The sequence below is a fragment of the Gossypium hirsutum genome, chromosome D03 (genome assembly GCF_007990345.1).
Source record: "Gossypium hirsutum isolate 1008001.06 chromosome D03, Gossypium_hirsutum_v2.1, whole genome shotgun sequence".
NCBI classification, from domain to species: Eukaryota; Viridiplantae; Streptophyta; class Magnoliopsida; order Malvales; family Malvaceae; genus Gossypium; species Gossypium hirsutum.
In genome coordinates this window covers 1,576,214-1,717,948 of record NC_053439.1, presented here as the reverse complement: position 1 = coordinate 1,717,948, position 141,735 = coordinate 1,576,214, and the positions used below count along the sequence as shown (strand labels likewise).

Here is a 141,735-nt window from a genome sequence, read left to right as displayed (position 1 = left end):
ACTTGGGAGACTTTGACTAATAAACTGTACTAATTGGCCCGACCAAAAATTCTAGAAAAAAATACATAGATGGGCACATGAGTCTAGTTTCTGGGAAAAATTACGAAACTGATTTTCGAGTTACGAAACTCAAGATATGATTTTTAAAATGACTAGTACACAGATTGGGCAGTGTCTGGAAAATAAATTTTATAAGGGGTTAAAGTCAGTTAACACCTCGTGTTCGACTCTGGTGTCGGTTTCGGGTTCGGGGTGTTACAGGAATACAACTAAGTTTCATCATTACATCCACTTAAAATAAATCACCACCTACTACCACTAACAAACTTAGTTGGAATACAACTAAGTTACATCATTACATCCAAATAATAATAATAATAATAATAATAATAATAATAATAAAACATGTGATTGCTACATGCTAACCATTGCTTCAATACTCCTCCTTGGTTTGCATGGAGCAAACACCTAGCTTCCTTCTTAGACATTCGAACCTTGTGACATTAAGGGCTTTAGTCAAAATGTCTGCAAGTTGATCCTCAGAATTACAATGGATCAGCTTCACTTCCTGAGCTTGCTCCATTTCTCGAACAACATGCAACTTGATGCTGAAATGCTTTGTTCTTCCATGGAACACTGGATTTTTAGCAATTGCAACTGAAGATTGGTTGTCACAGAAGATCTCAGTAGCTTCCTTTTGATGCACTTTCAAATCAACTAAGATTTTCCTTAGCCAAATGGCTTGGTTGACAGCACTTGCAGCTGCCACATATTCTGCTTCAGCAGTAGATTGAGCCACCAGACTTTGCTTCTTCGAGCTCCAGCAAAACATGGCTGAACCAAGGTTGAAAGCATACCCTGAGGTGCTTTTCATGTCATCTATCGAGCCAGCCCAGTCGCTATCAGTGTAGCCAACCAGCTTCAGATTTCCTTCCTTGCTGTACCTTAAACCATAGCTCAAAGTGCCTTTGACATATCTAAGCACTCTCTTAGCAGCTTGTAAATGCTTTTTATTGCAACAATGCAAGAACCTTGAGAGCAATCCTACAGCATACATTATGTCTGGTCTAGTGGCAGTTAAATATAACAGGCAACCAACTAGACTTCTGTAGGTTGTTTCACAAACCTTCTCAAAATCACCTTGGCTCGATAGTTTTTCTCCAACAGCAACAGGTGTTTTAGTTGCTTTACTGTTTTGCATGGAGAACTTGGTCAGAATCTTTGTGGCAAAGTTTCTCTGACTTAGAAATATCCCATTTTGTGCTTGAGTCACCTCCATTCCAAGGAAATAAGACATTTCCCCTAGATCAGACATTTCAAATACTTCTTGCATCTTGGTCTTGAAATCGACCAGCACTGCTCGATCTCCTCCTGTCACCAGCAGGTCATCAACATATAAGGATACAATGAGCTGTGTTTGTGTCCCTTGCTTCTTGACATACAGTGTTGGCTCACTCTTGCTTCGATCGAATCCCAATTAGTCAAGTAGCCATCGATTCTGCTGTACCAGGCCCTTGGAGCCTGTTTTAAGCCATATAGGGCCTTCTTCAGTTTGTAGACGATATGCTCTCTGCCAGCTATCTCAAACCCTTGTGGTTGTTCAACATAGATCTCTTCATCTAAGAAACCATTCAGAAAGGCTGATTTCACATCGAGTTGATGGATCTTCCACTCGAGCTGTGCTGCTAAGGCAATCAGTAATCTGATGGTGTCTAGCCTGGCCACTGGTGCAAAGGTCTCCAGGTAGTCCAGGCCATACCTCTGACTGAACCCCTTGACAAATAGCCTTGCTTTCAGTTTGTTCAAGGTACCATCAGCATTTTTCTTGGCTTTGTACACCCATTTCACCCCAATTATCTTCCTTTTGACTGGCCTTTCAACTAATTCCCAGGTCTGGTTCTTCTCAATCATGCTAATCTCCTCAGCCATTGCCTGCTTCCACTCTTGCTGAGCTTCAGCCTCTTCAAAATTGCTTGGTTCAGCTATGGCTACATGAGCTCTTTCATAAATCTCAGTCAATGGTCTTGTTCCTCTAACTGGTTCATCATCAATGTCCATTTCAGGAACATTTTGATCTGGCTCAGCTTGATCTGCTGCAAGTCCTTCTGAAACTTCCTCAGGTTCATGTTTTTCCCAGTTCCAACATGACTTTTCATCAAATACCACATCCCTACTGACTGACACTTTCTTTGTTGAATGATCCAAGATCCTATAGCCCTTCTTAACAGTGCTGTAGCCCACCAAAATACCAGGTCGAGCCCTTTCAGACAATTTGTCCCTTTTGACAGCAGGTACATGAGCATAACAGATGCATCCAAAGACCTTCAGATGAGCCAGTGATGGCTTGAATCCAAACCAGGCTTCGAATGGAGTCTTCTGATCCAAGGCCTTGGTTGGAAGCCTATTTTGAATGTAGTTTGCAGTGTTAACTGCCTCTGCCCATAGTGCTTTAGGCAGATTCTTCTGAATCATCAAGCACCTGGCCATATCCATCAAACTCCTATTCTTCCTTTCACTTACACCATTTTGCTGAGGTGTATATGTGTTGGTAAGTTGATGTTTGATGCCTGCCTTATCACAGAAGGCTTAGAACTGAGCTGAGGTGTACTCAGTCCCATTATCAGACCTTATGGACTTCAGCTTGCAACCTGTTTCAGTCTCAGCAGCAGTCTTGAACTTCCAAAACACTGAGGCCGCCTCTGATTTCTGTTTTAGGAAGTAAAGCCAACAATATCTTGAAAAATCATCAATGAACAGTATGAAGTACCTGTTTCCACTTAATGACTCAGTCCTCATAGGGCCACACACATTAGTGTGCACCAGTTGGAGTTTTTCAGAGGCTCTCCAGGCTTGATTCGAGGGAAATGGGAGTCTGGCCTGCTTTCCTAGCTGACACACTTCACACACATCATCATGATCCACTGAGTTGATAAAGTTTTCAGCCAAGTCCTCTCTGACCATTCGAGCCATCGATCTGAAGTTGGCATGTCCCAGTCTTTGATGCCAAAGCTTGGATTCATCTGATGTGACTGTGTAGGCAATGTCTGACTCCCTGGTCCAGTCAACTACAAAGCTCTTATTAGCCATAGGAACTGCCATCAGCTTGGATCCACTTGGATCATTGATTTGGCATTGGTTGTCTTTGAACACAACAGAATAACCTTTCTCCAGCAACTGAGCTATGCTGAGCAGGTTTCTGTCAATTTCAGGCACCAAAAGCACATTTGAAATCACTTTGGCACCTGTGGGGGTGCATATTAGCACATCACCCTTGCCTTCAGCTTGAATAAAATGTCCATTTCCTATCTTGACTTTAGTTCTGCAGCTTCTGTCTAAAGACTTGAAGATTGCAGCATCAGGTGTCATGTGGTTGGTGCATCCACTGTCTAGAAGCCAACCAGATGAGAACCTTTCTTGAGCAGCTGAGCATAACACAGCAAAGACTTGCTCCTCTTAGTTACTGTCCTCCTTAGCTACTCGAGCCTCAGCTTTCTTCTGTTGAAACTGACTCTGCCTTGATTTGGCATTGCTCTTGCAGACTCTCTCAACATGACCCTTCTTTTTACAATGCTGACATACAGCATCTGGATTGAACCAGCATTTTTCTTTTGGATGACCAGCCCTTCTGCAGTGCTTGCAAGTCTGACCCTCTTTTCTTGCAACATCAGTCCTTGGCTTGTCTCTCCAGGCCTTCTTGCCTTTGTAGGCAGTGTTTGTTCTTGCCTGAAAGGCACCTTCTTGATGCTCCTCCAGTCTGCTTGCTCTTCTTTGCTCTTGAGCATATAAAGCATTGATCAACTCTGTCAGGGAGATGGTGTACAGGTCCCTTGAGTCCTCGAGAGATGAGATTTTTGCCTCATACCTCTCGGGCAGAGTTGCAATAACCTTCTCCACTATCCTAGCTTCCTTGAGCTGCTCTCCAAGGAGCCTTATGCTGTTAACCACAGCCATAATCCTGTCAGAGTACTGCTTGATAGTTTCTTCTTCCTTCATCTTAAAATTCTCGAAATCTCTCCTTAAGTTCAGCAACTGTTGCTGCCTTGTCCTCTCTGTCCCTTGAAACTCCTCTTGCAACTTGTCCCAGGCTTGTTTTAGTGATTCACAGGCCATAATCCTTGTGAAAATCACATCTGACACTGAGTTCTGGATGCAAGACATGGCTTTGTGCCTCTTGGTCCTCTCATCAGCATGCTGCCTGATTTGAGCCACTGTTGGATTGCCTCTAAGTGGCTCTGGTTCAACATCTGAGTTGACTACCTCCCACAGATCGAAAGCTTGTAGGTAGGTCTTCATTTTAACCACCCATATGTGGTAGCCTTCTCCATTGAAGACTTGAGGTGCAGCTGGTGAAAAGCTTGATGAAGCCATGAATTTGTATAACAGATCCCTTAAGAAATAGGCTCTGATACCAATTGTTGGAGCTAAGTGCAACAAATAGCAAGGTTCAACAAAAAGCTTGCCGAGCAAGAATCGAGACTTGCGGCAGAAACAAAGAAGAAAAATGAAATAAATTTTAAGCAAAGCTAAAATAGAGAGTATATGGATAAAATCTTGATTGAATTCATTCATTTTTTTTAAAATGGCATAAAGCCTATTTATACAAGCTTACAACTTGACAACTTAGTTGGAATACAACTAAGTTTCATCATTACATCCACTTAAAATAAATCACCACCTACTACCACTAACAAACTTAGTTGGAATACAACTAAGTTTCATCATTACATCCACTTAAAATAAATCACCACCTACTACCACTAACAAACTTAGTTGGAATACAACTAAGTTACATCATTACATCCAAATAATAATAATAATAATAATAAATGTGATTGCTACATGCTAACCATTGCTTCAATAAATTCCCAGAAAGTTTGTGAAAAACCATGGAAATGGCATGTCAAGCCCAGCATTGCTCCAGGTCCCCTCTGGTGAAGTGTGGAAGGTGGAACTTACAAAATCTGATGGCAAAATATGTTTTGAAAATAGCTGGCTAGAATTTTCAAACCATTACTCTTTGGAGTTGGGGCATCTTTTGGTTTTTAGATATGATCGGAACAGCAATTTCCATGTAATCATTTTTATAGGAGTGCTTAAGAGATACAATATCCCTACACCAGCAATTACTATAGGAGGTCAGATGAATTTCCGGAGCAGAATATCAACCGATCGGAAGATGATGACTCTATAAAGATCATAGGAAACATCTCTTCAAGCAAGAAAATGAGAGAGGAATTGCAACCGCCATGTCCTCGGCCTCATAAAATGATGAGAAGTACTAATTCAGATAACGAAACCAAAGCCAAGTGCAATGAGAAGTCTGAATTTCTAACCCAACAAATTAGGCATAATGGATGTCCAGCTAGAAATGATGATAGCACAAGCCATCCTATAATTCAACAATTTAAGCCACATGACATGACTGAGAACCCATGTTTCCAAGTTGTCATGCACCCATCATATGTTGGTCACAGTAGTGATAAAAAATGTAGACTTGTAAGCAATCAATTGAATTCTCCACTAGATCCTATGCATGCTGTTCATTTCATTACTTCATTAATATATACTAAACTTGCAGAACTGAGCAAAATTTTCCTTTTCACAGGCCATACCACTAACTTTGTGAGGAAACATTTGATGAAAGAGCAATGTTCAGTACTCCTTTGCAACTCAAGCGGGAAAACTTGGATTGCTACCTTCAAGCAAAGACGAATAGGGGAAAGGCTATATATACGAAGCGATTGGGATACTTTTGTACGGGATAACAATATTCAAGTCAGTGATTTTTGCGCGTTTGAACTAATAAATAGCATCGAAATATCCTTCATAGTAGTCATTCACCAAGGCCGGCATGCAAATTGTCATCAGTCATTAGCTTCAACTGATGCATTTCGTCCTGAGAAATGGATAGCTCCTTCGTACGCAAGTCGGAGCCGCACAGAACCATTGACTGCTCTTGAGAAAACTAAAGCTTTTCGAATAGCTAGTGCTTTCAAATCTGAAAATCCGTTCTTTGTTGTAATCATACAGCCATCAAATGTTAAGTCATATAGATTGTTTGTTAGAATATATCGAAGATAGTCAGTTGACAGTTAAGATAGTAGTTAGTTTGTTAGTAGTTATTCTGGTAAAGAAACTAATAGCTCCTCAGCTACTGCTATAAATGTTGTATCGAGCCATTACTATTGTTTTAAGGAAAAAGTATATGCATTTCAAGTATTAAACCTTCTTAAGTTATACTTTGACATGGTATCAGAGGTTTCTTCTTTCCTGGCTTTCCTACATTAAGTTTTTTTTCTGATCTTTATGTTGCATGGATCCGCCATCGAGTCCTTGTGCTGCTCACTCAGCTGCTCCAACGATGGCGTCTACACTTACGAATAGTGTTCTTGATAGCAATTTTTTCTCTACCAAGAAAGTGAGTATACTTCTTGATGATTGTAACTATCTCTTACGGAGGCAGCAGGTTTTGTTAGCAGTTAAAGCTCACAAACTGCAACGGTTTCTTGACTCCAACACAATACCACCCCCTTCGATGATCACAGATGATGATGGGGTGCTGCAAGAAAATGCTGAATTCATTAAGTTCGAGCAACAAGATAGTGCTCTTGCTTCATGGCTTTTATCTTCGGTAAGCCCTGATGTTCTTCCTCGTCTCATTGAACTTGATACTAGTTCTCAGATTTGGGATTCTATTGTAAACTTGTATGGTAGCAAAACTACGTCTCGACTAATGTTTTGTCGTCGAGCATTACACTCACAACGCAAAGGTGATATGTCTATGAAAGAATTTTTGCTAAAAATTAAGTCCTATTGTGATAATCTTGCTAGCTGTGGAGAGGTCATTAGTACCCATGAACATATCACTGTTATTCTCAATGGACTGTCGTTCGAGTATGAACCCATTATTTCAATCATTCTTGCTGGTCAACATGCTTACACAGTTCAGGGTGTCACAACGATGCTACTAGATGCAGAAGCTAGACAACAGGTTATATTGGCTAAAACTCCTAGTTCTGTCAACCTGGTTTCGCAACAACCTGCACAACCCAGCATTAATACTTCTGTGCCAACGTATCGTGCGTCAAACTCTAGGGGTCGTGGGCGTGGACGATCATCTGGGGCTCATATTCAATGCCAGTTGTGTGGAAAAACTGGACACTTGGTTGATCGATGCTATCATCGATTTGACTCGTCTTACAAAAGCAATAACTATAGACCCCCTCTGCAAGCAAAAGTCTGCATGCATACACCTGGCTCTTCTCCATGGACACCGCCCTCTGTGTCAGCCATGCCACCAGTGACTCAACCTTCCCCCAACTGGTTTCCTCTGTCACAACCTATGAATCCCTGGACTAGCTCATACATGAGTCATCCTACACAACACGTGGTTCAATCCACATCTGTTGTTTCTTCTCCACATGCGTTAATTGCTACACCTGGCACTGTGGGGGGTCCTGTTTGGTATCCTGACTCCGGGGCCACACACCACCTCACTCACTCAGCAGCCTCTCTTAGAGAAAATCCCTCGCACAATGGACCAGGTATGGTGTATGTTGGAAATGGTAGTTCTCTTCCTGTTATTTGTTCTGGTCAGACCTCCTTGATCACTAAGGCACGACCACTTCACATGAAGTCAATTTTATATACCTCTGATGTTACTAAAAATTTACTGTCTGTATCTAAGTTCACTAGAGACAACCAGGTGATGTTTGAATTCCTACCGTCACAATGTCAGGTACGTGATCTCAGAACCAGTGAGATACTTCGACGAGGATCAATTTAACATGGTCTCTACAAGCTTCATTTGAATGATGGCCTCAGAATGTTTCAAACAATGCCCACAGCACACTGTTTTACAGCAAAAAGTGCTACTCCTCTAAGAGTGTGGCACTTTAGACTAGGACATCCTTGTAAAAATGTGTTGCTCAAGTCTTTACAGCATTGTAACTTGGCATTTGATGTGAATAAAGATGAGTTTGTCTGTGTTGCATGTCACCTAGGCAAGGAGCACAAACAACCATTCTCTCCATCAACATCTCAGTATTCTATTCCGTTACAATTGGTTGTTTCTGATGTTTGGGGGCCAGCCCCAGTTACCTCAAATGGTTTTCGGTATTATGTGATTTTTACTGATGTCTGCACCAGATATTCGTGGGTTTATTTTTTGCACAAGAAGTCTGAAGTTTTGATAGTGTTTCTTCAGTTCCACAGACAAGTAGAGCGCACCCTTGGAGTTCAACTACAAACATTGCAAACGGATGGGGGTGAATTTCAGTCTCTCAAGCCGTATCTTGCTCAACATGGCATTGTTCACCAGTTCACCTGTCCCTGCACTTCAGCTCAAAACAGAATTGTCGAACGCAAGCACCGACAAGTGGTTGAAACAGGTCTTGCTATGCTTGCGCATGCTTTCATGCCAATGTCTTACTGGAGTGATGCCTTTAGCTGCACCATTTACCTCATTAACAGACTCCCCTCTGCTCCCCTACATTTTATCTCTCCTTATGAAAAACTACATTGAGCCAAGCCTAATTATAGCTTTCTCGAAACCTTTAGGTGCCTATGTTTCCCTAATCTAAGGTCATACAACACTCACAAAATCCAGTTTCACTCCACTCCCTGTACCTTCATCGGTTACTCTTCCATTCACAAGGATATCGGTGTCGAGATGGCACTGACCGAATATACATCACCTGCCATGTCACCTTTTATGAAAACAACTTTCCATTTAAGACATCGCCACTCACTCTCCTCCAACCAACAACCGTCAGTCAACTAGGTCCAAATTGCTCATTCTAAATTCCAGCACGTGCTCTCTCAATAATTACTCACCCACCACTCAGGGTAACACTCCTTCTACATCACCCTGGTGGGTGTCGAATCCACTAATATAAACCTACACCTTAGTTTGCAAATTATGCAGTATAGGGAGTAGGGTCGATCCCTCAGAGACTGGTTTACTGTAAATTGTTGCTCGCTTGACCAGATTTATGTCGGGGCAGCTGTCGTGCCCAAGACGGATAAAAATTTGAAAACCTGAAATTAACAGAAAAATAACGTCAAAAATAAAAGTTGAAAACAGAATAATAAAAACGGTTAAATAAATATTAAGAAAAATTAATTAGAATGAGCTCAGCTTTAGGCGCGAATTTTCCTCGTCTTTGAACCGATCCTCGAAATTGGATGAACTCCTCTTTTCCAATAAGCTAGTTATAGCTACCAAGGACGCCTCAGACACCAACTCTTCCTTGTGTAAATTAGTTATAGAACGTCCAATAACTAATTCTTACCGATCGAACAACCACGAAACGTTCGTGATTTAGAACTCCGGTAGCTTTGCGTTCTAGAAAAGCCTAGCTCGAACCAATGCCCTCAACCGCGTGGGATATTTAAATCCGGTTACTACTTCCCTTGACGGAACCAAACAGCAATCTCCACTTGGCACGCCAATGTGTTCACAGAAAACCGATTAGAAACGTTCCTTTCAGAATTCCAACTGTACGTCTAACCACACTAAATCAAACGACGTCTTTTTTGACTTAGTGTTGATCTGACTTTATGAGTTGACAAAATCATACTCTTAATCCGGAGAAGTAATAAGTACTGGAATTTTAGGAGTTAAATGGCTCAGGTTCGTAACTCACGGGTTTTGACGAGGCTAATTTCGGCCTAAAGCTGAAAATGGGTTTAGTTGGCTAAGGTTTGGGGCATATTGGTATTTGATAAATTAAATAAGGTAGAAATGGTGAAAAGATGGGTGATGTGATTGAGTATGGGGGTGGAAAAATATATATATTAAAGTGGGGTGGTTGAAAAAGGGATTTTGAAAAAGGAGTTGTAAATGGTAAGTAGTAACAAGCTGGAAGTTTTAGGAATTGAAAGTTAAAGAAACTAAAGACAATAAATAAAAAAGTTAAAAATAAAGGTGAAATGGATGGTAGACTACTGGAAATTGAAGGAAAACAAACTAAAGAAACAACAAAGGCTACGTGAGAAATGAGAGAATTGACAGATAAAAGCTTAATATTTTTTATTGATGAATAAAGAAACAATACAATCACTATTTATACTAGTGGATTTACTAAATTAAGAGCCAACTAGTCATAGGAAATTAAGGAAAAAATATCCCATAATAAAATAAATCCCAAAATAATCTCCCCCACTAAGTCAAAAATTTCAGCTAATTAATCTTGGAAAAATTCTGCTTTGGCCCTCCTTTTTTGCTTCTTTATTCAATCTAGCCCAATTGTTTCCTTTTTCTTCTATTTAGCCCCAAATTGTATTCCTGCACAAAATTCAATAAATATGGCAAAATTAGTGGTGCATTCTCATAAATTAACCAAATTAATTACATAAAATGTGTAACTTTAGCATTTAATCACACCCGCTATGTCCACTTTGCCCAATTCAACACCGTCTGTCCAACCCAGCATGCAGTCCACATCTCCTGCCCTCACTAACCCTCTGCCCTCACCAAGTGTCTCCACAAGTCCCTTACCTCCATGCCCAATACCACAAAACTCCCATCCAATGATTACCCGCAGCAAAGCTGGCATATTCAAGCCAAAAGCCTACTTAAGCTGTATGAGTGAGGCACCTGATACACCAACTAGTATTCATGCAGCTATGGCACACTCTTGTTGGCGTGATGCGGTTTATGCTGAGCTAGAAGTTCTTGTCTGCAACAACACCTGGAGTCTATGTTCGTTACCATTACATCGCCGCACCGTTGGATGTAAGTGGTTATTTAAAATCAAGAAAAAGGCTGATGGTACTGTTGATCGCTATAAAGCTCATTTGGTAGCCAAGGGCTACTCTCAGCATGCAGGGACTGACTTCAGAGACATGTTTAGCCCAGTGGTTTGGGCAGTCACCATCAGAATAGTTCTCGCTCTTGCCGTAATGAAGGGCTGGCCTCTTAGGCAAGTTGATGTGAACAACGCCTTCTTAAACGGTGAGCTATCTGAGGACATATTCATGGACCAGCCACCTGGTTTTGAAGTATCAGGACCCAGCAACCAGCGGTTAGTATGCAAACTGAACAAAGCCTTATATGGGCTGAGACAGGCTCCAAGGGCATAGTTTCACATGCTTCAACAATTTTTGGTCAGCCAGTTAGGTTTTCATGGGTCCAAAGCTGACCCGTCCTTGTTCATTCGAGTTACTGGTAATAGTCAAATACTACTCATGGCTTACGTTGATGATATAGTTCTCACAGACAGTTGGAGTGCAGATATTGACAGTGTGATAAGTTAACTTCACAATTGATTTGCTCTCAAAGACTTGGGGTCTCTCAATTTTTGTTGGTGCAAGAGGTAATAGCAAGATGGTTTCAGCTTGCTTGCACAGCAAGTGTCGAGCCTTGCTGAATAAACTATTGAAGAAGAAGAAAGAAATTTTGCAATGGAGAACAGAGAAGAAAGAGATAAAATTGAATGAAAATGAGCTGAATTTTCATTAACATTTTTAAGGCATAATACCAATACATATATATGAGATAACAACAGCAAAACAAACAAGTTACCACCTAATAACATACCTAACACCACTAAATTGCCTAGTAACTTGGTAAACTTGATTGAAAACATAAACTTCTACCTAAACTTGTCATTCAGCACCTAATTACATCAAAATACAGTTATCAACTTAGTTCAAAACAAACTAAAACACAAAATGTTCATTTGAGTAACCGAATGAAACAATGCAGTTTCGGTTTGCTGTTAAAGCACGATCCCTGCATGGCCACCTTGCATGGTCACCTTGGCTGCTGCATGGGGGTTGACTTCAACACTCCTCCTCAGCTTCTATGCAGCAGACTCCTAATTGCTTCCTTAGGTTTAGAAATCTCGATGCACCAAGTGATTTTGTGAAGATATCGGCGATCTGACCTTCTGAGCTGCAATGAATTAGCTTGATCTCTCGAGCTTGTTCCATTTCTCTTATCACATGGAGTTTAATGTTGAAATGTTTTGTCCTGCCATGGAAGACAGGATTTTTAGCAATAGCAACTGCTGACTTGTTGTCACAATGTATCACAGTTGCATCATTCTGCTGTAGATTCAAATCGCTCAAAATTTTTCTCAGCCACATAGCTTGATTAACAGCATTGGCAGCTGCTACATACTCTGCTTCTGCTGTCGATTGAGCCACCATTGTTTGTTTTCTTGAGCTCCAACAAATCATAGCTGAGCCAAGTGTAAAAGCATAGCCAGAAGTGCTCTTCATGTCATCCTTTGAACCAGCCCAATCGCTATCAGTGTAGCCAATCAGTTTCAACTCTTCAGCCTTTCTAAACTGTATTCCATGGTTTAAGGTACCTTTGATGTATCTTAGCACCCTTTTCCCAGCCTTGTAATGTTGCTGGTTACAGCAGTGCATGAACCTTGATAGCATGCTCACAGCAAACAGAATGTCAGGTCTTGTTGCTGTTAAATACAGCAAACAACCAACAAGGCTCCTATAAAATGACTCATTGACAGGCTCATGTTCTTCTTGGCTCGACAGTTTTATGCCAACTGCCATAGGTGTGCATGTTGGCTTGCAATTTTGCATTGAAAACTTGGATAAAACTTTCAAAGCAAATGTCTTTTGTCCCAAAAAGATTCCTTGATCAGCTTGTTGTATCTCTATTCCAAGGAAATAAGTCATCAACCCCAAATCTGACATCTCGAACATCTCCTTCATTTTTCTTTTGAAATCTTCTAACATAGTCTTATCTCCTCCTGTTACAAGGAGATCATCCACATAAAGAGACACAATAAGCTGTGTTTCTGCTTGATCCTTCTTAACATAAAGTGTTGGCTCACTAGCACTCCTTTCAAATCCCAAACTGACCAAGTATGAGTCAATTCGAGCATACCAGGCTCGAGGGGCCTGTTTTAGGCCATACAAGGCCTTTCTTAACCTATACACCAAATGTTCCTTACCAGGCATTATAAAACCTGGGGGTTGCTCGATGTATATCTCCTCTTCTAGGAATCCATTGAGGAATGCAGACTTGACATCCATTTGGTGGATTGTCCACTGGTTCTGAGCAGCAACTGCAATCAGCAATCTGATTGTATCGAGTCTGGCCACTGGAGCAAATGTTTCCATGTAGTCCAGACCATACCTTTGACTGAAGCCCTTTACAACTAGCATGGCCTTTAGCTTGTTTAAACTTCCATCCGCATTGTGCTTCACTCGATAGACCCATTTTACACCAATGGTCTTTCTGTTGGCAGGCTTTTCAACCAATTCCCATGTCTGATTCTTCACAATCATGTTGATTTCATCAATCATAGCCTGTTTCCAACCTTCATCTGCTTCAGCTTCTTCAAAACTACTAGGTTTTGCTATAGCAACTTGTGCTCTTTTATAAATCTCATCTAGGGGCCTTGTGCCTCTCACAGGCACATCATCAACATCTATTTCAGGACCAAGGTGCTCGAGTTCAGCTTGATTAGGCACCAGGTCTTCTGAAGCAGCTTCTGGTTTACTCTTCTCCCAATTCCAGCAAGCCTTCTCATTAAAAATGACATCTCTGCTCACTTGGACTTTGTTTGTCAAAGGATCCAACACCCTGTAGCCCTTTTTAACTGAGCTATAGCCTACTAGAACACCTGGTTGAGCCCTTTCAGAGAGCTTATCTCTCTTTGCTGCTGGTATTTGTGCATAACACATGCAACCAAACACCTTCAGATGTGCCAAGGAAGGCTTGAAACCAGACCAAGCCTCGAAAGGTGTTTTGGATGCAAGAGCTTTAGTAGGAAGCCTATTTTGAAGGTAGACAGCAGTGTTTACTGCCTCAGCCCACATGGTCCTGGGCAGTTTCTTCTCAAACAGCAGGCACCTGGCCATATCCATCAAGCTTCTGTTCTTTCTTTCTGATACCCCATTCTGCTGAGGTGTGTAGACATTTGTAAGCTGGTGTTTGATACCAGCATCATTGCAAATGGCTTGAAACTGAGCTGAAGTGTACTCAGTGCCATTGTCTGACCTTATCGATTTCAGCTTGCAACCTGTTTCTGTCTCTACAGCAGTTTTAAACTTCACAAACACTTGAGCTACCTCAGACTTGTGTTTTAAGAAGAAAATCCAGCAAAACCTTGTAAAATCATCAATGAAGAGGATAAAATACCTGTTTTTGCTGAGTGATTCAGTCCTCATCGGACCACATACATTAGAGTGCACCAGCTGCAGTCTTTCAGTAGCTCTCCATGCTGCATTTGTAGAGAATGGCAATCTTGCCTGTTTCCCCATCTGGCAGACCTCACACACATCATCATACTCCACTGAGTTGGTGAAGTTCTCAGCCAAGCCCTCACTGGCCATTCGACCCATTGACCTGAAGTTGGCATGTCCAAGTCTTCTATGCCAGAGTTTGGAGTCATCTATAGAGGCTGTATATGCTGACTTTAAGTCATTTGACCAATGAACCTCAAAGCATTTATCAGTCATTGTGACTGTCATAAGGCTTGATCCACTTGGATCTGCAATGTAGCACTGTTTATCCTTGAATACAACAGAATAACCTTTCTCAAGCAATTGGGCTATGCTGAGAAGGTTTCTGTCAATCTCAAACACCAAAAGCACATTTGGTATGACCTTGTTACCTGTAGGAGTACATATCAGCACCTCTCCTCTTCCTTCAGCCTTTATAAACTGGCCATTTCCAACCTTGACCTTGGTTTTGCAACTTCTATCCAAGGTTTTAAACAAGGAGGCATCTGGTGACATGTGGTTAGTGCAACCACTGTCCAATAGCCAACCTTTTGAAAATTTCTTCTCAGCAGTTAAACAAGAAACAGCAAAGACCTGCTCCTCTTGGTCACTACTGTCCTCAGCTACTCGAGCTTCAACCTTTGGTTGTTGAAATTGGCTCTGCCTTGGCTTGGTTCTATTTTTGCAAACCCTTTCAACATGGCCCTTCTTCTTGCAGTGCTGGCATACTGCTTCTGGCCTGAACCAACATCTATCTTCTGGATGGCCTAGCTTCTTGCAATATCTGCAGGGCTGGTCATTGTTCCTTGCAGCATCAGGCTTAGGCCTGCTTTTCCAAGGCTTTTTGCCTCTTTGAGCATTGGTGCTCGAGGCTTCTCTGGCCTTGGCTTGAAATGCACCTTCTTGGTGATCTTTAGCTCTGCTAGCTCTCCTTTGTTCCTGAGCATAGAAGGTGTTGATTAACTCAGTCAAAGAAATGCTAGCAAGGTCTCTTGAGTCCTCTAGGGAGGATATCTTTGCTTCATATTTCTCAGGCAAAGTGGAGAGGACTTTCTCCACAATTCTTGCCTCATCAAAGTGCTCACCTAGGAGCCTTATACTGTTAACCACTGCCATAATTCTATCTGAATACTGCTTCACTGTTTCTTCTTCCTTCATCTTCAAATTCTCGAAATCCCTTCTCAAATTCAACAGCTGTTGTTGCCTTGTTCTCTCAGTGCCTTGAAACTCCTCCTTAAGCTTGTCCCAGGCCTGTTTTGGAGTCTCACAGGCCATAATTCTGGTAAAGATGACATCTGATACACAGTTCTGAATGCAGGACATGGCTTTGTGCCTTTTGGTCCTCTCATCAGCATGTTGTCTGATCTGAGCTACTGTGGGATTAGCCCTCAGTGGTGCTGGCTCAGCATCTGTGTTAACAACTTCCCACAGATCAAAGGCCTGCAGGTAAGTCTTCATCTTTACCAGCCATATGTGAAAGCTTTCTCCATTGAAGACTGGTGGGGCTGCTGGTGAAAATCCTGAAGAAGCCATCAGGTTCCTTGGTTTGAAGCAACAGGTCCACTAAGACAACGGCTCTAGATACCAATTGTTGGTGCAAGAGGTAATAGCAAGATGGTTTCAGCTTGCTTGCACAGCAAGTGTCGAGCCTTGCTGAATAAACTATTGAAGAAGAAGAAAGAAATTTTGCAATGGAGAACAGAGAAGAAAGAGATAAAATTGAATGAAAATGAGCTGAATTTTCATTAACATTTTTAAGGCATAATACCAATACATATATATGAGATAACAACAGCAAAACAAACAAGTTACCACCTAATAACATACCTAACACCACTAAATTGCCTAGTAACTTGGTAAACTTGATTGAAAACATAAACTTCTACCTAAACTTGTCATTCAGCACCTAATTACATCAAAATACAGTTACCAACTTAGTTCAAAACAAACTAAAACACAAAATGTTCATTTGAGTAACCAAATGAAACAATGCAGTTTCGGTTTGCTGTTAAAGCACGATCCCTGCATGGCCACCTTGCATGGTCACCTTGGCTGCTGCATGGGGGTTGACTTCAACAATTTTTTTCTCGGCATTGATGTACAATACACCAATCACAGCTTGTTCCTCAGTCAGAAGAAGTATGTGCAAGAAATCCTATCGAAGACAGGTATGACAGGTGCAGCAACCACTCCAACACCTATGGTTAGTCTCCCTAAGCTTACTGTCACTTCCGATAGTCAAAAGCCTGTTGATGGTCCACTTTATCGCAGCACTATTGGGATGCCTCAATATCTCTGCATTACACGGCCTGATCTCTCTTATTGTGTTAACAAACTCAGCCAATATATGAACTTTCCTAGTGAATCTCACTGGAAGGCAGTTAAACGAGTGCTACGTTATTTGGTGGCACTATGGAACATGGGTTGGTTTTTACACAGGGACAATTTCAGTTGACTTGCTACTCTGATGCTGACTGGGCATCTTCAGTTGAAGACAGACTCTCCACTACGGGCTACGTGGTGTATTTGGGGCCCAATCCGATAGCCTGGTGCTCAAAGAAGCAAGCCGTTATCTCCAGGTCGTCCTCTGAAGCTGAGTATCGTAGCTTGGCCAATTGCGTCTCTGAGCTGGTGTGGGTTCAGCAACTGTTAAAGGAAATAAGGGTGTCTGTTGAACAAACGCCAATGGTCTAGTGTGATAACACCTCCACTGTTTCTATGGCAGCAAATCCAACTCATCACGCACGAGTCAAGCATGTTGAGATCGATCACCACTTTGTTCGAGAGAAGGTTCTTGATGGTCTGCTACAAGTCAACTATGTGCCATCAGTCAACCAAATTGCTGATGTTCTTACAAAACTAGTTCCCCCCCCCCCAAACACTTTTCTGATTTTCGGCAAGCTCTTTGAGTCACAACAAACAACTCAATTTCAAAAGATTTTGACAACCAGTAGAATGTTAGAATATATCAAAGATAGTCAGTTGACAGTTAAGATAGTAGTTAGTTTGTTAGTAGTTATTTTGGTAAAGAAACTAACAGCTCCTCAGCTACTGCTATAAATGCTGTATCGAGCCATTACTATTGTTTAAGGAAAAAGTATATGCATTTCAAGTATTAAACCTTCTTAGGTTATACTTTGACATTGGTAAATTTTTCTGTTGAAACTTGTTGGCCATTTCCAAGTTCTTATGACTCCACCATGCAAATGTTATAATGCAACTTGAAAAGTCAAAAAATAACTGAACTGACATGTTTTTGTTTATACGAATAGAGTATACCAGTGAATTTTGCTAGGAAATATCTCACAAAGATGCACAAAGAGGTCATACATCTCCTTTCAAATGGAAAATCATGGCCAGTGATATATTTTCAGCACAGTATCCAAAAACCAAGTGTAATATCCGGTACGGGTTGGCGTGGATTTGCTATGGATAATAACTTAGAAGTTGATGATGTTTGTGCCTTTGAACACATTGAGGGTCCTAAAACATCAATGAAGGTAACCATTTATAAGATGCAGGCTGTTGAAGACTCATCAACGAAGGTAACCATTTCAGGTACAATGTGCATATATGTATAAAATTCATTATACATTTGATATGTTCAAATATAAGCTTGGATTTTGTTCTTGGAAAACAGATGATGGAAGTAGAGAGAAACAAGTTGAACCCCATGAAAGCTTGGTGATTAAAAACTGCAGAATCAGCATCGATGAAGAAGAAAGGAGATATATCTAATCTGCTTGTTGATTATAACTGTGATGCTTCAAGAGAAAATCTTAGATGACATTTTGGTGTCCAGAAAAGGCCATCGAAAGGGCAAGTCAAAGCTATCTAACTTTACAAGAGTATGAAATCAATTCCACATACCAATATGTAGGACCGATGCCATTGATTCAATGATTAGTTTGTCCTGTAACTTTTTTGCCATAACATTGTAACATGTTTCTGATGTTGTCCTGATGAACATTTCACCTGTAATAAGGTTCCTTTAGATGGTTTTCTAACCATTAGCTTGAAAATGTGGTGTACTACATATCATAATATCAAGTTCAGAACATGAAACATAGCAGTTGCTTGGAGCTACCCAAGTGCTAATTTCGTGTCTACTCAGGTAAATGGATTTTGTTTCACTTTTTCTTGGACAAGAGTTTGCACCAATGGAAGTTACTCTAAGCTTAGAAAAAAGGAAACCAATTCAATAGCAAATGCTATGGTAGCTATTACTGAAATAGTATTAAAAAATGGAAGAAAAAAAATCCTTGGCTGATTGTATAGCATTCATGTGTGAGATTATCATCTGTATTCTGATTATCTGACAGATTCAGCAAACGTGATGTTAATCATTTCAATGCTAATCTACAACTTCACGCCAAACAACCCATTTCCCCCAAAAAAATAAACAAATGAGAGAATCCAAAGAAGAAAATGAGAAAACTGAAGCAGTTAATGCAAAACTTTTGAATATGACTAGGAAACCAAAACGAAGCCCTTCTTTCTTTAAGATCTTAGTAGGAGACTTTGTTACCAAGCTGGTAAGTTCAAGTTCCATTTAATGCTTATTAATGGCTCAAGTTTTATGTATATTAAATGCTGTCTTCTTTTAACTTTTTTCAGAAAATTCCACCAGCTTTTTTGAAGTATGTTTTGAAAGGAAAAGTACCCACCATGTTCAGCTTGTATTCTGACTCAGGTAACTCATGGCGAGTTAGAGTCGAAGTTCAACAAGGAAGCTACTTTTTCAACAGTGGATGGTCAAAGTTTGTCAAATATCATGGCCTGGAAATAGGGGATTTTCTGGTTTTCTTTTTGGTTGATAGTTCAACATTTGATGTTTTCATTTATAATCGAACTGCATGTGCAAAGAACATCATTTTGGCTGCTAAGAAACCAAAGGGCCGACCCCCTGGTGGTAACAGACAAATTGAACAAACCCCAAGCCAAAAATGTACTTCAGCTTCCAAGAAACCAAGAGCAGTTTCTCGTAGGCCAACCTTTTCATTTTATTTCATGCATAACCCTTCATATTTATCCCCTTTTTTCTACTAATCATTTCAATGATTCATGCATGGTTTAGGTGCAAGAAATGTTAGCCAGGAGGTTGAGTTTATAAAAGAAGAAACCCCAAAGCATGTTTCATTTGTACTGGTTGTGAAGAAATACCTAAAATACTATGTTGTAAGAACAAGTACTCATTCAATGCTGTTACGTGTTAATTACTTTCTACTTCATATAATTTTTATATATAATTTTAAATTTTCAGTTTATTCCAAGATATTTTGCCAAAGAAACAGGCTTGGGAAAGGAATCCATAACGATAATTAAGGGTCCAAGAGGTGGGATGTGGCCAATGAACACAACCGAGAGTGGAAGACAGGTTCGTCTGGGTGGTGGATGGTCCCAGTTTCTGCATGAAAATGATATAGTAGTTGGAGATACCCTTTTGTTTCAGCACATTCCAAATGCAATCAATTTAGTACACGTCCAGATTCTTAACAAGGCTGGATATCGAAACCATGGACGAGGAGGACGACGGGGGCGACAAAACAAGCAAGCAAATGCCTCTGAAAAGAACACCATTATTGCTATTAAGCAAAAAAGAGGTCCACCTTGCAGGCAAATTGAAGAACCAAATTCAAAGATAACCAAAGGTCTTGTAACTTACATTTCATATGTAAACACTTCAGTTGTCATTGTTCTTTTTTGTTTCATTTCATTTCAATTGGTTGTTTAGGTCTAAGCATTGGAGGGGAGAGAGATATTACCCGAAAGGATGAGTTCGAATCAGAGTTAACCCCGAAGAAGGCTTCATTTGTAGTGGTTTTGAAGCAGTACCAGAAATTCTATATTGTAAGAACAACTTATTTATTCTCAAATGGTACTCGACTTTTACACATTATTCCAATATAGGAACAATGTTTCTTTTATTAGATAGCAAAAATAATCATTGTATGATTTATCATGTATGATTTACATGTGGTAGATGTCATAAGACATCTTTTTTGCATTTTAAATGTTCAATTACTTTTAGTTTTATTTATTTATTTTATTAATTTTAAATAATGAATTTCTTTTATTTTGGGTTTTTAAAATTATTGTTTTCTCATTCAATACTAATTTGTTAAGCATAGCTCAATTCATAATTCTTTAACACGAATTTCCTCAAGTACTGATGATATTTCTAGGGCATACACGAATTTTTTCAACACCATTAGTGTTATGGGTAATTTGTATAATATTTAATAAGTTTAGGTACCAAATTGAAAAAAATGTCAAGTTTAGGTACTAAATTAGGCCCCTAAAAAGTTTAGTTATCAAAAAAAGTGTAAGTTTAAGTACTAAATTAGACTAAAAAAAGTTTAAATACCAAATTAAGAAAACATGCCAAGTTCAATTACCAAATGTTATATTAAGCATTATTAATTCAATGATGTATGTGCCCCATTTTAAATATGTTTTTCTTGAATTTCAGCCTGTGCCAACCAGTGTTGCCAAAGAAATGGGCTTGACAAAGGAACCAAGCACAGTGATAAAGGACTCAAAGGGTAGGAAGTGGCGATTAAACATCTTAGTGTATGCAAGATCAGTTCATCTTGGTGCTGGATGGTCCAAGTTTATGGAAGAAAATAAATTAGAAGTTGGTGATACCCTTTTGTTTCAGCACATTCCCAACACTGGTAATGTCATTTACTTCCACATTATTCGCAAAGCTAGAGATGGAAATCATGGGAAAAGAAATAATTGAGTAAATGCCTGCTAAAAAGTGTAGTATCATTTTGTAATTTCTCTTTCAGTCTTTTGTTTTATTAGTTTTTTGTTTGAATATTAAACTGTTGAAGATGGCAACAATGGGGTTGTATTATAAGGTTGGTTTTTTATAAGCCTCTCTTTTGTTTGGATGGTGAGAAAAAAAAAGTATGGTATGATCATGTAATTCCAGGAAAGCCCTTTAAGAAAGCTTCACTAGTATGTTTTTGTTTACAGTTTACGTCCTGTATTAGACTCTAAAGATTGGATGGAGCTTACCAATGCATAAACAAGATAATATGGTGTAACAGATTCATATATGATTATCTGCTATAATTGAAGATCCTAGTCTTGTTTTGAATGGCTGAAGACAAATTTTGGTCATTCAATGAATCTCCCCTTCAGTTTGCCTAGAGCCCAAAAACAATGAATTTAACTGTCGATAGCTAATAATCATCAATTAAGGTTATATTAATTACTCTTGAAATATGGATTTTATCACCATTTCCTGCTTTAAGTAGATATAAGAAACAATGGTGGGGAAAGTACTCTCAGCTCTCCTTTTAAGTATATGTTCAAGTTACACAATTATTTGCAGAAACTCTCTAAGTAAGCTGTTCAAGCATGGCTGCTTCTCATCAGCAAGGCAATGACCATTTAAAGTTTATAAGCAACTCAGCTTGTTTCTTCAAAATAATTCTACAAGACACTATTCAGAATGGAAAACTTGTAAGCATTCTGCCAACTCTGTTGTAAGACATTGTATTTTACTATATATATATTTGCATATATTGATAAGAGTTGTTTTACAGGGAATTCCTAGAAAGTTTGTGAGAAACCATGGAAATAGCATGTCAAGCCCAGCAAGCTCAGGGTCCCATCTGGTGCAGCATAGAAGGTGGAACTTACAAAATGTGGGGGCAAAATATGGTTTGAAAACGGTTGGCTAGAATTTTCAAACCTTTACTCTTTGGAATTGGGGCATCTTTTGGTTTTTAGATATGATGGGAATAGCAATTTCCATGTAATCATCTTTGATAGGACTGCTTCAGAGATACAATATCCCTACACCAGCAATAATCAAAAGCAATCTAACGAAATTCCGAAGCAGAATATCAACGAATCCAAAACCGAGTGCAATGGGAAGTCTGGATTTCTTGCTCAACAAGTTAGTCATAATGGATGTCCAGCTGTAAAAGGTGATAAAAGAACAAATCATCCTGTAATCCAACGAATGAAGGGTCGTGAAAAGGTTAAGGCTCTTGAGAAAGCTATTAATACTTTTAAATCCAAGAACCCATTTTTTCCTGGTTGTAATGCAACCGTATTATGTCTGTCTAAGGGTTAGTTTAGATGGACGGTGTGTTTACTTTCGGTGAGATTAAAAACAGTGGTGACGGTGAGATTAGTTACTGTAGCGGTGAGATTGGATACTGTAACGGTGAGATTAGAAACAATGGTGGAGTGTGTGTTTGGATTCAAACGCAGCTGTAGCGTTGAGGTGAGAATAAAAAAATGACTATTAATGATATCAAATTAGAATTGATATATAATAGAAGTTTTTTAGATTATTTTACTTTTTTTAAATTATTAAAATATGTGAATTTATAAATTCATTTAATAAAATATTAAAATGTATCTTCCAGTATTTTAATGATTTTTATAATTAATTTAAATTATTTATTAGATAAAATAATAATTATTTTTATTTTTTATAGTTAAATATTTTTATAACAATGATAAATATTATTTTCACAAATAGTAACATTATACTTGGATCAAATTTGGGAAAAAAATTAGTTTAACTTTTAAGGATAAAATGATAAAATAATAAATAAAAGTAATGGTATTTTTGTATCTTAAAAATACCAACAGCACTTAAGGGTTCCAATTGTTGTTGAAACCTCCAACAGAAATTTAGCTGTCTAGTGCGGTGGAATTGAATTCTCACTGGACTGATTTGCTTTTCCAAACACCATGGCAGTGAGGTTGGCACCCTCAACTGCACCTCACTGATGTACTGAAGCAAACCAAAGGAAGCCTAAGTCACAGTAGAGGATGTAGACTGGTAAGCAATCAAATGAGTCCCCACTAGATCCTATGTTCTATTGCTTGAAAAGTTGAGGCTTGTTTTTCAATTTGGGAAAGCTTGGATTGTTACCTTCAAGCACAATCAAACAGGGAAAAAGCAAATTTCAGTACTAGGAGCTGGTTGGGGTACTTTCGTACGGGATAACAATATCCAAGCCGGTGATGTATGCGCCTTCGAGTTGATAAATAGTATCCAAATATCTTTCAAAGGAGGCATTTACTAATGCCAGCATACAAATTGTCATCAGCCATTTGCTTCAACCAATGTATTTCGTCCTGTGAAACGGGAGGCTCTGTCATATGCAAGTTACAGCTGCTCGGAATCATCGACTGCTCTCGGGAAGATGCACACATCTCCTTTCAAATGGTTGGCGTCGATTTTCTGTGGATAATAACTTAGAAGTTGGTGATGCTTGTCTTTGAACTCATTGAGGGTCCTAAAAACATCAATGAAGGTAACCATTTATAAGATGCACAGGCTGATGAAGACTCATCTTTGGGTAAGTAGGTTCTATTCATCGTCCAATTGTTATGTAACATGTTTGAATGTTTGTCCTGTAACTGTTAGGTGGATCATTGTGTTGGAATGTTTTTTTACTTAGCCATGACATTGTTAACATGTTTCTGATGCTGTCCTGATGAAGCATTTCACCTGTAATAATAAGGTGCCGGAGAAATTTTGCAGTAAAATATAGTTCTTTATGGATTTTGCTGCTTGGAGAATCAGAGACCAGGCTTGGATTTCTTCATATCGTAAAATCATGATCAGAACATGAAACAGAGCGGTAGCTTGGAAATTCTGAAGTGGTAATATTTCTTTAAAATCATTAATCAAAATGTAAGTTAAACCGACTTAAAAACATAATTATTGTGCAAATTTCAAAACATTCTAAGGGTAAACAATGCCATTAGTCACTCAACTATAGAAAAGTTTTCATTTTAATCACTTAATTAAAAAAAAGCTACAATTTAATCGGTAATGTTTTTGAATTATTTTTGTTCACCTAATTGTTAAGTGGCTAATGGTGTTACCTTTTTAGCTGATATAATAACAATTTTAATCTTTCAACTTTCATACTTTCTGTCAATTTGACCTTAATTTTGTATAAAAATTGTAAAAATTCAAAAATATTTAAAAATATAAAAATTCAACTAAAATTGAATATTTTTTTTAATTTTTATATAGAATCAAGGTCAAATTGACAAAAAGTATAAAAGTTTAAAACTAAAATTGTTATTTTATCAACTAAAAAGGTGTCATCGTTAGTATTTTAATGGTTGGGTGACCAAAAATAATAATTTTAAAAATATTAGTGATCAAATTGTAACTCTTTTTAGTTAAGTGATTAAAACAAAAAAAAAACTTACCTATAATTAAGTGAATAATGGCGTGTTTAACCGCATTCTAATTGTCAAGTACCATTTGGTATTTGAAATTTACGTTTGTTTATAATTTCAATATCAAAATATTAATAATGAGTTATGACGATTTAAATTCATCTCATCTGTATACCCTATCAGGAATAAATGTCAATTAATATTTTTTTTGCCAACAACTAATATCAATGAATTTAAATATATTTTTATTTTATAACATCATATTTAAAATAAATATTTTAAACTAAAGCAAGATTAATTGCTTTAAATTCTAGTTTGAATTTTACATTAAACATATTTAAAACATATAAATATCAAGTGTGTTGAAAAAACTATTCTCATTAATTTTAATAAAATGGTTTTTTTATAATACTTTAGATACAAAATTATATATACAATAAGTACTTAAAATTAATTTAAAATCTTGACCATATTTTGAGAATGTCAGATTTAATAAACATTTTAAATTTAAAATATTCATATTCGTATTGAAAAATTTTGGGCTTCTTTGATATTATCACTGAAATTTTTAATTGGTTGAAAATTAAAATTTTTATATTTTAATTTTTTTAAAAATTCATTTGATAATACAAGGTAAAACCTACTTGATATTGAAAAGGTGATGAAAATGATGGATAAGTAAGAGCTATTTATCATTTTATTAAAATATAAAGTAAATTACATTTAACGTTATTAAGTTATTAATAAATTTATATTTTGATCATTTAATTTTAAAAATTATAAAATGATCATTTACTTATTCAAATTTTTTTCATTCAAGTCACTTGACTTTTTTTAATAAAATATTTTTCATCGTCACGAATCTGAGAACTAAGATTTTCGACACTAATTGTCAAATGGATCTAAAATATATTTTTTTACTCATCGATGAATATTGATCTATTGTATTGATCATCTAATTGTCGTTTGAAGCTTGTTGGTCGAATTTTTTTAGGATAAATTATACCAATAATTACTCAACTTTGAGATAGCTGGTAAGACAGTCACTCGGTTTCAATTCAGTCACCATTAACTATTTTTCGTTATAGACTTTCAATTTACTCACTTAACTTTCGAAAAATAATAAAACAATCAGTACTAACTATTTTTCGTTACAGACGTAACGAAGTGATTAGTTTATCAGTTACTCTAAAGTTGAGTGAGTTAAATAAATTTCTTAAATAGTTTTATAATTTAAATAAAAGTGAATAAATTTTTAAAATTAAGTAATAACTTCCTAATAATTTGGTAGTTTATGGATGGTAATCGCCAGGTATCTTCAACTTTATGGATTTCGACCTCCCATTAACTAATCCTCAGCCCCTAAACAACGTTGATATTTGGAGGGAAAATCGGTAGAGAACCCCAAATTTAGCTGTCCCCAATTTCTCATGCAATCCACGGTTTATGACAAAAATTTAAGATATCATGGTTTCCAACTCCCATGGAAATTCTCAAAGCCCCCAACTTATGGTGAAAGATCCTGACTTTGACCAATTCACTAAGAACCCAAATCATGTACGAGCTTGAAGGCGGTATGATCAAACCCGGGCAAGCTCCCGGTATTGATACGGAGGTACGGAGAAGTTTCAAGGTACTTTCAGGATAGAAATCGTGTCAGGTTGCTTACTGTTGACGGCGGCGCCGGCTGTGGGGCGTCATTTTGTTTCAATTTGGATAAGGTGGTTGAAGGCTTGAAGCTTCTAGCTTGGATGTTAGGAACCTTTTTATTGTCAAGCAAGTCAGTGAAAATATGAGCTGTGTAAACTGTAAAGTGGAAGTTTTTAGCTCTGCTTTTCAAGTTCTTGCACTCAGGTAAATGGATTATGGTTACTTTTTCTTGGAGCAGTTGTCTCTAAGCTTACATCAAATCAATTGATTTTTTTACAAAATGGAAAACAATTCAATAGTACAAAAAATGAAAAAGAAAATCCTGGGGCTGATTGTATAGCATTTACGTGTGAGATCATCATCTGCATTCTGATTTGCTGACATATACATGATCTTTCCTGCTCTGGCGGCGTAAAAAAGCTAATGTGATGGAAATCATTTGACTGCTAATCTACAACTTCACGTCAAATAAATATATAAATGGAGAGAATCCAAAGTAGCAAGGCAAATGAGAATTCCAGCAGTTAATGCAAAACTTTGACTATGACTAGGAAACCAAAACGAAGTCCTTCTTTCTTCAAGGTTTTGATAGGAGACTTCGATAACAAGCTGGTAAGTTCATATCCTATTAACAGCCATTTAATGCTTCTTAATGGCTCTAGTTTATGTATATAATTATTAAATGCTGTCTTCTTTTTTTCTTTTTTTTTTTCAGAGAATTCCTCCAGCTTTTGTGAAGTACGTTTTGAAAGGAAATGTGCCCACCATGTTCACCTTGTATTCTGACTCAGGGAATTCATGGCGAGTTAGAGTCATGGTTGAACAAGGAAGCTACTTTTTCAACAGTGGATGGTCAAAATTTGTGAAACATCATGACCTGGAAATAGGGGATTTTCTGGTTTTCTTTTTGGTTGATACTTCAACGTTTGATGTTCTCATTTATAATGGAACTGCATGTGCAAAGAACATCATTTTGGCTGCTAAGAAACGAAAGTGCCTACCACCTTTAGCTAATAGACAAATTGAAGAAACCCCAAGCCAAAAATGTGCTTCAGTTTCCAAGAAACCAAGAGCAGTTTATCGTGGGATAGCCTTTTCATTTCATTTCATGTGAAGCCCTTCATACCCATCCCCTTTTTTCACTAATCATTTCAATGTTTCATGCATGGTTTAGGTGCGAGAAGTGTTAGCCAAGAGGTTGAGTCTATAACAGAAGTAACCCGTAAGCATGTTTCATTTGTAATGGTGGTGAAGAAATACCATAAATACTTTGCTGTAAGAATAACTACTTTATTCAACGCAGTTCATTACTTTCTACTTTATAAAAATTTAAATGTTTCTTAAATTTCAGTGTGTCCCGAGGTGTTTTGCCAAAGAAACAGGCTTGTTAAAGGAATCCATAACGTTGATTAAGGGACCAAGAGGTGGGATGTGGCCAATGAACACCACCGAGTGTGGAAAACAGGTTCGTTTGGGTGGCGGATGGTCCCGGTTTCTGCATGAAAACGAAATAGTTGTTGGAGATACCCTTTTGTTTGAGCACATTCCAAGTAAAGGCAATTTAGTCCACGTACAGATTGTTAACAAGGATAGATATAGAAACCGTGGGAGACGAAACAAACAAGCAGATGCCAGTGTGAAGAACACCAGCCCTGCTGCTAAGCGACCAAGAGTTCGGCCTTGCAAGCAAATTGAAGAACCACCAAGCACAAAACATGCTCCAAGTTCCAAAAGAACCAAAGGTCTTTTAACTTATATTTCATATGTAAATACTTGGATTTTCAAATTTATTTACCTTTTCATCATTTCATTTCAATCATCCATGGTTGTTTAGGTGTAAGCATTGGAAATGATGAGATTGTATCAGAGTTGACCCCAAAGAAGGCTTCATTTGTAATGGTTTTGAAGGAATACCAGAAGTACTCTGCTGTAAGAACAACCACTTGATTTTATTTCTCAATTCAATGATGTTTTCTTTTTCAACTTCAGTATATATGTTCTCTTAAATTTCAGGTTGTTCCAACCAGTTTTGCCAAAGAAATGGGCTTGGCAGAGAAACCGAGCACCATAATAAAGAACTCAAAGGGTAGGAAGTGGCTGTTAAACACCATAGTTGATGCAAAATCACAAGTTCGTCTAGGTGCAGGATGGTCACAGTTTGTGCAAGAAAACAAGCTAGAACTTGGAGATACTCTCTTGTTTCAGCACATTCCCAATACTGGTAATGTCATTAACTTAACGATTATTTGCAAGGTTGGAGATGGAAATAATAGGAAAAGGAACAAGTGAGCAAATGTAGGTTAAAAAGTAGTAGCATACTATCATTTGTAATTTCTCTACCACTCTTTTGTATCAAATTGTTGAAATGGCAACCATGGGTTTTATGTATGATCATGTTTTTACCAGTCTCTCTTTTGCTTGGATGGTAAGAAAAAAATAGTTTGATCATGGAAGTGCAGGAACTCCTTTTTGTAAATGATCTAATCTTTCTGTTGAAATTGGAAACGATTTAAGAAAGCTTCATCACTATGTTTTTGTCTACACCTTACTTCCTGCTTTAGACTAAAGATTTGATTGCATGTCACATTGACAATAATGAAGATTCGATATTTTTAATTCAACTCTTTCCTTCTTTTTGTTTTGATCATTACAATATTTAGCTTAATTAATAGTGCTGGGCAGATAGATAAGTCGTCTATGATTGGAGACCCTAGCCTTGTTTTGAATGGCTAAAGACGAAGGTGAAAGATAAATACTAACTTTGGTCATTAAATGAATCAGCCCTACAGTTTTCTCGAGCCCATAAACAATGAATTTAACAGGGCAATGGCTAATAATGATTACATTTGTATTAATTACTCTTGAAATATAGGTTTACGAGCATTTTATTATGAAGGTAGATATATGAAAGGATGATGGATGAAGTACTCAGCAATCTCCTTAAGTTTATGTTTATGTTAGTCTATTATTTGTAGAAACTCTCATCGTATAGTAACCCCTTGAACAGTCCCTGTAAACTACATCAACCTATTTTTCCAGGTATTACTTCTTTTAGAGCTTGTTTTGTGTTAGTTCTAAAAGGCTCATTCGGAGTTATTCAAGCATGGCTTCTTCGTCTCACCAGCAAGGCAATAGCCATTTAAAGTTTATAAGCAGCTCACCTTATTCCCTCAAAATAATTCTCCAAGACACTATACAGAATGGAAAACTTGTAAGCATTCTCCTAACACCTCTCTTTTATCTGATATTTTCATAATCTCTTAAGTAATTAGGTCATAGCTGAAAAACAACAGTTTGTTCTTGGACATTGTATTTTGTTATATACATAAGTATTTGCATATATTGATGAAATTGTTCTACAGGGAATTCCCAGAAAGTTTGTGAAAAACCATGGAAATAGCATGTCAAGCCCAGCAATGCTCAGTGTCCCGTCTGGTGCAGTATGGAAAGTAGAGCTAACAAAATCTGATGGCAAAATATGGCTTGAAAATGGCTGGCTAGAATTTTCAAACCATTACTCTTTGGACATTGGACACCTTTTAGTTTTTAGATATGATGGGAATAGCAATTTCCGTGTAATCATATTTGATAAGAGTGCTTCAGAGATACAATATCCCTACACCAGTAATAATCATAGCCGGTCCAGTGAAATTCTGAAGCTGAATATCAATGAATCCAAAGATGATGGCTCTATATAGATCCTAGAGAACATCTCTCCAAGCAGGAAAACAAGAGAGAAATCACAAATCGCCATGTCTCCAGTCAATTAGGATGATGAGAAGTACTGATTCAGCTATGAAAACCGAATGTAATTTGAAGTCAGCTCAACAATTTAGACATAATGGAAAAGGTGATAAAAGCACTAGTCATAGTAGGATTCAACGATTGAAGGCTCATGCAAAGGTTAAGGCTCTTGAGAGAGCTAGTAATACTTTTAAGTCTGAAAACCCATTTTTCCTGGTTGCCATGTACCCATCTTATGTTGATTGTTGACATGATAAAAGGTGTAGACTGGTATGAAATCAACTTAGTTCCCACTGGATCCTATGTATGACAGAAATGAGCAAAATGTTTCAAGTATTTTCTCTTCTACTGCTTGCAAAGTTGAAGTTTGTTCTTTAATTTTCTTATTGCAGACCATACCAACTGAATTTGTCAGGGAACACTTGATGAAAGAGCATCGTTCTGTAACTCTTTGCAACTCTAGTGGAAAAACTTGGATTGCTAACTTCAAGCAAAGTCAAATAGGGAAAAACCAATATTCATATCTACAAACTGGTTGGGGTACTTTTGTACGGGATAACAATATCCAAGTCAATGATGTTTGCGCCTTTGAGCTAATAAATAGCACTGAAATATCCTTCAAGGTAGTCATTTACAAAGGCCAGCATGCAAATTGTCATCAAATATTAGTTTCAGAGATGCAATATCCATACACTAGGGATAACCATAGTCAATCAGATGAAATTCTGGAGCAGAATATCGAGGAATCTGAAGATGATGACACTACAGAGATCCTAGAGGTCATCTCTCCAAGCTTGAAAGTAAGAGAGGAGCTGCAGTCGTCATGTCCTCGGTCTCATAAGATGATGAGTAGTACTAACTCAGCTATCAAAACCAAAACAGTGTGCAATGGGATAAAAGGTGATAAAAGAACCAAGTCATCATACAATTCGACAGTTGAAGACACAAGAAAAGTTTAAGGTTCTTGAGAGAGTTCGTAATACTTTTAAATCTGAGAACCCATTTTTCCTTCTGGTCATTCAACCATCATATGTTGCTCTTGGTCACACTACAATCTTTAAACTGGTAAGCAATCAATTGAATTCCCACTAGATCCCATGTGTTTTCATTTCTATTGCTTGTAAATTGAAGTTTGTTTTTCAATGTTCTTTTGTGCAGGCCATGCCGTGCAACTTTGTCAAGGAAAATCTGATGAAAAAGCATTGTTCTGTAATTCTTTGCAACTCAAGTGGGAAAACTTGGATTGCTACGTTCAAGCAAAGAAAAATAGGGAAAAAGCTAACTTCATATCTAATAGCTGGTTGCGGTACTTTTGCAAGGGATAATAATATCCAAGTAGGTGATGTTTGTGCCTTTGAGCTGATTAATAGCATCCATATATCCTTTAAAGTAGTCATTTACCAAGGTCAGCATGCAAACTGTCATCAGTCATTAGCTGTAACTGATGTGTTTCATCTGGTGAAACGGAAGGCTCCGTCATGTGCAAGTTGAAGCTCCTCAGAACGACCTGTGAAACACAAGGCTCCATCATATGCAAGTCAGGGCTGCCCAGAACCATTGACTGCCCTCGAAAAAGCTAAAGCTTTTCAAATGGCTGGTGCTTTCAAATCTGAAAATCCATTCTTTGTTATTGTCCTACAGCCATCGCATGTTCATGGAAATAAATTGGTGAGTTTTTCATTTGAAACCTGCTAGCCATCCCATGTTCTTTTAACTCATGCAGATGATACAATGCAACTTGAAAAGGCTTAAAATGTTGAAGTAATTATTTAAAAACATTTTGTTTTGCTTCATCTCCTTTGAATAAATGACTGAACTGACACGTGTTTGTATGAACAGAGTGTACCAATGAATTTTGCTAGGAAATATCTCACAATGATGCACAAAAAAGTCATACATCTCCTTTCAGATGGAAACTCGTGGCCAGTAATATATGACCCGCGTTTTGAATGGTCCTATGTATTCCTCTGTAATGGATGGCATAGGTTTGCTGTGGATAATAATTTAGAAGTTGGTGATGTTTGTGTCTTTGAACTGACTGGGGGCATTGAAACCTCAATGAAGGTAACCATTTATAAGAAGCAGGCTATTGAAGATGAAAATTTGGGCTGATCCTTGGGTAAGTGGTATCCATTCCAGTACTATATATAATCATTGTCCATGTGATTTGTTTATATATATATATATGTATCTCATCTTTGTATTCTTATTTTCAAATGTTTTCCTTTAAAGTGTTTATGCTCAGGGGGTCATCATCTGTCATATACCAGATGATTTTTAATATCACCTACAATTTACCTTGAAAGTTTTGTGTCTGATGGGTTGAAATTTTTTTCCAATGTTTATGTTTCTCAGGTATTATGCAACACTGACTCATTGTTGCCATTCCTGAGACACAAAACATGAAAAATACCGATTGATGATGGGACTTGGCTTGTCATTAATGGGACCTAATTGGTAATAAATTAGACCTACTGGATAAAAGCTGGTGAATGTGCAAGCAAGTTAAGACCCAAGGCTCTGCATGAAACATAAAGCTGAAGGATGAGTCTCTTTTACTCTTTGACCAGCAATGAAATGCTAAAAAGCAGCATTGGAAAAAGGAAAAAAGAAGATAGTTTTACTCCTTTTTAGAACTGGCTATGGCAATTGACAAAGCACATCATGCCTTAAACTTTTGTAATTTATCTCACACTCTTTTGTTTACCAGTTGTTGAAGATGGCCATGATAGGTTGTCTGATTGTGTTTTACCAGTCTCTCTTGTAAGGTAAGAAAAAACAATGGTGTGATCATGTAACTCCAGTAACCTCATTTTGTAAATGATGTAATCTTTCAGTTGATATTGGAAAGTCCTTCAAGAAAGCTTCATATTAGTGCTTGACAGATATGTTATCTGCTTTTAATTGGAGATCCTAGCCTTGTTTTCAATGACTGAAAGAGGAAGAAGACAAAACAAAACATAAGCTGTGAAAGCAAATACAAACGTTGGTCATTAATGAACCTGCTCTATAGTTTCCCAATAGCCTAGAAACACTGAATTTAACAGCCTATAGCTGATAGTCATCGGTAAAATTGAATTAATTACTTCTGACAGATTGACCATTTTGTACTTTAGGCAGATATGAGAAATAATGGAGGATAACTTACTCAATTATCTCCTTTATGTTTTTAGACAATTATGTGCAGAAACTCTCATAGTATAGTAACCCATTCAGCAGTCCCTGGAAACTATCAACCCGTATTTCGAGTTATTACTTATTACTTCCTTTTATCTGTTCAAGCATGGCATCTTCTTCATACCGGCAAGGCAATGACCATTTAAAGTTTATAAGCAACTCACCTCACTTTTTCAAAATAATTCTCCAAGACACTATCCAGAATGGAAAACTTGTAAGTATTTTCCCAAAACCATTCTTCTTTTATCTGATAATTTTTTATTATCTATTAAGTAATTAGTTCATAGCAGAAAAACATCAGTTTGTTGTAGGACATTGTATTTTACTGTATATATATTTGCATACATTGATAAGAGTTCCTTTTCAGGGCGTTCCCAGAAAATTTGTGAAAAATCAGGGAAATAGCATGTCAAGCCCAGCAATGCTGAGTGTCCCATCTGGTGAAGTATGGAAGGTGGAACTGACAAAATGTAATGGCAAAATATGGTTTGAAAATGGCTGGCTAGAATTTTCAAACCATTACTCTCTGGACTTTGGGCATCTTTTGGTTTTTAGATATGATGGGAATAGCAATTTCCATGTAGTCATCTTTGATAGGACTGCTACAGAGATCCTATATCCATACACCAGATATAATCATATTCATAGACGATCCAATATTGACAAATCCAAAGATGATGACTCTACACCGAACCTAGAGGACATCTCTACAAGCAGAAAATTGAGAGAGAAATCACAAATGCCATGTCCACAGCCTTGTAAGATGATGCACAGTACTAATTCAGCTATCAAAACCGAAATCGAGTGCGATGGGAAGTCTGAATTCCTAGCTCAACAAATTAGGTATGAAGGATGTCCAGCTAGAAATGGTGATAAAAGCACTAGACATCGTGTAATTCAACAATTGAAGCCTCATGAAAAGGATGATGCTCTTGAGAGAGCTAGTAAAACTTTCAAATCCGAGAACCCATTTTTCCTGGTTGTCATGCAACCATCATATGTTGGTCTCAGTCACAGTAAAGGATATAGACTGGTAAGCAATCAATTAAGTTTCCACTAGACCATATGCATGCTGTTTCAACCCATTACTTCACTAACATTTAAGTTTTTTCCATTTCTGTTGCTTGAAAAGTCGAAGCTTGTTTCACAATTTTGTTTTGTGCAGGCCATACCAGCTAACTTTGTGAGAAAACATTTGATGAAAGAGCTTTGTTCTATAACCCTTTGCAACTCAAGTGGGAAAACTTGGATTGTTACCTTCAAGAACAATCAAATAGGGAAAAAGCAAACTTCATATCTACTAACTGGTTGGGGTACTTTTGTACATGATAACAATATCCGAGTCGGTGATGCTTGTGCCTTCGAGCTGATAAATAGCATCGAAATATCCTTCAATGTAGTCATTTACCAAGGTCCACATACAAAGTGTTATCAGTCATTGTCTTCAACTGATATCATTCGTCCCATGAAACGGAAGGATCAGTCATATGCAAGTCCAAGCGGCTCGGAAACATTGACTGCTCTCGAAAAAGCTAAAGCTTTTCAAGTAGCTAGTGCCTTCAAATCTGAATATCCATTTTTTATTAGTGTATTACAGCCATCATATTCACGTAGAATGGTGAGTGTTTCAGTTGAAACCTGCCATCCATTTCAAAGTTCTTATTACTCCACCATGCGGATGATATAATGCCATGTGTGTCTTTGTATGAACAGAATATACCAGTGATATTTGCTAGGAAATATCTAGCAAAGATGCACAAAGAGGCCATACTTCTCCTTTCAAATGGAAAATCATGGCCAGTAATATATTGTCAGCACAAGATTGAAAGTACAGGGGCAAATGCAATATTCGGTAGTGGTTGGCGTAGGTTTTCTCATGATAATAAGTTAGAAGTCGGTGATAGTTGTGTCTTTGAACTGATTATGGCTGCTGAAACCTCAATGAAAGTAGCCATTTATAAGAAGCAGGCTGTCAAAGACTCATCTTTGGGTAAGTAGGATCTGCTTCAGTACTATATATATAATCTATATTCATTGTTCATGTGATTTGTATATACATACATATTTAATGGTTGGGTTTTGTTCTTGAAAAACAGCTGATAATAGTAGAGAGAAACAAGTTGAACTCCATGAAAGCTCGGTGATTGGAACCAAATCTGCTTTGATGAATGAGAAAGAAGATACGTCTAATCTGCTTCTTGATTATAACTGCGATGCCTCGGGAGAAACCTTGGATGACATTTTGATATCAAATCTCAGTTCTCCAGGCAGGGCCTTAGAAGAGGCAAGTCAAAGCTATCAAAGCTTTACAAGAGAATGAAGCAATCCAAGATACCAACCAGTCAGATCGATGTGTTTGATTCGCTGAATAGTTATGTTTTAATGTTTTCCTTAGTCATGACTGTATAACATGCTACTGATGCTGTCTTGATGAACATTTCACCTCAATAAGGTGCAATTTTCCTGTAAAATTAGTTTGCTATCACTCTTGGTTCTCATGTTCCATTGTAGCATTTCATGAATTAGGGACCGATGTATTCGTTGTCAGAGAGAGCACAGCTTTGGTTGCTACTGAAATAAACACACCAATACTGGTGTTTTCAGATCTAGTAGCTGATGCCTTCATTTTGTAGGCTTGATTTTCTCTGTTGCACTTGTTTGCCACTGGTTGGATTCAACCATTGCCCCTATCACCCTGATGATGACAGTCCTTTATGGCTGCTTTTGCCTTTGGGACAGGTTTTATCATCCAGCTGATGTTCTCTGATCATTGTATTGGAGATATGCTATAGCATTTTATTACCCTTCTTTGTACATACCTGTGGAGAGCGCTTTAAAGCTTCCAACCGGAGGAGGAGTGCAATATGACTTACAAACACTATGAGTTTACATTAAAGAAATTTTAATATAAATGTACTAGCAAAATTTATTTTTTAAAGATATGAAAAAAATTTAAAAATTAAATTTGAAATTCAAGGAAATAATTTAACTTGGTCAAATGACACTAATAAAAAGATTAATTCTTTCTAAATTAGGAGCTGAATTCTTTCCCGAAGCACCTTGAATTGAAACGTTTCGTTTTAGTCCAAAAATAAATATGTGGTTTTTAGAGTAACTACCTTTATCCTATATCAACTCTGTTTCTTTCTTAAACCCTAAACCCTCCCCTATTCCCAGCCAATCCCCACCCCTTAAAATACACTAAGAATTGGTGGAAAAATCGTTAGAAAGCCCTAAATTTCATTGTCCCCGATTTCTCATGCAATCCACTATTTATTACAAACCTTCAACTTCTCATAATTTCCAACTCCCATGGAAATCCACAAAAAACCCTGCGTTCAAAACCTTCAGATTGTCCTCAAAAACTCTAACTTTGACCAATTCGCTAAGACCCCAAATCACGTTCGAGCTTGAAGGGGGTGCAAACGATGGCTTTCAGCCATCTAACCCGGTCAAGCTCCCGGTAGTGATACAGAGGCACGGAAAAGTTTCGAGGTACTTCTGGGATGGGAGTCGTGTTAGGTTGCTTCGTGTTGATGGCGACGGCGTTGACGGCGGAGGCTCTGGGGTGCCGTTTTGTTTCGATTTGGATAAGGTGGTTGAAGCTTCAAGCTTGGCTATTAGGAACTTTTTTATTCCTAAGCAAGTCAGTGAAAATTATATAGGCTATGTGAAGTGGAAGTTTTTGCACAGGGTTTTTAGCTCTGCCCTTCAAGTTCTTGCTACTCAGGTAAATGGAATATTTATTTTATTTTTTAATGCAAAATTTTTAGTGGAATTTTTCTTCTATTTTTTGGAATTTTGATGTTAATTTTATACTGTATGGTTATATTATGCATTGGATTTTGACAGTTTAAGGGAAAAAAAATTATACATTTCTATCTTCTCGTTGTTAGACATTGATTGTAATTTTCACAAAACTGTATTTAACTTATTTTTGACAGAATGTGGTGAAAACAGGCAATGTTTCGGGCTATAGGAATCGGGTATTCTCGTTCACTCACTTCAGCTGCTGCACTTAACTGGGTATTGAAGGATGGACTTGGACGATTAAGCAGGTGTATTTATACGGCTAGTTTGGCATCTGCTTTCGATACCAATTTGAAGGTAAGTTTTGTGTTACTTTTTCATCTTCTTTGGCTCGTGCTCATGTTATTATGATTCTTCTTAATCACAGTTTTGCAGTTACCAGTTATCTTACTATTTGTTGTCTTATCTCGTTTGAAGAGAGTTAGGTTTACAACCTCGATGCTGTTCACTTTTAGCATTGGAGTTGAACTGCTCACTCCGGTATTTCCTCACCACTTCTTGCTTCTCGCGTCATTGGCCAACGTTGCAAAACAAATGAGTTTGGCATGCTATATGGCAACCAGCGTAAGGATTCGGTTTTCATTCAAGTGTAGCATCTTTTAACTTTCATCATCTCAGTCTTGGGATTTTTTTTACACGTTGTATGCTTCGGTGTTTTAATGCTTTCCACCATGAATGAGCAGCCTCCCATTCATCGAAGCTTTGCAATAGCTGATAACCTTGCTGAAGTTTCTGCAAAGTCACAGGTTACAGTTCATCCTTCAAATTCATTGCATGGTTGATACTTTTTGTGTGGAAAATGCTCTGATCTTCGGAATTGTTTTCAGATTCAATCAGTATGTTTTGATAACCTTGGACTCATGCTTGCTGCTGTCTTGAATATGTTGCTCAAGAACAATCAAAGGTTTATACTCTTTAATCTCTCTACTGTTTCAATGATGTTGCTCAAGAAACAATGAATGGTTTATACCAGTTTCACTGTTTGCTATTTTGGACATGCTCATTTTGTAACGGCAATTCAGTACCATTGATTAGGCTCATGCTTGTCTAAAGCCTTATATTATATGAATTTGTTCCTACTAGTGCATAATTATGCTTGATCTTTCAACTCATTCTATTTGGAAACTAATTCCGGTTTTCTTGATTGTCCCCCTTACGCTAGGCTGCAAACTGGACTACCTTTCATTCTATACCCTATTTTCTCAGCAATTGACCTGTTTGGAATATATCAAGGTCTGAAGCACGTCCATCTGCAGACCTTAACTAAGGTAGAATGTTTATTTTGAGTACATTTTCAGCTTTCTCATATTTAAGTTGTTACTCTGAAGAAATAAAAGAATCCACATGTCTTTGCTCTGATACCATTAAAATGTGGCACCTCACACCTGACCCCGATGGGGGATCCAAATGTAGGATGTCACATTCTGTTGCCAGAGCAACTCAGACTATTATCATTCTTTTTCCTTGAGTTAAATGGACGAGCATGGCATAATCCATAAGTTATACATTATGCACGTATATAAGGTCAAATGGGCCCACATAAAGTGACCCAGGGTCTCACGAGGTCAAAACACAGAGTCAAGATACAAATCCAAACTCAATCTATCAAGATGGAGGGTTGTGTCTCGAGACAGTGAAGCCATGTCTCGATATATGCCTCCCCTGTTTCAAACTTGTTACTTTGAACTGCGTTGTTTTGAGACAATGGGGTTCTTGTCTCGAGACTATGACCCTTATGTCACAAGACACCTTATTCGATGTTCATTCCTTAGAGCATGCGGACAGTTGAAAAGAGAGTTTCTGTTTTCCTGTCTTCTCTGGGTTTCTTAATTGGTTCTCTCTTTTTCTTTACCAACATTCAGGATAGATTAGAAATTATAATCGGTTCATGGATTTCATCCGGATATGTACCTTCACCTGAAGAAGTGAGTAAAGATGAAGAAATCAATTTTATGTGGAGCAAAGGTAAAGGTTTTTTCATGGTTATGGTTTACCTTTTATTCACCATTTACCTCAGCTGGTAACCATGGATGAAACATTTGGATTAGGCAAAGAGCCATTGCGCATCAGAATAGGGTGCTTGAATCCCAAGGCCCAATTATCCAAGTTGTCGGTGATGACAATGCAGTCTGTAAGTAACGAGGATCATTATTTTATATGCACGGAAATCTTCTACCAAGGATTAGCAAAAACTAGAGAGGTGCATATGCAATGCAATCTTTACTAGCTGTATTTCACTATGGTGCTTACATGAAAAGATCTCATTTGTGCCTTTTGTTCCTTTTCATTTTGTTCTCGTACGAAACTCTAGCAAGGCATCCTTCTTTGCATACGGGAAGGAGCTCGCACGGCTGATGTTATAATGGGATTATTGCAGGTGAAAGGAATTAAGTTTCACATGTACTCACAAGCTTATGTTTATTGCTGGTGGCTAAATGTTGTGTTGTTGCAGGCTTGCTATGTTTGCAAGGCACTCCGTTCAAGCATGTGGGAAAGCACAACAAAGGCTAGTGATTCGTCGGACTTAATTCTCAAAGAATGGTTTAAACTGCTCGATGATAGCAAGCGGTACGTACAGCAACAGTTCGGGCCGTTGAATGAACAAATGATGGTACGAGGTTGGGCACTTAAAAACATTTTATTGAACACAGAAGAGCAGACACGGTACAGTTACATGGATGACTGAAACATAAACATTCCCTTGAATCAAGTTGCTCTTCACAAATCATCGATGAGTATTTGGGTTCGCATTGGTTCAATTCTTTTTCATTCAAGAAAAGCCAACAATACAACCATTTTACACAAAATGCTTTGTTGTAATATTGGACATTTGCTCTCATTTAATTGTAAATAGAAAAAATGACCCTTAGCAGTCATAATAAGGTACTCTTAAGTGATTGCTGCAATTAGCACATCTTTAACATACTTGAAGAGCCATTAGCAAATCACTGAACCATGCATTTCCATCATATATTACAAATGAATGTAATGAATTGTGTACAGAGGAAGAAACTAGACAAAGCATTTTACAAAAATACATCTGGTCTCACTGTATAAGAAATGGAGATTCACTATATATTCCATTATAATTTGTATTCTAATACCCTAATAAAGCACCATAGCATGAGTCATGACACTGTACACTGGCATTGATGACCAAAATAGAGACCTTTTCTGACCCGGAAATTAGACATCAATGAGAGAAGGAACTTGCTTCGGTGCTATAAAATGAGTGTTCACTTAAGCTGAAGTTGATTCTCTCTTCATCCCATTTTAGAATCTCCCTTGCAAATTTAAGTGCGGCATCAACACTGTTGGGTTCCAGTCCCTTCACGTGTGAAACATACAACTTCCGGCCGGTGAGTGAAGAATAAAGTCTCTTGAACTTGACAGCAACATAATGGAAACCTAATTGTCCCAGGGTAGGGTTATTATTAATGCTGTTGCTATTTGTATTTGTACGATGACGACTGATCAGGGGATGAAAATCATCAAACCACTCGCATCGAGTCAATGGTACCCGTTCTACCTTTTCCTCGAATATATCAAACTTGTTTAGTATTAAAAGGAAGTCCATCTGCTCAAATGTTGGATGAGTAACAATGGTTTCAAAGAATTTCTTGCTCAGTAGCATCTTATTAGTCCCATCAGCAGAGTACTGGTCATAGTCACTCAATGAAACACAGAAGATGACCATCCCAACATCTTCAAACATCTCTAGCCACTTGCAATTTTCTCCAAAGCCTCTTGCTTGCACTCTAATTAATTGGTACCTGAGATCCAAACAGACTTTTAAGGATAAAAGACACTCCACAATAGCCTAATGAGTTTTCAAAATTCAATAGACACTGTAGATCAGCACAGAGTACACTGGTTTAGCAAAATAACAATGATTTTTAAGTACCAATTGGTTGATAGCAATCAACAAGAACTACAGCCTCATCACATGCAGAAAACTTCATTGGAAAAAGCACGTGATTAAGACTTTGCTTGGTAAGAAAGGGAGAACTTGTTAATCTAATGGTTAACTTACAAATTAGAAAAGTGATCATTAATGTTAACCATTAGATTAACACGCATTCCATCCTTACCTCTTTCCATCATTCCTACCAAGCAAAGCGTAAATGTGCACTCAACATTGGCACCAACCTGAGCAATGAATCATGCTGTTCGGCAGTGTCGATATTTTCATCGGGTGAAGATTGGGGAAAAGAAAAGTCGACACAGGCAAGACCATTGGAAGAAGTAACACCTTCAGCATAGAGGATATCTAAATCAGAAGGTTCATAGTCCGTTTTCAATATCTCATCAACCTGGAGAGTAGCAAAAAAAAGGTATTAGAAAATAATTAAAAAAGACAAGCACTGGTCATAGACATAGAGATTATCTGGCATAAAAGCTCAATACAAAATGTCGTGCCATACAAGTGCAACTGTGCAACTATTAGTGCCAATTGAGATTGCTTGACAGATCTGTGTTAAGAATGATAGACCAGTTTAAGAGGTCACTATAACTTTAGGGATTAGCCTAGATAGAAGGCAAGTGTATTGCTAAATAAGCCAAATCTACGAAACACAAAGAAGTCAGAAACTTCTCCTTTTGTGTCAATTAAATGTTTGTCTCTAACCACATTCTGAGGGTACAATTCGTCATGGAAGCTAGTGGAACGTCAATTTTACATCAAGGACTAATTTAGTTATAGGCAACAAGTTGGAAAGATAAAAGGAGTATTATTCTTGAAACTAGTAATATGTTCAAGAAACCTTCATAACTCTGATACATAAACCTAGCTATATATATAAATCAATGCTCTCTGAGAAGTTACAACAAATTTAAACAATAACTTCTGCATCAACCATAATCTTACCCGCTCGAGGTAATAACTAGCAACACTGGGTAACATTTCCAATTCATTTCTCCTGTTGTAGGTTTCCTGAATGGCTGCATGCTTCCACAGCTCCTCAACTAATGGAGCATATTCACGAGTAGCAGCTGGAAAAATGGCTTCTAAATTGCCCGACACCATAGTCTTCAGAAGCCAGTCAGAGAATGATTTGAGCCTCGGGCCAATGGAATAGATAGTTTTGCTGTCAGAACCATCACTACTACCTGCTAATAAACACGAAAAAAGAAATAATTAGATGGTTCAAATAGAAATGCTATTAATCAATTCATTATGCTCATGCTGGATATGAAATGCTAACATGCCCTGCAAAATTTCAAGAAAATCTAGACTTAAATCCATAAATATCCATATATAGAGAAGTTACTCATAAAGCAGCTGTCTATCAAAAACATAAACATTGTCATATTTGAACATCCAACAAGAGATGGGTATGAACTAATTTCTAGGTGTAATAAGCTTGTTCCTTCCAAAGTAATCGTTCTTTAATGACGGCAGAAACATGCATATACATTCACAAATCGATGCATATGTAGGTAAGAAGGATGATTTCGAGAATAAAATCAACACACAGCCTCACCTTCAGGTTCAGTTTCCTTGGAACTTATCCTTTTCCTCATTTCAGCCAAACTCTCTTCCTCAAAACGTTCACGGCCCTCAAGAAGGATGCCAAGATAACCATACACATTGGTTTGGATAGTCAACTTAATATTTTCTCGCTCATCCTCTGAGAATGGTACATCTTTATAAAGAATCTTTGCCTGAAACAATCCATTTCATTTAAAAGATCAATAATGAGTTGGATGCAGGCAAAATGGTAAACAAAAGCACTGAAATCAAAGATGCATAAAAATTCAGGGACAATTTCCTATGCTCACAATTAAGAATATAAAATTTCCCTACATCATGAACTTGAGAATCATAAATGTTCTAACAGACTATCCCTGAGAGTCTATTCGCACTATATCTCTGTAAAACTATGGTGTGTCAACTACAGAAATATATAAATTCTATAGAACCATTAGAGGATTATACCCAAACATAAAGAGACCCATACGCTGATTAAATAATTTGATTGATGCACTTAAATATTTTTTTGTGTGCACATAAAGAATGCGAGGTTCTTATACAAGCGGTTTTTAGCGAAGAAAAGCTCTCTGCACGAGTACAACTACAAATCAATGAAAGTTAAGATGTGATTCCCAATAATTTATTTACCTGCTTAAATATGGTACTTGACCCAGATCCAGTAGATCCAACCAACAGAATTTTCTGTAATGTGCGCTGCTCAAGATAGTCAGGAACAGATCTGCTGGTCATGCTTTTCAGTTGCTCCTCACAAGAATTAGAAGATTTAGAAGGAACAGGCAGTGACAATACAGCACAGACAAGCTTTGTTCCAGCCTACATTAAATTTGAATGATAAACGAATGCTTAATAGAACTATCTTCATCCAAAAAAAGGAAAACATAAAAATGCAAAGTGCATATTGAAATATGCATATATTATATACCTTTCCCCATATATATCCTTTCGTATTTTTTTGTCCCTCTTCTTGGTATGACCCGTCCTCATTCACCCAAAAATGTGGGTTGCCTGCAACTTGAACCCCTGCCAACTGCAATGTTTCACCAAAATTGTCATTGATAATCTAGCACAATAGTGACCATCTAAACAACATTAGGTGTTTAGAAATTTAAACCTGCAACATCCGAAGTTCAACTTTTGTGATTTCTCGTCCATTTATGAAAACTTGTGTGTTTCCATTGCTAGCATCTGGCCTGAGAGAACCACCAACATTTAGATGGGGACTAATTATCTTCGAAGGTTTCTGTCCCTCCTGTGAATTGCAGAAGAATCATCAGTTTCCTAATAATACAAATGAATTCTAGCAAAGAAACCAATGAACAAAGTCATTAGAAAGATCCCATATTCACCTTTCCCCAAAGACCAGATACTTTATCATACCAATAGTTTCCGGGCTTTAGCTTCTTGGGTGGGTTAGGGCAACTCTGCAATATAGCTAGCTCCTCATACGAAAGAGCTTGACCATTCACAAAAATATACTCAGGGGGCAGCTGATTTGCTTCACAAAACTTTTCAGCCTTCATTATCTGTCTTACCTCCAAATCATTAAGCAAACGTTTAAGCATTCGAGAACACTTTCCCAAGCCTCCACGTTTCAACTCATCAATTGGAAATCCAATACAAGTAACACATTTCCTTCCTTCAGGCATAGACCCCATAGCTCTAAGCACACAATTACTACAATACTTGGCATCACAAACAATACAAACCTCCTTCTCGGTAAACCTATTCCCTTTAAAACATCGATAACACGACCCTTTCTTCCCCTTTGTTTGCGGCTCTCTTTTAACTCTAACAACCTGAGCTTGCACCTCATCTTGACTAAAGTCCTCATCGAGTCCATCGTCCGATTCAATATCTCGAAAAGTAACAACCTGAGGCCTCCTAACATCACCATTTGACTCATTATTACAATCCCCTGTCTTAAGCGATGAAACACGCGAAGACGGGTAATCCAAACTCAAAACAGACTCGTTAGAACCCCAATCAGCTTGATTCAAATCATCATCATTTGATATCCTAGCTCGTGACGAACTTCCCCTTGATTTATCAAAGCTATCACAAGAATCAATCTTACTCGAATGTTCATTACTAACAGAACAAACCGCTGCTAATCCCCTCGAAGAACTATCATTATTAATAATCAATTCAGCTAACTCCCCAGACTCATAGCTACTCAACTCCCCAGATAACAAACAATTATTCGTATCCTCAGAAACCCTTTCTTCAAAAGCAATAACCGAAGTTGGTGAAACAGTAGGTTGAAGAAGCAATTCTTTAGAAAACTTGTTACGATCCGGTGCTAAAATTGGAGGCACAACCGGTATATGTAGTTCAGTATTCGAAAGGGGTACCTTAGAAACAACAGCCGCAACTGGGATTTTCTCGACGTTGATCGGAACAGCCCGTGGAATATCGTACGTCACCGGAGGACCGGTATACTCCACCGCAAAAGAATACTGTTGGTCTTCATCATTTTCTTTGCTTGGAAAACCAGCAACCTCCTTGGGTGGTGGCATTTTTTTCTGGGTTTTCACTGATTAAACAAAAGGGAGTAGAAGAGTTGTTCAAATTTGGGGAAAAAAGAAGCAAAATGAAGGTAAAGGGTAAAGCGTAAGGGAGGGAGGGTGAGGGAAAATGACAGCAAAAAAAAAAAGGGAAAAACAAAAAATTAGGTAATTTACTGGGATTGGCTTAGAATTGGAATCTAATTGTATAATTTAATAAATTGTTTTTCAAGATTTGTAAAAAGAGAGAGCATGTGGGGTATGAGCTGTGGAAGAACTTTTGTCTTTTTAGGTAAGAGGAGGGACCAACTTGTTCAGCTTATGTGAAAAAATTTGAGTGGTGGTGTATTGGAATTGGAGCTATCAAAGGCCAAAAAAAAAAAATTAAAGTACTGGAGAAAGCAGCCATGGCGGAATTTTGGATTTGGCTGTGGATTTTTCTTTTCGTTTTTTGATGGTAACTTTTCTCTTGATTTATTTTGGTTTTAAATGATTGAATTGATGAATCTCTTTTTTGAATTTTGAACTGAAATAATAATTACAAAATTTTGAGTTGAAATCATATGATAAAAACATCAATATTGAAGGAGGTTAGATAAAGAAAAATAAGGGTGGGTTTTAGATAAGTGATTGGGTACGATGTTATGTGTTTAGTTTATTTTTTTATCTCATGTTAAGTATCGTTGTAATATTTAATCTCATCGTCACTACTGTTTTTATATTAATAGTAGATAAACATATCATCATCCAAACTAAACCTTCCTATGAAACATCTTTTCAATAAAAAATTTATTTGTGATTTATTAATATGGATATTGTTGTCAATATAAGAGAACGTGGTTCGAGTACATTAAAACGTATTATTCTATTATTTATGAATTGAGGAGAGATTAAGCATTATGTTAAAAAATATATAATCAAAAATTATAATAAAATTGTTCTAAAATACAAATAATACAAAGGGATTAAAATTTAAAACACCCACAAAATTGTTTGTTGGCATATCAAATTTGATTAAAGTTGCTTTTATCAAACTTTCATGCTTTGATATCAAGCAAGCACAATTGTAGTTTATGCTAAAGATTAGGGCAATTAGGCCCCAGTTTAATTGCAATTTAAAAAAAAATAGATTTTTCTGTGGCTTCATTGGACTAAAATAATAATTTAAAATTACTTATAATTTAAAATGTGTTTTTTACCATTAAATTTATTTGTAATTTAAAAATTTTCAAAGGACAAAAATAATAATTTATCATTTTCGAGAGGGGGCAAGGTATCATTTCTGAGTTGACACAAAATTAACTATCACTGAAAGTGGTTAATGAAAGTTTGAACGTCTTACTAAAGTTTTGATAAAAATTCTTATAAAAGAGCATTTGTGGCACGACAATGAAATGGAGAAAGATTGTTTATTTACAAATATTTGAGGGTGGACTCGAAACTGCAAAAACAAATCTTTATCCGTAGACAATTCTTATTGCTCGAAGAACATGTTAGGAAATGCAAGCTTTTTAAATAGAGAAAAGGGTTGTTGTTACTGATGATGGAACATGCCAATATTGTACAGGGACTCGATTAAGATACGTTGTTAATGGAGGAGATGAGAAGATGGGTGAAATATGCATCAAAAGTCAGAATATCCTAAGTTTATATTTTTTTATCAATTTAGTCTTTATTTTATTTTTGAGTTAAATTAGGTTATTAACCTTTTAAAAAGAGTAACAATACTCGCGCACTTCATGTTAACACGACGTTATTTGCCTTATATATTACGTCAACAAATAAATTAATAATTATAAAAAAAATTCAAAATTTTGAAAAAATATATAAAGATTCAAAAGAAAATAACATGAACTACACATAGATGGGCCTTACATTGAATCGAAATAAAATTCGTAGGAGGAGAAAAAAAATGAAAAAACGGCAATTCGTTACATTTCCTTCTATCTTTGAATCTGGGCATGACATAACATCAATTAGGCCATGGAGATCGAGTCGAGCCCCGAAATTACGTTTCATTATCGTTTCCCCAAAGTTAAGTCGATGATGATGATGAGGTCGGCGTACGTTTGTCGTCCGATGAATCAATCTCATTCGAGCTTTGAATCGACTGTTCTTCCTCTGATACCCGCCAAATCTTCACCGACTTATCTAGGCTACCACTGTAAAGAATCCACTCATTTTCAGTCGATTCTTGATCCTTTTCGATCGCCAAACACTTAATTGGACCCTTATGACCTTTCAACGTCGACAACCAACGATGCTCGTTCCCTGCCGTTCTTTTCCATATCGATATCGATTTATCTGCCGATCCGCTAATCACGAGATTCCCCGCCGTTACCAAACAAAGAACAGCCAATTTATGTCCTCTAAAAGCACCACCATGAGAAAAATGATTCTCACATTCCCAGTAATTAACCAACCCATCGGAAGAACCACAATAAACAAACTTAGAATCAGGGCTTACAGCCAATGCTGTAATAGCACAATCCTGTTTCAACAATGTTTGAGACAATAAATGCATTGTCCCTTTCCCTTCCAATTCTCGTCGCCATACCTTCACCGTCCCATCCGCCGAACCGGTAAACACCAAACCATCACACCCGACAACGATCGAGTTCACCGCATCGTCATGTGCTTGAACCGATTCCAAACATTTCCAATCCGAAACACGCCACACTTTAAACGTTTTATCCCAAGAAGCAGAGTACAACAATGTTTTATCTTCGTTAAAACTCAAACACGACACTGCATCCGTATGTCTTAACCAAACATCACGACGACAAGGCTCCGTTTCGAAGTACCGTCTTGGTTGAATCGCGGCTTTTATATAATCTCTAATCGTCGGTAACGACCCAACTCGTTTATGTACTCCATTATTATCCATCTTACTCGAAACTTTCCAGACTCGAATTTTCCCGTCTCGATGACCCGTAAATATCTTATTCCCGACGACGACAATCGCTTTAACCAATCCACCACGTGATTTAAACCATGAAAATTCCTTTTGTTTCATCCAAACACGTATGTTTTTACTATCAGAACCTGTATATAACAAGTCCCCTATAACAGCCAATGAATAAACATGTCCTTCTTCACGTACTAATGACCCAATCAACTCCTTAGAACAGGTCGATTCATCATCTATCGACGAATCGTAGACCACCAAAGCCGTCGTTGACCACGGCGAATTCACGTACGAAGATGGCGTTGAATCACCCGAAGGAGAGCTCCCCAATGCAGAATAATCATTACAATTCGTTAAACGCGAACCACCACCATTATCATCACACGACGTCGTTGGTGAACTACCCTTTGAATCTTTAACCTCCTCTTCGCCGGCGATGGAACATTTTATTTTCGCCAGTTTCCGGCTGACGACGGAGCCTGTTTCTTCAAATAAAACGTTGAAAGCACCCCTTTTTTTAACCCTAATGGATTCCATGCAAAACAAGGAGGTAACGAAACCAAGGTAGATGATCCAACGAAAGGGTAAACCATAAAATAAAGTTACACCTAAATGAAGGAGAATAAAAAACGAGGGGAGGCAATGGAAACGCAGCATTTGCAATGCCTTACCCCCCCTTTTCTTTTTCCCCAGAAGAGAAAATGATCGAACAACAAAGAATTTTGTGCCATTTTGTTCTTGTTCTTTAGAAGGTAGCTTGGATGATTGATTGTTGCTGTTTTGGGATTGTTTTTATCTTTATCCAATTGGGTTGTGACACGTAAGATAGACTTGTCTTTTTCTTAAAACTATTTTTGGTCATCTTATTCAACGGCTTGTGCAAAGGAAATTTTATTTATGATCATATTTGGTTTTGGTCCCTTTATTATGCTTAAATTTGAAATTTATCCTCCATATTTTAATTCAACATAATTTCATCTTTCTACTTTTATAATGTCATTAAATAACCTAAATTGATATCACCACCAACTATTACAATTAAAATGCTTGTGTTAAATCGAGTTCCTATTAGAGGATTTCACATCAATGATATTATGGTAGACCAATGATATTATAAAATTAGAAAGACCAAATTATGTCAATTTTAAAGTACCTAAACTAATTCACAAATTCAAATATGGTAGACGAACCAAATTATGACATTTTACTACGCTAAAATTTTAGGATTTAATCATTGTACTTCAATTCAAAATAATTCGAACTCTTCAAATATTTAACAATATTAACTATTTCAATCAGCTAATGGTATTATAAGAATAAAGTGACCAAATTAAATTATATGGACCAAATCAAAATTTTGAGTAAAGTAAAGGGACAAAAACCATAATTTAATCTTTAGTTTTTTGTTTCTTTTAGGTTTAAGATTGTGGCTAAGAATGTTTGTAGGGAACAAGTTTTTTTAAGGTCGTTGTTGGTTGCATGTAGTGAAGTTAGGATTATATCAAATATTTTTTAAGTCAAAAATAACTCCCGAAATTTAAGGTGAATGTTTATTTTCATAATAATAATAATAATAATAATAATAATTTAGACAATGGATTAATTAGTTGTTTTTTTAATACATAATTAGTTGTTGATAACATAGCTAACATAGATTTGGTTCTGTTTTTTTTATTGGATAATTTCATATTCAAATAGGACCAAATCTAGGTTTAGTAACTTATACAAATGGTTAAACATGATTTGAAATATATTACATAAATAATTTTTAAATTATTTCTCCAATATTTTAACAATCGGAATGATAATGAACATGTATTTTAATACTATTAAATACGCGTACAACCTTTAAATTTGTAATTTTTAATTGTTTCATTTATAATCATCATAATAATATTAATTATAATTTAAAAGAAGAGCTCTTATCATAGAAATCCCTACTATATGCCACATCAATTACCATCTCATCAAACGAGCCCCACTTATAGATCATCCTGTCCAATCCAATGAACCCCTAATCACATAACATGTGATTCCATGAGATCAAAGAAGATCCCAAAACATATAAATCGAGAACTTAATGAGAGGGGCGAGTAACCAAATTACCTAAGCTTCCCACCTAAGGGTGGATTTGGATAGACGATACGTTTACCTACGATTAGTATAAAAACAACGGTGATCGTGATTAGATACTATAGCAATAATGTAGCGTGAGATAAAAAGTAAACTAAACACACCGCACCGCACCCAACCGCCCATCCAAACCCACCCTAAGCCTCCACTATTCCTACACCTTTCTACTACCCATCTCCAACCACAACTCTCCGCTTAACAGGGTGAACCGTCTTAAGACACCGCCACCTCATCTTTGTATCAACATATACATGTATATATATTCATAAGATAAAACTTTTGCATTAAGAAAAGTTAGTATTTAGTATATGAAGTAATTTCCATCTCATTAAAGGATAAAATGATACCAAAAAGAATAGTATTTTTTCTATCTAAATAGCTTGAGTGTGCGATATTAAATTTGCTCAAATAATAAAACATGACCAAAACCACAAAGGGCACAAATTGTTGGAATCCCTATGAGCAAATTAACAACCCAGAGGAGGCTTACAAATAAGAGGCAGCTCATTTTTCAGCTTCATTTCGTTCAGAACCCGCAATAGGAATAGGCTGCATTGAACCCTTTTTTAGAAATATTGGCACAATCTCAGGTTCAGAAGGACACTAGCAAACTTCATTACAGTCTTTTACAACTTTCACGTAACCCAGAAGTTGATATGGCACAACTAAGGCGGAGTACTTGGTTAGAGTTCTTTAAAACCAAAGATGATCTTGGAACCTGCATTTTCCCTTTCTTCAAGAACTCCAAGGAGCTTTGTAAGCATTGAGGAGGTGGTATGTCATTCAAAATAACGGGTTCTACCCTGCATATAACAAAGGAAAAAGCTTAATTTCGATTCGAAATGCTTCTTTTGTTATCTCAAAGAGAAAAAGATCGCTTTTTTATGATAACGAGAAGAGTAACCTCTCACCCTGAGTTTTTCTTCTTTTTCTTTCTTGGAATTGGATTTACCTCAGCCTTCTCATCCTCGGAGTCGGATAAGAAAACTTGTCTGCAAAAAAGAACATGTCATCTTAACTTTAAACTACACACGCAAATTGTATAGATGGGTAGATAGATACGTCATACTTTTCACGAGACGAAAGCATTTCAACGATGTTGGTAGGAAGAAACCCCTTCTTAGCCTGAGATTCCTCATCAGTTTCGGTTTCTACATCTTCTTGGACCTTTTCAACCTTTGTAGATTGACGGGGTGTTTTCCTCTGAGCCCAAAGCCTTCGACATTCTTTTCCCTCACGACGAACCCTATAAAGAAAAAAAAACAGAGTAAGCTCCATTAAAAGTAAAACTTGATGCAATCAAAAGGTCAACAAGACAATTACGGAGCAGAACAGCATAAGCATTCAATATGATCCAAAATTTTCTTCTCGAAACCGTAAAGTTAATAACCACCAATTCTTTCTCACTGTATTCGAAAATACCAGTCACCGTCTTTCTCAAAAATAGCAGCAAAGCAAACAACTACTGCATTTTCGAGACAATCCCATGAACCGAGGGGAGCTAGATAAAAATCATAAACCACAGGTAACTCAAAACCAGCATGGCGGCATATCTAAACTCTAAAGTCCCATACTTCATATTTAAAAGAATGAGCTTTAGCATCACAACATTAAATGAAGCTCAATACTAACCCCCGAATACACTAATACTCAACCACTAATCACAGCAAGCGCACAACTGCTGCACTTTCAAAACAACCCCATGAACCATGGGGAGCTCAATAAAAACATAGACTGGCATATCTAATCTCTAAACTCAAAATTCCCATACTTCAAATATATATATACATGTTTCCGGTCAAGAATGAACTTTAGCATCACCGCATTACCACAAAACCGGCCAATTAATCAACCTTGTCTTGCTCTGATGTTAAGTTCCATAAAAATTTAATCAATAAAACTCTTACATTTAACCAAGTATTCATTTAAACCTGGTAGTAACATATCAATGTCTTGAGCAGCTAAAACATACCCAAAGCTACAAATTCTTCTCCAATTTGATTTAAGCCAATCAAATAAGCAAATTGATTTTAAACAAAATAAACAAAAAAAAATACCTAAACAATTTTCTCCAATAATAACAATATATATTAAAAAGAATAGTAAATAATAAATTAACTACCTGGCCTTGTTTTCTTTCTGGATTTTTCTTATGTTCTCATCTTGCTTTATTCCCTGCAATCAAACAATTTTTTAAAAAAGAGAAATTTTGAAACTTTCTTCTTCTTTTTTCCCTGTAAATTTTCGATTACAAAAAGTATATATATGATTTTTTTAAAATACCTGCTGGTTTGAAAATTCTTCAGGTGCATCAGAATCGTAATCTTCTTCTCTTTCCGACATGTTTAGCTGCGTCGTCGACTGTTTCCGGTTCAAGTGTTTTTAAGACTGCTACTGTCTCTGCTTCTCTAGGGTTTAAATTTTTAAGTTAACGCCATTGAAACCAGAACTTGAGAAAATATAATATAAATTCACCAAAAAGTGACCCAAAAATGTAATGGCCCAAAATTTTTATATGATTGGATTGTGAGGCAATGGGCTACTTTCGATGTTGTTTGTTTTTTATTTTCTGCTGAGCCCAGAAATTTTATAATGGGGATGATTATTTGAATTATAAAATTTTTCAAGGGTTGAAATATAATTTACAATTTTCTTAGCTAACAATAACAACTATTTTTTAGTGTTTGAAAGAACAGATAATATAATTATTCGACTTTGAACTTGACAATTGGGTCCACTTTGATACCTGTATTTTTTTGGCCTATTTTGGCACTTAAACTTGACAACTAAATTTATTTTGACCTTCCAACTTAAAAATATAAAAATTTGATAATATGACACTTTAAAAATTGTACCACAATTTTTAATTTTCAAGTAATGATGTGGCACAATCTCATAGTGCCACATCCAATATTTTAATAATCAGATCGGTGATTGAATAGGTCAAACCATCGACTATTGTTTCAATCAATTGGGATAATTAAACAAATAATTGAAATTCATAAAAGTTAAAAAAATAAAAGGGTTAATCTGTAGTTTACCCCCTGAATTTGTCCAAAAGCACCTGGTTGGTACATGAGCTTGTATTCCATCATACACATTGCCCTAATTTATTAATTGTTTTAATTTTTTAAGGGTTAACATGTAGTTTGTCCCCTGAACTTGTCCAGAAATACCTATTTGATACCTGAACTTGTCCGGAAGTACCTAATTGGTACCTGAACTTGTCTAAAAATTTATACTTTTTAAAATTAAATTATATTTTTCAAAAGATTTTTAATTTTTTAATTAATGTCCATCATGTGTCACTGTAGTATTGGCCATCAATGCCACATCAACACAAATTAATGGTGTTAGTGCAAAGGTACCAACCTAGGTGAAAATACAAGTTCAAGTACCAAAAAAAGTTTAGGTACCAACTAAGTACTTTTGGACAAGTTCTGTAATAGCTCGATTTTCAGAAATGTCGAAAATAGTGGTATGAGATCACCAAATTCAGAAAATAAGCTCGTAAATTTTATTATCAATAATTACGAGCCAAATATGATTTTTAAGAGATTTTTAAATTAGTAATTTGTATTTTATAAAAATTTATTAAGTCAAGAAATTGAGGAATAGAGGTATCGAGACTTCGATGTTATAAATTGAGCCATAAATATTTTTATAAATATTTACGGAGTGTCAATATGGTAATGTTAAAGTTTCGTCAGAAAATTTTAATGTTTTGGCAGTTAATTAATTAAAAAGGACTAAATTGAAAAGATGCAGAACTTGCTAAAGTGATTAAATAGCTTAAAAATCAAAAAAGGAATGACTAAAAGAGAAAATGGACCAATTTAAGTGGCTGAGATGGCATACCGTTAAAAAAAATCTAAGATTTTTATGTATTAAGGACAAAATTGGAATTACAATAAAGTTTATGTGGCCAAATTTTATTTTAAGCATTTCAAGACCATTTCTTCTTGAAATTTCGGTGGGAGACAGCCATGGAAGAGGGTTTGGAGCTGGTATTCCATATTTTGGCTTCAAGTAAGTTTAATTCTTGCTTTGTCCTTGAAATTTTTATATTTTTACACTTTTACAATTAGGTCCAACTTAGTATCCTACTAGTTTCTCATTTTGTTGAAAGTTTTGGAAGATACTAATGATAAGTTCATATAATTTTTCTTATTTTGTAATGAAATTGAGATGTTAATGGATGTTTAAAGGTGTTTTATTAAAAAAAATTAGATGAAAACATGTTTTAGGGATTGAATTGAAAAGTATTGAAATCGTGGAGAAATTCTAAAATTTCATGGAATCCATGGGCTGTTCTTGATATGTATGAGAAATACTAGTCTTGAATCAAGGATTATATTGCAAGAATTTCATTTTCCAAGCCTAGGGACGAAATTATCATGTATTAAAAGTTTAGAGTCAAATTGGTAATCAATATATTACACTAAACAGTTTTGGGCAGCAGCAGTGGTCTAACTTTGAAAAATCACCAAAAATTGTGAGAATTGAATTAGAAGGAGAATAAAATATGAAATTAAAGCTTATTGAGTCTAGTTTCTCATAGAAGAAATGGTGTGAGCAATGGAATTGTAAATCATGAGATATAATAAGTTTTGTGAGACAATGTCAGAATGATTTCGGGTTTTCCTGTTCTGACTTTAGAAAATCATCAAAAATTGAAGAAAAATAATTATGAGTTATAATTTATATGTTTAGAATCCTTGATGAGTCTATTTTCAAAGGAAATAAACGGAAACATCATCCGAATTCTGTATAATTAGACAATTCATTTTTAGTAGAGAGTGGTCTGAGCTGTCAAACAGCAAAATAGGGGAAAGTTTAAAGAATAAACTGTATTAATTGGCTAAACCAAAAATTCTGAAAATTTTATAGTAAGAATATATGTGAGTCTAGTTTTATGGAAAATTTACGGATCTTAATTTGGAGCTCTGTAGCTCCAGATAAAAATAATTTAGTGACTTTGACTTGGATAAACAGCTTTGAATATACATGTGAGTGAATAGTGAAATTATAGTTAATGTTGTTTAAGTGTGGTATATACATTAAGGGTGTGAAATGGAGAGGAGGAGGAGGAAAATTGAAAAATATATGAATGATTTGTGTATAATTGGTCATAGGCTTGATTATAATTGATAAATGATGAAATAGAAATGATGCTTGCATTTGTGCATTATTGGTCACGGTTTAAGCTCATTGTGAAAATAAAGTTTCATAGTATGTGTGTATGGTATATTCGGTATATGATTTGGTATGAAATAATGTCATGAATGGTTTATGAATTAACACATGTCGGTAAGCATGATACATGAATAAATGTTGTGTTCATCCATGCTTATAATGCTTGTGCTATGTGTATTTGGCTAATGTATTTGGTGTACATGCTTAGGCTTTGGCCAAGCAGTGGCTAGATTATGCCACGTTAAATTTATAAGTTATGCATTGAAATTGTAAGTGCCTAATTGATATGGTGCTTGTGATATGCGTAGGAAACGGGTGTGGAAAGGTAATGAAATAGTAAGTTCATATGGCTGAAATTTAGTGATTAAATGTTAATTTCATGAATTATATAATGTATGATGAAATATATATTTATTGTTGAATTGAAAATAAAATAAAAATGCGAAAATCGAATAAATGATCAAATTAAGCGGAACGCCGAATTTGAGTACTTCTGATCAAGAGATAAAGTGATAAGTGGTAGCTTTAGCTACACTTATCTGATCAAGTGAAAAAGTGATAAGTGCTACACTTATCTGATCAATAGACAAAGTGATAAGTGGTAGCATTAGCTACACTTATCTGATCAAGTAACAAAGTGATAAGTGGTAGCTTTAGCTACACTTATCTGATCAAGTGACAAAGTGATAAGTGTGATCAAGTGACAAAGTGATAAGTGGTAGCCTAGCTACACTTATCTGATCAGGGACAAGTGATAAGTGATCATACGTAAGACCATAGTTATACTATGGCAAAGTGGAAGTGAAGTACTCAATTTTCCGTAACCGTTCCCTAATTTGATTAAGGATGGTAAGTGACAAATTGGCCCAAAAGAATTATAGTAAATGGATAAGTGGTAGTGAGTTTATACAAGGGGACTCACCAATGATTGTGGTTGACAGGTGAACTTAGTAAATGTGTTAATGAATGGTATAATTGATAAACGTTGAATTAAATGGTAAATACGTATTAGTGTTGAACTTAATGACATTGAATTGTACGTGAATTAAATGGAAAGTGCTAATGATATGATTTGAATTGTAAGCATGAGAAACTGCGAATTGAATGAAATGGAAATGAAACATTGAGTTGCATGAGTATGTATCGGGTCTCGTAGGACCTAATTATTATGATTATAATATTTTGAGGATATATTGTGAAAAGTTATAGAAGCATGTTAATAATTTTGAAAGTTTTAATTTAGATGAAATTTTATAACTCAGTTAAATACGTTTACAAGTGTATGTGTTCTGGTAATACCTCGTACCCTATTCCGGTGTCGAATACAGGTAAGGGGTGTTACAAGTTCGGGGGCAAACTTTATATTAACCCAAAATAAAAAATAAACCATTACAATATGTTCCACTGTCTATTTTTGTTATGATTTTTTATTTTTACCAATTTTAAGCACATTTTGAGTCAATCGATTCAAACCATTTGTTCAGACCGTTATATCAATTAGTTCTCAATTCGTCTGATCCAATCTTGTTCCAATAATACTGGTCACATCATCAAATATTGACATAATTCGAGTTCATGGGCCAAATTGAAACTAATTACCACGTTTTAAAATCAAAGTGGAAAAAATACAAGTACCAAAGTAAACTTAATTGCCAAGTTTAGAGACCAAAATTTATATTGTCCATTGAAAGAACAAGTGAGACTAAAGCTCTTGTCTACCTACTTTCAAAATACTCAAATATTACTTAAATTATTTGTTAAATGATTGCCCCTAAACAAAAATTCAAACTCATGCAACAAATGGCCAAATAAATATGGGTCGTGAATCGGATTAGGATATTAATCGGAAGAAATGCATTAAAATGTTTAGTCTATAAATTGATATGGATTAGTTGAATTGAGTTGTTAAATCAATTTTTTTTATAATAACCAATCCGATTACTTATCTGATTTAATCACTAATCCAATTTTGAAAACTTTGATCGAAATTGAAGGAGCGAGAAATTAATATAGCACTGTAAGGGTAAGGTTTGTTTATAGTTTATCACATTTGGATAATGATTGGAGGAGGTGCATTCGGATGATAAGGTAATGAATGTATGCTCAATAAGGTTTGATTATTCCACGTAGACCATGACGTGTCAAGTTAAAGACATCTTAATGAATGAGATTGAAACATATGTCTTCAACTTTTTCTTTTGTTTATTGTTCTCTTTTGCAAAATAATACCCCATGAAATTTAATATTTTTTTCGGATTTTAAAATTTATGTTTGATTTTCTAAATTTATTGATATAATTTTTTGAAGTAAACAAAAATACTCTAATTTTAAAAAATGATATTTCAATGAATTTGAATTTTGAAATTCAAAAAATAGAAAAATTAAATTTTAAATTTACAAAAAATATAAGGACTTATGACATATTTTAATATTTTTTTCCTCCAAGCACTTAAAATTTGAAATCATCACCAATGAAAAGTCTTGCTCAGGAGGAGACGGTGGACTCAGGTATTACCTTGCTCAGAAGGATTCAAAAATTTATGTGTTCTGAAGGATAATAGGAGGTCAAATACGTACATAGAGATTACAATTTAATTGCAGATCAACTAGCAAAAATTAGCCTTACTTGACAGGCAAACATATAGATCTTTGAAGTGTCTCCTATACTGTGTTTATAACTCTTCAATAAGACAAAACATTCAGTGTTTCTTAATAGTTAATTTGATATAATTCTATTTTATTTTTCAACAATAAAACATACTACTTTTATCTCGAATAAAAGTAATCTCGAATTATAAAAACATAAGTCCATTTTACAAATTTTATTTGGACATGGGAAAATGAGAACAATCAATCTCACACATCACTTTCTAATGGCACCATGTTTTGAAAAATCAATCTTGTTTTGTTTAGCACAAGTCATGTTGTAAAAGGCATAGAATTACAACTGGCCATGTGCAATTCCTTGACTTGCTTAAATCCAAGTTAATTTCAAGTCCCCACGCCTTTTTCCTACCTTTTTTATGTTTCTTCCACACCCTTCCGAGTGTCATTATTTTCCACAAATTAGACGTTGGCTTTGACTATGTCAATAAAACCCAAACCATTTGTACATCCTTTCTACACCCTAACTTGCACGTTATGAATACAAGGGAATAAGGTAATTTTTTTTCTTTCGGTAATTAGGTTTATTTTAATATTTAATATTTTTTATTATATTTTAATATTTAAATTTATAATTAGATCTATTTTAGTATTTGAATTTGGATTTTGTCAAGATTTGATGATATGACCAGTGTTACTAAAATATTATCGAATCAGATGGATCAAGAACTAATCAATATAACAGTCCAAATAAAGGGTTGAATCGATTGACTCGAAAATTGCTTGAAATTGGTAAAAATTGAAATTTGAGTTTTCTTTTAAATTGTTTTTTTTAGATTTTTATGTTTTTAATTATTTATTTAATTATTGTTGGTCTGGTGGTCGAACCAATCGAATTAGTTGAATAGAGAACTAGTGGCCTAACTTGTTCAATCACTACTTTGATTATTAAAACACTAAATGTGACACTTTGAAATTGTATCACATCATCACTTAAAATTACATATATATATATATATTTTAATTTTCAAGTGATGATGTGGCACAATCTCAGAGTGCAATGTCATCCAACTTTTATAATTTTCAAGTTTAGGGACGAAAAAAAATATAAGTGTTAAAGTGAACCTAACTGTCAAGTTCAGGGACCAAATATTATATTATCCCTAACAATAATTACAAATAGGAATAATAGAGGATTATCTAAATTTGAATTCATAAATTTGTTTAAAATTTTAAATCTATTTATTATTTATAAATTATCCATATATTATTGTCTATATTTAAATCTAAATCTAAATTTAAATTTAAATTAAATATTATTATCGATCGAATATCTGAAATCTAAAAAAAAATATTTCAAAATTTCCAATAACTTTTCGAATATCCAAATATGCAAAATCTGAATTAAAATATGTCAAGATTCATTATATATGTAAACAAAATTATAAGATGTATCCGGATATATAAATTCAAATCATCATTGTTATTTGAATAAGACAGATTAAATATTCAAATTCACAAACCAAGTTGCCATCCCTAATTATAAACAACACATATATGAATCAAGTATAATTAGAATAAAGTATTACAAAGCATAATTAGACTCATAATCAAAATATATCTCGAGTCAAGCCAAAATAGTTGTAGAAAAAAGTACATAAATGATATATGGTGAGACTCGAATAGGAGACATCAATGTCTCAAAGCTCAACCTTACCAACTCTATCTAAGCTCCATTGCAGGATCGTTACAATGTCATTTTTAGTTACATTATTGTTACCAAGTGAATGCTTTTTAAGGTTAAAATATGTCACAGGTGCTTTTACTATTCACAAATTTAAAATTTAGTCCCTATACTTTTTATTTTCAAGAATTTAGTTTCTCTACTTTTCAAATTTCAAAATTCAGATCTCATTGTTAACACTGTTAACTTTTTTTTGTTAAATTTGTTGGTGTGACATTTTGAAAGAATAATAATAAACTCACTTGGTTGCAATGTAATTTAAAAAATGACGTTATAATGAACACGATTTTAATAAATTATTTTTTAATAATATTAACAATTAGGTTTGAATTTTGAAAATCTGAAAAATATAACAACTAATTTCCTAAAAATAAAATATATGGAATAAATATGAAATTTAGGGTCTGTTTGATTGATGGAATTGATTTTCCGGAAAATCATTTCCAACTTTTCCAGCGTTTGATTGGCGGAAAACATTTTCTATTTGAAAAATGAACTCCAAAACAAGGGAAAATGGGTTACATTTTAGGGAAAATGTCTTACCCTTTCAATTTTCGTAAGACATTTTCCGTGCTCCCCTCTCTATCGCCTCCTTCATTCATTCCTTCATTTCCGGTAGAAAACTGCTTCTATTTATTGATTTTCCAGTAACTTGTTTTTTTAATTATTCAATACTTATTTTTTTAACACAATTACAAATAATTTATTTGATATTAGTTTTTTTTCAATTTATAACGATTAATATTGTAGCTTAATAATTGAGTATTATTATAAATAAATCATTGCAATATATGTAAAAATAATTTAAAATATAAAAATTTATTAATATATGTAAAAAAAACTTTTCCGGAAAATATTTTCAGGAAATCTGTCAAACAGCAGAAAATATTTTACACAGATTCAATTAAACACCAGAAAATATTTTCCAGTAAATCATTTTACAGAAAAGTAAAACATTTTTCAGAAATAATTTTATGGAAAACATTTTACTGGCAATCAAACAGACCCTTAGTTATGTGAAATTATTGTGTGATAATCTTTTCTTTTCTTTTTATACAATGAAGTCAACCACATGTTGCGACCATGATTAAATCCTATGGTTAGGTCGTGCTATTTACTCAAATACACTTTATCTACTTAACAGTTAGTGAAGTTAGAAAAAAAAATTTGGAAGGCTGAAATTAATCTTTTCTAGAGACTTCAAAATGTAAATTTTTTTTATAGTAACTTTAATTTTTTATAATTTTTAAAAAGATTAAATCGAAATTTTATCATTTTAAGAAGTTAAAATGTAATTTTATCATGTATTAATTTTTAATTTTTTAAATTCTAAAAGGGTTAAAACACAATTTTTTAACTTAATCTACTTGGTGATCAATTGGTTGACCCTGTAACCTTAATTTCTCAAAGGTCCTTTATGATAATATTATCATATAATATGATAAGACAATATTAATATTATCATAGAATATTTTAAAATGAATGATTTATTAACATATTTTAAATACAATATCTACTTGTTATTTGTAATGTTGCTAGGTCAATTTTCCACACAACTTGTCCCAAGCTACATGCACACAAAAAATACGAAATAAAAAATAAATATATTTGTTGAAATATTTTTGGCCATGCATGGGCACTCGTCATGCATGCAAATTTCCAAAGGGTTTTTAATTGTGTCTAGAAAGTCATTTTCAATGAGTTAGGCACCATGGTGTACTTCACTGGTCAATATTTGCTGCTCTTTTTACATCTTCCTTCGTTCAAAATTAATGTGGAAAATTCACTTACATTGCCTACTGTTTTACGAACCCAAGATGGAAAATTTCAATACGATTTGAAAATTTTAAGTTGAATTTTGAGTTTTATTTACGAAAATCAAGAAATTAATCTAAGAATAATAAAGTGACACGTAATTGAATAGTAAAAAAATCAATAGTTCATGTGTATCGATAATTGGATTCATGTCATTAAAGTAGAGGATTAATTTTGTAGTTTTCATAAAGTAGACATGATTAGACTGAGGTTTTACTATATAGGACAAACTAAATTAACTTGTTCTTAATAATTTGGTCTAATTATGGTTTAGTCCTTTAATTATATTGATATTTGGGATTTTATGTTTCACTTTATTTTGGTATGATTTGGCCATGTTTTTATAATATTATTGGCAAGTCCAAATTAACAACATTGTTAATTGCTTTCATCAAATTGATGATGTGAATTTTTTAATTGTTACTCGATTACACTGCCAATGGTACATGGAAACAAGGGCGAAGTCAGGAATTTTTTTAGGGGAGTCGAAATTAAATTGTAACTTTTGCGATAGTAAAAATACAATTTCACCATTTTAATAGCTTATATCTTTATAATTTTTAAAGGACTAAAACAAATTTTTATTATTTTTAGAGGATAAAAATATAATTTTACCTTTAAATTTTTAAAAAAAATTAAAAGGCCTAAATATAATTTTTTTCCATTTTTAGAGGGGGCCGGAACCCTTACCAACTCCCCTAACTATGCCCCTACATGAAAATTCAATTTACCTTATTCAACTAATATTAAATTTACATATAAACTAAATGTTATCGATTTGAACCTTCTAATATAAGATGAACAAATTATGTCAAATTACAAAGATTCAATTAGTTACTCTTTATTTATTTTCTTTCCCTCTTTTTAATCCAAACATAAAATTAAGTATATAAACCCCTTTGGGAATTGGATTTCAAACCATGAAAATGTTTATTTTTATTTTCTCAGCAATTCATCTTCATCAAGCAACTCTTCTTCATCACTAGCTTTTTTTTTTCCTTAAAGAAAAAGTTAATTGTTTAGGTAAAAAGAAAATCCATGTACATATAACATGTTAGTGTGTTAGGTTATCCACTATGGACTAACATTCCAAGGGACAATTTAGCTTTCTTGTCATAGCCACCTTAATATGCCATGGATTCATTAGTAATTATTTATTTAAAAAGAATAAAAAAAAGAAAACAATTATGTGATGGTATGTCAATTCCATGTTTTACATAATTAAATTGTGATATTTGTGAATAAAAAAATTATAATATATTTTTAAAAAATATATAAAATTAAACGTGACTTTAATTAAAATGTTCAACATAATTACAAAGAGTTTAGATAAGTAGTGTATTTATTTACAGTTAGTATAAAAATAACAGTGACAATAAAATTAAATACTATGACATAAGATAAAAAATAAACTAAACGCACTACAATACACCCATATCTCATTTAACTGTTAACCTATTAAAGTCAACAATAAGACTGTGTTAGTCAACTATTTCGTCTGCATGAGCAATATAGTCCAATCATTCAATGTCATCTTATTCTATACGGCAATAATTTGCCCACATCAAGGAAATGTGTTTTATATGTATTAGTATTTGATACAAGTTTAAATTATCATGGTAAAAATATATATAATTTAGAAAAATTTTACAAGTAATTTTTAAATAATATTACATGTTTAATTAAAAAAATAATTATTTATTATTTTAGTACATAGGATTTGAGTCACATATTTAATTTTAATTCTGTTTGTAGGTGGGAGGAAAACCAATAATTCATTATTAGAGGCTAAAAATAAAATTTTAGCAAACAAATGTTAGTTATTGCTTTCAAACTACGCCTTTATTTATAGAATTTAAGAACTCTACTGGCAATATATATAAATAAATTTTTATCAAATCAATAAATTAAATTAAAATTAAAATTAAATTAAAAAATTACGAATTGTTGGACCTCGAATATTGATATAAGAGAAATTATTTTATGGATTATTCCCACCATATTATCTATGGGCTATTTCTAATTATTTAATGTCATTTTAATAATATTTTCTATGTCATTGACGCATAATTTTGGTAATATATTTTATCTTACACCCTAAACCTCGAATTTAGAATCTCAAACCATACATATTGAATCTCAAACCTCAGACTTTGGACCTTGAACCCAAAACTCAAACTTTAAACCATGAACCTCGAACCTCAAGTTCAAGGTTTGGGTTTGAAGTTTATGGTTTAGAGTTCTTCGTTTGGAGTTTATGGCTCAAGATTCGACGTCAAAATTATGTATCAATAAATTAAAAAATTACAAAAATATCATTAAATAATTAAAAATTAATCATAATAATATAATTAGGAGGATTGATAAAATAATTTCTCCCGTTAAACCCCTTAATCATCTGCTCCTTTCGGTTGTTGAAAGAGTTGTTTATTCGTATAATTTATTAAAAGGCGTGAAAGCATGTTTGTGACAAATGATTTTGCAAACAAGTCCACCACAACCAAATCTGGGTTGTAATTTATCATTTAACCGTACATTAAGAATAAAAAATAATAATTGATCCCAAATCTAATGGCACTCATTGTTTCATCACTTGGTCATATAGTATTAAATATATTATTATCTTAAATCAAATTTGAACTCAGTTGACGCCGTTTTTATTATAATAATGAAATAATATAGATTTGAGCACATTTAAATTTATATTATCTTCGATTTAAAGATTGAGATAAAATTATAAGTAAAAACAAACTTTATATAGAAAAACATATAGAATGATTATATTCTCTCTACTATGTTAGAATTAAACTTATAATTTAACACGATATAATTTATTTTTATTTTTATAATGTTATTAGTTTCAACTAACTTATAAATTTATTATCAATTGAATACGATTGATGGAATTTTAAATTAGTTTGTAACCGCCTAATTTAATAATAAAAACAATCATGTTTCCACTCTACCAATAGCTAGATATAAAAGTAAAATAATTAAATTATGTCAAGTTGAAGTCAAATAATTAAAGATCAAATTTCAACACAATAACAGATACTAAAATCATAACCGGGTCAAAATATTGTAACCATTGATTGAATCACAGGCAGAGTGGTAATTTTTTTTATATCAAACCTTCTGTTGATATCAATTTTAAATTCGATTTTGAAGCTTAAATCAAAATTAAATTTAAACTAAATATCTGTATATAACGAGACTTAAACATGAAACCTCAAAATTCTAACAACCAAATCAATAAATTTTAGAAATTAAAAAGAAAAAGAAAAAGAGAGGAATATTTACGGTAGGCCAACAATGTGATCATCATTTTTATTTGTCAAAACCTTTTCCTTAATTGCGTGCTGACCACAACATTCTTCCTGTCAGGGGTGGGTACTTTTGTAATTTAGCCATACTTTTTCAATAGAATTTTCGTCTAAATTACTCCCACTTGATCCCGCAACATAAGGGTATATCAGTCATTTCACATAAAAATACATGTAAGCTTTTTTAGTTTTTTTTTTTTTACGCATGGAGTAGTTTGCCAACATCTCTTTTTCTTCTTCATTTCCTCAAAAAAATCTCATTACTTTCCCTCGAAATTTTCTTTTTTCATTAGATTTTAAGTAAGAAAAAATCGAAAACCCAAATTAAAGAACTTCAAAAAAATGAAAAAGGGTTAAAGATTCAAAGCAATTCGTTTCTTTTTGAAGCTAAAAAAAAAGTGCTATTAATTGCATTGCGGCCATTGAAGAAGTTTAAAGGTGAGCTCATGTGTACCCATTAAACTTTCTATTAAGCTGTTTAAGTACCCATTATTTACTTTATTGCTCTGTTCTCATAATGAAGCTCTGTTTTTTGTTTTATCTTATTGTTTTCAGGTAGCTAATGATTGCTCTGTTTTGTTATTTGAGGATTCGAAGATGATAAGGATAAAGCTATGCTTCTCAATAACCATAACAGTTCTTTTCGTTATCTCCCGAGTGAACTCAGTTAAGTCGGAGAACAACAACAGCAAGTGCAATGGCTCCTACGTTATAGGCAACACCCGGAGATTCCTACCGTTTCCATTCGGATTCTCATCGGGTTGCCCGATTCGACTCAATTGCAGCTCGACCGGGGTTAAGATCGGAGACTTCCACGTTTTAAACGTTACTCCCACCAACATCATCGTCGACCTTCCCGCCAAATGCAACCGGCGGCTGGATTCAATCGCCGTTCTTTTCGGCGAAAACTACAGAGTTTGGGCCGCCAATAATCTCCTCCTCGAAAACTGCTCCAAGACCATAACTCCTTGTGTCATAAGCCCGACGTTTCTAGAACGTTCGTTTAAACTCAAGCCTTGCGTCGCTAAGATCGACGATATAAGTTGTTTAAGCGGCGGTTACGGTGGTGGGTTGATGAATTACAACGAAGTTAACAATACCCAGTGCCGTTTCCTTCTTTCGTCGACTACAATTTTAACCGAACCGGAAAGGGGTTCGGCGGTTTCATTGGTGATGGGCCGAATTAACTTGAAGTGGTGGGTTAAAGGGAAGTGTAATTGTGATGAAAATGCTAATTGTACCAAAGTTAAAAATGGGAACAAAACAGTGGGGTTTACGTGCCTTTGCCGTGAAGGGTTTGAAGGTGATGGGTTCAAACAAGGCGGTGGCTGCCGGCGAGGTGAGTCAAGTCCTTTCCATATCCATAATTATGTATTTTTGTTGTTTATGGGGTGACCTTTAGAAGAGGGAAGTGGGTAAACTAGACGTTAATGTGAGGAGCTCGTTTCCCAATGAAAATGGTGACGCCCAATTTTTATGATTAGTATTGGTGTATAGGGATTAATCATGGCTTTTCGTTGTTTGTTTTTGACTTGGAATTTAGATTTTTTTTGGAGTGAATATTCTGGGATTCTTGATTAGTGTCTAGAAATTCAAGCTTTTAACAGTTTACCATTGCAAATGAGGTGCAACATTAGCTTTTGAGAATTTATGTTGGAGTTAAGCTGATTATTAAGTTTAGTGTTAATAATGATTCATTTTTAGGTTTATAATGATTAATAGAGAATAATTTTAGGTAAAATATCAAAGAATGTTTATATTTAAAGTTAAATTACATTTTACTTTTATTTATTAAAAATAAAAAAAAGTTCTTATATGTAAGATCAAAGGGTAAATTATTTTTTTATTGACATTTCATTAATTTCTATTGTTAAAAAGTGTCATGATTAATGGAATATCTTGACCGTTACATATGGTGTACCACGTATACTAACGTACATAGATCATATTTTAACAGTAAAAATGGATGAAATTTTTATCAAAAAAATCAGTTTACACTTTGATTTAATGTATATGGATTAATTTGACCAATTTTTTAGCAAATGAGGCAAAATTGGTGTGGTTAATTGAATAACCAGATAGATAGATGTAGTGTGCTATGTGTATCTCTTTTCGATGTGCATAGATTAATTTTTAACAGTAGAAATATATGAAATATTTATCAGAATAACCAGTTTGTACTTTGATATAATGTACATGAATTAATTAATTAATTTTTTAAAGTAGAGAGAGCAAAATGCAATTTTATTCCTAGTTGAAGGGCCTCCATCATAGTTTTACTCGATTTAGTTTAACTTTTTTGGGTTATTTTAACGAAGGGCTTTTGTCTTTCAAAATTATAAGAAGGTAGGTACCAATAAGTAGAATCATCTGACTGAACATGAAGAGTTTTTATATAACAGTCTTTTTTTTCGATGCATTTCTTATTTGAGTTGATGAATTGTGGCAAAATGGAGGAGTTTTTTTGCTGAAAATTCGAAATAAATTTTAATTTTGGTCCTCTATGTTTAAATTTCAGATTTATTTTTATACTTCATATGCATAATTTGTAATTGGATAATTCACCTACCCCTCTTTTCCTATATGTTTATCAGTTTCTAGCTGCAATTTTTCGAAATTCTTGTCTGGAAAATGTGGTAGAGCGACAAGAGTCGGTGTTCTCATTGGAGGTAATCATGCAAGAACTGACTCTAATTGTGTATTAGACTGTTGTTTTTTCATTATTCGTCTCGTAGTTTCCGAATTGTCTTCTTCGAATAACCGACGAACCAAGTTGTTTTTCATCTTAGGACTCATCGTCGGATCGTTGCTAACGGGTGGTCTGGTTCTTTTATGTTGCTATGTTCGCCGGTGTTGTAATTCCTCGAACAAACGAGCAAGGGCAAAGCGCCGTTTATGTGAAGCCGCTGGCAGCTCGAGTGTTCCTTTCTACGCATTTCGGGAGATCGAAAGAGCTACTAATGGTTTCTCTGATAAATATAGGTTGGGTACTGGGGCTTATGGTACAGTATATGCTGGGAAACTCCATAATGATGAATTGGTTGCTATAAAAAGGTTTAGATATAGAGACCCTGATAGTATTGATCAAGTGATGAATGAGATTAAGCTCCTTTCCTCAGTTAGTCACCCGAACCATGTTCGTCTTTTAGGTTGCTGTATCGAGGAAGGTGAACCGATCCTTGTTTATGAATTCATGCCTAACGGAACTTTATCCCAACATCTACAACGAGAAAGGGGTGAAGGACTCCCATGGATGACAAGGCTCACTATCGCCGCCGAAACTGCCAAGGCTATCGCATATCTTCACTCAGTGAATCCGCCGATTTTTCATCGAGATATAAAGTCTAGCAATATACTCTTGGATTACAACTGTCGATCCAAGGTAGCCGATTTTGGTCTTTCCCGGCTTGGGATGACTGAATCATCCCATATCTCGACTGCACCTCAAGGAACACCAGGGTATCTCGATCCTCAATACCATCAATACTTCCATCTTTCGGATAAAAGTGATGTTTACAGTTTCGGGGTTGTTCTTGTTGAGATAATAACCGCATTGAAAGTAGTCGACTTCTCCCGTCCTCACTCCGAAGTAAACTTGGCCGCACTTGCTACCGATCGGATAGGAAAAGGCTGCGTGGACGAAATAATCGATCCATACCTCGACCTAGACGGGGACGCTTGGACATTGTCATCGATTCACAAAGTGGCTGAACTTGCCTTTAGATGCCTTGCTTTTCATCCAGACATGAGACCGACAATGCTCGAAGTAGCGGAAGAGCTCGAACGTATCCGACTCAGCGCTTGGGTTCCATGTATGTGCACTGAATCACCTTCAGCTTCCTCTTGTCCACCATCTGACGATGAAAGCGACACGTCATTGAGTACCAAAACAGTGATCGAGAAGGCACTGATCATCGGGAATGGGAGGTTGATTACGAAGCAAAATTGTTTAACTTCATTGAATGATGTTAAAACAAATTCCCCTGTTTCAGTCCAAGATGATTGGTTAAGTGAGCAAAGCTCACCTTCAACAAATAGCTTGTTGGGTAATAATGCATCTCAACGAGAATGATTTTTGAGACCTTTGTAAAAAATCATACATTAATGTTATAAAAGTTAACAGTTATTTGGATTTAGATATACAATATGTTCATATTCATATATCACACCCAAAAGTCAAACAAGTATAAGAATGGCAAAAAAAAAATAGATTTGTCGAGTTTTGACTTGACAGGCTAATTTTTGTGTTGAGTAAATAGTTGGGATGGACGGCGAGAAAATTCGCCGCCCTAAGATTTATTATAGTATATAATATATAATATTTTTATATTAATATTTATTATAATATAAAAATATAAAAAATAAAAATTATAATCTATTGAATTGAGTCGAGTCGTCTTGAAATTAGATATAACTTTAATACTTTATATCAAATTTGAGATAAATAAAATGATATTTAATTCAAAATCGAGTAAAAAATATATTAATTCTGAGTTATACCAAGAAGGTGGTTGACAAAAAATCAACCAGGCCCCCATTACACTTTTTCTTTTTAAGAAAAAGAGCATGGGAGCATGGTAGTCAGTATAGTATTAGAGAGTGCATATCGTTTCTGTTCTCACTCGATATTTAGTAATTTAAATTTTGTTTCGATCAATATTTTGATATATATTGGTAAATATCAATTTGTATTTGTACATATCAACCTGGATTGGTTGGTAAAATTTTTTAATATTTTAATACTAACTTTTTTTATCTTATACATTTTAATTTTTCTAATTACACTTAAAATTAAAATTAAAATTAAAATATAATTATTATATTAGGTTATTAAACTTAATTAATAATTTTAAAACTTATATTCACTTATAAATATATTTATATAGATGTAATTGAAAATTAAAAATTAAAAATTAGGTTATATATACTAGAATTTCTATCAAATGTGTATGTGTATGGAAATCACAAATTTAAAATTGAAATGTGTGTTTAAAAAAAACAAACAATAAATAATGAAACATATAACTTGAAACTAATTATAATAATTACACATGAAATATGTATGATATTTGAAATTTAAAAAAAAATAGATTTAATTGTTTATCTGAGTTGCTATCAATATTGAGTTAACTCGTGACACTAATTCAATCGAATACATTATTAATATATGCACAATTGATGGAAGTAATAGAGTATGCATAATTGAAATTAAAATGTATAAAAATATTAAAATAAAATTTTAGTTTAGTAAATTAAATATTTTACTAATGTAATTGGTTCAGGTTCAAATCCTTCTATAAGTTTTTTTTCTTTTTTTTTTAAATGCAAAAAACTAAATTACCTTCAAATAATATAATTTATTTTAATTATAGAAGATTTTTCGTAATTTAACAATTGAGTTGGTGATTTAGTTAAGAGTGACACTAATTTAGTAAAACACTTACTAATGGAAGTAATAGAGCGTGCCTAATAAAATAAAAATGTAGAAAAATATCAAAATGAAGTTTTTTTTTATTTCTCAAGGCATCTATCGGGGCGAACTCAGTAATTGATCCTTCACATATTAAAATGAAGCTTTAGTTGATTGTTAAACTGAAGGTTTACTAATGCAATTAGTGCGAGTTTGAATCTAAAGAGTAAACTATCCTTGAATGATATTACTTGTTTCAATTATGGAGGTACACTCTCGTAATTTTCTAGCCAAATAGATAATTAATTAACTCGTAACACCAATGCAATAAAAAATTTAAATAATAATATACACAGCCCCAACAGACTCATCCGTACGAATTATATAATAACACAATGAACGAGAAAAAAATTGCAATTACTTCAATTAATAACATTACTTTAAACCAAATTAAACATAGTTTTAATTCCATTAACAAAAGAAGTAGCCGCCACAACACCGAGTAATTCGGCTCCCGCCACGGCACCCGCCTGAACCAACGCGCCAAAAGTAACGCTACTTTCTATTTCCTCTTCCGCCGTTTTAATCTCAATCTCCGCCGTCTCCAGCCCATTCTCAGCTGTCTGGATCCCTTCCTTTACTATCTCCGCCGCTTCCTCTTCCGCTTTCTTCAACTTCTTCCTCAAACCGAACAATGGAATGTCCTCCGCTTTCGACGGCGGGTCTTTAACTGTCAATGCCGTCGTTGCCGTCAGAAAGAACAGAAGCTGCCTCCGGTTAGGGAGAGAAACCGTCGGCGCAGGTTTACTGACCTGCGCCTTGACGGATCGTCCGGGTAGCGCGTCGCGAACACGGCGGACTGAGAGAGAGTGGAGTACAGGTGGCGAAATTGTGAAAGCCATTTTGCTTTCTTTTCTTCTCTGCCTTATCTTTCGAATCAAATGATTTAGACACTAATAAATTAAAACTAGAATGAAAGGACAATTCCACCCGAACTAAGTTTACTTATTTAATTTTAAAAAAATAACTACTAAACTTTTCAAAAAAATTTATTTAATTTATCGAATTATTTTAAAGTTTTATTTAACTCATTAAATTATTATGATTTTTTAAAAAAAGAGCTTAATTAACAAACTCTAAGTAATGGATCGGCAATCGGTATGATAAATTAGTATCTTTTAATAAGTAGAAAAATATATACTAGATCCAAGTTAATCTAACAATTGGCATCTAAGATCGAAGAAGAAAGCTATTTGATTTTGATTTGTACGTTTGTGATCTTCAAAGCTTTTTTGTGAAAAAAACTGGATCATAGAAGAAAAAAAAAGGAACTAAAGTTTCCGATTGATGCAGGCGGTGCGAATAGATAATGCCATAGAGCAAATATTTTAACAGTTAAGTAACTTAAATTAAAACAATCGAATAGTCCACTAATCATTTTATAACTTTTTGAAGTCGAATGATCAAAATATAAACTTACTAATAGTGTAGTGACATGGAGTGTAGTTTGCCCATAAATAAAAACAATTTTCTCTCAATTACGAAAATATCCTTCATCGAGCTACCTACTACAAACGCTGTCGTTTAGAATGTTGGTCTTTCCCTCCTGAATCTCCAATTTTATGTATTTTTTCCGCCAGAAAGGGCTTTTCGAAAGGAAGCGCAAAAGTGAAACCCCCAGAAGCCAAAACCCTCTTTCCATTTTTTTTGCATATTTCGGGAATTTAGTAAATCAAAAGACCGATGGCCGAAGAAGAAGTTACGACCGCGGAATCAGAGGTGACGGTGGCTGTGACGGAGCAAACTCCAGGGAAGGAAACAGATGGAACCCTAGAAACGCAAGGTTCAATCGAAGCCACAGTGGAATCGGCGGTTCAAGGTGGCACCGAGTCTACATGCAACAATAACAACAATGCCAACGGTTCTGAACCGGCTTCCGATGTTGATCGAGAGAAGACGCTGGAGTTCGCAGACGAGTTAACGGAGAGCGGATCTAAAGCTTTTAAAGAAAATGATTTCGCCGAAGCTGCTGATTGCTTTAGCCGCGCCCTTGAAATCAGGTTCAAAACCTTTGGCTTATCAGCTTATGTTTCATTTCATTTCATTTAGGGTTACATGAAGAAATGGAAACGAATTTTTACTAGTTTAACAAATAATTTCATGATTTAGGGTTTAGGATGTAATTAAAAACTGGTTGAAAATCTATGAGGAGGTAATTTAAACTACCATTAGGAAAAGGCAGGTTTCGAGAATTTCCATTAGTATCTTAATTTACTTGTTATGTATCAAGATTGTTATTTTTGTTCGCTCTAGGGTTGGACATCACGGTGAACTTGCAGTCGAATGTCTCAAGGCCTACTATCTCTACGGCCGTGCATTGCTGTACAAAGCTCAAGAGGAGGCTGATCCTTTGGTTTCTGTACCGAAGAAAGAGGGCGAAACTCAACAAGAATTGAACAAAGACAAGTCGAGTAAAACCATTGCAACTCGTGAATCTTCGGTTGCTTCTGTATCAAGTACTACAGTTGCAGATGGCAGTACGTATTTGTAAAAGGGGTTATATAACTCTTGTGAATTGAGCACAGATAACTAGTAGAACCATTTTTTACTGCCTTGGTAGTTTTGCCATTGTTACCAATTGTAGATAGCTGCTCCACGAGCAATGTCATCATTGCATATGTTATCTATAAACCAAATTGTCAACCTTTCCTTGCCTGAATTTTAGTTAATATCATTATGTGCTTCAGGTGGAAAAGATGAGGAGGAAAGTGATGATAGCGACAGCGACACTGATGAAGTGGCCGAAGCAGATGAGGATGCGGATGAGTCCGACCTGGATTTGGCATGGAAAATGCTGGATGTTGCCAGGGCGATTTCTGAAAAACAACAGGTGGGTGACACCATGGAGAAAGTTGATATTTTATCATCATTAGCTGAGGTTGCACTCGAAAGAGGTCAGTACATGATGACTCATTATTATTAAGTGCATGTGCTTTGTTGGGTGACTGGGTGGAGCAACCTTCTTTATGAATTTTCAGTGGGTTTTTCTTGAAGCATGTCATTTCACCTACAATCATCGATTTTTGTTTCTGTCATGCTTCTTTAGAGGATATTGAATCTTCGCTTGGCGACTACCAGAAAGCTCTATCCATTTTGCAACGGCTGGTTGAACCAGATAATCGACAAATAGCTGAATTGTATCCTTGATATGGCTGAAATATCTTTATTATCAATTTCTAGTACAATTAAATGGTGCTGTGTCTTGGTTAGTCAATGCATGCTAGTTAAAATTGAAATGGGGATTCCCGAATTACACCCTTTAATTCCATTTGGGTTCTATTTTTGCTACTTAACCCCATAATTTAGAAATTTTCGAATATGTATGTGTTTGGAAATCGGCTCAAAGCCCGAAGAAGCAATTCCGTACTGTCAGAAGGCCATCTCCGTTTGCAAGTCTCGGCTGCAGCGACTCACAAATGAAGTAAAGACTTCCTCAGACCTGGCATCATCTTCAGCTACATCTGAATTGGATGATGGTGTTCAACAGTCCTCCTCTGGCTCTCAAACTGTCATATCTGTCAAAGATAAAGAAGCAGAGATCGAAACACTTGCTGGACTTGCTGAAGACCTTGAAAAGAAGGCAAGTGCAATTTTGATTTATCTAATTTGAACTAAAACAGTAAAACCTTAAGTGTATAACTTCATTATTCCATCCCTTTCGGCATTTGCAGCTCGAAGATCTACAACAGCTGGTAGCCAACCCAAAGTCCATTATTGCCGAAATCCTGGGAATGGCATCTGCCAAGGCAAAGGCTGATGAGAAGAGTGCATCTCCTGCTGTGGGGAGTTCATCGCGGATGGGTACTGTTAACAGTAATGGAGGTTTTGATTCTCCAACTGTTTCCACTGCTCATACAAATGGGGCTGCAGCAGTCACGCATCTTGGTGTCGTAGGACGAGGTGTGAAGCGTGTTTTGATGAGTCCAGTAGAATCGGGACCAGCAAAGAAACCAGTCACCGAGGCATCGTCGGACAAAGGAGATGGAAGCAGTGCCCCTTGACGGTTTTTGGTTTTGGATTCTGATAATGCATGCTTAGTAATTGCTAGTGAAAATTAGCCATTGAGGATATTATGCTCTTTGAACCCATACCATACTAATGCTTGATGTTAATGGATTGTTGTAAAATTCAGATGAGGACTTTGTGATGCAATGAACTTATTTGCAATTTTCTTTTGTTGCTATATATCATCTATTTAACAGTTAAACTATTATTTATATTTTAATTGGGAAAACTACATCTAAATTCAGTAATAATAGTTTATGTTTTAGTCACTCATAATAAAAAAAAATTATAAAATGGTCATTAAAGTATTTGAAAGTTTTTATGTAAGTCCTTGTATCGTTGTTTTATAGCTTTTTTTTGTTTGACTTGAATTTAAGGTATGTTTTATAGTCTTTTTTTTGTTTGACTTGAATTTAAGGTATGTTTTACCTGTCAATAAATATTGATTCTTTGCATTAATTGCCGAATCATTGTTTGGAGTTTGGTAGTTGAACTTTAAAAAAAGATTAACAACCAAATGACTTAAAAGAAATTTTTTGAATAATTCAATGATCATTTTATAAGTTTTTGAAATTGAGTGACCAAATAAAAACTTATTAATAATTTAGTGATATTGTAGTTGTTTACCCTAAAATTTAAGATAAATTACACCAATAGTCACCTAAATTATGAATGTTTTTATTTTGGTCATTCAACTATAAAAAAAATATCAATTTCATTAATAATGGTATCAATTTGATTTTGATTTTAAAATTTTTAATAAAATATTAAAATACATAAAATTGGAAAATATTAAAAAAAACAGATGTAACGATTTGGTACCTTCTAATTAAAAAAATTAAGTAAAAAAAAAAGGCAAAACATCAAAGTAGAGAGAAAGAAAAATAGAAATTAAGCATCCCCATAGTCATGCCTGCATATCATGTACAGACATAAAAAGAAAACATTATATTATCCATTTCCCTAATGATTAGCTACCTAACCTAACCTAACCACGTGAAAAATAGCTAAATTAAACAAAAGTTCTTCCATTACACCTTAGTCTACCTCTTCAATCATTTTTCTCTATCTTCCAATTTCCCATCCAAACACAATTATTATCAGAAGATTCAGCTTTGAATAACCAAAGCTTTGTGTTTTTTTTTTTTTTAACTTCGACATCATCATCATCACCACCACCATTTTAACTGAATATGACAACAACACTCTTTAATAAGTTAAAAGAAAGAATCAAGGAGAGTACTAACTATAATTCATGTCTAATCACAAATCCTTTCCCTTGTCCTCTTCCTTTGATTTTGATTCACATTTTATAAATCTTTCCAACTCTTCATGATAATCCTATTGATCTTCGATTTTTTTATATTACTTTTCAGAGTTTTTAAATTTACTTTTACAAATTTTTAATATTTCAGTTAAATATAACATAATTAATAACTTTTAAAAATATTTGAGTTAAATCAGGTTAAAATTGTTAACTCTTGAACTTGAAAATTGTTCTCGTATTGAAAGTTGTCACTGAACTTGACAATTGTTTCAATATTTGGTCTAAACTCTAGGGTTTTTAAGGATTAACTTGAACAAAAAAAAGTTCAAGCCTCAAAATTGAGAACAATTGTCAAGTTCAAAGTCGAATTTAGACAAAAAAATTTAAACCCCAATGCGGGAATAATTACTAAATTTAGTGTTGATACTTCAATGTTGGAACAGTTGTCAAGTTCAAACCCCAAAAGGTAATTTAATCAAAATATTATTATAAAGATATTTTTATTTTTTTTATTATTTTAAATAGGGATAAATATCATAATTATATATAGACTTTGATACAATGTGTAATGTCATACATGAACTTTAATTTTATGCAATTTTATACATAAATTCTTGATTTGGTTCAATTTTCAAAAATTACTAACAACATTATCCAATTAACACTATTTTACATTGATATATTGCATATAAAAACAAATATATTAATCCAATATGAAAATAAATGTATATATTTATTTTTTAAGGGTGTACAATTGAATTTAAATCAAAGTTTCATATGTAAACATGAACCATAATTCAAGTTTTATGTGTGTAATTGCACAAAATTAAATTTCATAAATCAAATGACACATTATACAAAAGTTCGATAAAAATGCCATGGAGACCATTTTTTATATTTAATATTTATCCCTAATTTTTTATAAAAAAATTTAACTTATAATCGTTATTTTAAATACAAAATAATTATTTTTATATAAAAATTAAAAATAACTAGAAATTAAATAAATAAATATATTTCCATTCAATTCAAGTAACAACAATTTTTAATTTATACTCCAAAATATTCAAATCAATTTTCGATTTTTCCTACACACCCTATCTTCCTCTAACTCCATTTACACACATCCTTAATGGAAAATCGTACAAAATATTCCTTAGTAGTTGTCTCATTATTGTATTCATAAATGCAAAGCAAGGAAGAGGGTGGAAGAACTTACAAGGGTGGAGGCAATGTTGCTATTAATGAAAGCCAGCGCCACGTTTTCAGACCTGAAATTTTCAAAAAGAAAAGCTTCAAATGAGAACTTCAAAGCACAACAAAAAACCAATCATTTTTAAAGCTGTGGGGTTTTCTTTTATGTGGGTCATGTGCTTTAGAATATGGCCAGTACCCCATTTATTTTCATATGACTATATTAAATAACAATGGCTTTTTTTTTTTTACTTGCAGTGTTGGACACCCAAAGTTTCAATTTTTTCAATGGAAAAAAGTTTGAAGAAAAAGCATATCAATTTCCTTCTCAATTAGTTGTTGCATCTAAAGCATTTTTAACAAGACTCTTAAAACTATCATGGTAGACAATTTGGTCATCTTGCTTTGGGATTTTGGTTTTCTTGTAGATATCTGGTACCAACTTTGATAATGCCCCCACATGAGAAAAGCTAGTAAAACCCAATAATCTCTTGTTCTCTTAGCCATGAAAGCAAAAGAAAAAAACTTCCAAATAAGAGTATTTATCACTGGCCAAAAAAAGTGAAGAGTAGATACTACTCACTCTCTCTATAGTTGTTGTTGATGATTCTGTTAAGCATGCTTAGCTTTTGAGTCAACTATATATCAAACTTCCTAAGAACTCGATTTGAATATTGTAAATAAAAATAAATAAATTAAGGTAGAGGACATCTAATTATGTTTTTTTAGTTACAAAATAATCATTCAATTGTGTTTTTTTTTATCATCAACTATGAAAAGTTATAAAATTATCATATAACTATTCAAGTTTTTTTTTTTAATCACAAAGAGACTAGCGTAAAAATGGACACATCAAAAAATATAAGATGATTAGGTAACCAAAAACAATAAAATTTAATAATTAAATGACTATTTTATAAGTTTTTATAATTGGTATTCACTCTAAACCGGATCTCAACTTTGACTATAGTATACTAGGGGTCAAAACTCAGACCAAAAAAGAACTATAACTAACCTAATAGAAAGAAATTTAAAGGTCATTATTGAATAAAGTAGGAAGTACTGTGTACTAATATCATGGTATAATTACATTATAATAAGGTATACCACTTTAATTATTTATTGTTTTTGGCACAATTGTGTTTTTATTATTAAATTTAAAAGAATAAGGAATTATAAAATATGCATTATATACTCAAATGGAAAGCAATAAAATGCCAACCAAGATGGGATTAATTGCTACTTTTGGTCTTTTTCTTCTAAACGCTACCCTTTTTCAGTCCCATTTTCCCCTCTCTTTGACATTTTTAGACAGAGTTGGAGTAGTTGAGACTTGAGATTCTGCTGTGATTCAAAAGAAGGACCCAAAAATAAAAAATTAAAAAAAAAACCTTTTTTGGGGGTTAAAAGAATATAATAATAAAAAAATTGATCTTCCTTCTTTGAAATTTGTTCAAGTTTCATTTGTCCCTCTTTGAGTTTTCTAGGATTCCAATTTCCCACCCTTTTTTAATTTTACCAATTGCTTCTTCTTCCTAAACCCAACCCCTTCTCTCTTCTCTAAACTAGGGGGGAAACCCTAAATTAATCTGCTTTAGGTTTTTCCAGAACTGTTTCTAAATACCCAAAGCATTTTCAACTTCATCTGAAAGAAAAAAAATGGCAGCTGATAAACCTAGCTCTAAAGGCCAAGCATGGTTAGCTTTTCATTTTCGTTTCCTTTTTTTCTTCATACTGCAAAAATATGCTAACTTTTTTTTTTTTATAATTTTTACAGGTTTTGTGCTACTGGCTTACCTAGTGACATTATTATTGAAGTTGATGATATGACTTTTCATCTTCATAAGGTTAGCTAAGTTTTGAATTTTCTTTTTCATGGTGTTTTTTTTTTGTTGGTGAAGCAAAATTTATTTCTTTGTATTTTGTTGTTGTTGTTGAAGTTTCCATTGATATCCAAAAGCAGAAAGATTGATCGGTTAATAGAAGAACAAGGTAAGAAATCATCTACTGTAACCGTTACTAAGCAAAAGCAACGTGTAACCGGGAATGAAATCGAAGAAGAAGAAGAAACAGAGGAATATCAAGACCAACAAGATGATGAAGAAGAAGATCGTTACCAGATATCTCTGCAGGATTTTCCGGGTGGTTCTGACGCTTTCGAAACCGCTGCCAAATTCTGTTACGGCGTCAAAATCGATCTCTCCTCCTCCACCGTTGTTCCACTCCGTTGCGCCGCAGAGTTTCTCGAAATGACCGATGAGTACTCCGAAGATAACCTGATTTCTAAAACCGAAAGGTTCCTTTCTCAATCCGTTTTTAAAAGTCTTAAAGCATCGATCAAAGCGTTGAAATCATGCGAATCGGTGATGACTTTAGCGGAGTCTTTAGGCATTGTTGAGAGGTTGATCGATTCGATCGCTTTGAGAGCTTCTTCTACAGATCCGACTCTGTTTGGCTGGCCAGTGAATGACGGAATCGTTGAAGCGAAAGGCGCTTCGGCTCAAGCTTTGTGGAACGGAATTGAAACTGGTTTGAGAAGAAAAGCTTTAGCTCGAACAAGCAATGTGGAGTCGTGGTTTGAAGATCTGGCATTGCTGAGTTTACCGTTGTTCAAACGCTTGATTTCAACCTTGAAAAGGCGAGATCTGAGTCCTGAGGTCATCGAAAGCTGCCTTATGTGTTACGCGAAGAAGTACATTCCAGGAACTTCGCGGTCAAATCGGAAACCGTCATCGTCATTGGCCGCCGCTATTTCAGAGAGTGAACAGAGAGAGCTTTTGGAAACGATAATCTCTAACCTTCCGTTAGAAAAGACACATTCAAGTTCATCAACCGCAACGCGGCTCTTATTCGGTTTATTACGAACCGCTAACATTTTAAACGCATCGGAATCTAGCAAAGCCGCGTTGGAGAAGAAGATCGGTTTCCAACTCGAGCAGGCAACGTTAGACGATCTGTTAATCCCGAGCTATTCGTATCTCAACGAAACGCTCTATGACGTCGATTGCATTGAGAGGATTTTAGGTTATTTTCTGGATGGATTAGAAGAGAGAAACGCTGCAGGAATCGAAGCCGAAAACGAAGGCAACAACGATAACATTATTAATAGCAGTAGGCTGCCTGCACTGATGCTGGTCGGAAAATTAATCGACGGTTACCTTTCTGAGATCGCATCCGACGCCAATTTGAAACCGGAAAAGTTCTATAACCTCGCGATTTCGCTTCCCGATCAAGCTAGAAATTTCGACGATGGACTTTACAGAGCTGTCGACGTATACCTCAAGGTACAATTAACAAAAACAAGCGGTTTAAATTTTGAAAAAACATGATTTAAATTAGTTAATTAAGCTTTTCTTATACTTTTTTTTGAAGGCGCATCCATGGATACCTGAATCGGAGCGGGAAAAGATATGCGGAGTATTAGACTGTCAAAAGCTTACACTCGAAGCATGCACTCACGCGGCACAAAATGAGCGTTTACCATTACGTGCGGTGGTCCAAGTCTTGTTCTTCGAGCAGTTGCAGCTACGTCACGCGATCGCCGGTACATTGTTAGCGGCGGAAACGGCGCCGATGAATGCGGGGAGATTGTCGGGGACGAGAAGAGACGACGACGAAGAAGAAGAAGAACAACAAGATGAGGAGGAGGAAAGGGTGGCGATGTCACGTGGTGAACAAGGAAGCACCACGTGGAGAGCAGCCGTGAGGGAAAATCAAGTGTTACGACTAGACATGGATTCAATGAGGACGCGGGTACATCAACTAGAGAGGGAATGTTCCACAATGAAGAAAGTAATCCAAAAAATCGAAAAGGGAAATCCACGTGGCAGCGGATGGAGAGGGTCATTGAATAAACGGCTTGGATGTAAGTTCAAGACACAAGTTTGTGATTCTCATGAATCAACGGTTACGGAGACACGAAGACGAAGACATCATCATCATCAAGAGTAGAGGTTGGTACATTAGAACATTAATAATTAATGAACAATAAAATTGCTTTTTTATTTTATTTTTTTATGGGGGTCTGGTTATTTTGTTTATTAAAAAAAAAAACTCATCTTTTGAGGCAAATGGCCAACGCCATGGAATATGTAAATAATGAAAGGGGCAGGTCATGATGGGGCCATGGAGTTAGTGGAGAATTGTAAGGCGGATGGTGAATGCCCTAATTTTTTAGTTAAAAGTTTTTTAAATTCTTGTGCTTTATTTTTCTCATTTTTTAATATATATTTTTGTGTTGTTTACAAGTGGGATCCGTGGGGGCGTTTGCTTTGGAAGCATGAGCAGACTTGTTTATGGGTGGGATGATATCATTTTACTCGAGGAGGACGGATACAGTATTTTACTTTAAGTGGGTGAAATTTTTAAATCCGGACGATACTTTTTTTCAAATTTTTTTTGTTCATTTTTTTCTTATCAAATAAATTAATATAAACGATTTAATTGTAAAAAAAACACTATATTAAAATTTTCATAAATATCATTATAATTTTAAAAATTAAATTAAAAAAACTTTGGCCTTAGTATTATTTTTTAATACTAGGCATCTTAAATTGCACTTTATGCTTTTCGGTAAGATTAAACTTATTAATGATAGAATCTGTTGAAAATTATTGAGTTAATCTCTTTTTCAATATATACCCTAAGTAAGTTGAAAGAAAACCATACTTCATTCTGTTGTGAAGTATTATCTTTACAATTTTCATAGTTGAAAATGTTCGTTAGGTTGTTGCAGTAGATATGGGAAGAGTTAGCATAAGATGAATAATTTTATCAATAAGAGGATAATACTTCACTTATTTGTCTTAACTAGCACTTGACACAATTCAACAATTGTAAAAGCTTTTTACAACTTCATGCTTTGATGAACATCAAGTTGAAAATGCTGTAATTGAATTTTAATGTGTAGCTTTTCTTGCTCCGTAAAATCGTGTGGATAAAAATCATTCATAATCTTGCAAATATCTTCTACCCGAAAAGTTTTGTAATTATCATGCAGATCCAAAGCGGAGCTAAGAACAAGTAACTCCATTACCTCATCATTAAAACGATAATTCATTTTTGTTAGCAATGAATATATCAAATTGATAGTAATGCTCAATTGTGAGGTTATCTCTTTGGATGCGAGACTGACCTCAATCAACTTTGTACGAAGCACTTAAATTGGAGGCTTCTATCTTATGATCTTTACAAAATAACTTTACTTTCTCAAATAAAGAATCTCATCCATGTTCTTTGAATTTTTGGAGAAGAGTTTTAGTTGATGACATCAGCTGCATCGTGTTTAGTATATTCTGCGATTTATACTGTAATGCTTGACAGAGATCATTAGTGATTTCAAGCATCTCAATCATGAAATGCAAGATGAAAACAAATGAGATCCCTATCAGGTATTGCCTAGACATTGGAGAGTACTGGTTTGATTTTTTCCTTTGCCAATTTTAAGCTCACCATTGTCAATCAACTCAGCGATATGAGATGCCTCAATGTCTCTTAATTGATCATGCCGTTTGGGTGAATAAGCAACCAAATTGATTATACCAGTCAAGTATTGGTCCTCTAAGTTTAGTATTTTAAGGCCCATCATGCATTAATATTTGATTATTATTATTATTATTATTAAAATTAACCTTATGGCTTAAGGGGGCAAATTATATGAAATAACATTTGGCCAAGGGGGCGAATCTTATACAATGTGGACACCAAATCTAAAATACATGATAATTTTTATATAAAATTCAAAAATCTATCCCTGAGTCGAGGTTTTCTCGGTAAAAGTATTGTAGATGATTTTTTCTTTTCATACTCAAAGATTAAATTGATTTTATCTATTTTTATTATTGTAAATTCATCTTTGTACGTATAAGGATTAGTTTACCCATTTTTATATAAAAATAGATGAAATTTTTTAATAGAAAAGATCAACTTGCTATTTAATTTAATGTACATAAATCAATATATCTAACTTTTTAAATAAAATAAGTAAAATGCAATCTACTTTCTAAAACAAAAATTTTCATAATACTTTTACCGACTTTTCCCTTAATTTAACTATTAATTTAGATGTTAAATATTAGTTTAGATTTAATATGTAATATATTTAAAATATGTGAATTAAATTATAAGTATTAACTTATTAATATACAACTATGTAAAAATTACATACAAACTTGTAATTTGATTTATGTGATTTAATATATATTTTACATTGAAGAAAAAAATTAGGATAAATTATTTTGTTTTATTTTGGTCACTTTAAATTTATGTTAGACACTTTAAAATTAGTATAAACCATCCATTAGTAATTCTAAATAAGAGTGGTTCTTATTTTGATCACTCAAAACAATTCGTGAAAATGTATCGTTAATTTTTTTATTACCATTTAATGTGGAGTAACTAATTTGGTTATTTTCGTTTTTGAAATGACCAAATTATCAAAAAATTGAATTGAATGATCAAAATAAAAACGATCACTATTTAAAATGCGCAACAGAATAATTTACCCAAAAATTTATTGATACAACATTAATACTTTTAAATTTGAAACCAATTTAAAATTTAGTACATGATTTTGGGGTTGTCTGTGAAGTAACAAACCCACATTTCAACCCCCTAAATTCTCTATAAACAAAATTAAAATGGTAGTTTGAAATCAATAAATGCTGGGTTCTGTCAAAATAAATAATCATTAAGCCATTCACAGAACAAATCAAGTGGTGATCCAAAACCTCTATTTATTATCAAAATAATATTTAATAAAATTATCTGTCATTTTGAAGTGTTGTTTGTCTCGAACCGACGAATCTCTTAATACATTCAATGTTGTTTTTAGTCAGTATTTTATCTCTCGGCTTTAATTAACGTGCGTTAAGCTTATCTATCCAAAATATGTTGACATTTGTGTTTGGTAGAATTTGAGCCCACCCCTTTATAGCCGACATTTATACTATTATTTGATTGTTTTGAAGTGTCATCCACTCAAAACCGACATATCCTCCAATGATTTTATATTAATATTTAGGTTATTAAATTTAAATTGAGAAGAAAATACTTCCATCATTGAATCTAAGAATAAATATCAAAATAGTATATGAATTTTGATCTAATGTACAATGTTATACGTGAACTTTGATTCTGTGCAATGTCATACATGAAATTGTGATTTGATTCAAAATTTTACAAATCATTGACAACTTTATGAAATTAGCATCATTTTATGTTAACATATTATATACACAGACAAGTATATTAATTTAATATCAAAATAGATGTATGTATTAAAGTTTTTAAATGTGTACAATTGAATCAGAATAAAAGTTTTATATATACATATGAATCGCAATTCAAATTTACGTATATAATTACATCAAATTAAAATTTACGTATGAAATTACATATTAAATCATAATTCATGTATAAATTTAATATTTACCCTTTAAATTCATGCCATTCCAAAAAAAAAATTATTCAAGTTGAATGACCTAGGGGCTACGCCTGGCCCATGGGTTGGACCAGGCAAAATGGCTTATATATCTACCTAAGTATAATTAGGTCATAGAATTGGGCCCAAACCTAAGGACATGTTAATTAGTTGGCCTTTTGGGTAGTCTACGTGTTAATTAATATTGCAGTTCAAAAATTTTACATCAACAAATATATTGAAATAGCTTGAATAAGAGTGGCTTGAGTTTTAACTCAATTGGTATGAGAATTTTTGTCAATGCAGAAGGACATAGGTTTTAGTGCATTGAAGCGCATTATCCTCCTATTTATTAGTTGAGGAGGGGCTATGAGTAGTTTTAGATATTGTATTGAAAAGAACACATATGACATTAAAAAAAAATAGCTTGAATAAATAACTTAAAATGACCCAAATCGGCTGATGGAGTTTTAACTCGACTGGAATGAACATTGTTGCCAATGCTAGAGGATGTGGATTCGAGTGCGCTAAAGCGCATTATTTTCCTATTTATGGGTTGGGAGAGAGACTATGAGTAGAGCAGATAAAAAAACCCAAATCAATTTTATATTTAGTGTGCCTGAATTTGAAATGACTTGAATAAATATTATAAAATAATTTAATTTTAAGGTGATTTAATTTATCATAAACAACCTAAACCTCAAGTATGATTTAAACCCTAAATCATATAAATTCAAAATACCTAAACTTGAAATGATTTGAATTAAAGAGTGACACAAACATTATCAAATAAAAAAAATTTTGATTTGCTTCCAAATCAACTTCACCCACAAACCAAAGCCCAACAGCAAAGTAGGAGCCAAACCGAATGGCTGTTTAGGTAAATTTAAAAAACATAGAGGGTAAGTATTTAATCAAACAAACCCTAAACCCTAAATCATTTCGCCTATAAAAAAGAAAGCTCGCTATGTTTCATGTCAAGCTGCCTCTCTTTCATTCTGAAATCCCATAAACCTTTCTATTTATTTATTTTTTAATTTTTGTCTCATCAATTCTAAGCTGAAATTGTTAATTTCTTCTTTTTAGTCTTATTTTTTCATGTTTTTAATGATGATTCAAGGGTTTCTCAATGATGATTCAACAAAGATGACGAGTCTGATCCATTCCATTCTTTCAAATCGTGACGACAAATCGAGGCATTTGTCTGAGAGAAATCCATCCCTTTTTTTCTCTAATTTTGCTTTTCTTTTTTCATTTAAAAATGAATTTAGTTTTTATTTTGCTTTTGCATGTTAGGATCTCTTGAAGGCATAATGATGAATTTCTTTTAAAAAATCTGATTATTTTGATGATCAATTACCTCCTACTCATTCTGAATGCCTGAACCAACATCAATTTTTTTTCCCATTATAAGTATAATTTATAAGCATTTTTTTTAAATAGAGTATTATTTGTTGTAAAGCGCAGCGATGATTAAAAATGATGTCTAGGGTTAATGAGCAATGGGATTTAACCTTTCGCCTTGATTACATTTCATAAATTTCAAGCACTTATGAGCTGCTGCCATCTCTTCGCTACGATTTTCTAGGACTGAAATTCATTGAAACTTTTATCTATTATCAATTTTAGATTGTTTTGAAATAATAGAAAAAAAAATCATTTATTTAGAAAATATTTATCATAAAGGCCTATTAGCTTAGTTCATTGGTGATTTATTAGAGGTGTTTGTGGATCAAATTTGGATGTGAAATTATTTATTAAATGAGGAAATTAATTAGATGAATAAGCTTAACTTGGTTAAATACATACCATTAATTTTCCTTAGTCATGAAAGCTTAATTCTAAATCGAACTAGGTGGTTTAAAATTTGTTGTTCAATACCTTAATACATAATGATTTATCAATGTTTATATGTAAGATTGGAGCAAAAATAAAAAAGCTTAAAAATGAATTTGAGAAAAAAGAAGATTATTTTTATATATTATATAATTTATAATACATAAATATATGTGGCATCAGATATATTCTCTTATTTAAAGATAGAGGAAGAATTATATATGGTTTTTGGCATTATATTAAAGAAAATTTATGGTAATATGAGGTATGCATAGACCTGTTCATGGGTCAGATGATCTGCTTAGGTTTGAAGATCCTATCGAAATTTAGGAGAGATTCTTTTGAAATTTGGGAAAGTAGGCTTAGATAAAAAAAGTTAGGCCTGTGTTTAAAATAGGTTGGGTTTGAACATTCAAGGTTTAAACTTAAGTTTATAATACTTTATATTTTGTTATTTTTATATATGGTGTAATTTAGAACATATTAAAAAATAAATCTATATTAATATAAACATTAAAATAATGTTAAGATGACTATATAAAATATTTAATAAATAAAAATGTATAAAATTATTAAATATTAAAATAATAGAATATAATATAAAAATTTTAAAAAATTAAAAATAATATGGATGGGTCTACAAAGAGTTTGTGTTAGTTTTTTGTAAATATGAATGAGTTTAGGTAAAATTTTAAGTTCATATTTTGGATTGTGCTGGGCTTGGATAATCATAAAGTATGTGCTCGACCTAACTTGACCTAACTCGACCCATGAGCACCCGTACACATTAAAGAATGTTAAAATTTTATATATAAAATTTTAATAAATTAAAAGTATATAAAATTATTAAATATCAAATTAAAAAATATAAATATATTTTTTAGTTTTTTTTAAAAATAGGGTGAACTTTTTTTTAAAACATTACAGTTTCTTATCATATTTGTTTTTTTATACAATATTTAGAAATACCTATTACCCTTTCCCAATCCTTAAATAGGAGAATAATGCGTTTCAGCGCCTCGAGTCCATGTCCTCTTGCACTGACAATAATATCAATTAACACTCAATCGACAAAATAGAGTGAACTTAAAATAAATTTAAATTAACTATTAGATAATATAGATTGATTTAGACAAAATTTTAAAATTATATTTTAAATTAATTAAATTTAAATAAATATAAAATATATTAATATCACCTAACTCTACTCCACAACCAAAACCTCTTGGTTATTGTCATATATATATCACACTAAGGGTCCGTTTGATTGCCAGTAAAATGTTTTCCGTAAAATAATTTTTGAAAAATGTTTTACTTTTCTGTAAAATGATTTACTGAAAAATATTTTCTGGTGTTTGATTGAATCTGTGTAAAATATTTTCTGCTGTTTGACAGATTTCCTGAAAATATTTTCCGGAAAAGTTAGTTTTACATATATTAATATATATTAATAAATTTTTATATTTTAAATTGTTTTTACATATATTGCAATGATTTATTTATTTATAAATAAATAAATCAAATTAAATATATAATAATACTCAATTATTAAGCTATAATATTAACCGTCATAAATTGAAAACAACCAAAGTCAAATAAATTATTTGTAATTGTGTTAAAAAAAACCAAGGGTTGAATAATTATAAATTTAGCTTCCAAACCACAATTAAAAAATACTAATCTATGTATTTATTTAAAACATATAAGATGCATTTACCTACCAATATGAAACTTTGGATCTTTTAAACAGATTAAGACCAAAATGTTAAACAAAAGACAAGACATATACCAAATCCTTAGTAAATTGTTATAGACTGTATTTGGCGTAACTGCTTAAGTGCATCTGCTATCAAATTGCTAGCCACTTACAACTAAAAAAATGGCAATGTCTGCTGCCAGGAAGCTTGCTGGGTTCAAATCAAAACACACAAAAACCAAAACTTAGCCTAAATAATCTAAATAATCTAACCATCTCCCATCAAATTGCTAGCCACTTGCACCTTTCTTTAATAAGACTTTGATTCCTTCTAGATGGGACCCTTGAACAGCATAGTGAAGTGGAGTGAATCCCTTACGATTAGTGGCTCTCACTGAAACTCCTGATGAAAGCAGAGTTAGATGTCCTTTCTGCGCTACAAAATGAATCGCACCCATGCCATCCATGGCAGCAGCACCAACATCAGCCTTTTGCTTGCAAAGATAACTCACTACCTGCGCTTGTCTGGCCCATACTGCTAAATGTAGTCTATATCACAAGGTTACCGACGTCAAAGAAACAAATTGAAAACTGGAAGGCTATCATGCATGGTGAAAACAACAGGATCCAGTCACTAACGATGTTACTAAGAATAAATATATACAATACAAATCATTCAAAAAGTGCAGAATGCACATCGTTTGAGCATGGTACAATTCTGAACCGAGGACCTCTTTCTTAGTAGAGAGCTAATTAGGCTATGCATCATTCATAACAATTGCAACATCTCAAGAAACAAGTATATTTTGTTCTAATTTTAACAGTTCATATAGTTACAACGGATCAATCCCCCATGGCCTAACATTGTAGTCACTAGAAACAATAAGCAACACCTGGGAGGCAGCTCCTAGAATACAATCATGTCAGCGAAATTAGCTGAGGTAATCCACTAATCACTCCTGAAAATGATAAATATATATATACATAAACACTAGCACAAGCAAGGGTTCAGCAACATTTTCCAGCATGGGGATTCAACCAAAAGAACCCAGAATCTGAATTGGATTGGTGTTGCTAATTTGAGCAATGCTATTTCATTAATTTTCATTTGTGACTAATCCAAATAAAAAACCTAAGAACATTTATTTCATGTGACTACTACCCCTAGTCCAAATACTTGGGCAATGTATTCAATGTTTGTTTTATGAGGCACTCATTCAAGCAAAGGCTAAATTTGCAGCCATCAAATTAGTAACTACTGCCTAAGAGACCATCAAAAATCAAATCTCAAGAGCAGATAACATTCAGTTTAGATAATGGAATAACGAAATCATGTGTGGGTAAGTGATATTGCAAATGATACCAAATTGAATACAAAATACAGCTAAAATTATCAGCAATTATTCCAAAAAGAAGAAAATATAAAAATAAAATCAACGAATGAAGGAAGGATTGGATAAGGATTAAGGATAGAGAAGAATAGAATAGAGAATAGGATACGGAGTTCTGGAGTGCTTATCTCGGGAATTAACGGCCAAAGGGTTAGACGCCAGAATTGATTGAAGTTTTGAAAGGTCACCGGACCTCGCCGCTGCGTGTATATCTCCGCCGCTCATAACCAAGGATCTGGAACTATTCAACAAGAAGCAAATCTCAGAAGATCCATGGAAGACAGTTAAGAACAGATCTACATAAAAATAAAACAGAAGAGTAAGAAAATTAGGTAAGGTTTGCCGATTTCACTTACAAACTGCAGGAAATGATGAAACAAAAAGGATTGAAGAAAGGTAAGAAAATGGAGAGGAAGTGCTGGAAATCAGTGGAATGGGAGGAATTGGAAAGATTTTTCATCATTAAAATACAAAGAAAATTCAATATCTTTCCAACTCCTCCATTCCAAAAATTTCTAGAAACAGTCTCTCCTTTTCCTCCTTCACAACAGTCTAAAAAATTACAAGCCACAGAAAATGAGTAGAAATGAAAGTGGAAATAGAAAACATACCTTTCTAAAGAAAGTCTGCGAAGAAATTTTTGAAGCTAAGACGATGAGAGTGTAGAGTAGGGAATGGAAAATGTCTTACGCAAGGAAAATCGGTAAGACGTTTTTCAAAACTAAGGGAGTGATTTTACCCGTGTTTGTAAAAGGTTTTCCTTTAGGAATTCATTTTCCACTAAACAAACGCCGGAAAATTTAGAAAACAATTTTCGAAAAATTAAATCCCACAATCAAACGGACCCTAAACCTAGAATTGGTCTTTGTGATTTTATCTCCACTTTGAGACAACCCCAAAATTAGCTATGATGAGCCAGCCTTGAGCTGTAGCAACATTGGGTCTAATCAAAGCCCAAAGCTTCCCTTTTATACATTGATTTTATCCTAGCATCTTATAAAAACCCAAGAGTAAAAATCATTATTTTGTTTTATGAATTATTGGTATAATTTAATTAAATAAATTTTATAATAAATTTTTAAAAATTTAATAGGTTAAATCGATTTTTAATTTAGTTTAATTTATTTATATTGGTTCATGGTCAACCAATTTAATGTCCCGTTCTAAATTGATACCCAATTAAATTTTAGTCCAATCGATTTTGAAAACCTTGCTTATGCTTTTACTTTCACACTCTTATTTAAAACTAAAGGATAAAACTTGATTCTAGTACTAAAAATATAAAAAATAAAAATAAAAAGGGATAAAGGAAAAAATAAAAAAAAATTTAAAACACGTGGATTAAATTGTAAACATTTATATTTCACCATATGGACAACTTGAATCGACACTAAATTTAGAAATTTTTTTCTCTAACATTTCAAAACCAAGCCATTTATGCGATAGACACTCGTATACAATTTGAGCCATAATTTTTAAACATGCTTCACGTCAAAGTAGGAGTAGCATTTAATGCCTAAGCTAATGGGAAAATTAATAGGGAAGAGCATTCAATTTTTTCAATTAGTTTAGTAAATTTTTTTTATTAAATTGACAATTTGACCATAATTTACAAAAATTAACTTGACCAAATAAAGTTCAAGATGTAACCAAACGTTTAATCAATTAACCTACTTAATCAACTTTAGATCAGTCGATTCGATCAATAATTTAAAATTTCGGAAATGTTTAATGAAATTAACCCATTTTAATATAAAGACTTTCAAATCTTAAAAGCATGGGTGACACTAGAGGGACCAGGGCAAGCAAGGCCTGGCACTTCAAAGTAGAAAATTATCTTTTAACCTCTTTAAAAATTACAAAATTTAAATTAATCCAATAACATTACCGACCCCGTAAAATTTAAAATTTAAAATTTAATTTTAATTCCTCTAAAAATAAAACTTTTATATTTTAATCCCTAAAAAAATCTTAAAAATTTACATTAACACAATACTAAAATTATTAAAATAATTTAAATCCTTTCCAACCCTCCATAATTTTAAATCAAAATCCAATAATTTGATTTGCTTAGGAGAGATAAGTAGCTGTGTTGTTGAATCATGATCTCAGATTTTGACCATGGAAGATCAAAGTCCCCTTAAATGGCCCTACCAAATGTGCATGACAACCTTACATTATAATATATATATATATATATATATATAGAAAAGCTTCATGTTCTCAACAATGGAGGAACCTTCATGGGAATGTTCCAATGGTCACCTTTTCCATGATCCCCCCGTATGATTGAAATCAAAGATACTATATGTTGAGAAAAAAAGTTGTCTGTCACTCAAATCTTATTAACAAATCTATAAGATCTAATTAAATTTATATTTAATTAAATCCATTTTTATAAGGGCATTTTTAAAATTTATATATAAAAAATCATGTCTCTAGTGTGTTGATGCCGGTTGTTGGGGGCTTTAATTTCTTCTTTTTGCCAACTATTTTTTTGTTCATACAACCCCCCCCCCCAATGGATTAAGCAAAAACATGTATCCCAGAATGTCACACACATCAAAATCCTTGTCTATATTTTTTCATGTTTTTTTTTATTGATATTGTTGTTATTTATGGAAGCTACAAGCATGGTCTCTCCTAAATTTTTCATTAGTTATGTACCATTAATATTTGGTATAAATATGTATGATTTATGGAAGTTAGGCATGTAAATTGCAATTATGGTTCCAACCGATATATATATACACACACAAGTTGATAGGCATTTTAATGTAAGCCTAACTCATCAACATCCAACATCTTCATAATTTCAAAGTAATTGAGATTAAAGATAATTATTAACTTTAATTTATTAAAAATACTAAGAAGACGGATAAGTGTTGGGTGTAACGGTATGATATATTGCATTCTTAATGGGAGAATTCAGGCAAGGGCAAAGGCACGTTAAAATGGAAAATTTTAATTAAATACATGGTAAACTTATCATTTCAGCTTAAAAATGATAAACTTTTGATTTAGTCTTTTTAAAACTATTAAGATATATACCCATGCAATGGCAAAATTACATTTTTAACTCCAAAAAAAGTTTCTAGCTTCACCCCTAAGTTCGAACTCTGGAGATGATATTGTTTGAAGGAGTAGCCACAATCATTGAACGGATCTTTATAGATTGTAAAACGGACATAGATGATAAGAAAAAGATAAGGGGATGAAATAGGGTTTCTTTGAACAAAAATCTAGTGATATTTCATTTTTTATATATCACAAAGGTTGATTCCATCGTTTAGAATAAAAAAGAAATGTCACAAGAGATTTTCCAACTCTTAATAAATATTTATTTATTTTTAAATATTTTTAATTTCGAATTTTCTTGGTTCCCATCCAGATAAAAAGCTTAATAAATTAGTCTTATCGATACACGGTATCAACAGTGGTCAAGATCGAAGATCCAGATGGAGAAGGATGGTGTTCTCATCCAAAAATTAGAGAAGAAACCTCCAAATGAAGTGTTTAATATTACCTAAATCATGAGTATTTCGAATCAGATAATCGAGCCAGATCCCGAATCGAATTATTTTACATTTTATTCTCTTTAAAACGACCTCTGTTTTAAGTCAAATGAAGAAAAGGGAAATATAAATGTCACTTAATTCAACAAAGAAACTAATGTAGTTTAATTAGAAGAATATTAAAGAAATGAAAAGCATTCGTGTGAGCCCTTTATAACCTTTATATATATATATAAGTTCGATTTCGAATTATTGGGTTTCTTTTGAACTAGCTAGGTTGAGTGCTTTCGGTGGATGGTGTGGGGGAGAGAAGATCCCCCATGAAGGTTCGTAGAAGGGGTTGCAATGGGACATCATGTTCATTCCTCAATTATTATGCAATGTTCCTTTATTTAAAATCAAATTTCGATTTTTGATCTCTATATTATACTTATTTTTATATTTTAATTCAATAAATAATTAAAATATTGATGCGATAAATACTTTTTAAAAACACATTTTTCAATGAGTTGAAATGGGTATTTAGAAAAAATTCACATCATATTTTAAGTAGAGTATATATATAGTTGAATAGATTTGGAACTAGAATCTTAATATTTGCACTTGCTTTCTTGTCCCAAATTGCTTAACTTTTAAGTTGAATTATAAGTTTTGACTTTTTCTTTAAAGAATTTTTTTATGTTTAAATTCGAAATTTTATTTAAAAGGTATCAAAATTTAGGGCTGACCCACTTAAAATGGTGAATATAATTTTTAGTCCTTTAAAAGTTATAAAATTTTAGGTTAGTATTATGATAGAATTACACATTGACTCTAAAAACAATAGAAATTTGATTCCGTCCTTAAAATTATAAAGACATAAGCTATTAAGATGGTGAAATTACATTTTAACTCTTGTAAAAATATACAACTTAATTCCGCCTCCTAGAATTTTTTTTTAACTTTGTCCCTAATCAAATTTATTACCGCTCGACCCAATAAATATCAATAAATTTTAACTATATAAGATCAGCTACGGATTTAAAATTCGAGTTGAATGAATGTGTGGTAAACAATTGAAATCATGCTATTCATCATAAATATATGGTAAAACCAAACCAACATTTCAAAATTTGACCTATATTGTTATTAGTTCTTTAATAAGAATGATAAATTCCCCCATTTAAGACCAAGTTCACTAAGGATAAAATTGACATTTCCCATACATCATGATAATCAAGTTGTGAATTTATGTTCAATAAATAGAAATGAAAGTCTTCAATTAAATTGCAAAACATTAAAAATTTGGGAAAAAAACCCCAAAATGTGGGAAAAAGAATTTTGATCCGAACAAAGGTATTTGGACGGTTTATGAAATATAAGTTCAAAAATTACAGTTAAATGAACCAAACCAAGTACTAATTTTTATTTAATTTATAATAAATTTTATTTTTTACAATGTGAAAATAAATACCCTATATTTAAAATAGTGAAAATAACTTAAAATATATAAGAAATAAAATTTTTAAAAAATACCATATGAAAATTATTGTTTTTTTTAATTTACTTGAAAAGATTTTAAAAATATTTATAAAAAACACATTGAAATTTTACCTCATAAAATAAATCTCATGTTGTGAAAATAATTCTAAAATAAAAATTAATATATAATAAAACGGAAAATTGAATTGAATTATGATAGATTGTTCAAAAGATCCAAAAAAACTCGACTTAATCGATCTCACCCCTAACTAGAAGAAATTCAATGTAAAAACTCACATGTACATAAGATTAAACTTGAACTTGATGGCAAATGTAAATGGGCAGACAGGGGCCTCCAAAAAATGAATTTGGACTCTTAAAATATTAAATTATAAATTAATTATGATAAAATAACACTTTGGATCTCTAAAAGGAAAAAAATTCCTAGCCTTGTACTTTGTGTTAATTGTGTATTTAGTATATGTGCTTTAAGTTGATCAGTTTTAGTCTTTGTACCTTTCTAATATTTTGAAATTTTGATCTTGACCCAATTGTAACAGTTAAATCTGTTTGGTTAAATTATGTCATTAATCTTGTATTGTGCGTAAAGTTATAGATTTAGTCCACGTTCACCAATTAGATCATTCTTAGTGGTTATATTTTTTGAATTTCAAAATTTTAGTCTTAAAATGCAAATGATAATCATTAAATCTATTAATTGATTTTTGTGAGTAATATGTGAAAATAATAAATAGACATTACACATGTGATAATATGTTTAGCACATCAAATTTTAAAAATAACAGAACTTAACTTAATGAATTTAATACTTATCATTTGATTAGTATTAAGATTTTCAAATTCTAAAAGTATAGAGGTTGAAAATGACCGAATTAAAGTACATGTACTAAATTCACAATTTACGCAAAGTATAAATTCAAATAACAGAATTTGACCATCATAAACTGATTTATGATAAAATTATATTTTGACTTTGTTAAGGTTGTGTGACCCGAATCATTATTAAAGAAATAATACAGTGGTAAAACTAGGGGATCTATGGTATGGACTATGTTGCACAAGTAGAATTCGTATAGAACTACACTCCCTCTATTTGACTTTGATTAGAATAATGTTTTCTCAGTTTTTAAATAGATGTAGTCGGAACTCCTCTTGAAACATTTGATTTTCAACAATAGTGAATTTTCTTCTCCTCTACCCGTAGTTTTCTCCCAAAAGGATTTTTACATAAAATTTATGTTTTATTTTTCTTTCTTATTGCTTTACAATCGTTCTATATTACCATTATCGACATTCAATTTTACAAACTTCTCGAAAATTTATAATTTACTTTCAACTCACCTAAAAATTTAGATCATCACACAACCTTACCATTAAAGCAATGTGTTACTTGCCAAAATTTAGAGTATTGAGTAGCATATATGCACATGTAAATCCCGAGGGCTAACAGCTAAATAGAAAAATAAGTGCCATTGTCGACGCTTCAACGTCAAGGATAGGGTATAAAATAATTAAATGAAGTAAAGAAATAGGGACATGACCGGCGTAAGGGGAGGCTTTGCCGCTTTGGGGTCGAATCCACGGCAGCCGTGCAGCGGCAGCGCCAGATCAGATGTCGGATTGTTAGGGGTTCTGCCCCACGTGTCTTTTCTGTTCCTCATGGATACTTGCTTATTTCATATTCCCTTTGGGATAATATTATGTATCAATCTCACGTTCTCTTCTTCTCCAAATACCTTAATTTTTCAATATAAATTTCATTACACGATTATTTGATACGAAATGTTTTAAAAAATAAATTATTAATCGATCAAAAGTGTATGACGGTGTTCAATTATTTTGTCAATCTGTTATCGAGTCGTAATGAATTATATTGTCGAGTTAATAAGAGAAATCATACTACTTAACTTAAGTGACAACCATCAATTAGGAGATAACACGTAATTATTACTGCACACTTGCATCCCTCGAGGTGTTCTCCTTAAACTTTTGGCTCATTTATCCTAGAAAAAACCTTAGGCTTTCGATCCATCATGTAGGGGTTTGATGGTGAAGGGAGCGGAGCTCTTAAAATAGAAAATTGTTTTGTTAGACCCCAAAAACCTATAAAATTTGAAGTTAATATATGATAAAATTATAGTACAGCCCTTGAAAGAATACTAGAATTTCAATTTAGTTTTTTTAAAAAACACAATGATATAAATTAATATAATGGTGAAATTTCATTTTAGCTCTTATAAAAACATATAATTTAATCTCACCTTCTTAAAAAAAATTTCTAACTTCATCCCTACCACCAGGTGAATCATCCCTCTGAGGCTTCGACCTCATTTATCTCCACATATTTCAATCTACTTTAAAAGTCTCTTGATTCCTTAATTGATTATTCTCGTATAGAAAAAAAATTATCTCATTAAATTTATTGAAACTTGTGAATCATGTATCAAATAATTTTTATGACATATAAACCCTCAAATAACTATAATAAAAATTGGAAAAAAAGAAAGAAAATAAGGTTATAAATTCAAATTTTATGAATAGAAAATATTTTTTCCCTTACTTAAAATTCCATTATCAAATATCAAAAACATTAATATCACGTTGCACAAATCCTCAACACTTACTACAACCTGTCTGTCACCACCACCAACTTACAGTCTGGCACCCATGCCCACTGTTCCAATAAAAATGGTTTATTACCACGTCACGACAAAATCCCACGTGGCAAACCCGGTTCAATATCCCCGACCGGATACCGGTCCACTTTTTTCTTCCCCCTCTATATAAACTCACCCATCATCTTCCCCTTCACCAAACCCCACAAAAAAAAAAAACACTCCGTTTCAGTTCCAAAAAAAGGACACGACATTATTAAAATCCAGAAAAAAATGGGTATTTGTAGTTCATGTGAGTCGACTCAAATAACGACGGCTAAGTTGATTCTACAAGACGGAAGGTTACAGGAATTTCCGTACCCTGTAAAGGTTTCTTACGTATTGCAAAGGAACCCCATGTGTTTCATTTGTAACTCCGACGAGATGGATTTCGACGATGTCGTTTCCGCCATTGAAGAAGACGAAGAGCTTCAACCTGGTCAGCTTTACTTTGCTTTGCCGTTGACTTGGCTTAAACATCCTTTACAAGCTGAAGAAATGGCTGCATTGGCTGTCAAAGCTAGCTCGGCTTTAATGAAAAGTGGCGGCTGCGGTGGTGAAAAATCTGGGTCGCGGCGTAAAACTGTTATTCCTTTCGAGTTTTCGTGTGAGTCTCCACGCCGGAAAGTTGTTTCCGGAGTCGGTTGCGGCGGAGGGAAGAGAGGGGGGAGGGGGAAGGGGAGGAGGAAGTTTACGGCTATGATGAGTGCTATTCCTGAATAAGTGGGAAAGGGTATGTTTGTAAATATGAGATGGTATTGGGGTATTTTAATCAAATCACTGTGAGATAAAGTGGTTGACCGATCATTTTGATGAACTCATTTGTCTTCTTTACGTTCTTGGGTATGCCCATTTGAGGGTCGTTTTACAATTTTACCCCTATTTGGGTCAAAATGAATATTCTTTTGAAATGATAATTTTGGATTAGTGCCTCATTCTCCAAATGCAATATATATATATATATTGTAGTTATTTTTAAAATTTTAACATATTTAAAAATTTATATAATAATAAAATAAAAAAAAGAGCGTGGTCCATAGAAGATTAAATTAGAAGAATAAATAAACCTTGAATTATTGCGTACGTTGTCTACTGTGTAAAAATATTTACAAATGAAAAAGAAATTTTTTTCAATAATAAAATGGGTAGTTATGTTCTCTATTATATTAAACTATGGAATGTAATTTTGTAATTTAATTTAATCGAAATAATTAATAGTATTAATTTTTTTTAAATATCTCTTTTTGACACGAAAATATTCATGTCAGCATGATGAGTTAAAAATAATATTTTTTAAATCAATGTAAATAATTTATCGAAATTATTAATACTGTTAATTATTTAAACAGACTAATAACATTATAAATATAAAAAAACAAATTATATCACAATAAAATAGAAGATCTAAATTCCAACCTTAAACATAATAAAAATATCAAAATCAAATTTAATCTAAATAAATCATATAATTATTAATTGAAAATCTTAAATATCATTTTACCAAGTATCATTGGCATAACATTTTTTTTCATCACTAAAATTTTATAATTTTTTTAGTAAATAAAAGCATAGCATAAAGCGATTACATCAATCCGTCCATATTAAATTAAATTAAAACTATTACAATCAACAATAAACACATCTTTTATTGAATCCGGCGGAACTTCAAACAATTGGAATATAGGGCTTCTTATTATAACATGTTGAATCATGTGATCTGCAACATCATTTTGATCCCTTAAAAACATCCCATTTCCTTTGCACCAACTGATGTAGTAATTAGATTACAACCATTTAATAAGTTTACTTTTGCCATTAGGCAAGTGGCTTTATCTGCCCATAATTAATTTTATAACATAATTAAATTCATTAAGTTCCCTAAAAATTCCAAAAATTTTAATTACATCCTTCAAAATTTATAAAAAATCCCATTTAATCTCTTAATATTTTTAAAAATTTTAATTTGCGATGTATATATATTTGAAATCATAAAAAATATATTTATATGTCTTTTTTTTTTTTGTAAATGGGGAACATAAGATTTACCATGCTGAAGCTGATGTATGCTTGTTGTTTTGATTTTGTGGCATTAAGCAAAGATTGTGATTTTTTTAATTAAAAGTAGGGAATGGGTAAGATTTATTTTTCCCACTAAGTTTGAAAATTTCAGATTCATGATGATGCCGGTGAAAATGACAATTGATAATCCCATGGAAACTTGTCACTAATTTGCCACTTTGATTGGTTTTGGATAAGGCAAAGAAATCTCAACTCACAATTTTGAGTTTGGATTTTGAGATTTTTTATGTTATTTTAAATTAAAAGGAATTATTTTTTAAGATATATATTGTTACAATATAAAATATAAGGGTAACTTACGGCAATCTTTCATATTTTAAGAGTGGGATAATTACTAGGATAAGAACAGTTCACACTGTGAATGGCATGAAGAGCAGCTATATAGAGTGAGGTTGTTTGCCCTTTACTCTACTCTGGTGAAGAGTATTTATAAGGGAATGAAGGTTGGGCGTGACTTCTAGCTATTGAGTAACCTTCCCTCTAAGTACAATGATAAGGTAGCATGTGTCAATTTAGAGCACTGTTGGAGTAAACTTGAATGAGATCGGACGAAGTGTTTGTTTAATATAATGAACCGATAGATAATATCAAGTTTGCGTGGGTCCCCAAAAGATGATGTCTCGTGATGTTGAGAAGTTGTAGTGAGGCAATGCATCCTCAAGTTCTTGTAGTGAACAACTATTCCAACAAAGGGCATAAAGTAAAGATATAATATATATTATTTTTATATGAATTAATTTCATCATATGTTCTTAAATTGATCTGTACATATTTAAAACACGTGGATTATATTTGAAACGTGTTTGTACTAATTACATAGATAATTTGCATTCAACATGTTAAAAAAGTGTCATTAAAGTTTAAGAGGATTAACTTTCTTTTTTAAACATGTCATATCTAAGTTATCTATGTGATAACTAGGCACATATGTGTTTAAAATTTGATCCATTTGTTTATGTTGACAGAAGGACTTAATTGATATAATACTAATACTTTAAAAACTCAATTAAAATGATTAAAAATTTACAATTCGATTTAGAATATGAACCATAATTTGAAGATGTTTGATGTAATTAACTTTTTTTATATTTAAAAAATCAAATTTTATATTCTTCTCATATTTATGTTTATATGTTCCATGAAGGAAAGTTATATTTGGACAACAACCACTTTAACCTTAAACCCACAAAGAGAAGGTAAGTACTAAAAAATAATAGTTTGCATTGGATGTATTGATAATCTTATCACACTTGAATTGATATCGGTTTGGTTCGATTGAAATTTTTTAATTTACTAAATTATTTATAATAATTCGGTTTGATTCAATCGGTTATTAATATTTTTTATATCAATAATGAGTTATTTTATTTTGATAAAATAAGTTTTAATTTATGATTTTTGAACATTATTTGGTAAAGTTTTTAAGTTTTTTTTCATAAATGTATCTATAAAAAATATTTTCTAAGTAAATAAAAAATCATCAATAACTCTTATATGGTATTTTTAAAAAAATATATATTAATATTATTTTTACTATTTTAATTATAAAATATTTATTTTTTTACATCATAAGAATTTAAAATTAATTTATAAATTAAATAAAAAAATAGAATTTGGTTTAGTTAAGATAATTGCGATTTTTAACTAGTAAATGAAAACCGTTCAAACCATTATGGTTCGGATCGATTTTCAGTTTCTTGATTTTTTGCTCTACCTTATCATATAGGCTACCATTAGCGGCGAAGTCAAAATATTTATAATGGGAGCCAAAATTGAATTGAAATATTTTGGGGTCCAAAATAGAAAAATTACTATTTATTAACTAAAATTTATCAAATTTTAAAGGGTTAAAAGGAAACTTATAACAAATAAGGGGTCCAAAGTTGGTGCTGCACCGACTATCATGAAAGTTCGAGATTGTTTGCTTAACGATAAGGTTGAGGCATAAATTTTAAATTTTCAAGTCTCACGCTATGTAAATCATATTTGAAATTTCTTTAAATTTTATTCTAATTTATGTTTGTTAGAGTTGTGTGACTAAAATTCTAAGAGATTTCTTACAAATCAAGTTAATATATATATATTCTTTCTAGAAGATTTAATATTTATGAGTATAATATATTTAGCATTTATTAGCATATATATTTGACTTTGATTAGAATTAGCTTTTTTCAACTTAAATAGATGTAGTCAAAACTCCTCTTGTAATCACTCGAATTTGACATAATGAATTTTCTTCTCCCCTGCCCGTGGTTTTTTTCCTTAAAGGGTTTCCATGTAAAAATCTGTGTGTTCTTTATTTTTATTTCTCTTTTCTTTGCGATATATTATCATTACTAACGTTCTAGTTTTACAATGTTCCATATGAGTTGTATTTGAATATATTCTAATTATCGATAAATATAATTTCGAAAAAGCTCATAAATAGCTGGACCCCTTGATTAATTACCACATTTTGAATTCAAAGGTTAATATAAAGTCAAGCTAAACTTTATAAAATGCATATAGCTTTGAAGAATCCAAGGCATGGCAATGGCAAATCACGGTGAAGAAGATAAATAATTTATTTTTAAAATGTTTTTTTGGATAATTTTATAAAAGAATTGTTTAAAGTAAACAAAACAAAATATTGTTATTAGTTTTAGGGGTGAGTAAAATTCGATTCGATTAAAAAAATTGAAAAAATTTTGAATTTAGAGTTAATCGAATCAAATTGTTCGAGTTATTCAAGTTATTCGAGTCAACTCAAATAAGTAATTTAAGTTTCAAGTTTGAGTCGAGTCAAATTTTACAGATCGAATAATTCGAATAACAGATTGGTGTATATACCCCTTTTGTCCCTATCAATTTTAAAAATGAGCAAATTGGTCTTTCTCAGTAAAAAATACAAAATAATTTTCAAAAATTCAAAATATTTATAAGAATTCTAAAATTTATAAATTTTAAAAAATTTCTAAAGAATATATAAATAAAGTTAAAAATTTTAAAAAAAATTTAAATAATAATTTTGGGACATAAATAAGTTAATTAATTATTCCTGTTCATCATACTAAAGTGTTTTTTTTAATTGTTTTGCTTCCAAAAAGTTTCAAATATATATGGTTTCAAATTTATGTGTTCTAATATGGAATTAATTATTTTGGAACAAGATTTTAATTTGACATGCTTAGCTTTTAAACTTAACTCTAATAATTTCACTCAATTCGATTCAGTTTGAATTTCATTTCACTTGACTCGATTCAAAAAAATTTCAAATCGAGCTAGGATGATAAAATATGACTCGACAACTTAATTAACTTAAAATATTTTTATTCGATTCGGCTCGATTCAATCGAAGGCGGTCCCTAATTAGCTTTAAAAAAATTGCCATGCATGTGATAATTTAACAAAATGGGATGAAAATAAAATAAAATAAAGTAATTAAAAAAAAAAACAGCCAAATGTAGGTTGCCATCATTTCATATACAAGTTGGTATTGTGGTCCTTAGTTTCTTCTGAGTTGGTCCAATTAAAGGTGGAAATTCCATAATAATACTTTAGGTCAAATTTTATAGAAGGTATTGCATTATATTTTTTTTATAGATTTAATCCTTTTACTTTTTTAAACCTTTATTTTCAATCTTATAGGCATTGAAACATTTTTCTTTTTGCACATTTTAAGAAAATGGAGAAAATTGTATAATCCAACTAGAGGTGGATAAGAATTTTGGAAAATTGTTATTAAGCTCTTCAGAGTTTTTCAAAATTTTAATTAGACTCTCCAAAATTTTTTAAAATTTCTCATTAAACAAGCCCATTGAAGTTTTGAAAAATTAAAATAAAACCCCAAAATTTTTAAAAATTTTAATTAAATCCCTCAAATCTTAATGCGGAAATCTACCGCTAAATCCGACAGACAAAAAATAAGCCAAGGTACTCTATATATATGTCACATCAATACGTTAAAAAAATAGGTCAAATTTAATTATTTGATAAAATTTACAGAAAAATTGATCTCATGAATAAAAATGCATATATTGAAAAGTAAAGGACTAGAAATGATCAAATTATAATATAGGGACTAAATCTGTCAAAAACATATATTCCAAGGACCTTTTATAGAATTTGACCTAATACTTATCCAATCATGCACAACCAACAAAGAAGAAAGCAAAAGCATTATTGGGGGTTTCAAAGGGTATTATTCTTATCTTCTAATTCCTCTCACCAATGTTACATGTCCTTTTATGAAATTGTAATGATTTTACTGTACCTTTTCGTAGAATTATACCATTTTCTAAAACAACAGTCGTTTTTGGCACTTAACACCCACTGTTTTTTTGTTTGTTTACCTTCATGTCAGAAAACACTAATACCAAACCCTACAAAAATGTTAAAATTTTGAACCCTTTCGGTCAATTTTGGGTTGCAATATGTGCTATTGGAAGGCTTCAACTGCTTTGAATTTGATTGCAGAGTGTTTGGATCCAGCTGTTTCTCAGATTCCAAATTGTATAACAGTTTGGATATAGGGACCTTCAACTTAGCAACAATTCTTATATTGGGGCTTGAACATTTTCTTTGTTCAAGTTAGCCCTTGAACTTGGTAATTGTTCCCATATTGGGACTTGAACTTATTTTTGTCCAAGTTAATCTATGAACTTTGCAATTGTTCTCGTATCAGGGCTAGAACTCTAAAGTTTTCAAGGAAATATCAGGAACTAACTTGGACCAAAAAAAGTTTAGGTTTGAAAGTGGGAACAATTGCCAAGTTTAGGGATTAACTTGGACAAAAAAAAGTTTAGGCCTTAATGTGGGAACAATTGCCAAATTTAAGGACTAACTTAGACAAAAAAAGTTCAGTCCTCAATGTAAGAATAGTTGCCAAGTTCAAGTTCAAAATAGTGATTTAACCCTTCAATATATTAAATGTCAACTTTTTTTAGGCCAAATTGTGAATTTTGTCCTTCTACTCTACAAAAGTCAAGAAGTTAATCTCTCAACTTTTAATTTGTCAAAACTTGATTCTCCATTGTATCTTATTAAAGCAGAGAAGTTAATTCAATTGAGTAACACTTATACATCTTCTTGTTAAATTATTAACCTAGAAATCAGCAGTTCAACAAATTATACACAAGAAATTAACAAAAATAGCACTGAATCCCTTTATATGCAATAAATTAGAAAAAAAAATCAACAACTCAAATACACGTGTTTACCAACAACTGAACTAACTTCTCAATTTAATGTACGAGGATCAAATTCAGACAAATTAGAATAAATGGAGTAGCTTATTAAATTTCATGAATTTCTAATTCATAATGAGGCCTTAAGTTTTTTTTTAAGTATTGTATAAAAATATTAAATGAGGTAAATACTTTTATAATAGTATTTATTAATTTGAAAAAAAAAATTGTCTTTCACATATTTTCCAATTGAGTTGGTGTCCACTAACTCATGATGTTAAATTCGGTAAAAAAAATTCTGTGTTTATCAATAACTGAATTAATTTTTCAAAATTACTAAAATAACTATAGCAAATTAAAGTAAAGGGACTAACTTTCAATTTTTGTAAAATACTTAGGTATTAGACCAGTGGCAGAGCCAAGGGGGGCTGGTAGGGCCCCGACCCCCCTAAAATAGAAAATTTTCCATTTAGGCCCTTTATAATTTATAAAAATTTTAAATTAATAATGATAAAATTACACTTTGACCTGAAAATGATAACAATTTGATTTAATCATGTAAAAATGATAACAATATAGACTATTAAAATGGTGAAATTGTATTTTTACCATCATAAAAATATACAATTTAATTCCACCCAAAAAAAAGTTTTTTTTGACTCCACAAGTGCATTAGAATTCTCCTTTAATAAAGAGTTCCCTATAATCCCTACTTTAGATTTGAGAATTTGTTCAAAGAAATTAACAAATGTTTTATAGCCAATCCTTCTCTGCTAATTAAGCTATATATATATAAATCAAGCCCTGGCATAAGTAAAGTTAGAAGACAAATTAGGCATGGAATCTGTGTCTAAAATAAAAGTTTCTTGAATATGCATGTATGGTTCAAGTACTTCTAATTGTTGCTTACTTTTGGACTTCTTATTAAACTATGAAACCTTAAATATATGCTTTATTTCATGTGTCATAATAGAAATTTTTTACATGTCAACACTGGGATCTTACTTTTACAATGATACAAGTTTTGAACAAAATAATAATAATAATAATGATAGAAGTAAAGAAGGTTTAATTATGTTAATGATTCTTGTGCTTTTTTATATATTTAAAATTTATTTTTTATATTTAATTTTAAGATTTTAGTTATTTTATTCTTTTAATTTAATAATTAAAGTCGAATTGATAACAACATCTGATCAAAATATTACACTGATCAAAATATTACACATGTGGAAGGTCAAATAAGCTAATAAAATGTTGAACCTATTTCAATTTCAATTTGGGGTTACTCATTTGACGGCATTATTAATTAGACTTTAATTATTAAATTAGAAAAATAAAGAAACGATATAAAAGTAAATGAATTAAATTTTAAATAATCTGAAAGCACAATTAGAGCAAACAACAAAAGATTGGTCCACACTTTTGCATCTAAAATGGCAAAATGTAAATCTGATAATTCACCTTCGACGGAGCACTTTGGGTTTTATTGCATTAAAAAGGAAAGGCTTTCATTGCAATATATTTTTCACATTTAGTTATAGTTTAAAATATTTTGGTCCGTCTAGTAAATTTAAATAATTAATATCATTAAATATTGTTTATTATTGAACCTTAATTCAGTTCACATTATTATTATTATTGCGATAATTAGGAGAATGCGGGTTCAAATATTTTTGAACACCTACTGTTTTTTATTTAAGGGTTTGAGGATGTTATGAGCATAAGTAAATGGTTAAAATATGTCATAAGTCTTTGTTCTTTTGGAAATTTTGAAATTTAGTCCTTATACTTTTATTTTTAAAAATTTAGCATTTTTAGTTTTCAAATTTCAAAATTCAGGTAATAAAAAAATAATCATTTGATAGCCATGTAATTAAAAAAAAAAGGGACAAATCTCAAAATTATACATAAACTTTTATTTGGTGTAATTATACAGTGAAACTTTGATATTGTGGTTTAAATGTATACATGAAACTTTAATTTTGATTCAATCATGCAAATTTAAAGAAATAAATACATCAATTTATTTATATATTGGATAAATATAATTATTTGAGTATTCAATATATAAATATATATTAACAACTGTGTTAATAATTTATGAGAACTGAATCAAATCAAAATTTCATGTATGAAATTGCACATTAAACCAAAGTTCTTGTATAATTTTGAGATTTATTCCTAAAAAATTGACATTGTAATGAGCTTGAATTTAATCTAAAAAAAACTACAGTGCTAATAGTTGAACTTAAATTTTAAAAATTGAAAAGTAAAGAGACTAAATTCCTAAAAATGAAAGTATTTTCAAAGAGATAAATGACTTATGACATATTTTAACCCAAAAGTAGAAGACCAAACTTCATTTTTTTTAACCTAACAAATTAGGGTAGAGAATAACGTTGTTAGGGTTTAAACCCTAAACATAGAGGTGTCAATACAAATCTTTTAATCACTTAATCCTCTGAATTGTTGACAGGTTAACTCAATAAATTGAAATGATGAGTTTAGTTTGAAATAAGAAACCAATTATTTCTTCAACTTAAACTCAATTATCAAAGCTTAGAATCAAGTTCAAATGATGGAGGTAGACATGGTTTTCAGAGGCAACAGTACAGAAGAGTGGATGACAAAGCTGTCTGTCACTTGTTGGTGTTTTTGTCTGAAAGAAACACATCGAAACCTTGTATTTCGTGAAGAAACATGAAATATTTTGTGATAATAAGGCATCAAAAAGAAGAAAAGTGAAACAAGACAGATTAGAAGTGGGGATATTTTGGGAGAAAATGAGTACAATAATTTGAGAAAAAGGAGGCAAGGGTTATCGGCATTTTAGATTGCCTGTTAGGAATTGAGTATCTGTGAGGACTAGAATAGGTTATTAGTTCCCAATTAGAGCAGTTGGGCTCTTGCATACCCCTAGTTTACGGTGTTTATAATAAGATCTATGGTCGAATTAGTCAGGCTACGAATTCCTAGTCGGATTGGTCGGGTCTTTGCTTTACCTCAATTTTAAAGTTTTTGTAACTAGACAGGTGGTAACTAGACTATTGATCAGATTGATTAAGCCACCCATCCTTAGTTTGACCAGTTAGTTTAATTTGATTAAATAAATTATTAAAAATTATTTAAAAATAAAAATGATTTAAATAGAAAAAAGGAAAATCATGTTCAACCAATTTTTTAACCTTGTTGCACTTCTTTCTCTTGATTAATATACCAACGAATTTTCGATCTAACCAATCCAATCCGATTTCAACAACTTTATCGTAACTATTTATATATATATAAACAAGTTAAATAATCCTTAGAAAAGAGTTATAAAAAATCGTAGAATTTTCCGAAAAAAAAAGCACTAGTATAATTAGGTCAAAGATGTTAAAAAGGGTTTGTGAAATGAAAAACGAATTATAAAAGTGTCAGAATTTGTACGTTAAGACATTTTCTAATGCGTAAATTAAATAAGGATAATGAAAGTTAAAAGGAGTTTTCTAAGAAATACATACATTAATATTATTTATACAAAACTCTTCGGTTGTCTTAAAGCTGTCTGCTTGCATCAGGGTGCGCGGAGATCAAGTTATTCTTTATCTATGATCGGCTGAAGTAGGTGTTTTTAATTCGCTAAAATTATTGGTTTTACCTCTTAAAGATAATAACTAGGCTTGACAGTGTATTAATATCCATAAAAATTAAAAATTTTAAGATTCGTAATTATCCCTTTTAAAAATTCATTTCGAAAGTCCAAATCTAGATTCTACCTCCAAAGTCCGAACGCTCTAAAAGTATAATGTAACTTATAAGATATTTGTCATTTTGAGTTACGTACTCTTCGGAAAGTGAATGTGGTTCAATGGGTCAAAACAGATGACACAAAGCCTGCTACCTTGGGGGTGGTTAGCGTAGTGGCTAGCCGATTGAAGCCCAATAGGAGACTTAGCCATTGGACCATTTAATAGCTGGCTCAAGGATCTACCACTTGTTTTAGCCCTTTGGTTCTGGTAATGTGGCTGAACCCGAAGTTGACAAATTGATTAAATGCACATAAAATCTGCATACTATGACTTAACAAATCATAGTCAACATGGTCACATGCAAATTTCAATGCTCTAAGGAAAGCCAAACTGTTCCATTAATCAAAGATTACCATATATCTTGACACCTAATTGAACATCAATTAAAATGCACCAAAACTCCATAATTCTAACACCCCGTTTCAATGGCTGCAATACAGCCCCACCTAATGTTATTTTTTCCCACTACATTGTTTTTTCAGATGATATAATTTTTGGTAATTATGTTAATGTTAGTACTTCAACTTAGCAATTAGATTTATTTTGGTTTCTAAATTTAGATTCCGTCAAGATATGATTATGTGACCAGTGTTACTAGAATAAGATCATATCTGACAAACCAATAATTAATCTATACAACGGTCTGAACAAAAAGTTGAATTGATTGACTCAAAAATTGCTTGAAACTTATAGAAATTAAAAACCGGAAAAAATCATCATTTGAACATATTGGATTAACTTAATCAATTTTTTTAAATTTTCTAGATTTTTATGAATTTTAAATTATTTATTTAATTATTGTTGGTTCGGTGGTCGAACCAGTCAAATTAGTTGAATCAGGAACCTGTGGTTTGATTTGTTCAACCATTAGTTCGATTATTAAAACACAAAAAATGACGATTTAAAATTATGTCACATCATCAAACTTTTATAATTTTCAAGGTTAGGGATCAAAATAGACTTACTTGTCAAGTGCCAAAGTGGATAAAAAAAAGTACAGGTATTAAAGTGAACATAATTGCCAATTTCAGGGATCAAAATTTGTATTATCCCTTTTTAAACTTTCGGATGAAAAACTTTACAATCAATAAGAGCCATTAGGTGTAAGCATTCGATCGAGTCGAGTTGAATCGAGTAAAATTTTTTTGAGTTAGTCGAGTTGACAAATCCTATTTTAACAATCGAACTTAATTTGAATTTTTTCAAATCAAATCGAGTAAAAAAATTTCAAGTCGAGTTAATGAATCATATTATTTATACTCAATGTTGCGTTTAAATGGATCGATTATTTAACTAATAGACAAAGTGCACGATTATTTAACTACATAAACAATATAATGATTTTGCCTTTTAACTTAATGGCTAACCATTTATCAAAATGATGTAGTTTTGCCTTTTAACTTAATGATTTTGACATTTAACTTTAGAAAAGTTAAACATTTATCAAAATGATGTAGTTTTGTTTTTTCTTATTCGAATTTTTGGATAACTCGACTTGTTTAATTCATATTCGAGTTAAATTGAAAATTTTGATTTTTTATTCGAGTTGATCCAAATAACTCGATTAACTTGAACTATTTAATTTAAAATTTGAATTATTTATCGAGTCTTTAGAACCGGATCAGATTTTGCTCACCCCTAAAAAGAATGATAGCATAAACTTCGAATTAAGAATTTTTTTTTGACAAATTTAGTATAATGAATGAGAGTCAATGCTCCAACCAAAACAAAACAAGGATCTAATAGCCAATAAATCGGGAAATTATATATGGACCCTTCCTACCACATCATCTATGATCCCTTTCTAATTATTTAATGACATTTCAACAATTTCTTCCATGTCATTGACACATAATTTTGGTAATTTTTTTACACTAAGCCTCGAATCCTAAACCCCAAATTCAAACCTCAAACTTAAACCCTAAACCTAAACATAAACATAAACATTGAACCTCGAACCTTGAACATTGAACATTGATCCATAAACCTTAAGCTCTAAAAACCAAAACCATAAACCCCAAATTGGAACTTAAATCATAAACTTGCTCAGGGTTTGGGGTTCGAGATTTAAGATTTAGGGTTCGAGTTTGAGATTTAAGGTTTAAGGTTTAGGATTTGGGTTTGAGATTTAAATATTAGAGTTTGAGGTTCAGGGTTAACTATATTGACATGGAGTTTATTATTTAGGGTTTGGGGTTTAGGATAAAAATAACCAAAATTATGTGATAATGACATGGAAAATTGCTAAAATGACATTAAATAATCGTAAAGGAACAATGGATGATGTGATAGGAAATGTCCATAAAATAATTTCTTCCAATAAACCTGATCTCTTTCTTCAATCTTTATAAATATAAAAAATAAGGTGAACTTATGTGATAGCCTCTCTAATTTAGGGGTTGGTTCAAAATAGTCCTTGGAAAAAATATTCGTATAAATTCAAAATTGAATCTCATTTAAAAATTATATATTTTTTTAATATAATGACTAAATTGATGGATTTAATAGCAAGCGAACTCGCTAATGGAACCTTAGTTGTGTTGGAAAGGCCGAGGCTTCGACACTTGAAGTACCCATGTTTGAGTTCCACATTATGAAATTACATGTGGGCTAGTTAGTTAAATAGATAGAGTTAAATTATACAGTTTAATGATTGTAATGATTGATTGGGATCGGAATAGAGGTGATCATGGGTTGGGCTACCCGGCCCGACCCGATGGCCCGCCCGAAAAATGAGAGGGTTCGGTAAAAATATAGGCCCGAAATATGGGTTTGGGAAAAAAATGAGGTCTGTTTAGAAAATGGGTCGGGCCTCGGGTAAAACTTTTTTGGTCCCGGCCCAGCCCGAATTATATATTAAATATATATTTTATTTTTAATCAAATATACTTTTTAATCAAATATATTAAATATATACTTTTTTGGTGTTGTAAAATTTAATATGGGCTGAGCTGGGCTCGGGCTTAGCAAATTTCTTTCGGGCCAAGCTTGGACAAATTTTTAGGCTCATATTTCGGCCCGGGCCGGGCCCAGGACTATAAAACGGGCCTAAAATTTTGTCTGGGCCCGGCTTGGCCCGGCCTATGATCACCTTTAGATTGGGACTAATGGTAGGGTTAGTTGTAACTTAAAAAAAAGGATTAATTTGAATAATCCCTATAATAGAAGGACATGGCAAGGAATTTCACCTCAAAAATGGGACCTGAAGTCTATAAATTCTTTCCATGGTAATTAACCCTCATCTAAACAATAGACAACAGAGATCATGGCCTACTACCCATGGTTACAATTCTATGTAAAATTGCAGACATGTGACAATCTTGTTGTTTAAACTTTAATGTATGAGATAGGGACGAAGTTAAAATTTTTTTATAGGGATGAGAGAGTTAAAGATGTAATTTTGTTATTGTATTAACATAAAATTTTACGGTTCTTCAAATGATTAAACTATAAACTTTTATTTTTAAAGAGGTCGAAATTAAATTTTAAATTTTAAGAGAGACCAAAATACAATTATAATTGAATTATCTTAAAACTTTAAAATTTCTAAAGGGATTAAAGGAGTAATTTTTCATTTTGAGGAGTCAGGCTCTTGCCTGTCATCCTTTGGCTCTATCCATGCCATGAGATGAATTTTTCTACCAGATATTTGTCACAAATATTAAATAATGTCAAAACAAATTGGTATCGATATATATCAGTTTTCGTATAAACACAATTATAATTAAAATAATTAAATCAGATCGATTAAATCAAGAATCGAAGATGATTCAGAAAAAAAATTGATTAAACACTGATTTATTTTTTAAAATTTTTGAAACAATGAGTAACCGATTCTATGAATGATCCAGATCTGAAAACCAGAATCACATTCACAAAGTTGTCTCTTAATTCAATGGGGGACCAATCCTCTGCAACTCTATAAATTCTTGCCACCAACAGAAACCATTAACCCTCATCTCAAAACACCACCCAACACCCAAAATGGCCTACGCCTTGATTACAATTCTACTCCTAGCCATTTACCACCACACGGCCCAAAGTGCAGCACCACCACCAGCAACCACAGCTCCACCATCAATGCTGCCACCAGCAGCCAGAGACTTCCTCCAAGCCCACAACCAAGCAAGAGCTGCAGTAGGTGTCGCACCTCTCAAATGGAGCCAACAACTAGCCAATGCTTCAAGTCTCATCGCAAGGTACCAAAGGAACAAAATGGGTTGTCAGTTCGCAAACCTGACAAACCACAAGTACGGAGCAAACCAGTTATGGGGTAGCGGAGCCGCCGTGACGCCGCTCATGGCGGTGGAAACTTGGGTAAAAGAGAAAGATTATTATGATTATGGGACTAATACTTGTGCACCGAATCATAAATGTGGTGTTTATACTCAAGTTGTTTGGAAGAATTCTTCGGATTTGGGTTGCTCACAAGCTACATGCAAGGATCAAGTTACTTTAACTATTTGTTTTTATAATCCTCCTGGTAATTATATAGGTGAGAAACCATACTAGAACAAAACCAGCTATATATATGTGTGTGTATGTATGTATAGCTTGTTGCAGGATCTGATCTGATCTGATCTGAGAGTTATTCTGGGAAATTTCTTGATTATGTAGGCAAGTAGGTAACAATGTTGTATCATCTTAAATCCATAACTTTGGATCTAAATAAAAACCAGTTCTGAATATGTTGTCTGATCATTACATTTTTCATCCATTGTTGCGTTCATGGTGAGCTCAACCGACAAAACAGGACCCGTGTGGCTAAGAGCACGGGTGCCTCCCAACAGGACTTGGCTGGCACATTGTGGACAGTGACAGATGGTGAATGATTTGAGACAATTCTGTAGATTTTCACCATCATACATTCTTGATTTTAAAATTAAAATTAAAATTAAAAAGAAAATTAAATTACACAATTTATTAAAATCAAACTACATAATTTATAATTTATAAATGTTTGAGAGTTAAATTGTTATTATGCTAATTTTAGGACTCATTGTTGAAGTATACCTGTGATAGCCCGAAATAGGGTCTAATCGGAATAGTGGTTTCGTAACCACAAATCCGAAGTGAAATAGTTTAATTTTATAAATTTTTATTAGTTACTGATTGATTGAAATATTGTGTTAAAATATGGATAGGAAATTTTAATGCTTTAGTGCTTAATTGAATTTTTAGGACTAAATTGAGAAAAATGCAAAGTGTGTCTAATTAGTGATTAAATGACTTAATTGAATTATTGCATGAAATTGGAAGTGTTTATGTGGAATTAGACCATAAATTAGTGTTATGGACACAAAAGGGTATTTCTAGAAAAATATCTAAGTAATGGGTCAAGGGCATTTTTGTCCAAATTGGGTAAAAGACAAAATAAAGAGAAAATAAGTGTCCATCTTCTTCAAAAAAATCAGAAGCTTGCTGCCGAAAGTTTCAGGTTACCATAGTTAAGGGTTTTGATTTTCCTAAGCTCAATTGTAAGTGATTTCTTGCCCCGTTTTTAATTATTTTCGTATTTTTATGCTTATTGAAGCTTGAATTTCATGTTTCTACCATTTAATTGAAATGAAATTAAAGTTTAAAAATTGACCCATTCATGATATAATTGTAAATTGATTAGTGATGTTAGATAATGAATGTTTGAAGTGTTAATTACAAGTTTTACTAGATGAATTTCAATGAAAAATGTTGAAAAAGGGCTAAATTGTGAAAGATGGTAAAGTGTGCATAAAGTTGTGATTTTGTGAAATTGAGGCCCGTTATGAGCATGAAATATGATTTAGTGAAGTTTGAAATTTAAGAATTTAGAGAATTTTATTTTTACGAGCTTAGGGACAAAAGTGGAATTTTTGAAAAGTTATGGGGAAAAATGTAAATGTGTCAAAATGTTGTGTATGAATTGTATTTGAATGGAATATTGATAAAATGTATTAAATTGTGTTAATATAGATCAAGAAAGAAGAAATAGTGCAAGTGATCGGGGAAAAGAGAAAGTTATCGACTAAATTACAAAAATAGTCGTTTTGCATCCGAGGTAAGTTATATGTAAATAATAGTTATATTTGTATAAATTGTGAATTATATTTGATATGTGAATTAATATTGAATGTGGAAGGAAAGTTGTTCATGAATTATTCAAGTGATAAAGTGTTGAAAATAAAGTGTTAAGTGTAAATTCCCGGTTGAACTTAGGAATAGAATTGGATACAAGTGACATGTCACTAGAGACCAGTGTTACAGTGTTACAGTGAGTCCCGGGTGCTGGGTGATCTAGCATGTGTTGCAGACACCTGACAGCTTGTGTGAGCAGACCCGTGGACATTTCCAGTGTTATTGATCAGTGGTAGCTTCGGCTACATTTCAGTGGTAGCTTTGGCTACATCCAGTGGTAGCTTCGGCTACATATCAGTGGTAGCTTCGGCTACATATCAGTGTGGCACTTATGTGCTAAATCTCTACGTATCCGTGTATATTCCAAGTGTTCAACGGGATTAATAATGAATTAAAGTGAATATGAAATGTTAAGTGTGAAAATGTATATGCAAGTGAATTGGTAAGATTGTGTATGTGTAAGTGATTGAAATTGCTAAGAAATGTTTTGATTAGTTATATGTTAAAAGTGTTAATTATTAATTGAGTAATTATTGTTTACATGTAACTTACTAAGCTATTTATAGCTTACACATCTCTTTCTTTCCTTTGTTTTATAGTGATTTGAACTTGATCGAATAGTGGACCGTCGGAGCTCGTATCACACTATCATAACCATCTCGGTATTATGTTCTTTTCAAAATGTTTAAACTATGGCATGTATAGAGTCTTAATCATTTTGAGCATGTCCAAATGATATGGCTAATGTTAGCTATTGAAGTAGTTATTAATGAATATGTTTTGGAGTTATGTATGTTTAAATGGTAACTAATTCAAAGAAGCAGTTTCTTTGACAGCAGCAGTGACGTGAATGTGAAAAATCACCATAAATAGTAGAAATGGAATTAGAGGGTGAATGATATATAGAATTAAATCTTATCAAGTCTATTTTTACATGAAAGAAACGGTGTAGGCAAAGAAATTTTATATTTTGAGATATTTAAATTTTAGTGAGACAGGGTCAGAATGGTTTTTGAAGTCCCCTGTTCTAACTTTAGAAAATCATTATAAATTGTACAGAAATAATTATAGGTCATAATTTATATGTTTAGATTCCTTAATGAGTCTATTTTCAAAATAAATTAATGGTAACCTTATATGAATTCTTTACAATTAGATATTTGATTTTTAGCGCCAAGAGGTCAGATCTGTCGAGCTGTGAAACAGGGGATACTTTAATGAATAAACTGTACTAATGTGCTAAGTCAAAAATTCTGAAAATTTTATGGTAAGTAGGAATATGAGTCTAGTTTCACGGAAAATTTACGGATTTAAATTTTGAGTTTCGTAACTCAAGTTATAATTAAATTAGTGACAGTTGCGCAGGTGGATAGTGTTGTTATGAACAGTGAATTTAATTTTAAAAGCAAATTTTTATGCTCCGAATCGGTAAGTTAAATTGGATGACATCTCGTACTCGATTCCGGAGACGGTCTCGGGTAAGGGGTGTTACAATACCAGCTAGATTTGGAATGGTATAGCTAATTTTGGGTCGGCTTAATCTGGGTTGAATCATGTTCGGTTTTAAAATTTTGAGGTCATTTCGGTTTTTTCATAGTTTCATGAACTTGGCAACTATTTCCATGTAAGAGTTTAAACTATTTAAGCCCTAACAGGGAAACAATTGTAACATGAGAACAAATGTTAAACTTAAAAAAAATTTCAAGTCTCAACACGAAAATAATTGTAAAGTTCAAAACCTAGCTTTAAGAAAGAATTTCAAAATTCGAACCCTAATACAAGAACAATTGTAAAGTGCGAAGCTTAGCTTGAAAAAAATTTTAAGGTCAATATAAAAATAATTGCCGCTGAATCCAAGCCCCAAATAATAATTTAACCCTTTGTTATATACCGCTTTAATCAACATTAAATAAATCATTGGTCCCTCCTATTGAATGACAAAAGATAATAACAATTGACATTACAAAATATGCTCCATTGTTATATATCCTTTTTCATTTCTACTTTTTGTACAATGAAAATCATCTTAGTAATTCTTTAGATATTAGATACCTAAAGGTAAAGTTCCGAGGAATCCATGCAATGTTCTTACGTGATTTTCCTAGCTGACATTTTCTAATGCTTCTACGAAGTGATTCAGGCAACGCGCGTTCGACCATTTCGATGATGCCGACCGAATCCAAACTTGAATCCTTCGCGAATGACTCAATGATCTTCGGTAACAAAATTTTCTGGTCTTTACGGACACCGAACGTAGCACGAATGTACTCTTCTTTTGCAGTTTCTAGCTCTTGAAATACTCTCTTCGGCGTGTAAGCACGGATCTAAAGAAAAAAGAATTAAGTACAACAACAAGGCTGATAAGGGGAAAACATGGAAGGATATGAGACAGTACCGCAGGATCAGAATGGTTTCCTGTGCAGAGGGCAAAGTACAAAAGAGGTTCGGGTTGTTTGATTGCATATGCTTGCTTCTCGTCTCCAGTTTTAAACTTTGTCTTCGAAGAGAGTAATAACCGAAGCCACTACAAGTAGGAAAACTTTATCAGCACCATAAAATCGAGGAAATGAAAGATGAGGCGTGTGATTTACCTGTCCAGGACGAGATATACGACATCCAAGGATAGAACTCTGTATTGTATCTGCACTGATGGTGTGACCCCCTATGTTATATGCAGCCTGCAAGGTAAATGGTATAAGATAACACGAACCAATGCAGTTGCATCGTTCTAGATATGCAACAACGGGACAATGGGACGAGTTATTCTTACCCTTAATAGTAGAAAGAGTCTCTTCACATTATTTTGCGGGATACCGTAAGCTAGAAAAGCCTATCATGCAGGAAACGAAAGACTGATAAAACTGAGCCAACATTATTATAGCAGATTCTTTTCATTGATGAGGACACTTACATGCATCACTAATGAATTGTGTATGTTTATCCAGAATGCCAACTTCTCTTCATGTTTCAAGTTCATAGGATCGATTTCTTCGAGTCGACATATAAGTGACCTATATAACAAAATAAATCGATGAACATATGAAAAACCGTGACAGGTTTTTATTGTGATGTTTGTAAGTACAAGAGACGTGCCTGAAATTTTGTAGCAAGTGTTCAACATCACCTAGCTTTTGACTATCTCTGAAAATCCAAGGCACTTCGACCATCGTGCTATACGGTCCACTAAACTCTTTAAGTCCTTCCACGTGAAAAGGGTTATCTAACCGTACATCAAAAGATGAATTGTTTCGGAACCCAGGACTCCACATGTCATGTTGTTGTGGTGGGGAAAATGCACTGGCCGATGACATGGATGAATTCGGAGATGAAAATCCGTTTTGGATCAAAGGCGGGTCTGCGAGCTTGCAATATATAGCAGCCATGCATTTTATCATATCCTCGGAAAGCTTGTTTGGTGTCTCTGGAACATGATCAGAAATACGAGTCCCAAGATGTTCGGCCAGACTGATTATATTTGACGCATTCTGTGCGTACTGTCGAGAACCAAGCAAAAGTATGTTAACCGACTGATGGTTTACAATGCTGTATATAACCGGAAACTAACCAAAAATGTAATGTAAAGTACAACGAAAAACAATTCTTTCGGGATGGTTACATGCTAAACATAAGTTACCTCAGTCATGGACAAAGGTTGCGAATGGCAGGCACGTATAGCTCTATCCAAATTCTCGTCCAGAGTTGAAGTTCTACTTGAAAGTACGGAATGTTGAGATAGTGAGGAATGACAGCGATGAACACTAGGCTCCTCGCATGGGTTCTCACAGTAACTGGACCGTACAGCTAAATTTTCAACTTTTGATACATCATCAGGTCTCGAAACTTTCGAAAACCTCCCTCTCGGGGAATCTAGTGGTGTTTTTATCCTTTCATCCCGTTTAGACAGTGATATAGAAGACACTTGTTGATCAAAAGCTTTCCTATACAACAAGAGAAGGTATTGTTCTAAATAAACAACTTCCAGTTCTAACACGGCAATTTCCTTGATTAACTCGGTAGCTGGCTGCAGAAAAGTAGTGCCGACCGTCATGACATAAACATATAACGAAAGGGCTAAAACGATAGTTCGAGAGTTCAGAGGAACTACCTTTGTTATGGACACTGATGTTTCATTTCTATTATCATGAGAGGAAGTCCTATAACCCAATGCTGTTTCCAATGCATGACGAACCTCAAATTGATCTTGTAACCGTTTCTCAAGCTGTAAAATCTGCATGAAAAACGATATAAAGACCTGACCGAGCTATCCTTGAATCAAATTAAAGCCCTCAAATGACCAAAGATAAGTAAAATGATATAAAAACAGGTTCAGTTCCACACCTCTTGTTTCAAAGAGTTTTGCTGGACCTCAGTGCCGGGACTAGGAGATTGTTTATTCCGAGTTTTGACAGTGTCCTTCAAGTGCCTCATATCCTAGTTACCATATACATACATATATAACCATACCCTTGATCTCAAATAATTAATCTATATATCAAGAGACATTAAACTCAGCTAAACAAAGCCTTATACCCCAGTTTTTATTGAGGAGCATATGGTAAAAGTATAATGGAGTCCCCCAGTAGAGGGGCAAAATGCAATTCAACTCCTAGTACAGGGGCCTACATGGTACTTTTACTGTGATTTATAAATCACTTTTGGAGTTAACAAGGAAAAAAAATACCAGCTTTATACGATTTGATGCTTCAAGAGAACCATCCAAGCTATCTTCTTCAACTCTTCTCTTTTCTGGAAAGCTGTTATGTGAATAAAAAAAATCCAAGGATCAATGGATAATATTTGCAGAAGGCAAGATTTTTGAGAGCTGTCATTGCAATTCTGAAACTAAAGCAAAAAGAAGATAACTTTTTTTTTCTTCTACAAGCAAGAAGACCAAGATTTCAGTTTCTTAAAGTAATTCACCTATGGCTTATTAATTGCAAATTGCTATAAATCAACAAATATTAAGCAAAGAGTCAATATTTAAGTTGTTTCAAGCTATAAACCAGTACCACAGCAAAAACATGGAGAGCTAAACTGAAAAAGGGGAATTAGCAAATTTGGTCCTTCAAGTTCTAAGTTTTTTCTTAAGGAAAACCTCATATCAGAACTCACCTCTTTGATCGCTTGTGCTTTGACGATGTAAATTTCAATCCCAACATTTTACTTTCTACACTGCTTTGAAATCCCATCACTGAGAAAATAATATCAGAGAAAACTTTGTTCATAACTGAACAGAAAAAAAAACCAAAAAAAAACGTTTCTTTGAAACAAGGACAGCTGATAATGGAATAAAGAACAGGACTTTACCACTCTAAAAGAAAACAAGGAAGACCCAAAAATGGTTCTGAGGAAGATGAAGAACTGTGAAAGGACAGAGAAGGACCATGTGAGTTCACAGAGACCCGTGAATATGTGATCACACTCCTAGACCCAACTTGCTTGTTTGCATTTTTCAAGAGTACTTCAAAACTACTCACAAAGCAGCAAAATTGATCATTTTTACAGCTTAAAAAACAATCCTGAAACTTAGCAGAGAGGACTGATATTGCTTTTGCATTAAAAACCCACAAATTTGACTCAGTAAAGATGAGACCTTTTATGGCTTTTCTCTTTTTCCTAAGGTACTTGCTTCACTCCACTTTATAAATCTTTTAGCTTTTGCAATGAGGACATTCTCTTTCTCTCCCCACACCTTTTTTTTTTTTTTTACTGTAAAAAGATGTAAAACCAGCTTGTGGGCCTTAAGGGAAGAAGAAAAGTTGGCATAAACATAGCTTTGCTTTTGATATTGTACCGCTCATTGGTCTCAACACTCAATTGTCAAATGAGAGGAACATAAATAGTGGTATGACTATTGAAAAGAGTTTAGTCTTGATGAAGAAATTTTTAGTCTAAATCATGCATTTATTAATTAATACCTTAGTTTCAACATTCTTTTTTTTCTCTTTGGTTGAAAAAGCAAGTGGGAGTTGGTGACCTTCCCTGCTGCCCTGTCTCATATACTGCTACCATACATTGTAACTTGGAGGGCTGACTCCTTTTTGGAAAAAATAAAAATTGTAATAGCTACAACTTAAAAAGGGTATCTAACATATTTGTAAGTATGGCTTAAGTGCCTTAGGTTGATGGTTTAAGTCTCTCATTGTGGGTCTAATGAAGTGATTTCCTTAATTAATTCTATATATTATATTGATCCCTATCAGTTGAACTTTTAAGGTAAATTGACTTTCAACAATGTACGAGACATAAAATTCTCTATCGGGGATAATACATTGACACTATTAAAGATGATTCAATCAACTGATCAACAAACAACACTTCAAAAACTTCTTCTTAAAAAATCAATCCCTCAACAGTCAACACTATCAATTTCAATCATAGTTTGCATTTGTTTTTATGGAATTATACCTTATTTGTTACTTCATGCATTACCTATTTTTGTTGCAGTAAGATAGAGATTTTGTATTTAGAACACCAATAATAATAATTTGCTGGTCATTTGATGTTTAGGGCTTACTTAACATAGGTGGAATAATGGGGTTAGTTTAATTTAATTGTTAAAATGTTTCAACTAAAGTGTCACAAACAGTCTAATCCACTTAGAAAAAAGCTGGTACTTAGTTGATTTTTTTCAACTAATGTGCCAATAATTTATATAGCATCAAACATGCAACCCATTTAACATTCAATTATCCTTAAAAACAATGACAAATTTCTTTTTTATTGATTTGATGTAACTCTAGAAAAAGTCTGAAGCAAGTCCTTCCAAATATAAAGGATTATGAACATTAACCAAGAACATGTTTTCATGTCCAAATGTAAGTTGTTAAACAATAATAATGCTTAAAAAAACAATACCAAAAACCTCTCACCTCAAAAGGAAATGAGATTTTGTGGTTTCTCCTTTGTCTAAATCTTCTTTTTGGGATGAAAATAGGTGAATAGCCAGATACCCAAATTGTCTTTCAGTATCAAAGAGACTAATGTTTGTCGTAGAATCCACACACACTTGGAATAAAATAATTATAAAAGATAATATGCTTATGGGGCTTGACCTTTTTACAGGTTCAATACAGAAAATATTGAAAATATATATAGGGTTGTGTGTGTCACTCTAAGGTGGCCTGGTTTCTCTTTTCCATTAATAATTGTTTAATTGAATTGACACTTTTATATTGAGATTGCCGAAAAATCCAAAAGGCTACTCGATAAACAAATCTAGCTTCTAGCTTAGAGAGAGGAAAATTTTTGGATAATCAATCGGTTGCTTGTTAATATCTATAATGATAATAATATCATTTAGCATAGTTTTTATATATTAGATCAAAGATTAAGTTGTTTATTTTTATTTAAAATTTTATTCATTTTTATCAGAAAAAAATCAGCATGATTAATGAAATAACTAAACAGTTACACGTGGTGCACTACGTGCATATCATGTTAACGTACATGGACCATTTTTAACAGTAAAAATAGATAATAGAATGACTAGTTTACTTTTTAATTTAATATATAGGGCTTCCATGATACTTTTACCTAATAATACCCTTTGAGAAACATTAATGTTAAAAGAAGTATTATAAAAGTCTTTATACTAAAAGTCAGATTGCATTTTTCTCATTTTACTAAAAAAATGAGCAAATGAGTCCTTATGCCTTAAACCAAATAGCAAACTAGTCATTTCAATTAAAATTTTCATCCAGTTCTACTGTTAAAAACTAATATGATTAACAAAATAATCAAATTGTTACACATGATGTGCCATGTGTACCTCTTGTCGACGTACATAGACCAGTTTTTAAATGTAGAAATGGATGAAAATTTTAACAAAATGACTAAACTTTTAATATAAGGATCTTTATGATATTTTTACCGCATTAATGTATATGATTAACATAATCTTTAGTAATTAACATCATCATTTTCCTTGTTCATATATTAAGCTTTGCAAAGTGAATTCTTTCCATGGGGATGGAGTTTCTTTATGGAGCTAAATACAGCACAGGGTTTAAAAACAATCGCAGTCTTTGTAAATAATAAACAAATGAAACTTCTATTTTATCTTATTATCTAGATTTATATATATATATAAGTCAAATATGATGGAGTAGCTTCTCAATGACAAAGATATGACAGTACCAAGAAAACATGATAATTTATACTATTTTTATTTTGGGGAAGTGGAGAAAGAATCAAAATTTCAAATCAAACTGACAGACATACTTCATATAGATTCACAAAGTTCCATGCTTGATGCAATACTATGATTATAAGCACAAGATGAGGGCTACATCACCTGTGTGTCTATTATAGGGTTATTGAATAAGTTTTTGAATATGAAATAATTTTAAAATTTGTGTTTAGTATTTATTTTTTTTATTGGATTTATAGAATGCGAAAAAGTTAACTATCGGGCTTCTTTCAGTAGATATTTTGAGAAATCAAAACAGAAAAAATTTTAAATTTAGAAAAATTATTATGGAGGTTTTTGTATTAAAAATATATTGCACTGTCATTTTTACTTAAAAGATGGGTAAATTAATTCTTATAAATTAAATCAAAAAGTAAATCATGTATTTTTATTATTAAAAATTAGTATGACTAACAAAATAACTAGACAGCTACATATAATGTGTCACGTGTATCTCATTCTAATATACAAAGACTATTTTTAATAATAAAAATTGATGAAAATTTTAATACAATCACTTTTTATTTTTTCGTAATTTGGCGACGATCAATGAAATATTTACTATAATATTCAACTCAAAGTGATTAAAAGAAGACAAATTAGAAACGGAAAACAAAAACGTGTATGAACTTTTAAGGAAGCCTGGAAAAAAATTCAGGAACCAGATTATACGGACCGTGCTTGTTCTTTTGTTCCTGCTACATTGTTGTTCGTTTCATGTAGAAAACAAGTAAATTTGTATTTGTCATTTTATTAAAAAAATGAATATATTAGTTATTATACATTAGATTAAAGAGTAAATTAATTTTTGTGTTAGAAATTCTATCTAATTTTTACTGTTAAGTGTTGATATGGTTGATGGAGCAACCGGACAGTGACATTTAGCGTGTCATATGTACCTCCTACTGACATGGAAGGATTAATTCAAGCAAAATGAACAGAACTTTTAATAGACATTAAAATGGATGGAAATTTTTACGTAGAATGATTAATTCAAGCAATCAGATAGTAATACGCCATTACTTAACAATAAAAATGAAAAAAATTAATAGAAGAACTAATTTATTCGTTGATTTAATATACAAATATTAATTTACTCATTTTTTAAATAGAGGTAACAAAATATAATTCAACTTCTAAGAGATTTTCATGGTATATTTATCACTATAACTCAATATAGATATAAATTGTTGTACCATCATATACAGAATATCATTACTCTTTTTTAAGTGTCCATTGGAAAAAAAAAAGTTGAATGTAAAATCATTTGATAATGATGATTTATCAGCCTTGTACTCTTGAGTCAAGCATGTATAGGCAGAAATGATAAACTTTACTTGTTGTTACCATCATTCTGCACACAAAACCAGCTTTGAACATAAGAAAAGTTAAGGACAATACAGAATATACAATAAAAGAAGTGACCAAATCACTAACAAAAACATGATTCAGAATTCAAAAGGCAATGAGTGGGGTTGGGGCCTGGGGGGGACTGAAGCAAAACAGTGCCTTGAGTTGGCCAAAACAAAACCATAAAAAAGAGAAAAATGCAACCATTAATTTGACTGATGAAGACAGAGAGAGGGAGGGTTAAGCATAAAGTAGTACTTAGCAATTTGGCAGTGTATGTATGTGTGAAGTGGTGGGGAAATGGGAAGGGGGGGGGGTTAGTAGCTATGGACCTTATGGCCAGCCATATGGGGGTTGTAGTTACAAGGTGGTGGCTGGTTGTAGCAGTTTGAGACAGGGAGGGAATAGTAAAGTGAAGATTCCCACAATTGTGACTGAAAAAGTGGAACTTTCCAAAGACATTTGGACAAGGGAGTCACTGCCAATCATAACCAGCAAAAAGGTATCTCTCTCCCTTCCCCATTTCTGTCCCCACTCCCTTTCCCCCTTCTCTCCCTCATATGGGTTGGTCCATTATCCACATTCCATGCATCCCATATGAGTAAAAGAATGATCGAAATTATTATATTACTTTTTATTTAAAAGGAAAAAGTAATTAATTATTTTACGTTAAAAAAAAGCAAATTAATTTTTTTAATTTCATCCATATATATTATTAGAAATTGGTATGACTAACGGAATAACTAAAAAATGACACGTGACATGCCACATGTACTTTTATGTTGATGTATATGGACTAGTTCTTAATAGTAGAAATGAATAAAATTTTTAATAAAAGAACTAATTTATTTCTTGATCTGACATACATAAACTAATTTACTCACTTTTTTTAGTAGAGGGAGCAAAATACAATCTGACTCCTAGTATAAAGGTTTTCATAGTACTTTTACCGAAGCCCTTGTACAAGAAGTCAAATTGCATTTTATCCCATTTAGAATGAGCAAATTAATTTTTGTACATTATATAAAATAGCAAACTAGTCATTTCTATTAAAAATTTCATCAATTTTTACTGTTGAAAAGCTATCAACCATCTCAATTTTTAGCCGTAATAGATGTAATTTTTAACAAAAAGAATCGATTTACTTTTTTTATTTAACCTACGTGAATTAATTCATTCATTTTTTGAATAAATAGAGCAAAATACAATCTAACTCCTAATATGAGAGTCTTCGTGATACTTTTACCCTCGTAAAGGCCAAAGTAAGGGATCTAAATTGTGGTTTCAATAATAATTTTTTAATTATCTTACATTTCATCATAATTATTGATGTAATATATGTTATCTTGATCGTTTTCAATAAACATCGATGATGAATATCAACAATAAGAGATATTATCAATAGACAAACTTACAATATATCTAATTTTATTTGCAGATAAATCAAATAAATCATTGTCAAAGGTCTTGTGTTGTCATGGTCTAAATTCTCCCCATTAAGGTATACAATGCAAGTGTAAATCAAGAACATTGAGGCAATGAAATCCCCCATTTGTTGGTTATCTTTATTCAATTTTCTCAATCAACTCCTTTAAAAATTGAACAAAAACACAAAAGGAGCTATGTACTATCAAGGTCCACAAAACAAAGACTCCTTTTTCAGCCTGTGTAGTACTTGTCATGTGATGAAACATGTCTCATAGATTGTGAAATACTAAAAATCATGTTTTACCAAAAAAAAATTTAATTTAGGTAACGAGCTTTAGATTACATTTTGCCCATAAACTAAAAATATGGATAAACCAGTCATCGTACTTTAGATCAAAAGGTAAATTGGTTGTTCTATTAAAAGATTCATTCATTTGTATTGTTAAAAAGCTAAAATGAGTAACAAAATAACCAAATAGTGACACATGGTATGTCACGTATATATTATGTTAATGTACAAAGACCCATTTTTAATAGTAGAAATTGATAAAATTTTTAATAGAAATACCAGTTTGTTTTTTATCTAATGTAAACAAACTAATTTACCCCCTTTTTTTAGATAAAGAGACTAAATGCAATATTCTGACTCATAGTATAGGGATTAATATGATACTTTTACCAATTAATATATTACAAAGAGAAATGGGGAAAATTAGCAGCCATTACCAATACCATATATGTACGGAAACTGAAGAATGAGAAAAGCTGGTACATTTGATTTACTAAAAACTCCATTTTCCCAATAAATGAATGAGTCATCCAAAGGTGAAAAACAAGGGTTTTTCTTTTTAACTTTTATGGTAATTTCAATGTGAAAGTAAAATGCTTGAAAAAGTTGACAACTTTAAGAATTCATTGAAGTTTGCTTTGTTATTACTAGTTATATAACAATGGAAAGAAACCTAGTAAAAAAAAAAACATGTTTGCTTCACTAATTTTCATAAAAATGGTTAAAAGAAGAAGAAGAATAAAATCTAATGTGACTTTTCAACTCTTTTTAAGCAGATTTTATTTTTTAGTTTTCTCAAAGGAAGAAAATAGAATAAAGGGTACTGAGCAAAAAGGCCAAAGAACATGTAAAAATACACCAAGGTGGAAGAGTCCCAGATTTTATCTCAATTTTGACATTTTCATGGCTCATTTCAATGGTGTAAATTAGCTTAGGGAAACAAAAACAAAAACCATAACCAAGATTGCTTTGCTTGCTCCCTAGTTTCAATAGGGACAAGGCTTTTAGGTCTTGATTTTTGTCCTTAATGAATGTGTTTTGGTTGTACCAAATTCTAGCAAATCTCAGTAGTTAAGATGGCATATGATCTTTCAACTAAATCAATATCTAAAAGCTAATTACTTTGACTACTATGATAACTAAGTTTTAAGATTTGTGATAACTTTTGAGTTGTGACTACACCTGTTCATGGGTCAAGTTACTCGTCCAAATTTGAAGGTCCGCTCGAAATTTGGGAGGATTTGGACAAAAAAATTAGGCCCATTTAAAATATGGTTCAGGCTCGGGCTTGAACATTCAAGACTCGAGCTTAGCTCAGCCCGACCCGTTTAAAGTTTATAATACTTTATATTATGTTATTTTTATATATTATATAATTTATAACACATTAAAAAATAAACTTATACTAAATATAAAATACTACTACAATATAAATATTAAAATAATATTAAGATGATTATATAAAAAATTTTAATAAATAAAAAATATAAATTTACTAAATATTAAATTAAAATAATATAAACATTAAAAAAACTAAAAATAATAAGTGCAGGCTTAAAATGAGTTTAGTTTAGTCTTTTACAAATATGAGTGAACTTGAATAAAATTTTAGACTCATATTTGAAGTTGAGTTGGGCGTAGGCAATCATAAAGTATGTTAATATCATGCTTAGACCTGACCCGACCCGACCGGATCATGAGCACCTCTTGTGACCAAAATATGACTTTTACTTAGATAATATAAAATTTTTTATTTAAATACTAAAATAGTATTTCAATACGATTATTTATTTATCAAAATGGTATGTTATGAACAGTGTTGAAGGGTAGAGGGTGAGAAGGTGGCGATACCACCATTGTTTTTCCACCCAATAATAACCTCGTCTTTAGCCTATGATTAGTGTTGAAAAAATATATATATTCAAATGATGGAGGGCGTATGGATGGCAGCACCTATATTTTATATCAATACACGTGTGAGAATCGGGTTAAAATACAGATTGGAGAGGTGGAGGGCACATTCAGGCGACACCCAGATATATGGCCTGTATTTTATTATTTTTTTAAAGGCTATATATGGCCTGTATTCTGATCGATTTTTTTTCAACCTGTATACTAATATTGCTGCCATCCATACGCCTTTCACCATTTAAATATATATATTTTTCAACACAAATCATAGGTTAATGATGGGGTTATGACTGGGTAGAAAAATAACGGTGGCGCCACAACCTTCTCACTCTCCTCCCTCAACACTGTTCATAACATACCATTTTGATAAATAATAGTATTAGAATACCATTTTGGTATTTAAATATTTTTTTGTATTATCTAAATAAAAGAAACCCAAAATATCTATATTTTTTTTTGGTAACTTTGGATTTCCTCTTTTGGGTCTAAATTATTTTTTGTTTTTCCATTAGGCTGAAATTTTAAGGCCCAAGAAAATTCTTAACAGGCCCTGGAATTTAGTAGTAGAAGGAGAATGGGGCCTATTCAACAATCTAAGGGGCTTGTACGGGAGCTGAAAGCTTGAAAACCCGACATCGTTATGCTTTTATTATGACTAATATTAGGGAAGAATAAAATTTAATTCGACTCGAAAAAATCAGAAATTTTTCGCTAGATGATTACTCACCAGTACAATAACCCATTCCTTGCTTTTGTAGTTTCATGGCTTTTATTCTGCCATTCAGGCCTATAAAATGTTACATACAGTTTGATTGGCAAAACTTGAATAAATGGCCAGAATATTGCAGTGATCCCAGCATGGAAATTGATTCCCACCTTAATTTTTTACTTGTAATATTCTCCTTTAATACTTTTTTCCTTGATTATCTGCATTTTGGATCATGTTATATATATATATGTTCTGATTAAGCATCTCCATGAAAGATTGTCTGAAAAAAACAGTAATCAAATCATAATGAAAGTATGATGTTAATTGTCATGTCATCTTATGTATTCGCCATGATTTGAAAGACTATATTAAGCTAGAAATGGTCTTCAAATCCAGTTTCTTTCTGTTGATGTTCAAATATGAGTTTGGTGGTTTACGGCGGCCGTTCGGAAGCCGAGAGCCGTATAGATGATTGAGAGTTGGAGGTGTTTCCGAAGTGAGCGAGAGGAGGTCTTTTTATTCTCTTACCTTTCTTTTTATGTTGGGAGTAATTGTCCTCAATTAAGTCATTGGTGTGTAATAGCTATAGGTAGATTATGTATAGTGCCAAGAAGTATCATAAAAATTCTTCTACTAAAAATTAAATTGCATTCTGCCTTCTTTAGTTGTAAAATAAAAAAATTAGTCTCCATACGTTAGATCAAAAAGTAAATTGATACTTTTTGTTAAAAAATTCATTCAGTTTTATTATTAAAAATTAGTTTATGTATGTCAAATGGAGGTCAACATGGCACACCATGTGTAACAATCTAATTATCTTATTAGCCATGTCAATTTTTAACAATAAAAATAGATGAAAATTTTAATAAAAAGGATCAATTTACTCTTTGATCTAACATACAAGTACTATTTTACACACTTTTTGAGTGAAAGAAGGAAAATATAATCTAACTTCTAATACAGGGGTCTCCATGATACATTTATCTGTATAATCCACATGTCCATAACTATTTAACACTTGGCAATGTGAGATGTTGACAAAGAATATAACTAACATGTGTAAGTCATGTTTAATTCACGTGTCCACTATTAATTATAGATTATTATAGATGTCTCTTAATTTTATTCCACGTTATATCAATTTTTAAAATATTCGTATTTGATGCATGTCTAATCATAAATATGATTAACATGTAATCTTAAAATTAATGAATTTAGTGTTTGTTATTAGAAAAGGATTTGTTTGATTGAATTTATCAATTTTATCCAAGATTTGGCCATTAGTTCCTAAATAAAGTACATTTTTTTTTTCAAATATTATAAGATTTTAGTCAACTATTAGAATTGGATAACAATACAAAATTGTGATCACATGGCTTTGACACTTAGAAAATTTCACATATAAACTAATAAGTAGTAATTAGAGAAAGGTTAAATTATGATTTTGGTCCAATTATTTTTATATTTGAGATTTAATTTTTATACTTTAATTTTATATAGTTTGATTCTTTTACTTGTTAATATATGATTAGTTAGTCCAAATAGTTAATATCTTTAATTATTCCAGGTAAAATATTGATATAGATTTTTCTTAAAAACTTTCATTTTAATAAAAAAATTATGTCAACATGATGAGTTAGAATATATATATATATTTTAAAAATTCATGTTATTATTTTAGTCAAAATAATTAAAGGTGTTAACAATTTAGATTAAATAATAACATCGGAAAATAGATATTAAATTTTGACAAATTAAAATATAAAGATTGACATAATAAATTGACCAAATTTAAAATTTAACCATTAGAAGAAGATGGTGGAATTAGAAAGATCAAATTATGAGGAATTAAGTGATTTATACACTTTTTTTTCACTTGATTTTTTGGCAAATTTAAAAAAGACAAAAATGAAAAATATAAAATAAGTTTGATTGTAAAAAAAATACCAAGATATACCTGTTTAAAACATAAATTACATCAACTCATTTGATTGAAAACTAAAAATTTATATTTCGAAAAGTAAAAGGACTATAAGGATTAAATCAATAAAAATACATAGTATAAGGACTTTTTCTGAAATTCGACCATTTATAGACTTCACACGGTACCCAAAAATATACGGCGCACCACAATTTCGCACATTGATTGATAATTAAAAACCAAATCTGATCTCTCTCTCTATCTCTCATCAAAATTCTCTCTTTTATCTTTACCAATTTAATCTCAAATCTCTATGCCCTTTTCACCATTAAACCAATTTCCCTAGTTTCTCTCCTCCCTCTGTTTAATCAATTTTATTTACTTTTAAAATAACACCCAAGGTCTAGTTTTTTAGATTTTGACCCCTCATTGTATGACAAAATTACTGAACCAGAACAACACAAGCAAAAGGCCGCATATACAGACCAAAAGCCTGTTTCGAGTTTAGGCAAGGGTATCTTTTTGCAAGTGTGTTTCCCTTTGTTCCTTTTATATTTAGTTTTGATTTTGGCCACGGGACAATGCCCGATTCCCCACTATATCACGACTCATGAACCACATATATAGTGTTATATATATATAACCTCATCAGCACCCAAATCCCCTCAAAAAGAATGAAACCCTTTTCTTGAATCTCATTTGCCTAACCCAAAAATCAACAACCGTGGAAAATAGACATTGGTGATCATTCATAACAATTTTTTATATATATAGAAAGGTAAAATACATTACCCACCCCCCCCTTTTTTCTTTATCTCTCCTATGTGATGCATGTTATTATGTTTTATGTGTGTCACATTCTGCAGTCAATTTCTGATTCTTTACCCTCGTCTGTGATCTAGCAGCTGCTTACCTAGCCTTCCCCCCACCCTAGGGGAACTAACCCATTATCTTAAAAGTAATGAACCCCTTTTATTTTTTTTCTTTTAATTTTAGCCAAAATTTCGGGATATTAATTGTTCTTATGTTCTTAGATACATGTTTTATGATTTGGGGATCGTGTATATGTGTATGTCTTTACTTGTATCATCTGGAATTTGGACACACCTAGAATGTTAGTTAACATTTTGATGATATGTCTAGGCCATGGTGGGTTCTTACATAATGTGAATCTAATGAAAGGAAAGTTTTTTAATTTTCTTTTGGGGGGTTATTATTATTGTTACTACCAAGATAATGAAGGATGAAATTTGCTGATTATGTTAGGGTTTTGTGGCAATTCTGTTTCTGGGTTTTGTTGGTTTGGGCTTTTTCTCTTGGAAATTTTGGTTTTTGAGATGCATGTTAAGATCTGGGGTCTAGCTAGCCATCTTGAAGTTTTTATATGGAGAAATAGCATAGATTTAACAGGAACCCTACGCTTTGATAAATTAACTAAATGGGTTTTATATTACTAATTAATACATTATTAAACGAAGGTATCTTTCAAGTTCCTGGAAAGCTTTTTCCTTTTGCTGGTTTGTTGGTTGATTTTCTTTACCTAATAAAAGACACTTTGATAAATTTACTGCTTGAGAATCCAAATGAAACGGTTGATAATAATAATAAAGACTGCAATTTTGTTCAAGAAATGCAATTTTGCATGGATTAAGTAAAATTTGACCATGGATTTTGTACTTGATCCAGGGTGTTTAAGAAATTTATAAGTTGCTGTAAAAGGTGAGGAACTAAGGAATTTAATGCTGACAAAAGAGCTTTAGCTTTAGCAACATGGAAGATGTTATGTTATTTAAAATCGTAAATAATGCAGTGATAGAGACCATATTAAGCTGGTCATTTGACCCCTATCTTAATGTTTGTATAAATGAGACAGCAAACCTATGTGCGTTTTACATTTTCATGTTCAACTGTAATTGGTATCTTTGTTCTGTCTTCCTTTCAGTCCTACATATACTATGTCATATATGCATGTATGTATATATTAAATTTTCAGTATATATATTGGACAAGGTTTTTTTTGCAGCATCTTACGATTGCATGGATTGAGCTTTGTTTGGACAGTAATGACTTTGGGTTATAATCAATGTTTATATGCAGATTATACTGCTTTAGAGATTCCGGTTTGAATCATGGAAGTGTTGCCCTGCTCTGGTGTTCAGTATGTTGCGGATTCTGATTGTGCTCAACTGACTCCAGAAACAACTTTTACTTATGACCCAGAATCTAATTGCTTGGAACAAATGAAACAAGTTCAAGTGGCAGATAATAGGATGAATGACTTATTGGTGACTAATGAAGGGAATCAAACTGGAAGACAGGATGAAGGTCAAGGCACAAGGGGTGAATTACCAATTTCAGAGGAACATCATAGTGGATCTTCATATTATGATTGTCAGGCAGAAGGCCAAAGATTATTCTGTGGATCACATGATGATGAATATGATAATTTGAATGCTCAGAGTTGTTGCACTGGACCTTATTTGACCTCTGAAAGTTCTCATTTACTCGTTAACACCATCAAGAGTGAATCACCGAGCAACAATAGGGAGGGAGAGTTGTCTCTTTCAGAGCCCAAGTGGTTGGAGCATGATGCATCTGTTGCATTGTGGGTCAAGGTAGCATATTTTTCGTTTAGCTTTGGTTTCCTTGAAATACCATCTCTCTTATCCAAATATTATGGTTTGGACTTGCATTACGGCAACAGTTTCTTGGACGTTTTCTCACAATATGCCCTATGTTTATTTTCTTGGCAATGGTTTATTTGTGCGCTTTATGGATCATCCATTTGACCACTTAGGTTCCCTTGATAATTCCTGTATCTGGTCCCCATTTAAATATATATTTTGCTTTCTTTTTTTTTTTTTCTCATTTTTTAGAAATAGTTTCTTATCATTTTATTATTTCTGATTTTCTAGAAGATAAGGATACATGCTAAATTTATTTTCATATGATACCCTTCTGTTTCTCCAAGTATAGTGGAGAGGAATATGGCAAGCTGGAATCAGATGTGCAAGGGCTGACTGGCCATTATCAACTTTGAAAGCAAAACCGACTCATGATCGAAAGCAGTATTTTGTAGTATTTTTTCCTCACACCAGGAATTATTCTTGGGCAGACATGATACTTGTCCGACCCATTAATGAGTTCCCTCAGCCTATTGCATGTCGTAGTCATAAAGTTGGACTGAAAATGGTTAGAGATTTGACTGTTGCAAGGCGGTACATACAGCAAAAGCTAGCTGTTGGCATGCTAAATATAATTGATCAGTTCCATTGTGAGGTAATGATTTCTCATCTTTATTTTGCTTGTGTATTTAATATATTTCCGCAATTCTTCAGCTCTATTCTTACCAGAGTTCTATTCCTATTTGTGTAGGCTTTGATTGAGACAGCACGTAATGTGGTTGTCTGGAAGGAGTTTGCTATGGAGGCTTCACGCTGCAATGGTTATTCTGATCTTGGAAAGATGCTTTTGAAGCTTCAAAGTGTAAATCCTTCACTTACTTGACATCTATATTCTCTCTCTCTCTCTCTCTCTCTATATATATATATATAAATATAAATTTCCTAACTGGGTTGGTTCGTGACACCAGCTTAGTTGGTGAAAATATGAAAAAGCCAAGTTATTAAATTAAAAGAAAAAGAATGCAAGTATAATTATGTCATTTAATTTTTTAATAAAAAATCCTTTTTTTTTAAAATTATCCACTCCTCTAAATTTATGCCCTCTTAATAGCCAAAAAAAACCCCTACACACTGTTATTCACATAACTTCTCAAATTATTTTTGTCAAAAAAAAAATCATTATTTCTCAAAGTAAAATTATATATATATTGTTGACACCATTTTTTGATGAAGACGGGGGCAACTTGGGTTTTGGAAAATGAAAACAAAAATGGGAGTCGCCACCAATCCCTTTTTTATGAGGTGTGATTGGATTACCTCGAAAATGGTTGTTTTTAATAAATAATTTGATCTTATTAAAACAACGGTTTTGGTCTACGAAATTTAGGAAACGGGTTCGGGAGTCGGTTACGTACGAGGAAGGGTTAGCGCCCTCGTAACGCCCAGAAATTGGTACCTAGTTGATTATCTAATGTTTTGATGTCGAAAATTGAGAACTTGAAAGAATTAAAAATATGATCCTAGCATTAAAGTTTTGGAAAAAGAAGTATATTTCACGTTAATCGAGAAAGAGAATCATATCCAGTAAGTTAGAATACAATGTCTCAAACTCCCGATACGCGAATAAAAAATGCTTATTTAAAAGATATTTTAGCCATCTCGGATTTAAAATGAGATCACGACCAGTAAGTTAGGACGCGACCCTTTTTAAGATCCCGGGATCATTTAAAATTTGGGCTTGAAAAGATTCGTGCATTTAGATTTATCGAGGAAAAACGAAACCCAGTAAGTTAGGGCACGATTTTCTCGATTCCAAACACGAAATGCTATTTTTTGAAAAAAAAAATTTGTTATATCGAGTAAAAATAAAGCACTAAATCATAGTGAAAGCAAATTACATTATTTATGCATAGCAAGATCATAATGAACGTGAAAATATAAAAACGATGCAAACAATAGCAATTAATTTGAACGATCAAATTTATAACATACAAAATAACACAATATAAAAAACGAATAAATTTAAATCATCCATTCAAAATAATGACAAAAATGAAATAAATAAATAGCAAATACAATTAAGTATAAAAGATATATATAGACATGAGCTAAAATACGCGTATACATGAGTTAATAAAATATATAAAGTATATTTTAATAAAATAAATTAATATACGTATATATAAAAACATGTACCTATATAGATGTATAAAACTAATGGAATACGAAAACAAAGAAATACATATAAAAGTAAGTGTATACATATTGTAAAGTAAAAAATATATACATATGTACAAATTAAAGTTTTAAAATATGAAAATATACATATGTATACAAATAAATACGTTAATTTATATACATGTTAAAAATATTGAAAAGGTGTATATATGTGGATTTTAAAAATATATAAAAGAAGTATGTTTTAAACTATAAAGATTATATATAAATGTGTATATTTATAAGAATGAAAACATGTATATAGATCTATAGATATGTACATAAGTTATAAAATGTATGAAAATATATAAGTATATGTATATTATAAGAATAATGCATGTATGTCATGCAAATATATGCATATATATATACGTACCAAAGGTTTAAATAAAATAAATAAAAATAAATAGGAAGAAATAATAATAATAATGATAATAACAATAATAATAATAAACTCAATAATAAATAAAATGATAGGATTAAACTAAAAACAAAACAAAATACCAGGGGAGAAATCAAAATAAGGTAAGGCCACAAGGTCGATTTGCGATGCGCGCAGAAGAAGGGGGATCGACTGAGCAATTTTCCCCAACCTTATGCGCATGTGCTCCGCACTGGACTAAATCGAAACGCATAAAAAGCAAGTGGCCAAATTTAAAAAAAATTGAATGGGACCAGATCGCGCCATATTGCATGAGCGGAGGGACCGGATGTGCAAATAGTCCCTCCGAGCCTGAACGCGCGGATCTTTGGGGCCCGACGGGTCAACACACGGGTCATGCTCAATACGGCGCCGTTTTGGAGCCACTGATCAGACTCCAAACGGCGTCGTTTCACACATCACATAAGGGTCCAAAGGACCCTAATCTGGCAGCCACCCATTCACTTTCAAAAAGAAAAAAGAAACCATGATGAAACAGAGAGCCCGACGCTCTCCCCTCGGTCTTGAGACTTAGACCTCCGTCTCCGCCTCCGTGGCCAGTGGCCGGAGTCGCGCGAGAACGGTCTCCCTCTTTGCGGCGTCCTTGAAGGCTAAGCCTTCTCAACCGCGATGTCAAGAGGAAAAGGGGTGACACGCCTCTTTCGGCCCAACTCCTACGGCGGCAAGGGTGGGGGCTTCGACGCTAGTCCATCGAAGCAAAAGGTACCTCCTTTCCCTTTTTCCGTTTCTTTTGTTGAACAATTACAGAAAAAAAAAACAATAAGTAAAGATTCATAAAACAAGAACAAAAACGGGAGTCAACCTTTTTGATCTGCCTTTTTTTTGAATGTGAAATGCCCCCCCTTTTCTTTACAGAGATGTTGCCCTCCTTTTATATCCCATTTACATTCTATTTTAGTAGTGTTCTTTCTATTATCTATTGTGCTCCGATTTCTCTGCCATTTTGCAGGTGTTGATGAGGCTAGGCACGGTGGGTGGCGATGGGACATGGCAGACGGCAGAGGGAGGGATGCGGCGCCTTAGCTAGGGTTTCAGAAAAGCTGAAACCCTATGCTGACCTTTGCTGGGCCTTGCTGTAGTGGGCTGTTTGGGTAGATTGGGTCTGTAACGGGGCCGTTTGGGTAGATTGGGTCCCTGGGTCTCTGCTTGTTGGGCCCGGGCATAAATTAGGCTGTACAGCTGCCCCTCTTTGTTTGTTATCGTGTAACGATAACAGAACAAAGACTAAGAAAGCCCAATTTTGCCCGGTCTCGCCGAGTCTGGACTCCTCTTGACGCTTTTCTTCAGGTAGCTTCATTCTAGTCCACTGTCTTGTCGCTTCAATCCATTGCACTTCAGGGATGTCCGACTTGTAGCTTCAGTCTACTCTGCCACAACTTCAGAAGGACAAGGTTTTAGGTTTAAATCTACTCCACTGTGATATCAGGGAGATAAGACCTGATGCGATCTACTCTGCTGTATCCTCAGAGAGATAAGATCCTTTATTTTAATCCGCTCCACTGTAACTTCAGGGAGATAGGATGGTGTCTTCGATCTGCTCCGCTGTAATCTCAGGGAGATAAGATAGTGTCTTCGATCTGCTCCGCTGTAATCTCAGGGAGATAAGATAGTGTCTTCGATCTGCTCCGCTGTAATCTCAGGGAGATAAGATAGTGTCTTCGATCTGCTCCGCTGTAATCTCAGGGAGATAAGATAGTGTCTTCGATCTGCTCCGCTGTAATCTCAGGGAGATAAGATAGTGTCTTCGATCTGCTCCGCTGTAATCTCAGGGAAATAAGACCTGGTGCGATCTGCTCTACTGTAACTTCAGAGAGATAAGATCCTTTAATCCGCTCCATTGTAACTTCAGGGAGATAGGATTACTATATTCAATCTGCTCCGCTGTAATCTCAGGGAGATAAGATCTGCAATTCTTTGGTCTGTTCCACCGTAATCTCAGGGGAATAAGACCTTTTATAATGACCCTAATTATGCTTAATGATTAAGATGACATTATCAAAATGAAACAAATGCTCCTAACTAGATGTGTATGAATGACATGCAAAATGTCATGATAACGATTCCTTAATGCTTAGGTTATCATCACACAAAAGCTTATTAAGGCTTTATCACTGACGCGCTACACCGCCTTCTTGCTCGGTTAGCATATCCGAAGAAACACTTAATCTGATTGCCCCCCACTGTGCACGTCAAAGTTCAATCCACTGGGACATAAAATTTGTACCATCAATCTCCCATTGTAACCCAAGGGTGGAAAGGTATGGCTTTTCTCAATCTCCTATCGCAATTCAATGACATTGAACGTGAAACTCTTTGGTCCTTTACCTCATCCCCAAGGTGTCATACCAAATGCTCATGCACAAATGCAAAATTTTCTTCCCCTAGAAGACCTTTTCTTCTTGTCTGGTAGACATCGTTTTTTGGTTCATTGAAGCTTTGCCACCGACACGACATCTTGTCATTTTGTTCAATCAATGTTTAGACAACAAAATCTGAAAAGGTAGTCTTTAACTTAGACTCTTCCTTTTTAGGTATTTCCAACCTTTAAAATTGGCGTGTTCTAAACAATAGTCATGTTTCAGGTTCCTATATTATTTAGAACTTTTCAGAGTAATATGCAAAACTTCCTTTGTGAACGTTTTATTAGTCCATTAATCATTATTCCAATGCAACATGTTTGCAAAAAGGTCATAACAATGGATAAAGAATAAAGTTGGTTCTGATCATAACCCAAATAAAACATCAAAGATGGCGGAAGAAAGGTAACAAAGAAGTGTATTGAGAATGTGTATTTTTACAAAAAGAAGGGAAGAAAGAATGTATTTCAAGAATACACCTAAGAACTAGGTGCCCCAGTTATCGCAGATTGAGTTTCTCTGTACAAACTTTCCGAAGACCCTTCTGAGTTTGTCAGGTGTTCAGGAGATCTGCAATACTCTGTCAATGCTTCAAGACGTTGCATATCCTTTCTTGTTGGTTCAAGTAAAGGAAGATCATCATATCCCCCCCGATCAAAATTTGATCCGCTCAAGTCCTGATGTTCCAATCCTGCCCAATACTTGAGTCGCCCTTTTCGGGTTTTCGACTCAAGCCCTCTTTGGTCTCAAAGTGCCCTTTACGGGTTTTCACCTTAGCCTCTCCAAAGTCCCTTTTTTTTTTTTTTTTAGGAAGCAAATCGCCCTTCTCGGGTTTCACTTTGGTTCCCCTTCTTTCAAGTGAAGTATTTCTTGACGGAGTCTGCGTTTACAGGGTTTGGTAAACTTTTGCCATCCATCTCGCATAGGATCAAAGCTCCCCCGGAAAATGCCTTCTTTACAACATAAGGGCCTTCCCAATTTGGCATCCATTTTCCTCTAAAATCCTTTTGCATAGGAAGAATCTTTTTTAGTACCAAGTCCCTTCACGAAATTCTCGGGGGCGAACCTTTTTATTATAGGCTCGCATCATTCGTTTCTGGTACATTTGCCCATGGTGAATAGCCCTTAGCCTCTTTTCCTCTATTAGGTTCAACTGATCGTACCGAGATTGGATCCAATCGGCTTCATCCAACTGTAGCTCAGATAACACCCGTAGAGAAGGGATTTCAACTTCAATGGGTAATACTGCCTCCATTCCATAAACCAGAGAAAAAGGCGTTGCCCCAGTAGAAGTTCTAACAGATGTTCGATAGGCAAGGAGAGCAAATGATAATTTCTCATGCCAATCCTTGTAGGTTTCAGTCATTTTCCCCACAATCCTTTTAATGTTTTTATTGGCCGCCTCCACTGCACCATTCATTTTTGGACGATACGGTGATGAGTTATGATGCTTGATTTTAAATTTGCTACAAACTTCAGCTATTGTGCTATTATTCAAGTTCATCGCATTGTCAGATATGATCCTCTCAGGCATTCCATATCGACAAATAATCTCCTTCTTCAAGAATTTGCTAACTACTGCTTTCGTGACATTTGCATATGAAGCAGCCTCCACCCACTTGGTAAAGTAATCAATTACTACGAAGATGAAGCGATGCCCATTAGAAGCCTTTGGTGATATTGGCCCAATAACATCCATACCCCACATGGAAAACGGCCAAGGAGAGGTCATGACGTGAAGAGGTGAAGGGGGCGCGTGTATTTTGTCTCCGTAAATCTGGCATTTGTGGCACTTCCTGGCATGATCAATACAATCTCCTTCCATGGTGGGCCAATAGTACCCAAATCTCATGATCTGTCTGGCCATCGTGAAACCACTGGCGTGCGTCCCACAAATACCCTCATGAACTTCTTCCAAAATTTTCTTGGCTTCCACAGCATCCACACATCTTAACAGTACTTGATCCTTCCTTCTTTTATATAACACTTCTCCATCTAAGACATATTCAATGGCTATCTTTCTCAGAGTTCTTTTGTCATTCTCTGTCGCTTGATCAGGGTATTCCCGATTCTTCACATATTGTAGGATACTCCGATACCAAGGACAGTCATCTTTTCCCTCCTCCTCAATATTGCAGCAATTAGCCGGGGTCTCAGAGATACTCATCTGAACAGGCCTCATTGCCTCAAGTCTATTCACCTGAATCATCGAAGCTAGAGTAGCTAATGCATCAGCCATTTAGTTTTCCTCCCGTGGGAGGTAATAGAAGGTGATATCGTCAAACTCCTCAGCCAATTCAAGAACTAGTTTTCTATAACCGATTAGCTTAGGATCTCTAGTCTCCCACTCCCCTTTAAGTTGGTATATCACCAACGCTGAATCCCCGTATACTCTCAATACTTTGATGTTCCGTTCAATGGCTGCACGAATGCCCATAATACATGCTTCATATTCTGCCATGTTATTTGTACAATCGAAGTCCAATTTGCTAGCAACAGGATAATGATCTCCACTTGGGGATACCAAAACTGCCCCAACTCCGCTACCCGTAGCATTTGAAGCTCCATCAAAATTTAGCTTCCATACATGATCCATTTGAGGATTTTCTTCAGTATTTGCCACATACATCAAGTCCTCGTTTGGAAAATCGAAGTTCAAAGATTCATAGTCCTCCAAGGCTCTACTAGCTAGGAAATCGGCTATTGCACTTCCTTTTATGGCCTTCTGACTGACATATACTATATCAAATTCTGAGAGCAAGATCTGCCATCTAGCCATTCTCCCGTTCAAAGCAGTCGATTCCATCATATACTTTAAAGGATCTAACTTTGAAATCAGCCAAGTCGTGTGATACAACATATACTGCCTCAGTCTTCGGGTCGCCCAGATTAGAGCACAACATAACTTCTCAATTGATGAGTACCTCATTTCGCAATCGGTGAATTTCTTACTGAGGTAGTATATTGCCCTTTCTTTCTTTCCCGTCTCATCGTGCTGGCCCAATACGCATCCCATGGAATTCTCCAACACTGTTAGATACAATATCAATGGCCTATCTGGACTTGGAGGTGATAAGACTGGGGTATTAGCCAAGTACTGCTTTATCTTATCGAAAGCATTCTGACACTCTTCATCCCATTCACCCGGATTATGTTTCTTTAAGAGCCGAAATACTGGATCACATTTCTCTGTCAGTTGTGAGATGAACCGAGCAATGTAATTCAGCCTCCCTAGGAAACCTCGAACCTCCTTCTGAGTGCGCGGGGGAGGTAAATCTCGTATTGCTTTTACTTTGTCTGGGTCAACCTCGATCCCCTTTTTGCTAACTATGAAGCCTAATAACTTCCCTGATCTGGCTCCAAACGTGCATTTGGCCGGGTTAAGCTTGAGCTGGAATTTCTTTAATCTCAAAAATAACCTTTTCAAGACCTGAACATGCCCTTCTTCCGTTCTAGACTTCGCGATCATATCGTCAACATAGACTTCGATCTCCTTGTGCATCATGTCGTGAAACAAAGTCACCATAGCTCTTTGATATGTTGCTCCCGCATTCTTCAATCCGAAGGGCATTACCTTGTAACAGAATGTTCCCCATAAGGTAATGAATGTGGTTTTTCTCATGTCTCCAGGATGCATCTTTATCTGATTGTATCCAGAGAAACCGTCCATGAAAGAAAACAATGAATAGCCTGCCGTGTTATCTACCAAAGTATCAATGTGAGGCAGTGGAAAGTTGTCCTTTGGACTAGCCTTGTTCAAATCCCTATAATCCACACACATTCGTACCTTTCCATCTTTTTTGGGAACGGGGACGATGTTGGCTACCCAATCCGAATACTTGACCTCTTGTAAGAATCCCGCGTCGAATTGTCTTTTGACTTCTTCTCTTATTTTCAACACAATGTCAGGTCTCATTCTCCTGAGCTTCTGTTGAACGGGTTTACAATCCTCCTTTATGGGCAGACGATGCACCACAATGTTAGTACTTAGCCCAGGCATATCTTGGTACGACCACGCGAAAACATCCTTGAATTCTAGGAGCAAATTAATGAGGTCTTGCCTTGTCTTTGCGGTGATTTCAGTTCCTATCTTCACCTCCTTTCCATCCTCTAGGCTCACTATTTCTAATGATTCCCTATGAGGTAGGATATGCTTATCCTCTTGTTCCACCATTCTTAACAAGTCCGGAGATGCATCATAATCTTCGTCATTTTCAAAGTCGCAGGATTCCTCTAAACACACTTCTTGCTCAAAATAGGCTCCGCGTTCGAGGCAGCGTCACTCATGTCATTGATATCTGAAGACCTATGAGGGCATATCAAAGAATATACCAGGAATATAAATTTATGAACATGTTTGTGCAAAAGAATTACAAATGAAAGAATTATTTGTAAGACAATCAACCAAATGAAAAATATAAGAGGCAAAAAGGAAAAAAGACTGGTTGAGATGAACGTAGACATGTATTTCATTAAAATAATGATATTTAAGCCCAATGCCTATTTCACAAAAGATTTCATATCGTTTTTTAGGCCAACAAACAACAGGAATGTTTTGAGCATTACTCTGAATAAGCCCTAAAGACTACAGGGATTTCTTCAGCAGTCCAATTGTTTAGCTCGCTTCCAGGCTCATAAGGGCAGATCTCCAACAAAGCCCTCCTTTCCGTTGCTTCTATGGCGTTGGTATAAACATCTTCCAACATTCCTCCCATGCCGCTACCGGCACTCCAC

The 141,735-nt window shown here is 33.4% G+C and overlaps 17 protein-coding genes, 1 long non-coding RNA gene and 2 other non-coding genes across 27 annotated transcripts in view; 13 read left to right on the top strand and 7 right to left on the bottom strand.

Annotated features, from left to right (window-relative positions):
* Positions 1-25,695: 25,695 nt before the first annotated feature.
* Positions 25,696-28,436, top strand: LOC107909342 (B3 domain-containing protein REM13). Its single transcript, XM_016836824.2, has 6 exons — positions 25,696-26,643; positions 26,747-27,113; positions 27,206-27,306; positions 27,383-27,773; positions 27,866-27,960; positions 28,045-28,436. The coding sequence occupies exons 1-6, from the start codon at positions 26,575-26,577 to the stop codon at positions 28,318-28,320; spliced, it is 1,299 nt and encodes a 432-aa protein (XP_016692313.2). The 5' UTR covers positions 25,696-26,574; the 3' UTR covers positions 28,321-28,436.
* A 698-nt stretch (positions 28,437-29,134) lies between these two features.
* LOC107907807 (B3 domain-containing transcription factor VRN1) lies at positions 29,135-29,729 on the top strand. Its single transcript, XM_016835123.1, has 2 exons — positions 29,135-29,242; positions 29,394-29,729. Exons 1-2 carry the CDS (start codon positions 29,135-29,137, stop codon positions 29,727-29,729), a joined length of 444 nt encoding a protein of 147 aa, XP_016690612.1.
* Positions 29,730-29,805: 76 nt separating this feature from the next.
* On the top strand, positions 29,806-31,887 carry LOC107907808 (B3 domain-containing protein Os11g0197600). Its single transcript, XM_016835124.2, has 5 exons — positions 29,806-29,991; positions 30,168-30,675; positions 30,934-31,081; positions 31,269-31,443; positions 31,615-31,887. The coding sequence occupies exons 1-5, from the start codon at positions 29,806-29,808 to the stop codon at positions 31,885-31,887; spliced, it is 1,290 nt and encodes a 429-aa protein (XP_016690613.2).
* A 1,035-nt stretch (positions 31,888-32,922) lies between these two features.
* Positions 32,923-35,561, top strand: LOC121215282 (B3 domain-containing transcription factor VRN1). Its single transcript, XM_041089562.1, has 5 exons — positions 32,923-33,166; positions 33,320-33,985; positions 34,118-34,570; positions 34,666-34,942; positions 35,049-35,561. Exons 1-5 carry the CDS (start codon positions 33,059-33,061, stop codon positions 35,270-35,272), a joined length of 1,728 nt encoding a protein of 575 aa, XP_040945496.1. The 5' UTR covers positions 32,923-33,058; the 3' UTR covers positions 35,273-35,561.
* A 515-nt stretch (positions 35,562-36,076) lies between these two features.
* Positions 36,077-39,799, top strand: LOC107909345 (protein root UVB sensitive 4). 3 transcript variants are annotated; one of them, XM_041089561.1, is made up of 10 exons: positions 36,077-36,682; positions 36,913-37,059; positions 37,180-37,326; positions 37,446-37,508; positions 37,590-37,666; positions 37,925-38,030; positions 38,625-38,727; positions 38,811-38,893; positions 39,074-39,139; positions 39,215-39,799. In XM_041089561.1, the coding sequence occupies exons 1-10, from the start codon at positions 36,212-36,214 to the stop codon at positions 39,446-39,448; spliced, it is 1,497 nt and encodes a 498-aa protein (XP_040945495.1). In that variant the 5' UTR covers positions 36,077-36,211; the 3' UTR covers positions 39,449-39,799. The 3 variants fall into 3 exon arrangements, with proteins under 3 accessions (XP_040945495.1, XP_016692316.1, XP_016692317.1); XM_016836827.2 differs by having other exon boundaries at positions 36,080-36,682; positions 38,811-38,962; XM_016836828.2 differs by having other exon boundaries at positions 36,542-36,682; positions 36,897-37,059; positions 38,811-38,962.
* Positions 39,708-45,207, bottom strand: LOC107909344 (extra-large guanine nucleotide-binding protein 1). Of its 2 annotated transcripts, none has more exons than XM_016836825.2 (8): positions 43,603-45,207; positions 43,368-43,505; positions 43,179-43,283; positions 42,884-43,069; positions 42,246-42,426; positions 41,630-41,874; positions 40,912-41,075; positions 39,708-40,535 (listed from the first exon to the last, which is right to left on the bottom strand). In XM_016836825.2, exons 1-8 carry the CDS (start codon positions 44,770-44,772, stop codon positions 39,956-39,958), a joined length of 2,769 nt encoding a protein of 922 aa, XP_016692314.1. In that variant the 5' UTR covers positions 44,773-45,207; the 3' UTR covers positions 39,708-39,955. The 2 variants fall into 2 exon arrangements, with proteins under 2 accessions (XP_016692314.1, XP_016692315.1); XM_016836826.2 differs by having other exon boundaries at positions 41,630-41,871.
* Positions 45,208-46,572: 1,365 nt separating this feature from the next.
* On the bottom strand, positions 46,573-48,385 carry LOC107909346 (protein JINGUBANG). Its single transcript, XM_016836830.2, has one exon. The coding sequence runs from the start codon at positions 48,323-48,325 to the stop codon at positions 46,796-46,798; it is 1,530 nt and encodes a 509-aa protein (XP_016692319.1). The 5' UTR covers positions 48,326-48,385; the 3' UTR covers positions 46,573-46,795.
* Positions 48,386-50,110: 1,725 nt separating this feature from the next.
* On the bottom strand, positions 50,111-52,395 carry LOC107909347 (uncharacterized). Its single transcript, XM_016836831.2, has 5 exons — positions 52,085-52,395; positions 51,924-51,976; positions 50,871-51,047; positions 50,713-50,793; positions 50,111-50,604 (listed from the first exon to the last, which is right to left on the bottom strand). The coding sequence occupies exons 1-5, from the start codon at positions 52,142-52,144 to the stop codon at positions 50,418-50,420; spliced, it is 558 nt and encodes a 185-aa protein (XP_016692320.1). The 5' UTR covers positions 52,145-52,395; the 3' UTR covers positions 50,111-50,417.
* Positions 52,396-64,664: 12,269 nt separating this feature from the next.
* Positions 64,665-68,617, top strand: LOC107909348 (wall-associated receptor kinase-like 14). Its single transcript, XM_016836832.2, has 4 exons — positions 64,665-64,921; positions 65,039-65,822; positions 67,078-67,152; positions 67,273-68,617. Exons 2-4 carry the CDS (start codon positions 65,081-65,083, stop codon positions 68,553-68,555), a joined length of 2,100 nt encoding a protein of 699 aa, XP_016692321.2. The 5' UTR covers positions 64,665-64,921; positions 65,039-65,080; the 3' UTR covers positions 68,556-68,617.
* A 1,631-nt stretch (positions 68,618-70,248) lies between these two features.
* On the bottom strand, positions 70,249-70,875 carry LOC107909349 (uncharacterized). Its single transcript, XM_016836833.2, has one exon. The coding sequence runs from the start codon at positions 70,793-70,795 to the stop codon at positions 70,334-70,336; it is 462 nt and encodes a 153-aa protein (XP_016692322.2). The 5' UTR covers positions 70,796-70,875; the 3' UTR covers positions 70,249-70,333.
* Positions 70,876-71,477: 602 nt separating this feature from the next.
* Positions 71,478-74,136, top strand: LOC121215281 (protein HGV2). The gene is made up of 6 exons (XM_041089560.1): positions 71,478-71,953; positions 72,207-72,430; positions 72,641-72,847; positions 73,000-73,090; positions 73,260-73,533; positions 73,625-74,136. The coding sequence occupies exons 1-6, from the start codon at positions 71,637-71,639 to the stop codon at positions 73,952-73,954; spliced, it is 1,443 nt and encodes a 480-aa protein (XP_040945494.1). The 5' UTR covers positions 71,478-71,636; the 3' UTR covers positions 73,955-74,136.
* A 1,613-nt stretch (positions 74,137-75,749) lies between these two features.
* Positions 75,750-79,714, bottom strand: LOC121215280 (uncharacterized). The gene is made up of 3 exons (XR_005911012.1): positions 79,578-79,714; positions 78,537-79,476; positions 75,750-76,496 (listed from the first exon to the last, which is right to left on the bottom strand). It is a non-coding gene; the product is annotated as an uncharacterized lncRNA (long non-coding RNA).
* On the top strand, positions 77,663-80,612 carry LOC107909351 (BTB/POZ domain-containing protein At5g66560). The gene is made up of 4 exons (XM_016836835.2): positions 77,663-78,116; positions 78,197-78,266; positions 78,360-79,703; positions 79,792-80,612. Exons 1-4 carry the CDS (start codon positions 78,079-78,081, stop codon positions 80,368-80,370), a joined length of 2,031 nt encoding a protein of 676 aa, XP_016692324.1. The 5' UTR covers positions 77,663-78,078; the 3' UTR covers positions 80,371-80,612.
* A 4,351-nt stretch (positions 80,613-84,963) lies between these two features.
* LOC121215842 (small nucleolar RNA SNOR75) lies at positions 84,964-85,052 on the top strand. Its single transcript, XR_005911813.1, has one exon. It is a non-coding gene; the product is annotated as a small nucleolar RNA SNOR75 (small nucleolar RNA).
* Positions 85,053-85,144: 92 nt separating this feature from the next.
* Positions 85,145-85,215, top strand: LOC121215831 (small nucleolar RNA Z105). The gene has a single exon (XR_005911802.1). It is a non-coding gene; the product is annotated as a small nucleolar RNA Z105 (small nucleolar RNA).
* A 2,172-nt stretch (positions 85,216-87,387) lies between these two features.
* LOC107944596 (espin-like protein) lies at positions 87,388-89,713 on the bottom strand. 5 transcript variants are annotated; one of them, XR_005911010.1, is made up of 3 exons: positions 89,374-89,713; positions 88,872-89,003; positions 87,388-87,920 (listed from the first exon to the last, which is right to left on the bottom strand). XR_005911010.1 is itself a non-coding variant. In XM_016878404.2 (3 exons), exons 1-3 carry the CDS (start codon positions 89,223-89,225, stop codon positions 87,662-87,664), a joined length of 498 nt encoding a protein of 165 aa, XP_016733893.1. In that variant the 5' UTR covers positions 89,226-89,696; the 3' UTR covers positions 87,388-87,661. The 5 variants fall into 5 exon arrangements, 2 of the variants coding, with proteins under 2 accessions (XP_016733893.1, XP_016733894.1); XR_005911011.1 differs by having other exon boundaries at positions 88,872-88,997; XR_005911009.1 differs by having other exon boundaries at positions 88,872-89,058; positions 89,374-89,696.
* A 6,845-nt stretch (positions 89,714-96,558) lies between these two features.
* LOC107908231 (uncharacterized) lies at positions 96,559-97,348 on the top strand. Its single transcript, XM_016835470.2, has one exon. The coding sequence runs from the start codon at positions 96,648-96,650 to the stop codon at positions 97,134-97,136; it is 489 nt and encodes a 162-aa protein (XP_016690959.1). The 5' UTR covers positions 96,559-96,647; the 3' UTR covers positions 97,137-97,348.
* A 13,797-nt stretch (positions 97,349-111,145) lies between these two features.
* On the top strand, positions 111,146-112,137 carry LOC107909354 (STS14 protein). The gene has a single exon (XM_016836836.2). The coding sequence runs from the start codon at positions 111,436-111,438 to the stop codon at positions 111,961-111,963; it is 528 nt and encodes a 175-aa protein (XP_016692325.1). The 5' UTR covers positions 111,146-111,435; the 3' UTR covers positions 111,964-112,137.
* A 3,290-nt stretch (positions 112,138-115,427) lies between these two features.
* Positions 115,428-119,370, bottom strand: LOC107909355 (uncharacterized). The gene is made up of 12 exons (XM_016836837.2): positions 118,870-119,370; positions 118,675-118,753; positions 118,244-118,316; positions 117,901-117,993; positions 117,668-117,790; positions 117,197-117,583; positions 116,656-117,056; positions 116,474-116,573; positions 116,333-116,392; positions 116,154-116,240; positions 115,958-116,086; positions 115,428-115,886 (listed from the first exon to the last, which is right to left on the bottom strand). The coding sequence occupies exons 2-12, from the start codon at positions 118,749-118,751 to the stop codon at positions 115,584-115,586; spliced, it is 1,833 nt and encodes a 610-aa protein (XP_016692326.1). The 5' UTR covers positions 118,752-118,753; positions 118,870-119,370; the 3' UTR covers positions 115,428-115,583.
* A 10,250-nt stretch (positions 119,371-129,620) lies between these two features.
* The window catches only part of LOC107909358 (histone-lysine N-methyltransferase SUVR5), a 36,741-nt gene continuing 24,626 nt past the window's right edge, over positions 129,621-141,735 (top strand). The window contains exons 1-4 of the mRNA XM_041089559.1: positions 129,621-130,139; positions 131,459-131,976; positions 132,338-132,640; positions 132,737-132,847. Of these exons, the coding sequence (XP_040945493.1) occupies positions 131,491-131,976; positions 132,338-132,640; positions 132,737-132,847 (900 nt within the window). The 5' untranslated portion in view covers positions 129,621-130,139; positions 131,459-131,490. The remainder of the gene's footprint in view (positions 130,140-131,458; positions 131,977-132,337; positions 132,641-132,736; positions 132,848-141,735) is intronic.

Excerpts from the sequence above, each read along its gene's own strand:
- LOC121215282 (XM_041089562.1), top strand. The coding sequence starts at position 33,059 with ATGGCATCTTCTTCATACCGGCAAGGCAATGACCATTTAAAGTTTATA. Across the intron at positions 33,167-33,319 it reads CTATCCAGAATGGAAAACTT|GGCGTTCCCAGAAAATTTGT; the intron begins GTAAGTATTTTC and ends GTTCCTTTTCAG. Across the intron at positions 34,943-35,048 it reads TGTCAAAGACTCATCTTTGG|CTGATAATAGTAGAGAGAAA; the intron begins GTAAGTAGGATC and ends CTTGAAAAACAG.
- LOC107909348 (XM_016836832.2), top strand. The coding sequence starts at position 65,081 with ATGATAAGGATAAAGCTATGCTTCTCAATAACCATAACAGTTCTTTTC. Across the intron at positions 65,823-67,077 it reads AGGCGGTGGCTGCCGGCGAG|TTTCTAGCTGCAATTTTTCG; the intron begins GTGAGTCAAGTC and ends TATGTTTATCAG. Across the intron at positions 67,153-67,272 it reads AGTCGGTGTTCTCATTGGAG|GACTCATCGTCGGATCGTTG; the intron begins GTAATCATGCAA and ends TTTTCATCTTAG.
- LOC107909351 (XM_016836835.2), top strand. The coding sequence starts at position 78,079 with ATGGCAGCTGATAAACCTAGCTCTAAAGGCCAAGCATG. Across the intron at positions 78,267-78,359 it reads TGACTTTTCATCTTCATAAG|TTTCCATTGATATCCAAAAG; the intron begins GTTAGCTAAGTT and ends TTGTTGTTGAAG. Across the intron at positions 79,704-79,791 it reads CTGTCGACGTATACCTCAAG|GCGCATCCATGGATACCTGA; the intron begins GTACAATTAACA and ends TTTTTTTTGAAG.
- LOC107907807 (XM_016835123.1), top strand. The coding sequence starts at position 29,135 with ATGGCTTCTTCGTCTCACCAGCAAGGCAATAGCCATTTAAAGTTTATA. Across the intron at positions 29,243-29,393 it reads CTATACAGAATGGAAAACTT|GGAATTCCCAGAAAGTTTGT; the intron begins GTAAGCATTCTC and ends ATTGTTCTACAG.
- LOC107909355 (XM_016836837.2), bottom strand. The coding sequence starts at position 118,751 with ATGGGATTTCAAAGCAGTGTAGAAAGTAAAATGTTGGGATTGAAATTT. Across the intron at positions 117,791-117,900 it reads AAAACTCTTTGAAACAAGAG|ATTTTACAGCTTGAGAAACG; the intron begins GTGTGGAACTGA and ends TTTTTCATGCAG. Across the intron at positions 117,057-117,196 it reads AACCTTTGTCCATGACTGAG|TACGCACAGAATGCGTCAAA; the intron begins GTAACTTATGTT and ends GGTTCTCGACAG.
- LOC107908231 (XM_016835470.2), top strand. The coding sequence starts at position 96,648 with ATGGGTATTTGTAGTTCATGTGAGTCGACTCAAATAACGACGGCTAAG.
- LOC107909346 (XM_016836830.2), bottom strand. The coding sequence starts at position 48,325 with ATGCTGCGTTTCCATTGCCTCCCCTCGTTTTTTATTCTCCTTCATTTA.
- LOC121215281 (XM_041089560.1), top strand. The coding sequence starts at position 71,637 with ATGGCCGAAGAAGAAGTTACGACCGCGGAATCAGAGGTGACGGTGGCT. Across the intron at positions 72,848-72,999 it reads TGAGGTTGCACTCGAAAGAG|AGGATATTGAATCTTCGCTT; the intron begins GTCAGTACATGA and ends ATGCTTCTTTAG. Across the intron at positions 73,091-73,259 it reads AATCGACAAATAGCTGAATT|AAATTTTCGAATATGTATGT; the intron begins GTATCCTTGATA and ends CCCATAATTTAG.
- LOC107909354 (XM_016836836.2), top strand. The coding sequence starts at position 111,436 with ATGGCCTACGCCTTGATTACAATTCTACTCCTAGCCATTTACCACCAC.
- LOC107907808 (XM_016835124.2), top strand. The coding sequence starts at position 29,806 with ATGAGAAGTACTGATTCAGCTATGAAAACCGAATGTAATTTGAAGTCA. Across the intron at positions 29,992-30,167 it reads CTGAAAACCCATTTTTCCTG|ACCATACCAACTGAATTTGT; the intron begins GTTGCCATGTAC and ends TTCTTATTGCAG. Across the intron at positions 31,082-31,268 it reads ATATCTAATAGCTGGTTGCG|CTCCTCAGAACGACCTGTGA; the intron begins GTACTTTTGCAA and ends TGCAAGTTGAAG.
- LOC107909345 (XM_016836827.2), top strand. The coding sequence starts at position 36,212 with ATGCAATCCACTATTTATTACAAACCTTCAACTTCTCATAATTTCCAA. Across the intron at positions 37,667-37,924 it reads TTGCTCAAGAACAATCAAAG|GCTGCAAACTGGACTACCTT; the intron begins GTTTATACTCTT and ends CCCTTACGCTAG. Across the intron at positions 38,031-38,624 it reads ATCTGCAGACCTTAACTAAG|GATAGATTAGAAATTATAAT; the intron begins GTAGAATGTTTA and ends ACCAACATTCAG.
- LOC107909347 (XM_016836831.2), bottom strand. The coding sequence starts at position 52,144 with ATGTCGGAAAGAGAAGAAGATTACGATTCTGATGCACCTGAAGAATTT. Across the intron at positions 51,977-52,084 it reads AAGAATTTTCAAACCAGCAG|GGAATAAAGCAAGATGAGAA; the intron begins GTATTTTAAAAA and ends GTTTGATTGCAG. Across the intron at positions 51,048-51,923 it reads CAGAAAGAAAACAAGGCCAG|GGTTCGTCGTGAGGGAAAAG; the intron begins GTAGTTAATTTA and ends TTTTCTTTATAG.
- LOC107909344 (XM_016836825.2), bottom strand. The coding sequence starts at position 44,772 with ATGCCACCACCCAAGGAGGTTGCTGGTTTTCCAAGCAAAGAAAATGAT. Across the intron at positions 42,427-42,883 it reads CAAGTACCATATTTAAGCAG|GCAAAGATTCTTTATAAAGA; the intron begins GTAAATAAATTA and ends GGATTGTTTCAG. Across the intron at positions 40,536-40,911 it reads CAGCATGATTCATTGCTCAG|GTACCAATTAATTAGAGTGC; the intron begins GTTGGTGCCAAT and ends TTTGGATCTCAG.
- LOC107909342 (XM_016836824.2), top strand. The coding sequence starts at position 26,575 with ATGACTAGGAAACCAAAACGAAGTCCTTCTTTCTTCAAGGTTTTGATA. Across the intron at positions 26,644-26,746 it reads GAGACTTCGATAACAAGCTG|AGAATTCCTCCAGCTTTTGT; the intron begins GTAAGTTCATAT and ends TTTTTTTTTCAG. Across the intron at positions 27,774-27,865 it reads AAGTTCCAAAAGAACCAAAG|GTGTAAGCATTGGAAATGAT; the intron begins GTCTTTTAACTT and ends ATGGTTGTTTAG.
- LOC107909349 (XM_016836833.2), bottom strand. The coding sequence starts at position 70,795 with ATGGCTTTCACAATTTCGCCACCTGTACTCCACTCTCTCTCAGTCCGC.
- LOC107944596 (XM_016878404.2), bottom strand. The coding sequence starts at position 89,225 with ATGATGAAAAATCTTTCCAATTCCTCCCATTCCACTGATTTCCAGCAC. Across the intron at positions 89,004-89,118 it reads TTCATCATTTCCTGCAGTTT|TTCCAGATCCTTGGTTATGA; the intron begins GTAAGTGAAATC and ends CTTGTTGAATAG. Across the intron at positions 87,921-88,871 it reads GATAAGCACTCCAGAACTCC|ACTACATTTAGCAGTATGGG; the intron begins GTATCCTATTCT and ends CTTGTGATATAG.